The sequence below is a fragment of the Mustela erminea genome, chromosome 13, assembly GCF_009829155.1.
Source record: "Mustela erminea isolate mMusErm1 chromosome 13, mMusErm1.Pri, whole genome shotgun sequence".
Taxonomy (NCBI): Eukaryota; Metazoa; Chordata; class Mammalia; order Carnivora; family Mustelidae; genus Mustela; species Mustela erminea.
In genome coordinates this window covers 70,376,950-70,498,845 of record NC_045626.1, presented here as the reverse complement: position 1 = coordinate 70,498,845, position 121,896 = coordinate 70,376,950, and the positions used below count along the sequence as shown (strand labels likewise).

At 48.9% G+C, this 121,896-nt stretch overlaps 2 protein-coding genes, 1 long non-coding RNA gene and 1 other non-coding gene across 14 annotated transcripts; 1 reads left to right on the top strand and 3 right to left on the bottom strand.

Annotated features, from left to right (window-relative positions):
• Window positions 1–4,012: 4,012 nt before the first annotated feature.
• On the bottom strand, window positions 4,013–57,315 carry AP1B1 (adaptor related protein complex 1 subunit beta 1). Of its 7 annotated transcripts, XM_032309429.1 has the most exons (24): window positions 57,163–57,315; window positions 54,913–54,971; window positions 38,776–38,838; window positions 35,721–35,826; window positions 33,313–33,448; window positions 32,311–32,556; window positions 30,912–31,102; window positions 29,904–30,125; window positions 27,137–27,257; window positions 26,577–26,672; window positions 25,478–25,593; window positions 24,950–25,115; window positions 19,218–19,316; window positions 18,437–18,696; window positions 16,580–16,781; window positions 15,817–15,837; window positions 15,125–15,268; window positions 9,986–10,131; window positions 8,059–8,188; window positions 7,678–7,762; window positions 6,863–6,949; window positions 6,600–6,754; window positions 5,897–5,905; window positions 4,013–5,041 (listed from the first exon to the last, which is right to left on the bottom strand). In XM_032309429.1, the coding sequence occupies exons 3-24, from the start codon at window positions 38,810–38,812 to the stop codon at window positions 4,967–4,969; spliced, it is 2,850 nt and encodes a 949-aa protein (XP_032165320.1). In that variant the 5' UTR covers window positions 38,813–38,838; window positions 54,913–54,971; window positions 57,163–57,315; the 3' UTR covers window positions 4,013–4,966. The 7 variants fall into 7 exon arrangements, with proteins under 7 accessions (XP_032165320.1, XP_032165319.1, XP_032165318.1 ...); XM_032309428.1 differs by lacking the exon at window positions 54,913–54,971 and having other exon boundaries at window positions 57,100–57,315; XM_032309427.1 differs by lacking the exon at window positions 54,913–54,971.
• Window positions 9,343–9,439, bottom strand: LOC116572572. The gene has a single exon (XR_004278420.1). It is a non-coding gene; the product is annotated as a small nucleolar RNA SNORD125 (small nucleolar RNA).
• A 14,800-nt stretch (window positions 57,316–72,115) lies between the features above and the next one.
• LOC116572146 lies at window positions 72,116–91,048 on the bottom strand. The gene is made up of 3 exons (XR_004278142.1): window positions 90,330–91,048; window positions 72,305–72,594; window positions 72,116–72,146 (listed from the first exon to the last, which is right to left on the bottom strand). It is a non-coding gene; the product is annotated as an uncharacterized LOC116572146 (long non-coding RNA).
• Window positions 91,049–101,018: 9,970 nt separating this feature from the next.
• Window positions 101,019–110,180, top strand: NEFH (neurofilament heavy). 5 transcript variants are annotated; one of them, XM_032310922.1, is made up of 6 exons: window positions 101,022–102,028; window positions 103,862–104,061; window positions 105,217–105,341; window positions 106,992–107,640; window positions 107,725–107,916; window positions 108,121–110,175. In XM_032310922.1, exons 1-6 carry the CDS (start codon window positions 101,146–101,148, stop codon window positions 109,045–109,047), a joined length of 2,976 nt encoding a protein of 991 aa, XP_032166813.1. In that variant the 5' UTR covers window positions 101,022–101,145; the 3' UTR covers window positions 109,048–110,175. The 5 variants fall into 5 exon arrangements, with proteins under 5 accessions (XP_032166814.1, XP_032166813.1, XP_032166812.1 ...); XM_032310921.1 differs by having other exon boundaries at window positions 106,992–107,682; XM_032310923.1 differs by lacking the exon at window positions 107,725–107,916 and having other exon boundaries at window positions 101,019–102,028; window positions 106,992–107,664; window positions 108,121–110,180.
• Window positions 110,181–121,896: the final 11,716 nt, after the last annotated feature.

The following is a 121,896-nucleotide window of genomic DNA, read 5'->3' as shown; positions in this document are numbered from 1 at the left end:
AGAATAGGACATGCAGGAACACCTGGGTGGCTCAGTTAAGCATCTGACTCTTGGTTTCAGCTCAGTTCATGATCTTAGGGCCGTGAGATCAACCCCTGCGTCAGGCTCTGCACTCAGTGCAGCCTGCTTGAGAGTCTCTCTCCCTTTCCCTCTGCCCCTCAACATGCGCATGTGCACTCTCTCTCTCTCAAATAAATCGGTAAATAAAAAACTTTTAAATGATTTTATTTATTTACTTCAGAGAGAACACGAGAGGGGAAAGTGAAAGGGAGAAGGAACTCCCTGCTGAGCAGGGAACCTGACGCCAAAAGCAGTTGCTTAACCAACTGGGCCACCCAGGTGCCCTAAATAAAACCCTTTATTATTATTATTTTTTAATATTTTATTTATTTATTTGACACAGAGAGAGAGAGAGATATCACAAGTTGGCAGAGAGGCAGGCAGAGAGAGGGTGAAGCAGGCTCCCCACTGAGCAGAGAGCCCGATGTGGGGCTCGATCTCAAAACCCTGAGATCACGACCTGAGCTGAAGGCAGAGGCCCAAACCATCAAACCAGGCCCAAACCAGGCGCCCCTAAAATCCTTTAAAACCAGAGAATGGGACATGCAAGTGGCTTGCAAACACACGAACAAAGGCACATTGAGAACACGGTAAGGTACCATTCTTCACCTTAAGTTTGGCACACAGTGTATAGACACTAGGTTGTCTGTGACAGTATGGGGGACATAGGCATCTCATTCCTGGCTGGTGGGAATGTAAACGGGAGAATTTTTAGCAACAGCTCTCAAAATTATAAGCGCACCTACCTTTGACCCAGTAACTCGTGCCTGACGAATCTGTTCATGTATGAAAGTGAATATTCTTTGCAGTATCACTTGTACTAGCAACACCCTAGGCCAACTTAATGGGCATTGTGGGGCTTCTGGCTCGGGACAGCACCTCCATTCAATGGAAAAGCACACAGCCGTGATAAAAAGGCATTAGGACCCTCTCTGTAATGGGGTGATAATGGAAAAGTCTCCAAGATAGAACATGGCACAGATCGGGGTTATTCCATGCTACCCACTGTGTATAAAAGGGGAAAAAGCCATATTGGACTCCTTTGAGTGCCTTTGGAATAACATTGGTTTTTTTGCGGAGAGGAATGAGGAGTAGGATTTTTCACTTCTTTTTTTGCCTTTTGGATTTCAAGCCATGTGAATACATTGCCTTCTCAAAACAAGAAGTACAATTTAAAACAGAAAATGCTATACCCTCTGGCCTATCAATTCTGGAGCTAGATCCCACAGCTGCATCTGCCCACGAGCAAGGCCGTATGTGGGCTGGTATTGACTGCACTGTTGCTTGGACTCACAGAAGACGGAAACTGCCTGAGTGTCCACCCGTACGCTCCGGCTAATGGCAGCCCGTTCACCCAAGAAATTCTGGGGTGGGTCTGTTAGTACTGATAGGTCAAGAAAAGCAAAGTGCTGGTAGTATCTGGAATGTGCTGCCATTTGTTTGGCAAGTATCTCTGTGAATTTGCTTCTAATCATGTACAGAATATTCCTGGGGGGTGGGTGGGAAACAACCCAAATCTAGCAACAAAGTTTGCCTCCTGGGAGCAAAACTAAGAACCGAGGAAGGGTGGGAGGGATCTTTTGTGTGGCTTATCTTTCACCCCTGGTCCAGAATCTAGCCCTCTCCATGGATAAAATAATTAAAAAAAAGCAAATCACTAGCTGAAGATAAGGAAAATGAGGTCACCCTGCAGGCCATAGCACAGTGTCTGGCACACAGGGAACTCCTTAGGCCCTTGGCTGAGTTCCTCTACTGGCTGGGAAGGCTCAGAACCTCCAGCAGGAAGCTAAGGCTCCAGAGAGACCGGGGCAGGCCTGAGCACATCAGGATGGGGCAGTGTGATGAAGAGGAGGGTGAAGAGGCACATGATGGGTCCTTAGTAGGTGGTGGGGGACAGGGGGGAGCCAACGGGCACAGAGTTGGGACTGGCTGGCTATCCCCTAAAGCACTTCTCCTAAAGGCCTACGTCCTAGTGGTGGCCCTGGGTGCTTGTTTTTCTGAAGCAGTGATGTGGGAAGGCCCAGGCTTGGGGAACTGGGAGTGAGCATGCTCTCTGCTTCAGTTTCTCCCTGCAAATTTTTGTTTTGTTTTGTTTTAGATTTTATTTGAGGGACACCTGGGTAGCTCAGTCAGTTAAGCATCTGCTTTTGGCTCAGGTTATGATCCCAGGGTCCTGGAATGGAGCCCTGCATTGGGCTCCTTGCTTATTAGGGAGCCTGCTTCTTCCTCTGCCTGCCACTCACCCTGCTTGTGCTTTCTCTTCCTGACAAATAAAATCTAAAAAAAAAAATTATTTGAGATCAAAAGCATGAGTGGGGGGAGGGGCAGAGGGAGAGGGAGAAGCAGGCTCCCTTGTGGGGAGTAGGAAGCATTACCGGGGGCTCGATCCCAGGACCTGGAGATCATGACCTGAGCCCAAGACAAATGCTTTAACCCACTGAGCCTCTCAGGCGCCCCTCTCCCTGCAAATGTTAAGACTCTGCTGGGTCCCATCATGCCAGGTGCCATGGAGTGGGAGCAAGGCACAATCATAGTCAGGTCCTGCCCAAAATGGCTTGAGGCCCAAGCACAGCTTTATACATGGGGGCAAACCCCAAGTGTTTGATGATGGTCCCAGGTGTTCCATTCCAGCAGGCCAGGCTTTCTCCTCACCCCCGATATATGGTCCTTGGACTTGCTCACCCAACGCCATTCTCCTGTGGACAGCTACCCTGCACTTCACATCTGCCCTCTGTGGCAGAGAGGTGGGGAGCCATGACTGGCAGCACATGCACGGGATCCTGGGTGGGAGCCAGGCCCTCAAACAGCCAGGAGCAGCAGGCGACACTGCAGGCCAGGGCCAAAGTCTCCTCGAGGGCTCCCAACCTCTCTTCTAGTCCACAGCTGGGGGTACTCCAGCCGCATCCGTGTAGGGTCTTCTGAGCTCTGGACTTTCAGGTAAACTGAGAACTGGATTGTGTGATCAAAGAAATTGGTCAGCTCTAGACTCTTCAGCCTCAGGGGTCAGATGTGGGGCAGTGGAAGGCCAGGAACTCCTGCTGACGTGTTCTTCTTTCAGCCTCCCAGTGCCGGGAAGGCAGCAGTGGGTCGGAAGTGGGCAGTGCAGGGAATGGTGGGCTGAAATGGGGCGAGGGCAACAGGCTGCTCCTCCCTTAGAGGCAGACTGAAGGCCTCCAGGCCACCTGGCACTGAGAACCACAAGCAGCTTTGCCACTAGGGCCCTGCCCTTGGTCTGGCTGCCCTCCCCTGGGATCCAGGCCAATCCCAGCACTGGGGTCACATGGGATGTCCTTGGTGGCAGCCGGGTGGGCGCCCCACTCAGCCGGCCGTGGACGCAGGGTGGGGGAAGAGCCTGCCCAGACAGGCCTGGTGCCCCGCCTACCTAACCGTTCCCTCTCTCCTGCCACCACCAGAGCACTCCTCCGTGGCTCCTGGGAGCCTTCACAATGGCAGGGAGAAGAGGAAAACCAAAACAGAAGACAGCCCTCCAGCCAACATCAAAAGGCAAGACGGCTGGGTGGAGTTAGGATCAAGGGCAGGAGCGGTGCCAGGGAGATCAGCAGGCCTCAGACGTCCATTTTTAAGGACAGGGTAGAGGGAAAGGCCCTGTCCTCAGAGTGCCAGGGGAGGGGCTACGCACACAGTTCAAGTCCTTGATCCTGGACCCAGGACCCCACCCACAAGAGCCTCAGGACCTGACACACTGGCCAGGGACACACTTGATGTCATCATTTTTATTCATTTTCTCTTTTTGAAAATAAGAATAAACATACATTATATATATGTGTATGTATATTATGTATACTGCAGTATACGTATCTATGTATATGTGTGTGTATGTATATATACTACGAATATTACAGTTACTGCAGGGCTCAGAAAGCCATCCTCAACCACTGGGAGGCAATTTTCAATTCTGACAATTAGTGGAGGGGGAAAAAAGTGTCCGTGATTGCCAAAAGCAGAATCTTTCTTTATTATTAAACAGCAGTACAGGAAAACCTAATGCTCTGTCAGACACAACGGAAATATGGGAGGCCAGGGGGAGGGCAGCAGACACTAAGGAGAAACCCCAAAGAAACCCCAGATGGGAAGCACCCTGCTCGCCCATGTGCCCCATCCCTCAGTCCTGTCTCTGCTCCAGAAACACAGGGGACGCCAAGGACTATATTGAAGGCAGTCACCGTCCTCCGGGGCAAGAAAAGGAGTGGGGTGAGTCGATGTGTGCAACTGCTGGGGGGGCAGGAGCCTGGGTCGGGGCTTTGGACGTTTCTGCCCAGTCTTGCCCGTGTAGGTCAGTGCTCAGGAGGCTTGAGGCCCGATGGGCACAACCAGGGGGGGCCCCACCTGGGTGGATGCAGAGAGGGAAGGTAGGGGTGTAAGCCCCCAGGAGCCCCAGACCCCTGACAGAGGAGCTCTCTGGGCACACCAAAGGACCCTCCACACACACCAGGACAGCCTGGCCTGAGAGCGGGCAATGGGGAGGCCCTCTAACACTGACCCAAGAGAGACTGAGGGGCAGCGGCTTCCCAGGCCAGGAGCCCGAAGAGGGAGCCACACACTCGCCCTTCAAGCACTGGTCAGGAAAAGGAAGAGAAAACCCTGGGTCTGCCTGATCAGCTTCTGTGGCCTCTCTGGCTCTGTTTCCTTTGGTCCCCTCCTCACCTGACCCTAACTGTCAGCAGCAACGGAAGAGGGGAGTCCCCGAGCACAGGGGTACACTGAGATTTCACTCCAGGAGGAATGCTAACCTGCCCTGAGGACCCAGGTGGGCCTGGCAGTTAGGACCAGGGAACTCCGTGGTGTCCAAGAGCCTTGCTCAGCGTCTCCAGGAAGGAGGTGCTGCCACTCCCGGGGGCTCCTTGTTGGGGCTGGCAGAAGGCCAGGGTGGGCACTGGATGGGGCCTCAGTTCTTGAGGATGGTCTCGTAGGCCTGGTACACGTGTTGGGACACCTCTGGTGCTCGACATTTCAGGGACAGCTGCAGGGGGAGAGAGAGGTCAGAATTCCCCAGGCTCCTCTCAGGAGCTGGGAGGGAACACAGGGAGGGAGAAAAGCGGGAGAGCCAGATGGAAGAGTGTGGTGTGCACACGTGGCCTGGTGGCAGCGCGGCTGGGGCAGATGTGTAGTAAAGCGGAGGGAGCGGAGCGGGTGGCTGCGTTAGCCAGCTGGGTGCGGACCAAATATACGTGCAGCCCACACACCTGCTGTCAGCCCAGCCGCTGCGGCCCAAGCAGAGTGAATCATGAGCTGGTGGCTGGCGGGGAGGACCCGGCCCCTGCCCCACAGAGCTGCTGGGGCCCGTCACTGCCCGTGAAGGGCTGGGGTCTCTGACGAGGTGTGGGGGCTGCAAAGGAGGTCTCCATTTGGAGAGATAGCAGTGGTAGGGGGGTGTCGCTGGGGAGTCTTCTTGGGCGCCAGCACAGGCAGCTCTGCCAACTGTGGGAGCTGGAGAGTAGGCAGAAGAGAAGCAAGTGCCACCAGCACTTCTGCCAAAGTCGCTGCCACTGAAGGGTGCGACGAGAAAGGGGGGAGCACACGGAGCTCTGGAAGCCAGCAGTGGTGGCCCTGTGTGGCCCCGATCTTCTTTGCAGGGCTCTGTGCACGCTCTGCGTGCTGGGAAGTGGGGGTACCAGCTCCTCAGTCGGGTTCATCTGGTTGGGAAGCTTTGGGGTGCCCCGTGCCTGCATGCACGTCTGCCCGGCTTTGGGGAGCAGCAGGGTGAGGCGAGGCTAGGAGAGGCAGGGTGCACTGGAGCCAGGCCAGGAGACAGGCTGTGCGAGGTGTGGCTGAGGAGAATGGAGGGGAAAGAGGAAGAGAAAAGCAGTCTGCTAACCTCCAAGTCCTGCAACACGGCACCAGCAGGGAAGGTGGGCATGCAGCGACCAAACACAGGGAGATGGAAATTACCACCACCGAAGCTACTGCCGCAGCCCCCGCCCAACCATAGTGCCAGCACCGCCAGCGGGGCCCGGGGAGCCACGTCTGCAGGGCCATGCCTGCCAGAGACGGGGGCGCAGGGTGAGAAGCAAAGCCTGGTGCTCTCTGGGGCCTGGAACAGCAGCATGGCCTCCAGGGCAACCACACACTCCGTGGAAGCCATGTCCTGACTGGGGTCTGACATGAAGCCCAAGAAGGGCAAGTTGTTCACTATCAGTGCCCTCCCAGGTGGGCCCCCGGGCAGGGAAGAGTGGGAGCACGGCCAGCACCCATTTCCTAGCAGTGCCATTTCCTAGTCAGGTTGGCCTGAGGCCAACTGTGCCCCCTGAAGGGGTCCAACTGTATAGAATCTTCAAGACCAAATCACTGGTGACACAGTTTAGTGTCTTATCTAGTAATCTGATGAGACGGAGTTGGAAGCTAGGGTCAGAATTCTGAGGCTCATTCATGTCGCGTTCAGAGGGACCCCAGCCTAGCGGGGCTACAGCGCACCTGTTCAGACTGACCCCTGGTCTGGGAAGGAGTGAGAGAAGGAGAGGCTGCCTGCAACATGGAGGTAGACACCCCAGGGCTGGCAGGGCAGGAGCAGGGACCCTCACCGTGAAGCTGGGATTGCCTGGCTGGATGCGCAGCTCCGCCAGCACCCAGATGCCGTTGGTCAGCTTCAGGGACTGGTAGAGCATGTCCTGGCCCTCCACATTCCTCTTGGCGACCGTAAAGATGTTGCTGCTCTGTAGCCTGCTGCTCACAGCCTCTGAGAGTGAGAAGGGGGCCCCCAGTCAGTGGTGGGGGAGGGCTGAGGGTACAGGTAAGGGGCAGTGTGGATGGGGCTGGAAGGCGGGGGAGGGCGGAGAAGTCCTACCTGCATTTAGGGAGCAGTCTCTGATCTGGAACTGGGCTTCATTTTCATTGGGAATGTCCTTCCACGTGGCCAGGAACATCTGTCGGTCTGGGAGTGGGGGACAAGGTAGAAGATGGAACCCTGATAAACCTGGGACCCCACTCAGTAAAACCCAGCAGGGAATGGGTTTCTTGGGGGTATGAACTTGAAGCTGAAGACAGGCACGAGCTCTGCCACAGCCCCCTCCTGCTTCCCTGAAGAAACATTTAGCTCTGTGACAGTGGCCACCAGTGCCGCTCCCAAAAGACCCTGGGCTTCCCCCTCCCCGTTGAGCCTTAAATCTCTCCTTCCCAGCACCCACACATGCACTCCCCCCTGCTCTGGCCCCAAGCAGCCTGCTCGTTAATCATAGCCTGTGTCACAGGGCTTCTGTGGTGACCGAGAGATGACGTGGGCAAAGTCCTCTGCTCAGCTCTGAGCTGGCAGTGAACCCTCCTGGCATGGGGATGAGTCTTCTTAGGGGTTCCAGCCAGGGCACAGGAGGTGGATATCCAGTGTGACATGGTCTGGGCTCCCCAGCTCAGGAGGCCATGGGAGGCCTGTCTAGAGACCATGGGCAAAGCTGAGGGGCGGGCAGAGCAGAACTCAGGAGACAACTCCTGCAAAGCATGGCCCCCACTGAGGGAAAGAGCTGGCCAGACAACACTCAGTGGTCCTTGATGGAGGCATGACCCTCGCCTCAGGCTCTGCAGAGGGGCCGGCAACTCACAGACTCCATTGTGGGGCCAAGCCAATCATTATATTCCAGGGACTCTTGGGGCACCCTCAGGACTCACCCATCTTCCCATCCTCCACAAAGAGGATGTGCAGTGGGTACAAAGTGCTGAAGTAGAAGACGTCAATGTTGTTCTTCACGGCCACCTAGGAACAAGGCCACCGATTGGTCCCATGTGCTTGATACGACCTCTGAGGCCCCAGGAAGGGCCTGCTCCCTATGCCTCCACCTGACCAGGTCCCCTCACACACCTTCCCTGGTAACCATGCCCCTTCGTCCCCTCGGATCAGGTCTCCCTTGCCAGATCTTTGGCAAAGGGCACAACTCCACAGATACACCCCTTAGCCAACAAAGGCGAGGCCCCAGACCTTTCCACCAGGCTCCTCCCCTGTGGTAGGTGGGCAGGTAAGGAGTAGGGTGCTTAGCCCTGCCTGGAACACACCTGGAGGTTGTTCAGAGGCTCCATCTTCATGACCGAGCCCACCGTGTTGAGAGGCAGGGATATCTCCACAGTCTGGTTGGGGCTGAGTGGTGCGTGGACCTGGAGGGGGGCAGCAGGGGCCAGGCCGAAGCTGGGGAGAGAGAAGCCCCCGCGGGAATGGCAGGGGGAACAGGTGCTGACGTGGGATGGGTGGGCTCCTCAGGCTCCAGAGCTAGAGCAGTGGGTGGCAAGAAGCCTGTCCAGTAAGCTGGTTTCACCTCAGCTCTGGGCCCAGGAGAGTTCATGTTCATGACCCCCACTCTCAATGGCTGTGTGGACAGGAGGAATGAGCCCCAGGCCAGCTGCAGGCTTAACTCCCATCTGGGCTGCACTTTCTTTTCTGGGCTACGTGTGGAGCAGGCCCAGGTGAACATGGCCTTGCTCTGTCCTGCACCTGAGGAGTTCCACCTAACACCAGAGGCCTGAACTATAAGCTGCTTCTAACTGAAGACTCTGACTGCCCAAGTTTCTGCTACCGATCCCCACCTTCCAAGAAGGATGTGACCATCCCAAGCAAGACACCAGGTTTTACTGTCAGGGCGAGAACTAGCCAGAGAGAGATTCAGGAAAGCTCTCCTTCTCAGCGAAGCAACACATAGGTAAATGAGGCAGGGAGGATGCCCAAGAGTGTGAGACATGGGACCATGCAGTGACAGCTCACTGTGCCCAGGCTGGGCATTTGATATTATACCAACTCCTACTCTCATAAAACAGCGAGAGATACACATTCTCTCATCTTCCAAGACATGGAAACTCAGGGAGGGGCAGGCCTGTGCTCAGACACTATGGGCTAAGTAGCACTGCTGAGATCCAGAGCTTAACCTGCCTGACCTCACCTGCACTCTACCCACGTCAGCAATCAGACCTGCCTGGGATACGCTGGGAGACGATGTGGGGAACCCCAGGCCTCTGTGGTGGCCCACTCTTCAGGCTTTCCTGGAAGATCCCCCACAGCCTGCTGTGTCATCCTGGGCAAGGCACTGGTCCTTTCTGAGCCCAAGTGTCATTATTTACTGAAAAGGGGACAATGGCATTGACCTCACTGGGCTGCCAAGTAGCTCAAAGTAAGATAGTATCTCTAAAATCCTCACACAGGGCCTGCCACCCAGGGCATTGTCAGCACGCTGTTAAGTCCGTTGTAAGCGATCATTGAGACTTTCCCTTGGAATGTGGAGTGATTCTTTGAACTCTAGGGCCATCTGAGCTGAGAGAGGGTCAGGACCCACTGGCTTACGGGCTCTCCCTGAGGAAGCAGCCCCTTCAGTCAACTTCTTAGAGGCTCAGTTTGCTCATCACTAGAGCCGCTCAGGAAGAAGAATCATCAGGAGAGGCTGCTTGGGTCCCCAGGAGATCCCTGGCCTAGCTGGCCTGGTCCATGAAGACCTCGATGGTGCCAGAGAGGAAACCTTTCCCAGAAGCTCCAGTACAGGGGACCTAGTTGGGTGAGGGGCCCAGCGCAACCACCATTCCCAGAGGCCCCTTCTGATGGTTTAAACCTGTGCCACAAGGTGCTGGCTGGGAGGCAGGTCTGCTCCCCGTCAGCCTTCTTACAGCTGGGCCCTGCGGTGGCAGCGACTTAGGCCTGGAGAGGAGGCTCCATTCTGTCATGTGGAGTGTTTGTTGAAGGCGGGCTCTTGGTCTGGAGCCGGGGGTTTTCGTCAGCAAACACTCTTTGAGCAGTGGAAGGCAAAAATAAGGGGAAACGACCTACCCCTTTGCCTGGTACTTTGGAGTCCACATAAAGAGGTTGTGGAGAAGGCAAGAAAGTCATTGCTTTAGAGAGTTTTGGCCTGAGATGCACCCATGAGGCACCAGATCCCTCAGAGCTCTTGACCCCTGCCTGCAATCACCAGCAAGGGCTCTCATCACACTGGCCTTGGGAACGTACCTGTTGCGGTTAAACTGGATGGCAAAGTCGGTCATGACCTGCAAGGCCTTGTTGGTCAGCTGCAGGTCCATGGAGATGGAACCCACCTGGCGGGTGAAAGTACCTGAAATCTCCAACCCCTTGGCTTTCATGGCTGGAAGCCACACCTACAGGCAAGGGAGTAGACAGGAGGCTCATGTTTACCACTTCCCTAAAAGTTAACAGCCCACCTGAGGCTACCCGCCCTCCATCTGACTCTTCTACTTTACCGTCTCTCCCTCTCCCTTAGGGGCCTTGCAGATTGACCACACCAGCTTTTACCACCAGGCAATGGCGGTGGGGATCCTGGAATGAAAGGAACAATCCGGCAGGGATCCCAGGGCCACCACGACAGCGTGGCTGTGTATCAGAGCAGCGTGGGGTAGACTGGTGCTTGGTGTGCCCAAGGGCTGACCTGAGTCTTCAGAGGTCCAAGAAGGAACACTCAGTAAGGAGGCTGAGAGAGGTGAAGAGGAAAGTGGGCCCTGCCAGCCTCCTGAAGAGCCGAGCAGAGTCAAGAAGAGCCCAAGGGCATCCAGGGCCTCAGCCAGAGTTCGAGGCTGTCACAGGCTGTCCTTCCTCACAGGAGGCAAGGCTGGCCTTTTAATTGTAGAAACTGGGCTGACCAAGGACAGTACCTAAGAGGACCTCTCTCCTGGCAGGCCCTCTGCTGCTTGGCTGTCATAGGAGTGTCAGCTCAAGAACTGCCTCCTTTGGGAAGCCCACACCTAGGTTCCTTCCCTACATCCATGCTACCATGACATGTTAGCAGATGAATGTGACCCTGTGTGTCTGTCTCACCTGGACCCAGTCAGCTCTTTGAGGAAAGGGCTCTGCTTTTCTTTTCTACGTCCTTGGCTTAGAGCTTGCTGGGCCATTGGCATTCAGGAAGCATTTGCAGGGCGAAACAGCTTGAATTAAAGCCCCAACCAGGAAGGACATCCGCAGGCGTCATCCAGGGTGGTACAAATGCCTTTGAGGGCCCTATTCTCAGCGTCCCCCCACCCCCTGCCCAGCCCCGAGGTCGAAAGACCCAGGCCTCCTCAAGAGCTGCCCCAAGGTATGCTGTGTGAACATCTCACTGTCTCTCAAGGTGCCACCACCAGGAACCTCAATGCCATCTGGATCCCCACCCTCAGCCGACCCCAAGCCCCACACCATGGTCCCTGCAGCCCGGACGCTGTCACCACTACCTCCTCCATCTGCAGCCAGCGCCTCTGCTTCCCTCAGCGGGCAGCACGTTCATCTGAGCCACAGTCAGAGTCCACCAGGTAAGACAGCAGCCCTTGCGGTGCCTCAATCCCTCCCCGCTCTCTGTAGCACCTGAATCATCTTCTAAAGTGTGAATGTGGAGGCACCGGACTGACTCTTGAGCTTGGGGTCATAAGTTTGAGCCCCACATGGGGGCAGAGAGATTACTTAAATAAATAGAACTTTAAGAAGATGCAAATCTGATCATGCCAAAAACCCCTCCAATGCTGCGGCACTTCCACTGCCCACGGCTTCCATGTCCCAGGGACCCCTCTGCCAGGCATCCACTGAACCTGCTCCTCTGCTTCTGTCCCCCCACCCCTCCAGTCTGGAAAGTGCTTTGGCAGGCCCATCCCCACCACACTCGCTAACATAATCATCCTTTGTTTCCCCAGGACAAAGGTGTGAGGGCAGAATCACAGGGCTTCAGCCTCAGCTGAGACAGGCAAGCAGAGAGCTCTGAGCCCCGCCCAGGCCCCCAGAGCAGCTTCCCGGGGGGCCCCAACCTCTAGCAGGCCACCTTTCACAGCTCTTCCAGAACTGCCTCTGTCACCTGGGACCAGCTGCTGCCTGTGGGGACTGCATTTCTCTTGGTCACTGTGGCTTCACGGAAGCTAGCACAGGTGCTACAACAGAACTAATCTAAATTAGTCTAAATTAGTTCAGACTAATTAGTTTAGACTTAGTTTAATTTAACCTAAATTAAACTAAACTAATTCTCAATATTTGCTGAAGGACCCAAGGAAACATCACCATCCACTCGTTCAAATGCTTCAGGAACTCCCAAGTTCTTGTGCAGAGAAAGCCTCATTCCCTTGACTGGTAAGGTTACTGTAGAACATATTTGCCACCACAGGTGTGGCAGGGAGAATGCCCATAGGACAAACCATTCTAGGCAGTCACATGGCTGTTAGGAAAACACAGATGACACACCTACTGCTTCTGAAGGAAGAACACATCCAGACCCCAGAGACTCCTGTGTCTAAGATAATGGGAAAAGTCCTGTGTTGCAAGGACTCCTCTTCCAGGCAGCTTGCCCTAAATTCCTCTGACAGAGTGATGCCCTAACATCTCCTTTCCAGCACTCACTGTTGGTCCACCCATCTGGGCCTCCACTAAGAAAAAGCAGCGATACCATCCATTAAAATGAACACACACGCAGAGAGCCAGCTCCGGACTTTACATTTCTGGCAGCTCGGCAGTCCTGGCAAGGCCTGGCACCCACAGGATTGCAGGATTCTTTGCTGCTTTTCTGTCATTTGATCCTGCCTTATGCCTGTTACATTAGGCATTTTTTTTTTTTTTAAGTTTTTATTTATTTATTTGACAAAGAGAGACAACTAGAGAGGGAACACAAGCCAGGGGAGCTGAAGAGGCTTCCTGCTGAGCAGGAAGCCCGACGTAGAGCTCGATCCCAGGACACTAAGATCATGACCTGAGCCAAAGACAGAAGCTCAACGACTGAGCCACTCAGGTGCCCCTACACTGGGCTTTTAACACATATGTGCTGGCCTCACGCACTGAGGTAGCTACTCTGGACAGTAATTAGTTATTCTGACAGCCTAGGACACTAAGGCACATAGGACGTTCTCAAACACTGTGGGGCATGATCATATCAGGATCAGGAACGGGGACTTTGGTGCAAGCACCGTGCATTCAGTTTCAGACTGTGGATTAGCTGCTATGTGACCTTAGGCAAAAGCACTGAGATCTGTTGACTGTGAAACAGGAAGGACAGTGCCATAAGGCCTCTGGTGGGATTCGGCAGGGCAGGGGCTGTGCCACGGGCCTGCACTAAACCTGCTCTCTACTGGGGGCTCTGGCCACCACTTGCTGCAGGCATGGCTGCCACTCCTGGTAAGGTCAAAGCAGGCACTGGCTCACAGCTCCCCAGGCACAACCGAGAGCTCACCTCACCCCTAAAGCCCAGCTAGGTCCTGGTTTCGGGAGGGGACCTTGGAAGAGAGAAAGGGGCTCTGGCTGGAACAAAGTGGCAAACACAGGGCCTGCCCTGAGCGTTGTGAGGGGGTCAGGTCAGGTCTGAACCCCCTGGCAGCTTCCTTGATGCTGAGGGTGTGGCCCACACCTCGCTGTCCTCAGAGCCAGGCTCACATATTCCTGCCTCGAAAACCCAGCACTCCTTCCTCTCCCTCGCCCCCGGCTCTGCAAACAGCACCTCCCTCATCCCACTGCTGGAGCCAGCATCCTTCCCTCCCCGCCAGCCCCCACATCCTGCCAGTCCCACCTCCTGAGGAGCTCTCCAGGGCAGCCTTTTGCCTCTGCCTTCAAAGCTGCCCTTGTCTAGGCACCATGAGCGCACAGCAGTTCCTGCCAGTCTCCTCACTGGGCACCTTCTGTCCTAGCCCTGCCAACCTGCCTGCCACAGTGTAGCCAAAGCAATCTCCCTCCAGTGTAAATACATTTCATCTCTGCTTAAAACCTTCTAACGGCTCTACTGCACCAGGACTGAGAGAGACCCTCATGGCCTGGCAATGTGGACCTTGCCAGCTTCTTCCCTCCCTAACCGCTAGTCTAGGCAGGAGTCCTGGGGAGTACCAGGCCTTGGTAGCATGGTGGGCACCTATGGGGCATCTGCAGGTGGCACAAAGGCCGGTCAGGGATGCTGGACATACTGTTGGGAGGACAACTGTTCCCTCAAAGAGCAACTGTCCTGCATCCCTGCAGTATGTTTTGCATGGTTTCAACATATCCTGAAATTGCTGGGAACCCAATTACAGTGAAAATCAAAGAAAGCCTGTTCTTTGTTCTACGGGGACTTACGGGAGTCAGTTACCATTTCAGGAACTAAGGATACCAGTAACCACATGGTTCACAGCACCTGAGCTACAAACACTACCTGTGGCCGTCGTGGTGACTCTACACAGCCACCAACACCTGATGGTTTCATCAGATCTTCTGGAGTGGGCGTATCCAAGCCTTTACGACATGGAAATATATCATTTTATTCTCTTCCCTTTCTGTCTCCTTTAAGAGGTCCTAGCATCTTGGGGCGCCTAGGTGGCTCAGTGGGTTGAGCCTCTGCCTTCGGCTCAGATCATGATCTTGGGGTCCCGGGATCAAGTCCTGCGTCCGGCTCTCTGCTCAGCGGGGAGCCTGCTTCCCTTCCTTTTTCTCTGCCTGCCTCAGCCTACTTGTGATCTCTGTCTGTCAAATAAAAAAGACCTTTAAAAAAAAAAAAAAAGTGCTAGCGTCTTACTAATTTTTTTTTTTAAAGGTTTTATTTATTTATTTGTCAGAGAGAGTGGGCATAGGCAGACAGAGTGGCAGGAAGAGGCAGAAGGAGAAGCAGGGAGCCTGATGTGGGACTCGATCCCAGGACGCTGGGATCACGACCTGAGCTGAAGGCAGCCGCTTAACCAACTGAGCCATCCAGGCATCCCGCGTCTTACTAATTTTGAAGTGACATGTATAGGTAGGCTATAGTCCAGACACCTTTGAGCACAGGAAATAAAGGCCGCCTTAGACAACATCTGTCATCAGAAGGGGGCCCCGGTTGGGAGATAGCCCTGAGAACTGCTGCTCTAACTAGATGGGACCTTTGCCAGTTGTCTGGGAGGTGCAGGCTCTCGCTCCGCTCCAGGCTGACCACAGCTGTGACAGCCACCTGAGCCTTCTCTCCACTTTCACCTAATTCTGACTTGATTTACAGGCCTGAGCTCCAGTAGCCCTGCCCTGGGAGGTCTTCCCAGGCCCTCAGGGCCAGCCTAGCATCTCTTCCCTGTGCTCCCACAGACCCTAGCACCCATCCCTGTTGGCCTGAGCTGATTCCACAGAACAGACCATTTAAGGAACATCAGTCAGTATCTAACTTCCCTCTGCTCCTGCCATGAAAGGAGGTGCGGTACTTACTGCTTTGGGGGCCACATACGATCCCGACAGCGTGCCCACGCCACTGGTCAGGTCGAAGAGGTCACTCAGGCCACTGCCCATGGATGTTCCTAGGTTCGGTGGGACTGTTGCTGCTGGGGGTGCCACAAAATTGGGACCCCCAATCTGGAAGGGAAGGGAAAGAGGTCAGAGGCAGGCATTAGAAGCGGGGACCTCAAGGGCCCGGAATGAGTAGAATAACCTGGCACTTTAGAAAATAGGATGGGGCAGGAGGGGGGCTGCAGGGCTGTTGTCACACCAGCTCTAAGTTGCAGAGACAAGACAGGGTAAGGGGGTGGAGAAGAAACAAACACTGTGCCCTCCATGACCTGCAAGCCTCCAGCCTTAGGGGTGAGTGACCTTGGGAAAGGGCTGGGACATGTGTAAACCAACCCGCAACCCACCGATAAAAGGAGTACTCTGTGGTGAGGCTGTGCTAAGCTGACAGGACCACACCCTTTAGGCTGTCACAGAGGGCCTGTGGAAACTGAGAGAGCAGGTGATCCTCGGGATGACAAGGAAACTTTGTCTCAGGGTACTGAGATGGGGCATTCGATAAAAGGCCACAGCTCAGCAGGGAGGACTGCTTTGACATCATCCACCCTTTGGGATGCTGGGCCAGCACTCAGGAAGAGCAGATACAAAGGCTTGGTGGCGCAAGGGTTGAACCATACCCCTTCAGGCTCATCCCCCATCTCCAAGCAGAAGCAGGCAGGGTGAAGAGAACAGGCAGCCACATGCAGAGAGAAAAGCCAGAAAAGAAGACAGAGACAAGAGAGAGAGGGAAAGAGTGAATAGATTAGTCACTGCTGTACCCAAGAGGCGTCTGGGGCGAGACTGTGCCAGGCTTAAGGGGAGCCCAGACTATCTTTATGAAAGGCACTACTTTCAGGGCTTCACTCCACCACCCACATCTTGTGCCATGGCCCTTCCTACCTTTTCCTGTGTCATGCCTCTGGGACCTGAGCCAGACATGGCCAAGTGACAGGGCCTCTGCTACCCCTCCTCCTGGCTCTACCTGCTGCCTGTACAAGTCTTGGGGAGATAACCAGTCCAGTCTTACCACCCGCTTTCTACAGGGGAGGAGGGACTGACCCTGACCCCTCATGGGCCTCTCAGGCCTCCTGGGCTGTTGCACCAAGCTGGTGGAGGGTGTGGGAGTATGTGGACACTGCTCTAGCCCTACAGGCTCCAGATCTAGTGGTCCGGCAAGGGACTAAGTCCCGTGTCTGCAACATATTGTGCACTCCTAGAGGGAAGGTCACCTGAACTCTTGAACCTCAGTTTTTTCCCCTCTAAGTAGGGAGTGACGTAGTCACCTTCACAGACAGGTGTACCCTGAGGCCCTCGGTTGGTGAATGGCACAGACCGGGTGCTCACTGACTACTCCTCTGAAGGTTATTATTAATGTTATCCACAGAGGGCCCCAGGACATACCAGGCTGTCGAGGCCTCCACCAAGAAGGTCTACGGCTCCCATCTGCACTGAGGAGGTGGCCAGGGGTGGGCCACCCACTGGGGGGCCGAGGTCCAAGTTGAGGAGGTCACCCAGCAGGTCGCCCTGAGTGGGGATGACATCCGGCTGCTCACCAGAGGGTGCTCCGGCAGGGGCCGTCTCAGGGCTCTCGGTGCTCTCACTCCTGTGATGACATAGGAGGGAGAGGGTCAGTAGGGTGGGCGCTGGGCTATTTCAGGGAGGTCAGAGTCCTCAGTCTCCAGGGTCCTCCCCCAGCACAGGCACCTGGATCTCCACACTGTTCCAGAAGGGCTGTCTACATGGCCCTTCCTCTTCCCCCTTCCCAAGCCTGATCCATCTTTTTGGCTCCCCAAGAGATCCAGCATCATGGGGGTGAGTGAAGAGAGGGGCGGTCTATTTCCACCACTCAGCGCACTCTAAAGACTGGATGCCCGCCCTGGAGGACTGGGTACGCAGGCCAAACCAACCACCAGGCGGTGGCAGAGGAGGGTGAGAAGAACAGGGCTCTGGAATTAGAATCAAGTCTGAGACTAGCTGTGCTGACTGTGGGACGCCACACCAGGCCCTCAAGCTCTCTGTCCTATTGTCCTCGTCCGTTAAATGGGGATACTCTTTGAGATGTTGTAAAGATCAAATGAGGTCACCCTGTATGTAGTAAACATTTTTTCTTTCTTTATTTTTTTTAAAAGATTTTATTTATGGGGCACCTGGGTGGCTCAGTGGGTTAAGGCCTCTGCCTTCGGCCCCGGTCATGATCCCAAGGTCCTGGGATCGGGCCCCGCATCGGGCTCTCTGCTCAGCGGGGAGCCTGCTTCCCCCTCTCTCTCTGCCTGCCTCTCTGCCTACTTGTGATCTCGTCTGTCAGATAAATAAAATCTAAAAAAAAAAAAAAAAAGATTTTATTTATTTATTTGACAGAGAGCGATCACAAGTAGGCAGAGAGGCAGGCAGAGAGAGAGAGGAGGAAGCAGGCTCCCCGCTGAGCAGAGAGCCCGATGCGGGACTCGATCCCAGGACCCTGAGATCATGACCTGAGCTGAAGGCAGCGGCTTAACCCACTGAGCCACCCAGGCGCCCTCTTTCTTTTTTTTTTTTTAAGATTTTATTTCTTTATTTGACAAAGAGAGAGATAGCGAGAAAGAGGGAACACAAGCAGGGGGTGGTGGAAGAGGGAGAAGCAGGCTTCCTGCCAAGTAGACAGCCCAATGAGGGGCTGGATCCCAGAACCCTGGGATCATGACTGAGCTGAAGGCAGACACTTAATGACTGAGCCACCCAGGCGCTTCTGTGGTAAACATCCATTAAAAAGTCATTAGGATGGGGGCGTCTGGATGGCTCAGTAGGTTAAGTGTCCGACTCTTGTTTTTAGCTCAGATCATGATCTCAGGTCATGGGATCAAGCTCCACGCTCAGTGTGAAGTCTGCTTGAGATTCTCTCTCCCTCTGCCCCTCCCCCAGCTCCCACACTTTATCTCTAAAACAAGTCACTTGGGTTGCCTGTGTGGCTCAGTGTGTTAAGCCTCTGCCTTCAGCTTAGGTCATGATCTCAGGGTCCTGGCATCAAGGCCCGCATCAGGTTCTCTGCTCAGCAGGGAGCCTGTTTCTCCCCTACCCCCCCATCTGCCTCTCTGCCTACTTGTGATCTCTGTCAAATAAATAAATAAAATCTTTAAAAAATAAAAATAAAAATGTCACTAGAATGGTAATTTCCCTCCGACTCAAGCCTGGCCAGGGTTACAATAGGCCTGAATGCCTAGACTAATGAACTGGAAAACCAGGTAGGGAGGCTCAGCCTGGAGACTGGTCAACTTCACTCACGAGGCAGTGCGTGGTGGCAGGCTCTTGTGCACAACGCCCCGGCCCCCCTCCACAAAGGCGCTGGGAGGCTTATGGTAGACGGAGGCCAGGGTGCCAATGTAGCAGATGAGCTCGTCCAGCAGTGTGGGCTCAATGAGGTCTGTCTCTTCAGAGATGAGTGGCTTCTCAGCCAACACCACCTCCTTGGCAGCCACTGGGTCCGTGGAGAGCAGACGCCAATAGATGTAGCCACGGTCCCGCAGGTCTGGGTTATCAGAGTCCTTAAGCAGTGGGGAGGTGACGAGAAGCATATTAAATTCATAGCAGAGCAACCAGCTGGGAAGGAAGGAGCTCCTCCCCAAATCCCATGACCTGGGCATGGTCACAACACTGAACACTGATCCTGAGCAGACCCATTAAGCTGTCCCTAAACATGGCCTGGCCCCTTGATTTCCTCCCCTAGCTCAGTGTTAAACAGGGGATTCCCACTTCTGTCCCCAATCCTCGCTCCACTCCAAAATCTGTCTTCCCTGTCCTACAAACCCTCTGGTTCTCCTGGACCTCCCTCCCCTCTTTTGTTTGCAGTCTGTCTTGACTTCCTCACCTGACCCACCCCATCTTGATTTATCTGTGACTGAGCTCCCTGAGCAGGGGTCCTGGATTACTCTAGGGCCAACCCCTCTAGTGATGCCAGCCTCAGGGGAAGAACCTTGGCACGAAGGTCTGGCTGGCTCCTTAGACCACAGCGCCCCCTGTGGAGTGAGACCTGCACTGGGCGCAGCAGAGAGGCTGGGGCACTGACCTGAGTGGCCAAGCTGAGGACCTGCTGCACCAGCTCCTGGGTCTCTGTCGGCTTCTTCAGAAAGAGTTTCACGATGGCTGTTAGCAGCTGTAGCTGGACCTGCGGGAAGACAGAAAGGTGACAAGGAACAAGTAGGGAGGGCTTCATGTGGGGATGGAAAGAAACCAAATAAGGGCCTCAAAGACAGAGAAGGGTATTTTTCAAAGGCCCTGGAAACTGAGAGCAGCTTTCCCAGGTTTGGAGTTGGCCACAGAGCACAGACTAAGGCCAGGGGGTTGTCACAGTAGTGCAGAATAGCCTGGACCTTGGCATTACCATTCAGGAAGGAGATGGCCACTGCTATCTGGCAACCCTACCCTAGGGTCCCAGGAACCTGTCAGAGCTCCCAGACTCACAGTGCCTTAAGGAGTTCGCAGCTTAAAAAGGCAACATGTGTAGCTGGTGTGCTTCTTAGAGGGACCATCTGTCAACAAGCAGAGATGGTACCACTGACGGACTGGGTCAGGAGGGCCTACAGAGTCAGCCTGTCATTAAGGAGCAGGGCGTCTACCAGAAGGTGAGAACCAACCCGGCCCAGCCCTCTCTCAGCTCTCACCCTGCTGCTGCTGCCTTCACCTGATCATGCCCTCAGCCTGGCCAACCTCTTCTCACCCTTTGGAGCTCATGCTGCCCCAGCACCCCCATGCTTCTGCAGCTTCCTGCACTCCCTCATCAGCACTCCCCCCCACTATCAGAATGCTTTCCAGCCACCAGCCTGTCCTATGGACAGAGATCATGCCTACCACAGTTGTATCCCTGGTTATTGCTCTATCAGTGTCTAGCGCACAGCAGGCACTTAAGAAAAACTTGCTAACTCAAAATACATCTCTTGAAAGAACAATTCTTTGCACATAGTCCTTCCTTAGCCACATCTCATTTCTGTCAGTCCCAAGATAAGAGGGCAGCCTGAGGCTCCTGAGCCAGGGCTGTGCCAGGGATAGGCCTGTGGCAGGAGGGAGGGAACAGGGCTGACAGCACCTTCCGGTTGTGGTTGGCAAAATGGAGGGTACACAGAGTGGGCTAATAGCAGGTGGCAGGACGGAGGAGACGTGATCCATTTCTGGAATTAAGCAATCCAGAGTCCTTGTCATTTGGTTACACATGGGCCAACAGAAGAGGAGTGGTGGGGCTGGCAGTTGTCAAAGCAGGAGGCAGCCCAGAGATTGGCTTCTAGAACCTGGCTACAGCCCCTGGCCAGGTAGTCCAGGGGAAGCCCTTTATCTTCATTTGGTGGGGAGAAGTGTGGCCTGCTTCAGGGGGTTCTTGTGAGCTCACAAAACTACAATTTATGACCGCTTTGAAGCTAGAGTTATATCACACCTCATTTGAATGTGACTCTGGACAAGTCCTACAATTTCTCTGAGTCTGCTTCCTCTCACCTATAGTGTTAGTGTAAACTCCTGACAGTATTGATGGAAGAGCCCATGAGATAAGGAATGTAAACAATCTATCATATACTTTGCTCAATACACAACGCCTGTCACTGTGGTCATCAACATCATTGCAGCCAGCACGCAGGGATTTTTACCGAGTTCTCCTCAGCCCAGGTCAGCTGGCTGCCTGGCATCATTCGTCACTGTCAGGTCTGCTACACTGCCTAGGAACTCGGACCACTAGACTGAGGCCTCCCAGCCTCACTAACACGCTGACACCCCACATGTCAGCCTGCATGTTCAGGGCAACCATCCTGCCATCCAGACAGGGGCAAGACGCAGGCTGGACTGACATACCACCCCAGGTAAGACTTTCTGAGCTCCCTGTCCATGGCTGGAGAGGCCTAGGAGCCCAGGACAAGGGGGCTCAAAGAGATAATCTAAAATAAGCTCCCTGGGGTGCCTGTGGGGCTCAGTTGGTTGAGTGTACAACTCTTGATCTTGGCTCCGTTGGTTGAGCGTACAACTCTTGATCTTGGCTCAGGTCTTGATCTCCAGGTTGTAAATTCAAGCCCCGTGTTTGGCTCCACGCCCAATAAATGTAATAATAAGCATATACAAAAAATTAACTGAAATGGGGCACCTGGGTGGCTCAGTGGGTTAAAGCCTCTGCCCTCAGCTCAGGTCAGGATCCCAGAGTCCTGGGATCGAGCCCCGCATTGGGCTTTCTTCTCAGCAGGGAGCCTGCTTTCCCCCACCACTCTCTGCCTACCTCTCTGCCTATGTGTGATCTCTGTCTGTCAAATCAATAAAATATTTTAAAAATTTTAACTAAAATATAAATAAATATAATAAATTAAATAAGTTCCCAAACTGCAAAGCACTAAACAAGTATGCTTATAAAAACTCCGAATGGTGTTGTGAACCCAGGAAGTGAAGGCAACTGGCCACTTAATTAAAAGCGCCATCACCACCACCCAGCCGAGCTGGAGTGCCCAGTCTATACACATCATCCAATCAGCTTTGCAGCAATCCTGCACTGGAGAAGAAGAAACTGGTTTGGCAAGTTTAACTTGCTCCAGGCCACCCAAAGTGGGGTTAGGGGAGGAGCATAGATTAGATTCCTTTCCTCAACCCAGGCTCCTGCTCTAGCTTCCCTTGCTGATTCTCTAAGTCTGGGCTCTCCAGCAGACTTTGCCCAACGGGGAAGGGGCTACAAAAGATTTACTTTAGCTTTGCAGAAACACCCCCCAGAGGACGTTCTCTGCACTAATCCCAGGCAGGACTTGATGGTGGGGGGCAGAAGGGATCCCAAGTCAGGCTCTGCTTCTCTCAGAGACTAGCAAGTGAGGAGGTTAGTATGGTGAAAGTAAAAGCAGCCCAGGGCAGGCTAATAGCAGACCTGGCAGGTGGCAGTGGGAGTGAGTGATGGTAGGAGTTAAGACTATTATTGTGATGGACATCTGTTGTTTTTGCCCATCTAGCATCTAGTCTGTCTTCTGGTTAAGAGAAATACTGGCTTCCCTTCAGAGAATCATCCTCCTCTCTGCCTGATGGAGACTGGGAGAGGAGTCTGATAAACCTGGCCAATCGGAATCATGGCGACTGGCTCAGGCTGATGCAAACAGGCCTGGACCGCTGCTGGAACTACCAGGGGGAAGGGAGTTAAGGAAGGCACCATGCTGTTACAGGTCATAGCCTGGAACCACTGACCCCAAATAGGCCCTAATTCTGGGAGTCTTCCTAAAGGAGAAACCACCCCGGGGAGACACACCGTCTGGGCATCCTCATCCAAGAATGCCGGAAGTTCCACTCCTGGAACTTACCAGCTACAGGAAAGCAGTAGGTCCTCAGGGGTTTGTTGCCTGGACCAGTTTACCTTTTTCTTTTTTTTAAATTTTTTAAAACACAATTTGTTTGACAGAATAAACAGGGGGAACTACAGAGGGAGAGGAAGAAGCAGGCTCCCCATTAAGCAAGGAGCTCGATGCAGGGCTCAATCCCAGGACCCGGGGATCATGACCTGAGCTGAAGGCAGACCTTAAGGACTGAGCCACCCAGGCGCCCCATGGACCAGTTTACTTTTAAACCAATTTTGATCAACACCAATACTACCACTCAAGAGTGCTTATTACGGCCTGGGTGCCCAATAAGGACATTGCACAAAGCATTCTATATGACTTTCAGAGCAAGAGGATCAGGCACAGTCTTATGAACCTCATTTTATAAATGAGGAAACTGAGGCTCAGAGAGGCAGAGAATTAGTGTACAACCACAGAGCCAAGAAGGGACAAAAGAAGGGTTTGGAGACTGTGGTCTCCTATTCCAAGGCTCATGCTCTGACCCAACAGAACATACTCCCCCGTTGGGCAGCAAAGATTTCTGTGCTTACAGACAAATTTAAAAGCTCTCTTGTATGAGCAGACAGTGCCTGGTTCACAAAAAAGGGAATACACATGAAAAGATGCTCAACCCCACTCAACAGAAATGCAAACAGAACCAACCAAGGTACACCTTGTTGTTCATCAGATTGGCAAAAACAGTCTGTGAACATATTAGGTTGACAAGGAGGTAAGGGGAGGGCTATGCTGATTGGACTGAGATTGGACTGTAAACCACAACAGTCCCTACACCAAAGGAAATGGGGAACAGCTTCCCACGTCTCCAGTGCATAGTCCCCTTCACCAGAAAGAATTTATCTCACAATTGGTCCCCCAGCTACTCACACATGCGACCTACATACATAGATTATTCATAGCAGTATTGATTAAAAGAGCAGAAGACTAACACCTACATAACCATCAGGGGAGGCTGGTTAAATAAACATGGCACTATGCAGCCGTGAAGAGTCCCATCAGTTAGTAACAACAGCGCCTTTAGATACCTTCTTAAGGGAAAAAGGCACAGTGCTGTACAATTTGAATGTGTACAGTGCGCTACCAGTAGTGTTTATTTTTAAGTAATCTCTACACTAACGATGGGCTCAAACTCACAGCCTTGAGATCCAAAGTCACATGCTGTACCGACAGAGCCAGCCACGTGCCCCACAGTTCAAGAAGCGGGATGCCTGGGTAGCTCAGTTGGTTGAATGTCTGACTCTTGAATTCAGCTCAGGTCTCGATTTCAGGGTCACGAGTTCAAACCCCGCAATGGGTTCCCTGCCACCCGTGGAGACCACTTATAAATAAATAAATAAATAAATAAATAAATAAATGAGAGGCGACATATACACGGTGGACCCTCATTATCCGCAGAGCCTGTATTTGGAATTTACCTAGTTCCTAAAACGTACTTGTAACCCCAAAATCAATGTTTGGGGAGCTTTCGTGATCTTTCACAACAAAGTGCAGAAGAGTGAAAAGTTCAAGCTGCCTGAGGTACATATTCCCAGAGGAGGTCAAAGGAGGTGACGCTCTGCCTTGTTGCTTCTGCCCTCATACCATAAACAAGTGTCCTCTTCACAATCTATTTACCTGCCACATCTTTCACGTTCTGCTTTTTGTTGATGATTCACTGTTAATGACAACCCCGCCCCAAGGGTCAGGCTGAAGTGCTGGCTAGCGAACACTAGCGTGAGGAGGTGATGGGCCTTACGAAGAAAATAGTGTGTTAGAGAAGCTTTGTGTAGGCGTGAGTTGTAGCGCTGGTGGCCATGAGTTCAATGTGAATGAATCAATAATATGTATTAAATAAGAAACACACAAAAAACAAGATAATGTATTGATTAACAAAAATGTTGTGATCAGAGGCTTGTAGGAACAATGGTCTAATACTCACTAATTCAGCGTTTGCAGTGACTTCATAGAAAATAATTATCACAAATAACGAGAACCAACTATATGCGTGTATGTTTACTTGCATGTAGGGGGTGTGTATTCTTAGACTGTCCCTGGAAGTATCCCCAAGAAACCAATAAATGACACTGATAATCTTTGTGAGTGGAACTGGGCCACCGAGAGACTGGTAGGAAGGAGACCTTTCACCATATACTTGTTCGTATTTTTTCAATTTTGAACTAATTGAATGTCTTACTTATCCAAAGATAAATATGAAATGAAAGCTGGAAATTTCTGCCTACCTTCAGTGTCCACCATCACAGACTGTCCCCAGAAAACCCCATAGCTAATGCAGGGTGAGAGGAAAAGGGGCCACCCCTGTCAGCCCCACTATCTGTCCACACTGTCAGTGCTGTATCACGAAGGGCTGGGCCTGAGGCCTGCTGGCTGAGGGGAGGGTTTCAGGGTGGGATGGACTGCACCAGTACCAAGCTGCCAGTCATGACCCACACCCTGGCCCAAGTCGCCCCATCCAGTGGCTCACCTGGGTGCTCTCATCATGGAAGCCCTCCAGGAAGCTCTCCAGCAGCTCGTCGGCGTTGTCAATTCGCTCGGCGTACTCGCCCACAATCCAAATCATGGCGGCCCGGGCCTCAGGCTCATCCAGGGAGTCCAGGTTCTCACACAGTGTGGCGATGACACTCTCATACCTAAGAGACGAGCACACAGCCAGCAAGTGAGCAGCGAAGGAGCCCAGGCAACCCAGAAGAGGCCCAGCAGGCACGGAGAGAGACAGGAAGCTGCCCCACAAGATCCTGAGAGAGTGGTGAGTAATGGGATGGTGAGTAATGGGATTTGAGTTTATCTGTTACATTTTAGTGCTTATTTAGTTTGGGGAGTGGAGAAGGGGTGACTCAAGAGAAGTAAGAAAAAACAATAGGTTTCTTTTGAGAATGCCATTTGCGGCAGAGAAATAAGGAAAAAGGAGAGGCTCCTTGTTGCTTTTCCTCCCCCCAATGCCTGTCCCCAGCAGAGCCACACCACCCTCACGCTGGGAGGGATGGGCACATACTTGTTGGGGTACTTGCGGAAGATGTCCTTGATGACCACAATGGCTTCCTGGACCACGTAGTTGACCTTGGTCTGGATGAGATCGAGTAGCGTGCTCACACAGCGCTCTGCAGATTGCTGTGGGAAGAGGAATGTGGGCAAGGGCCTTGCAACCACTTCCAAGAGAACTTCTGATGACCATGTTTTGGCCTAGGGCTCAGTCATGTCTTGCCCCCTTCCTTGCCACAGAGGGTAAACAAGAGAACACTCTCCCCAGATAACAAGCAAGAGAATGAGTACAAAAGGACAGCCTGGGGATGGCAGAGACGCAGAGAGACAGAATTAGACCAAGAAGGCCAGTAGAGCTCCTGAGAGTGGGGAGAGGATCTGAAGTGCCTCCAGGCCAAGCCTTGAGGGCAGTGACTGTGCTTCAGCCGAGCACCACCTCACGTCTACTAGTTTCCCAAAATGGGTTCCTATGACCAAAACCAGAAAGTCTCTACTTGGACCACCACTCCCCACCCCTTATTCCAGTATGCTGCACTAAGGCCCTTGTGGGAGAGATTCTCAGGATGCCATCATAAGGGGAAAATGCCTCAAGGGGCTGGGCTGGGGTGACCAGCTGTCCGAGGATCTCCCAGTCCTCAATGGACTAACTTAAAGTCAGCTCAATGGTCAAGGAATGTCACCATAGGTAAGGAATAGGAGGGATGAAATGCCAGGACACAGGGGTCTGGACAGCCTTGGGAGCTTGGGCAAAAGGGCATATGGACAGCTAAATCATGATTACTGCTAAAATGTTCAGCAGAGAACCCTGCTCCAAAACCCCATGAAGTGAAAGCTAAGTCTACCAGGGCCACCAGCAGCTAGGGCTGTGAGAGAACCCATGGTTACAGGTGGGTTTTTTCATCTGCAACAACTTGAAGGCCTAAAGGTGATCACAGAGAGAAAAGGAACCCAATCAGATCTGCAAAATGGGTGCCTTGGAGCCTCCAGCAGTGACTCAGGCCTTCCTGAACCAGGAGTAGCTGGCATATTCTGCTAGAATCAGAATGGTTTCCTGGTTTCAGCTTCCTTTCCCTCCCTCTCCCCCTACAGAGGACAGAGTCCCAGAGCCTCACCTCCACCTTGATGGCACAGCGCCCAATGGCTCGCACAGCCTTCCGTACGAAGTCCACATCCACCTCTGTTGCATACTCTTTCAGCTCCGCCAGGACCTGTGGCCCAAACAGAGGAGATGGGGTTGGGGAGAAGTGGATCTCCCAGGGTAACCAACATGCCTGCTCAATGGGTACGCACAGACCCCTAAAAGGTGGGATTCTGCCTCCAGCTCGAGGAAGAAGGGCCAAGGGAAGGAGAGAGCTATCAGATGCCCCAAGAGGAAAGCGGGGAAGAACTAGTTGGCAGGACTGGACAACCTCTGTTTAGGCTGTGCTAGCTAGCACGGCTTCCTAACTACTACTTTTCAGTGGATGGATAATAGGATAATAAGTAATAGTTGGGAGAACAAAGGCTTTAATCATAAAAATACCAGTTAAGATTGCTGAGTGCTTGCTTACAGAGCCCTTTGCTAAGTGCTCGTCATGAGATGAACTGTCAGGCCACTCAGAGACCACAGCTTGGTGGTGGTGTTGCTGCCCAACACCAAAGCTCACGGCCCTGGCTACAGCCCTCTGCTGACCTGGGCGATGTTGGCCTGGGAGGCCAGACGGATCATGATGTCCAGCTTCTCCAACTTCACGTAGATGGGGTCATTGTATTTCACAAAGAAGACCTTCATTTCGTGCTTCAGGATCTCAGGCCTGGTGGCAAGATAGGATTGTCCAAAGAGCAAAAATCAAAGCATAAGCCCTGTGAGAAAACCCTTTCCCTGTGAGAAAACCCCAAATTACTGGGGCATTTCTGGGGTCCGAAGTAGATCCTGACACCTGTGAAGGCAATCACTACCATGGCTGCATGTTCCTGTGCAAGGGTCCACGGACTCGCCATTGCATGTCCAACCATATCCCAGGATGGGAAGAGGGAATATGAGCAAGACAGTGTTCATATTTGAGAGGGAGCAGGCAGCAGGCGACGGGCATGAGAATCAGACCTCCATAGTCCCAGCTTGTGACCTTGGGCCTCTGCTTCCTCACTCATGCAATTAGAATGACACACATAGGAAGTGTTACCACTGCAGGCCTCAGTCTCCAGTCTTAGAAAGGCCTGGCATCTGGGAACTGTTTTTGGGAGTGTTCTCACTGTTCCCTAAATGATAAAGGTGGCTAACTATGCCTAGACTGTTTGTATGATCTATGTTGAGTATCTGCTTTCCTTCTAGGAGTCTGAAATTCTGGAAGGTGACTATGTGATCAGTCCCCAGTAAAAACCCAGGGTACGGAGAGTCTCCAATAGGCATCCCCACACAGAAAAATTACACACATTTGTTGCACCTTGCTGTTCGGGGATGACTCCACTCTGTGTGACCCCCTTCATGGGGAGGACGGTCCATAAGGAAGCCTGTACATGGATTCCTCGACTCTACCTGTGTTACTACAGTCATACTAAATCTAAGCCTTGAAAACAACTATATGCTGACTCCCACGAGCCCTTCTAATGAATCTCTGAGTGTGGGGGTCATCCCAGGGATCCCAACAGATGTCTACATCACAGGGCTGTCGTGAGTTAGATGGGAAGCAGCTATCAGGATCGAGGCCTGCCTCAGGGAAGGCACCTGCTATGTGGCACTGTCACCAGTGTTGCTGCTCTTCCCTTGACTGGTACCGTCCACCGATTTTCTTAGATGAGGAAAGCTGAAGGTGGAGGGCCTTGCACCAGGTCACACATCTAGTGCTAATAAGGATGGAATCGAGAGTCACCACCCTCAACTCCTACTTCTCTGCCCTTTCTAGAACTGAAGAAAGGAAAAGAACGAGGGTAGGCGGTGAGGAGGGGAGAAGACACAGCAGAGAAAAAGGAGAGATCCTACTTAGGCAGGACTCAGTGCTGCTGTGCAAACTGCAGGGAGGTCCCGGCAAAGCAAGGAGCCTTTGCTATGCCTGGTCGGGGAGACAAGGTCCCAAGCCGGGGGGCGGAGGAGACACGGTTTCTGCAATCAGGACCTGGCAAAAGCTGCCCAACTATGTGGGGACTGGGCCAGATGGTGCCTGAGCAACACGGTCAACTTCTTAAGAGATTTGCCATGTTAAATATAGCACAGGGAGCCCTTCACACTGATCGGGATCTACAGGTCACTACACCTTATTAAATCCCACCCACAACTAGGAATGAATCCCTCGTCTCGTGGCTCTGCTTAGGCACTCAAAAAGGTTTCCCAAATTTACCTCCCAAACCTTCACAACTGCTAGGACTCCACTGAAATTTCTGGGCCCCCAGGAGTGCCCTAAGAGCTGGAATGATGCTACAAGGACGGGGAGAAGTGCCGTCTTCCAAAAAAGAATGTCTACAAGAGGCCCTGTTCTCTGCACCCAGCAAGGAGCAGTGAGCCAGCTGCTGAGTGAGCCATCTGACCAAAAAGGCTGGGAGGAAAACTCCAGAGACCAGCCCCACTGTTTGCTGGACTTCCAGAGAACCCCTCCTATCCTGGGCCCCTCAGACTGACACTGCTGTTTTTCAACTCTACCTATCCTGGGTATCAGGCACCTTCTCTTAGGAGCAGTGGCTTAGAGCTGTGGCTGTTCCCATGGGGCCAGTATAAATGGGCTTCCTCCTTTTTATTTTTTATTTTTTTAAAGTAGGGTCTATGCCCAGTGTGGAGCCCAATGCAGGGCTTGAACTCACAACCCTGAGAGTAAGACCTGAACTGAGATCAAGCATCAGACGCTTAACTGACTTATCTACCCAGGCGCCGCCAGATACGGGCATTTGACTCTCGCATACCCCTCCTCAGGCCCAAGGCCAATGAGAAGTCTGCTGCATCTCACCACTCTGGAGTCCTCTGACCTCAGAGAATTTGACTAATGCTATAGACTCTGTCCTGAGGAAAAATATACACACAGAATCTTACACCCTGCTTCAGGAGGTTCTGTGGACTGTGGAGCCATCCCTTGTTTGCGGTTAAGCAGCACCACGCTGCTCCTGACCTCATCTGCTACCTCGGCAGGCTAAGCCACGGTTTCTCACCCTCAGCACTACTGACAGTTTGGGCAGGATGGTCTCTGGGGGTGAAAGCTTTCCTGCACGCTGTAGGACGTTGGGCAGCACCCTTGGCCTCTGCCCATGAGGTGCCAATAGCACCCCCAAAGTCAGACAACCAAAAATGTCTCCAGATATTTCCAAATGTCCCCTGGGGGACAAAGCTGCCTGTGGTTAAGACTTCTGGGTTAAGTTCCTGAGACTCCCTACATAGCGACAGGTCACTTTCCCTTTAGTGTCCTGCTCCCAGGAGGAGCCATCCCTCCTCCCCGACACACCAGGGGCACTGTGCGTGCATGTGGCAGTCCGGGTACCTTTTCTGCACAATGAGGTTGATGTTGCGCAGGGCCACATACTGCAGCTCCGGCTCGGCCGACAGCAGCGTGACCAGGGGTGGGGCCAGTTTCTTGAGCAGCGTGCCATAGTAGTCCAGGTCCTTGGACAACATCTCCATGAACTTCATCAGCACCTTCACAGCAGAGAGCACCACAGCAGAGTTTGCGTGGGAGAGCCTGGGAGTGACCCGCTCGCAGATGCTGGGGTCCATTCCAAAAGGGAAAACAGGAGAGAAAGACAAGGGCAACACCCTGGTTTTAGTTACTGAGAGAGCATGTTTTCTGTAAGAGAACCTAGATTCTGATTCTGGTGCTTGCTAATTGACCCCAACAGGTTAAAACCACTCTAAGTCTTAGTTTTCTCATCTAGAACACGGAGATGATGGTGGCATCTTCCCAGGGTTACATGAGACAATGTATACAAAGCCCTAAGCACCATGTATGGTAGTTAATAAATACTGGGTCAGTGTTAAGGCCCTCCCCCTACCTCCCCCGCATTGGAAGTGCATTCAAAAGGGGCAAGGTATTATGTTGGTTATGACCAAAGGTCAGGGAGTCCCAGCCGGGTGACCTGCATGAGTTCATCCGCCTTCTAAACCAGTCTTTCCTTACCTGTAAAATGTGGGCAATGATGGGGCAGCTTTCACAGAGGTGCTTTAAGGAGCATCTAATGGATAGGAAGCACTCGGCAGAGCCCCAGCCACCCAGGAAGAATCCAACGAATGGTGACTCTGGTGCTATCCACCTCCTTTACTCAGCCCAAGATGACTGGGGTCTCTGTCAACAACCAGATCGGACTCTGGCTTCTGTTCTGTCTGTACCATGCTGAGCAGAAAGGTGACTGCCTGGCTCTGGCTTCCCTTGAGGATGGTCTGTGGGGCAAGGCCCTGGCAAAGGGCCCAGCAGAGATCTGAGGCCCAGCTCATGGCTGGAGCTCTGCAAGGACCAGGTTCCACTAGGTTGGCAAGCAAGGAGCAGCCTGCTCACCTCTGGGCCTCCCGGTCATCCTTGGGTGTATAGTTGGCTAGGCAGTCGAGGATGAAGATCTGGCCCCACTCGGTGCACTCGTTCAGGGCTGTCAGCAGCTTATTAATGGACTGTGGGTTCAGATCAAGCAGGTTGCTGCTGGGGTGAGACTCAGCGATCTCTGAGAGGGCAGCCACTGCATTTGCCACCACCTGTTTGAGAGGGTAGAAGGGATATAGGCTGGGGGTGTTGCTCGGGCCAAGGGACATTGGGACTATTCATGCTGGCAGGTCAGAGGTTGAATATCCTGAAATGACAGGACCCAACGAGTAGGTCCTGCAGCATGGAGACCCACTCTGAGCACTCACCCTACTAACTCAGCTATAAACCAGAATGAATGTTAAGGGCCCCTTCCCCAGTGGGGGAGGGGGAAAAAAGAGGGCAAACAAAAGAAACAAAAGAAAGATCCAGCTCCAAATGCCTGGCAACAGAAAATATTCCTAGCTACCCAACACATAGCCCCTGCCTACTGGCTACAAGAGCTCACTTCAGGGAGTGTCAAGTGTGCTTCTTGGAGCTAGAAGATTCTTGCAGAGCTCTGCAGGCCATGGAAACAAATGGGGGCTGGAGTCCAGAGGGGATGTCAGGTGAAGCCTTGGGCACTCCGGCCATTTCTACCAGAGCAGCTGTTTTTATGTGTGTTCTGCAGGGTTTTCAACTTTTCCCTATAACAGACAGTGCTCCAATGGCCAATCTTGTATTGGCCACTCAGGGTCCTGTGTGGTCAGTGTTTCCATAGGACAGAGTGGGATGGCTGGGCTGAGGGGTCTGTGCATTTCACTTTAAACAGAGGCTGGTGAATTGCCCTTCAAACTGCTATTACGTGAAAAAAGAGGAGCTCCCCTCCCAGCGACACATCCTGAGGCCCTGCCCTCCAGGCTATGCTACTTCAAGGGTGACCCTCTACAACCCTGCAACCCCAAAGATGTGGGGAGAGGGAAAAGTACCTCACATTCAGAGCCCGCCAATGGACAGTGACAATGACAGTGACTGAAAAGGGAAGGAGCACACTAGTCTTGGTTTATGCCCACTGTGTTACCTTCACAGCTTAAGCCTCACAGCACTCCTGCCAGCCACGGAGTTAGATCCATCTTACTAATGAAAAAAAGAGGGCTCTGGAAGGTTAGGCAGCCCACCAAAGGAAATACAGTTTGTGTTAGAGAGGGCACAAAGGGGAGAATCCAGTTCTAACTCCCTCCAAAGATGGTGCGCGAACCACCATAGGCATGAGGACAATTAGCCCACCCGGCAAGGCTCTGACTTCCAGGAACTGGGGAGTGCCTGGTGGAGGAGGAAGCCAAGGTATTCCCAAGCAACCCAGGAGGTGGTGGAAGTGGTATGGTGGGTGGCATTGGCTTACCATGGGGTTCGAGTCAGAGATGAGGTCTTTAAGGGTGTCCAGGAAGCCCTGGTCCTCTACCAGCTGGGCATTGATGTCATGCAGCTTGGCGACACACACAGCTGCTGTTTTGCGCACGTACGGGTCCTCATCCTTCAGGCACTTGCGGAGTGGCTCACACAGGTACTCTGTGATCTTGTCAACGCGGATGCAGCCCATGGTCCGCACAGCCAGGGCCCGGATCAGGGGATTGGGATCCTCACAATCCTGAGGGGAAGGAGCCATTGGCCAGGGGCAGGGGCAGGCTCAGCAATATCAGACGGCCTACCAACTGTGGCCGACAGCACCAAAAGTGCCATGTACAGGCATCTAGCATTTGCCAGATGATGTGCTGGGGCTTTGTGTATTGTTGACTCTAATTCTCACAGCAGGCATACAGTACTGTTCCTGTTTTACAGGGTGAAGCAGCCAAGGCCCTCAGGGAAACTGGGAGCTCACCCAGTCACAGAGCAGAGCCATGATTCAAACCCACATCCATCCGGCACCATAACCCACAGAACCCCTCATGTGCCTGTATCTGAGCATCGACAGGGCGAGGGGAGTTAGGAAAGTTCTAAAGGTACACAGAACTGACCATCCAAGTAGCTGTTTACACCTTAATCTGGATGGAAAACACAGAAAGGGGCAAAGTCTAGAAGGCGAACACAGAAGCTCTCAGATTCTTGCTGAATCCTGCCCTGGCAAAGGATGCAGGACAATGGTGCATCCCAGGGGGGACATGGGGATCAATACAGGCCTTAGGCTACCTCACTCAGGAATGAGTTAGCAGGGTCTGTAGCAACTGATTTTCTAAGACAGTGGGAGCCCTCTACTGGAGGACTAGGAGGCCCTCAGCCTGGGAGTCAGAGGGACTGGAAAGGAGCCTGAGTGCTTTTACTCAGGGCCATAGTCTCCCACCCTGAGACAAAGGAAAGATGGAGCAGTGAACACCCATGCCCTTCCTCCGACCAAGCTCCTACTCACCTTCACAAAGGTGTTGACAGCCATTATGGCCATGTCGGGTTGACTCTTGGCATAGTTCATCAAATACAAGTACACCAGCTTCTTCAGCTCCAGGTTGTCTGTCTGCATACAGTTCACCACGTCGGGGAAGAGGGCACTGGAAAATCAAAATGGCATGAGTGTAGGTAAGGCTGAAGAAAGGAAGATTTTTCAGAGAGCTAATGGGTGGTTTGGGGGTGGGGTGGGGAAATAGGGACAGTGGATGGGAGAGAGGGGAAAAAAAATAACAGGACTTCCTAGTAAAAGGGAAGACACCAGCTATGCTGTTACCATGAACACTTATGGGTAGCAATGGAACCCAAAAGGTGATTTGAAAAGTAAAGTCCTCCATTCTTTTTACAGAGTTCATTCATATACAACTCTACAGCCCATCAGACCCGGCTCAAACCCAGCTCTGCCGCCTGCTAACTATATGAAATTGGGGAAATTCCTTCATCCCCCACCATGTCTCAGTTTGCTCACCTGCAGGAATGGTGCAGCAAAACCCCATTACACAGGGCCCTTGTGATAATTAAAGAAGACAACATATTTCAGGTATCTGGTCCCTCAGCTGCCCACTAAAAACTAGCCCAGCATGCACAGAACATGTCCTATATAGCTGGGTTTAGCACTAAGGGTTTTATATGCATGATCTCAATTAACAGCCCCAAGAAGCCAGTGTGTTATCCTCATTTTACAGACAACAATACTGAGGCTCATAAATGTCAAATAACTTGCCTGAGGAGCCAGGTCTGACTCTAAAACCTGTGCTCATGACTGCTGTTATTCTGGGTGGAACCCTTCCCAACATGGAACTCCAGAGTCCCAATACCGTTGAGATGTGAAATATGCTTAGAGGTCAATTTTTTCTCTCTGGAATCTTCACCTCCCCTCTCAAGTCTTGTGACTTAATGGTCGAAGACATGGTAAAAGAGACTCAAGAGGTCAAAGTGAGCTCCCTGGGCTCCCTTAGGAAGGAACCCAGTTGATGCTGACATTGATGCATCACCTTGGAAGATGAAGAACTAGGAAGAAAGGGGTGGGGGGAGGAGGAACCGCTGATGGGCCTGCCACACCAGCACAACAAGTTCACTTGAGACAGAAGAATAAAGATGCTTCCTCTGTGAGGTGACAGTGGTGTTCTATTTGAAGAAGAGTGGCTTCGTCCGGGAAGGATGTGACTTGGGAGGAGGCCCAGTTCTCCAGCAGACGCCTGATCCTTTTGCCACTCTGTCTACAGCAGGTCTCTCTACAGAACTGTCTCTGCTGTGGTGCTATCAGGAGGTCCCTTGCTGAGGTGGCAATAGGACAGGGCAATCCATGGAGAAGTCTAGAGAAATACGACCCAGATGAGGAGCTGCCCTACATCAGCGCCCAGGCCTATGAGGCATGGAGTTAGGCACCATGCAGGCACAGAGGAGGGGGTATGCGTGGAAACACCTTGGAAGGGCTGGGCTTGCGTCCTAGTTCTGCTATGAACGATGTGACTGGGGGCAGTCCCTATATCCCTTCTTTATCTGGTTTCTTTGGCAGTAAACACATTCTTACATACAATGTGGGAATTGTAAGGAACTGCTGAAAAACATATCTGAAAGTTTTCTGCATACTCTCAAATACTATGCAACTGTTAGGTTGTTACAAAATCTAGTCCCTGTCACCGGGGACTTAATGACATGGTGGACAGGTGAACACAAGTACACATCAGAAAAGGACAGTCTAGAATTAGTGCCAGGTGACAGGAACACAGAACAAATGCTGCACATTCAGGGAAGTGGGCTGGAGTGACGAGGGAAGGCAACAAGGAGACCTTGAATGGGTTTTCAGAGATGGGATCAAGCTTGTAAATGGAAAAGGGAAAAGGGACAGTCTACACAGGGGAAGAGCGTGAGCAACGGAGAGGTGGCAATGCTACCCATCAGCTGCTCTGGCGGTCAGATGTAAACCAGAGGCTGTGAACTGGCGACAGATCCGATGAATCCCGTCTGCAGGTGTGTGTCAGCATCACGGCAATGTTTGTTTAATATCATCTAGCAATCTTAAAAATAAGATTCAAAATGAAAAAATCTAGATTTCTTATTCTTTTAAAAAGCCACACCTGCTCATACTGGGTTCGTTTTCCCCAGCTGGCAGCAAACCTCTGGAATTTCTGACAGGGTTCCTGCCTTTTTGACTTGGCCCACTTCACTACTCACTCCGCTGCCCTGAACCCCAGCAGCATCTGAGCACAGGACCCCTGTGTAAATGAAACCTTCTGAGTGGAAAGGCGGCTTGCGAAGGGAGCCATAGCAAGGGGAGACACGGGTGCCTAGAGATACCATCAAGGAGCGATGTAAACTAGACCCATGCTACAGAGCCCCACTCCAGCCGCCACCAGGCCTGCGCCTGCACACCTGACATCTTTGCCCACGGTCATTGATGCAATCACTTTCTTTACCGCCTCCTTCTTCTTCTCCTTTTTGTCACTGTTGAGCTCTGCCTTCAGCTCGAAGATCTCCCCTAAAAAAGGAGGCAGGCATGAGTGATCACCCCACCACCCTGCCAGAGGGCCATTCCCAGTCCCCAAATTCCAGAAGAATGGGAGGGGAGGGGCAGGTAAAGACACCCTGTGCTGCCGGGTGAGGGCCGTGTTAGGTCCTTGGCCTCAGTGACAGAGGTAGCAGAGGGGGACAGCTCTGAGGAGGGCAGTGTGGAGGCCGTGCTGGACTGAACAGAGGGAACTACAGAAGCAAAAAAGATTCTGAGGCAGACAAAAAGTGTGAGAACAGGTCCTGCTCATCAAGCAGTTAAAAACACTCAGAGGAAAGTAAAATTCTCCTCAGCAACCACCCTCACCCGAAGCCCTCAAGGAGGTATGTGATGGAATCTGGGGACTGAAGATGTGAAGGGAGAGGGTAGGATTTGCTCGATTCCCACACTTGGCTTTTCCTGTTTTCCTAGAACCCCCAGTTAAAACAGCACACTCAGGGTTTCACTTCCTGAGCCACAAGTGGTTGCTCAGCTCTGAAAATGGGAATTCAGCTACCCCACGAGGGCCTGAGCACGTAATACGCTTTTCTTAAGAACTTGATAATCTGGAAAAAACAAATGAGAAAATAGGGTTGTTCAGGGCCCAGATAACCCCAATGACAGGTTACAAGGGCAGACTTTGGAATGAGACAGGCCTCCTGCCCTCAAAACAGGAGCCACCAGGATTTCTGAGCCTTTTTCTAAGGCAGGTGCCACACCGTCCCCCATTTCTCATTTCATCCTCATGACAACTCAGCATTTCCTCCTATTTTACAGATGAACAAATGGAGGCTGTGACTTGCCCAAGAATGCACTGCTAGTAGCAGGTAGGGCCAAGACTCAAATTCACATCTGCCAGCTTCAAAGCCCATATGCTCGTGCCAATCAAGGATATCACTTTGCTTCTCTGAAGCGGTTTCATCTGTACTCTCTCTACTTTAACTGGGGCAATGAATTCTCTCATTTAACACTCAGTTGTAAAATGCTCATCTCAGTGCCTGGCACTCAGTGGCCTGCATTAAAGGTGACCGCTACTATTATTAATTTGCCATGGGACCCTTGGCTTGGATTACTCTTTTACAGAAAGGGTCCCAAACTTCCCTCTCAAGTTATTTGGGGTGGGAATAAAGCAAAGATTGTCATGTAGGGGGGAAGTGCTGAGGAAGTTCTAGGCGGATTTACAGTGAGAAAAAGAAAACTTGCAGGTTTTTATCATGACTTAACAATGTGTCGGGAAAGAACTTGAGATGACAGAGAGCAAACGAAGTTAATTAAGAACAATCACACAGTACGGCCCAGGGCAAGGCCACCATGAGGATATTGCTCAACAGAACAAAGAGGAATCTGCAGACCTTGCAGTTCAGACTCTTGACTTCTGCAGGACTAGAGGAACATATGTCCTTCCCCTCCAAAAGACTGAGGGAGCCATGTCTCCCTGCTGCAGGATCTAACAGACCATGATGACTTTGACCCTGGATCCTGTTGCAGAGCTTTGCTCAAAGTGTTTGGTCACATTCAATATAACGACCATCAATTGATGGAGTCATTTCAGTTCTAAGAAGACTGATGAGGTAAACCTGGGATCTGCCTGTTTCCAAAATGTCTCTTTCCTCTAATGGGCCCCAAATCAAATCACTCACCAAGCCTACCTCCTCAATCTCATATAAAGCATCCGATTTACTCTACCCACAATGCTACACCCCACCCCACCCCTCTCCCCAGCTCAGACACCATCATCTCTCATGGGAGCTGTGGTACTGGTCCCTTTGCCTCCCTCCAATCTTCACCCTCTTCAATTCTTTACTAGAAACTGCCTTGGATTTTCTCTTGCTTAAAACCATCACTGATGTCTGATTTGAACTCAGGCATCCCTCTATATTCTCCTCAAAAGAAAACTCACAAAAACCCCACCACTGACACCTCAACTCACTTAGCACTAGGTTCACCCTCTCCAGTCCTGTACTCTCCAACTCTCCTTCTATCACACTCTTCAGTAACTTGTGCCCAGGAGTCTTCCTTCCCTGGGCATACCCTGGGCAGAGTAAGTGCTCTGCTCCCCTTTCTACCCTTCCCTCTTAACCAGCTAGCTCCATCCAAGGTCCGCCCATGGCCCCCTGCGCTTCCCTTACCATAGCACCCACCACCTTTAGTATGATTACTATTTAACAGACTGTCTTCTCTGCTTAACTGCAAGAAAGCTGGAACAATAAAGATGTGCTCAATAAGGGGAAGAGGAGATTGCAGGTCCTGGCTCAGCTGCCTCAACAGCCTCTTTTCATCTGGTCAGCAGGCATGTGTTGATCTCGCTTGGAAGGAAGGAAGGAGGGAGGGAGGGAGGGAGGGCCCATCAGGAAGACACTTGACAGGGTTAAAGCACATTCGTCAGCCACTACAACCACCTCTACTTCTCAGAAAGCAGAAACAACCACAATGCCCTACAACAGAAGACGAGCTGAGCAAATTTCAGTGCATCAACTCAGCAGACTAACACTGAGTAGTTACAACTGTGGGGAAATGTTTAAGATAATGTCAAATGAAAAACAGGATATAAATTCTGACTCTGACCACGTAAAACATGTGCCTGTGGATAAAGACCAGACATACACACACACATCACTGTGGGGTTACTGAAAGGATTGTGTGCTTTCTTTCCTCCAGAAAAAAACATTTAAAAAGGCCATTCAGAACAAAAGGGGGCTTCCTCCCTCTCCATTTGGAGCTAATGCTCTTCCCTTCCTGAGTTCTAAAAAGTAGTAGTCAATTTCTTATACCATCAACTCTTCAATGTTCTGGATCCACAAGGTTAAAGGTGCTCTGGGTAATTCCCGTTACTTGCTCCCAGGCCGCCACCCCTGCCCCCAAAGCCCATCCTGGCAGGGAGAAGGCAGAAGGATGGAGCCAGGAAAGGGTAGGACAGGACTCACAATGAACAAAGAGTACCTTTCTTGGTCGTGGTGAAATACTTTGAGTCAGTCATTTTGGTCCCTTATCTGTGGCCGGCCTCTGCAAGACAGAAGAGAGGGGTGACTTTCTGTTGTGTCAGCTCCATTTTCAGTCACGGAGCACAGGACGAAGGCAGGATCCAACACACACGTGGTATGGGAAGATAGCTTCTTAGCTCTCTATGGGGCAAATGAGCTGTTAAATAATAGGATCAGCTTTTGGAAGGTAATTCTGAGGGATCCACCAAATTTTTTAATGTGCGTATCCTTTGTCCCAGCAGTTCTACTTGTAGGACTCTCTCCCACAGAAACACAGGCACAGATGGTAGGGTTTTCCTACAGCACTGTCCATACAATACACCATCGGTTATAACTTTAATGCCCATTAATAATGGGGCACCTGGGGGGCTCAGTCAGTTGAGTGTGTGCCTTCGGCTCAGGTCATGATCCGAGGGTCCTGGAATGCAGCCCTGCATCGGGCTCCCTGCTCCACAGGAAGTCTGCTTCTCCCCCTCCGTCTACCGCTCCCCCTGCTTGTGCTCTCTCTGTCAAATGGATAAATAAAGTCTTAAAAAATATATAAAGGAATGGCTAGATACTCTGCAAAGTCCACAGATTAAAAAGCACTTAGTTACAGCCTCTGTGTGCTTACCCCACCCAGCACTGTTCTAAGTGCTTCGTGCGAGTTACCCCATTACAGCCTCATCACAGCCTCACGGAAGTACTATCGTTACCCCCATATAGTCAAATGAGCTTGGAAAAGGCCAAATTTGGAAAGCCAGGGAGGTTTCTTCTCTCCCCAACTTTTCCAAACTTCTCTAATAGCGATATGCACTATTCCTCTCTAGAGAAGGCTAGAATCCATCTACATACTGTAGACTCTATAGCATTCCCCAAATCTAACTGGCCAGTTTCCTCAAAGCATCTCTCAGGACATCTCCCAGTGCAAAAGTCACAGTGTGAAGTGCTATTCTAAGGCAACAGAACAAAGAAAGTACCAAGGCCCCCTCATTCATTCACCGTTTACAGAGCATCCACTATGTACCTTCAGTAGTTCCTCTTGACCAACTGATGAAAGATTAAAGAAGCTCCACAGGGGCCGAGTACCCCGGATACATGGCAGAGGCTCCAGGGGTGGTTCTAACATTTAAGAAGTTATCACTTACTGGGACACCTGGGTGTCTATGTTGTTAAGCATCTGCCTTTGGCTCAGGTCATGATCCCAGGGTCCTGGGATCTGCTCCTCCCTCTCCCTCTGCCTGCCGCTCTGCCTACTTGTTCTCTCTATCACTCTATCAAATAAATAAATAAAATCTTTTTTAAAAAGTTACACTTACTGAGTCCCTATTACAGCCAAGAGGTTTATAAACGTTGTTTCATTTAATCCCACTAATCAGGTGGCTGGTTTGAAGAATATTTTACAGACGAGGAAACTGAGGCTCAGGATTAAGTAACTTGCCCATAGTCACATGACTTGTAAATGGTTAGACTGGGAGACCATCTCAGGGCTGCCTGACCTCAGCAACTGTATTCTATTAACAAAGGAATTCTGCTTCTCCCATCTGAAAGGGAGGACCGAGCCCTGATAGTGCCTAAGGACTCAATATAAAAACCCTAAGACTTTCAATGATAACTGCCCAGTCCTACTTGTAGTCTCACATGGTACAGAAAACCAAACAATCCAAAAATACAGACATTTGAATGGAAAAATTCCCTCACTTTTGTCCCTTCTGTTGCCTCTACTGAAGAGACTGAAACATAGAACCCAACAAGGGCACTTGTGATGAGCACTAGGTATTATATGTAAGCGATGAATCATTAAATTCTACTCCTGAAAACAACTGTATGCTAAACACTGTAAGTATTTTGTATGAAAACACTGTATGCTAACTAACTAGAATTTAAATAAAACCTTGGAACTAATTAATTAATTTAAACCCCCACAGAACCTGTTAACATCTTCTTTCAGTACATTACTACTAGGTGGGAGCAAGATGGAGATTACTGGTGGGATGGAGGTGAGAGGTCAAAGATCATTCAAAAAGTCTCTGGAGGGGCATTTGAGTGACTCAGTTGGTTAAGCAGCTGCCTTCGGCTCAGCTCATGATCCCAGAGTCCTGGGATGGAGTCCTACATTGGGCTCCTTACTCAGCCGGAAGCCTGCTTCTCCCTCTGCCTGCTCTGCTTAGCACTCTGCCTGTTTGTGTGTGCTCTCGCTCTTCTCTGACAAATAAATAAATAAAATCTTAAAAAAAAAAAAGTCTCTGGAAACAAAACTGACATGGCTCCTCTCTAGCCCAAGTGAATTCTCCAGACTAAGCTGGTATTCACAGCAAGATGGCAAAGAAGCTGTTCCCCAACTGGGCCACCCAATAGATTCTGTCTCAGTGATCAATGGGAAACAAGTATGTGCTGTCTTGGGGCTGCCTTAAATCCTTTGTGGATCCCACTGGACTAGAGAATAAAGGCTTCAATGACAGAACAGCACAAAGGAAAGACACAATTCTATTATCCTTTGCTTTGCAAGGTTGAAAAGGGATGATGGCACTTTTCTGTGGGAGATGCAGGAAAAAGAAGAGACTGCTGTGTCTGATGATGGGAAACCCATGGTAGGGACTCTATCTTGCAGGGCCTGACAGCAAGAGTCAGGCCTGTGGACAGATCCACAAAGGGAGAACCCACGTCAGCCTAGTCCATGGCTCTGTCCACCCTCCCCCTTCATAACTGGCCTAGGGTTCTGCACATGGCCAGTGTTGAGTTGATAGTTGTTAAAAGAAATGAAAAGGGGCCAATGACCATCCCGGGGAGTCTCAGCTTGCTGACAGCTCTGTTATGTAACTCTTCAGCATTTGTTTCCTAAAGGAATTCACTTAACAGTGAAAATCATTTTCTTTTGAGTACACATACAGCCATTTTCTCAGAGAAATCTCCCCAACCTAGAGGTTCTTTTTGGAGTGCTGTGAATGAGCAGATCAACAAGATAACAGGATGTCTGCCACACAGCAAAAGGCTGTATGACTTCAGGAGTCATAGGTGTGAGAGCACAACTGGAAGGGGTATCCAAAATAAAAGTATGCCATTTCTCAAAGATAAGTTTAGTCTAAGAGGGATCAAGAAAACAAAAGGGGCTAAAAATTTTAGACCAAAAGAATCACAGTAACATATAAACCCCTCTGTTGTTAAATCTAGAAGGAAATTGAAGTGAAAAAAAAGGTAAAAACTACTTTAGATGTCTAACTTTAATACTGCCCAGAGATTCTTCCTTCTCCAATAGTGGAGGCTCTCAGGGGCTTTCCCCTATCTGCAGGCACAATACAACATCTCGGGGTCCTAAATTCCCATAACACAATCACCTGGGGACAGATTTGAGATGTATGTACCTGCCCAGGTGGAGAAAGCATGGGAAGCTTCTTTTGGGGGGATTAAAAAAAGCAACAGAGCAGGGTCAGCTAATCAGACCACCACAGACTGGTGATACCCCTATAGCGTTAAGCTTTGATGACACTCTTCCTTTTACAGATGCTAAGCAACTACTTGCAACTTACACTGCTACCCAGCGTGAGCGCTGGCTGCTTCTTTTCTCTGCAGTATCTATCTCACATAACCCTCTGCAGAGGGCCCATGGGACTGATGATGCAGAAATCGTATCCCTCTGAAGCTGTTTCACATACAGGAAATTAAAGTGGAGGAGGAAGGGGAAGTAGGGAGAAGTGAAAATGCTTTTGCCAAGCCACCCAGAGCACAGATTTTAAAAACCTCATTACACTGTGGAAGATCACACCTGGGTGACCTGCCCTGGGTGGCTATCTCCTGTGTCCTTTCTCTGAAGTTACTCTTGGTTAGTGCAAGAGATGTTTCATCCTCTCTGCAGGAGTGAAAAAAAACCCTACAGTTCAGTCTAAAGGATCAGACTTAAAGGATGCCAGAGGAAAGACGGGTGCGTTCCCTGGCACTGCTCAGCTATCGCCATACACTGCGTGCCCACTAATGGAGGCCGAAGAGGCTAAGACCTTGTTTGGTGACTCTAATGTATACATGAGCCATGTATACATGTATACATGAGCCACACCTGGAAGCACGCAACCAGTTCAGGCAAGAAAAAGCCTAGGGTTTGGATTCCATCTTTGGAAGTGACGGGACACATTCTAAAAAGGAACAATTGGGGAATTTTTGGTTTGCAAACTGCTCTGGCCAGTGTGATAAGTCATTTTTGCTAAGGAGACAGCATTCTGGGCTGGGATACTCCTCACTTTCAGCGTTTATGGGCTAAGGATCACCTCAGGGGGAGGGAGAGTCTAAACTAAAACCCACACCTGAAAGGACTGGTTTTGTCACTAATGAGCCACTGATGCTGTCCTTCATTTAAATCTACCTTCTCACTTTGATCTTATAATCCCAGACCAGTCCCTATTAATCTTACTTTATTTTTATTTTAAAGATTTTTTTTTTAATGGTTTTATTTATTTATTTAACAGAGAGAGACACAGTGAGAGAGGGAACAGAAGCAGGGGGAGTGGGAGAGGGAGAAGCAGGCTTCTTGCCGTGCAGGGACCCTGATGCAGGGTTCAATCCCAGGCCCAACGACTGAGCCACCCAGGTACCCCCTATTAATCTTACTTAAAAAAATAAAAATAAAAATAAAAATCCTACTGATGCTCCTGTTTTCCCCTGCCACTAGGCTTAAAGTAAAGAAACTGAGTAATAAGCCTGAAATAGAGTAGTTTTATGTTTTCTAGAATTATAAAGAAGCCCCTAGTGAGAATCACTGACACACTGGCTAGGACAAAGATGTAATGTAATCTAAGAGTGGAAAAATGAGGTCCTAGGAAGATAATGGAAGGGGAAAAAAATCATAAAAATATCCCCAGCTAAAGTCTTTGAATTTTAGCTACTGGAGTTAGACGTAAGGAAATAAAGTCCTCAACACTTTTTAAATTTGTGAGGTCCTCACATATCTACATGTAGTTCTAAGAACAAGAGATAAAGAAACTCTGTGTTTTAAACAAATAAATTGAATTTAAATCTATAAAAAGTACATAAAGAAAATAAATATTGAATATATTTCAAATTTTCTCCAAGACCTCAAAATTTCTAGTGATAACAATAATTATTTTATCTTTATCATTTTTATTTTTTAGGTAGGCTTCATGCCCAATGTGGGGCTTGAACTCAAAACCCTGAGATGAATAGCTGCGTACTCTACCAACTGAGCCAGCAGGTGCCCCAACAATAATTTTAAAGCAAAGAAGACTTAACTGCTTGCTGTTGGTTTAATTCACCTCTATGATCCAATTCTTCTCTTGAAAATGGGGACAGCAGCACTTGCTCTTTACTTAGTTCACTGTTCTTCTGATAGGGGACAACGTGGGAATGAAAGCATGCTGATATTATAAATATCATGGAGTTCCAGGGCCCCTGGGTGGCTCAGTGGGTTAGGTATCTGCCTTTGGCTCAGGTAGTGGTCCCGGGGTCCTGGGATCTAGGCCAGCATCAGGCTCTCTGCTCAGTAGAGAGCCTGTTTCTCCCTCTCCCTGCTGCTCCCCCTGCTTGTGTTCTGTCTGTGAAATAAATAAATAAATCTTAAAAAAAAAAAAAATTGTGGGGTTCCATTTACATGAAATTCTAGGATAAGAAGAAGAGATAGAAGTCTGATCAGTGGATGTGTTTGAGAAGGACTGAATGGGGCACAAAAGAACTCTAGGGGTGATGGAAATGATCTGCATCTTTTTTTTTTTTTTAAGATTTTATTTATTTATTTGACAGAGAGAGAGACCACAAGTAGGCAGAGATGCAGGCAGAGGTGGGGGGAGGAAGCAGGTTCCCTGCTGAGCAGAGAGCCCAGCATGGAGCTCCATCCCAGGACCCTGAGATCATGACCTGAGCCGAAGGCAGACGCTTAACCCACTGTGCCACGCCGGTGCCCCATGATCTGCATCTTGATGCAGATTCTGGCCAGACTGGTACACTTAAGAGCTCACATATCCCTTGGTGTAAGTCATACAAATATTAAAATTTTTTTCATTTCTATCTATTTATTAAGATTTTATTTTTTTATTCGATAGAGACCATGCACTACAAGCAGTGGCAATAGCAGGCAGAGGAAGATGGAGAAGCAGGCTCCCTGCTTTGCAAGACCCTGGGATCATGACTTTGGCTGAAGGCAGATGCTTAACTGACTGAGTCACCAAAAAAGTCAATTCAAATAATTGAATTTTTTTTTTAAATAAAATAAAACTCAATGCTGAAGAAGAAAAATGGAAAACTATATAATCCAGAGGAAACAAAGCCTTTCTGAGTATGACATTAAATCCAGAAGTCTTTAAAAATCTGTGAGTCTGATTACATAAAAATTAAGTTTTCCTGTATGGCCAAATCATAATAAAAAACGAAAGACAAGGGTGCCTGAGTGGCTCAGTTGGTTGGGTGACTGCCTTTGGCTCAGGTCATGATCCTGGAGTCCTGGGATTGGGTCCTTCATGGGCTCCCTGCTCAGCGGGGAGTCTGCTTCTCCCTCTCTTCTCATGCTCTCTCTCTCAAATAAATAAAATCTTTTTAAAAAAGACATGATAGACACACACATAAATTTCCATCACATCTCACACAATAGCCTATTTTCCTTTATACATAAAAAGTACCTATGGGACTCCTGGATGGCTCAGTGGGTTATGGCTGCCTTCAGCTCAGGTCATGATCCCAGGGTCCTGGGATCGAGTCCTGCATCCAGCGAGCCTGCTTCTCCCTCTCCCTCTTCCCCTCCCCCTATTCATGCTCTCTTTCTCATAAATGGATAAATAAAAATTTTTTAAAAATACATAGAAAGTACTAAAAATAGGAGAATGGCAAAGGATGTGGTGTGTTACAGAAAATGAAGACGAATGGTTTAAGCTTTAAGAGATATAAGAGAAATAATAAGAGAAATTGTTACTACAATGAAATACCATCCATTAGCCCAAAAGTCTGATGACGTTTCATGTTGGTGCTGATGTGGGAAAAGAGATTCCCTGATGTCATGCTAACGAGAGTCTACAACTTCTACACCAATTTGGCAACAGCCACCAGAATTGCAAAGGTGCTGACCCTTTGACCCAATAACTTGGCTTGTAAGAATTTATTTATTTATTTATTTTAAAGATTTTATCTATTTATTTGAAAGAGAGAAAGCTATGAGCAGAGGGAGGGGCAGAAAGAATCTGAAGCAGATTCCATACTGACTGTGGATGAAGACTCAGGTTCCCAGAGAAGCTAAAATAACCAGGGCTTGTAACAGATCAAGATAAGAGGACTCCTTGATGAGAGCAGAGAGTGCCGATGGGGCAGAACAGGGACACAAGCCTCTGTGCATGGTTAACTTTCAACAAAATTGAAAGTAAGGCTGATCCAACTCCAAGACAGCTGCCAGGAAATCTAGCTTTGCTACCAACAGCTGTGTGATGCAGGGTAAATCCCTCTATCTCTGGGCTTTACTTTTTTCTAATTGTCAAACAAGAGAATTCAACCAGGTCAGTGGCTTTTCAACCCTCTTCTTGCTTTCAAACTGTTTAAAACAAAACCAGAATTACTTGGCTGACATAAGAGAGGAGGACTTAGGGCCTACTACGCCCAAGTCCCCCTCTTCACCAGGGGCCCTTCAGACAACCCACAGTTCCACAGGACAACAGTTCCAGTCTATTAAATGACAGATAAACTCCCTCCCACATCTCACCTTCTATGATGAGAAATCCATTTCCCCACCAATGAGTGTTCTTCCAGGGTATCAAACAAGAGGAAATGGAGCATGATCATTCTCTGAGAATGAAAAAAGACATTTCCAAGAGAAAAGACAAAACAAATTCAGAATGCAGCCTGGACTACCAAACCTTATTAGGTCTTCAGTAGGAAGGAAAACAGTAACAAGCCAAACAATTCCCCAAATGGCCTGCCAAAGACTAAAAGGAAAGAACGTTTCTAGTCTCAGGGCAGTGATTCATGCCAGAGCAACCCAGGCTCTGCACTCGGTTGAGAGGCAAGAAGTCGGTGGCGCTAGCACAATGTGCTGCATACCGCTGGCACTCAGTGAGTTTCCAAGAGAGATAATCGGTATTGTGAGATCAGCCAGAGAAGCAGTTTTAGGGAAGGAAAAGGGGAAGAAGACATTTGGCAAGGTCTGATCCAGCTGTCAATACTCATCTCTGAATTCAAGGACATCTGGGCAGGGAAAAATGAGCCCTGAAAGTCTGTTGGTGGCTTCCAACTTCAGTGCTGTTTAAAACCATCACTGCTGGGTACCTGGGTGGCTCAGTTGGTTAAGCATCTGCCTTTGGCTCAGGTCATGATCTCAGGGTCTTGGGATGGAACCCTGCATTGGGCTCTCTGCTCAGCGGGGAGTTTGCTTTTCCTTCTCTTTCTGCCCCTCCCCCTGCTGGTGCCTACATGCACACAATGCTCTCTCTCAGATAAATTAAATCTTAAAAAAAAAAAAAATTATAAAACTGTCACTGTTAAACTCTTGCCTGATGAAGAAACCTGTTCAGAAACCTGCTCCAGGCACATGTTAGCTCAAGAACAGTTAAGGGTAAGTTAGTAAGAGGGTGCTTGGGCGGCTCAGTTGGTTAAGTATCTGTCTTTGGCTCAGGTCATGATCCCAGGGTCCTGGGATACAGTCCCACACTGGGCTTGCTTCTCCCTCTGCCTCTCTGTGTCTCATGAATAAATAAATAAAATCTTAAAAAAAAAAAAAAGTGAAACTTTAGTCACCTCATGTTTGGCGGTTTCAGTTCTATTTCAAAGGCATAGGTTGATTCATTCACAAATATTCCCCTACTCTGTGCCATGCTCTGGATTGTGTCCCTACCCCATGAAGCTTAGAGTTTATAATAGAGACAATGATTCTATTCACCACCCAGTCATTGCTCACCACTGCTCACCTGTCTGACAGTCTTCTTTCAAAAAGGAAAAGGTCCTCACAGGTAAGCCCTAAAGTTCACTTTATAGACAGGGAAATAAGTGAGGCCAGCTTGAAGACAAAAAGGGGACTCAGCAGTAGAGAAACCAGACTTCAGACTTTCTCTCTGAGACAACCTGGTCACCAAACTCAAACAGGCTCTTTCAAATTGGTTTAATAACTATGAGAAAATAAGCTGTGCTCTTCTTTGGGCTTGGCATGAAATTCAGAACAAAGGCGGCAGTGGCAGCAGTAATGGCAGGCAGATATGCTCTATGAGCCAGACACTATGTAAAGAACTTCACATTTAATCCAAACAATAATCTGTGGAAAAAGTATTGATAATACCACAAGTTTACAGATGAGGAAAAGTAAAGTCCAGAGAGACCAAGGCATTTCTCTGGAGTCAAAGAGCTAGAAAATGGTAGCACTGACACTCTCTACTCTTGCCCCATACTGAGATCCCACAGGTTCCACTCAGTCCAGCAACGCAACTTCTCCTCTGACTGAAGTCCTGGCAGAATCACACACACTCCAAGCGAAAGGATAAATGAAATGTGTTGCCCCATATCCCTGCAGGGCCCCTCAAACATTGAATTACAGGTTATTTTAGGACCAGTCCATCCAGTTTGGACAAGAGGAATGTCAAGTTTGGTAACATGCATAGTGAAAGCCTGTTTGGATGAGCTTGCTGAGTTATGGGCCTCCTGGGATTTGGATGAAAAGTACTTAACCAAAATCAATCTCCTGAGACCCACTAACTGTTAAAGCCTCAAAATGAAAAAGAAGTAAAAGCAGGCACATGCCACATGCAAATGTTCTTCTATTAGCACTGAATCTTTAGAAACTAATTCTAGAATCAGTTCTCAACTATCTACAGAAAGTAATGCTTGGAAAGATCTGCTGTCAAGAGAAAGAAAAGTTCCTCTGGACTAGAAAAAGCAAAGTAATAGGGGTTTCTTCTGAATAATATTTAAATTAATCAGGAAGAGAATCAGGCCAAAGACTAGAATGAGGCCCCCTGAGATCTCAGTTTTCCCATCTATACAATGGAAACACTTTCTGAAGCTCTGTCAAGTGTTGGAGTCATCCATTCATCATGTGTAACAGTGTGAGGAACCGTCAACTCTGGGACCGGGACTGTGCCCCCCACAGCAGCATGCCTACAGGAGACAAAGGATAGTCTTCCTGCTGGGCTTGTACAGATGCAGAGACCAAGTAAAGGACTGCAGGTGAACAACAGAGCAATCATGCCTTCCACGTAAGTACCACCACTGCTCAGAAGAGGGTTCTGAGACTTGGGGGAACGTCTAGGGAAGATGAAGTGCTTTCTGGATGGGAAAAGATGGGTCACATTTGGAAAGGAAGGACTGAGGGTAACCTGGAGAAGACCCACAAGATGCCAGCATAAAAGGAGTAGATAGAGACTAAATCACCAGCAACACTGACTGGGGTGCAGGCTCTGTGCTAAATGGTTTACAGCCCCCCTCATTTAATTCTCAAGATAATCCATTTATAAATAAGAAATTAAAGATGCTGAGAGAAGGGTGAGTTACCCAAAGCCAAAACAAGCAGGCATGTTCATGAGTTTGTGAGAACCCTTACCTGGCTTAAGGCAAGGACTTGGAAGGGAAAGGAGCAGATGAAGTTAGGCAAGGAATGATGGGATTCAGCAATGGTCTTGGATGCCTGAGCATGTTAGGTCCTGCTGACAGAAGATGCAGTGATCCTCCTGTCAAATACAAATCTCACACTGACGAGCATTTGATACTGTTCATCACCCCCCCTTCCTTGAAACACTTTCTTCCCCTGGATTCCAAGATGCCACGCACTCTGCTTTCCCCTCTACTCCCCTCCTGCTCCATCTGTCTCCTTTGTTGGTTCTTCTTCCTCTCCCCTTCCTTTATATCTGGGGGGCCCCAGGGTTGGGCCTGCTACCTCCCCCTCCCCATGCTATCTCGCCTCTTTGGTGAGTTCATCCAGTGTCAAGGCTTTAAATACCATCTACATGCTGACAACTCACAAGTTTACACCCCCAAGGCCCAACCTCTCCAGTGAACGCTCAGCTCATATACCCAAACTGCCTAATCAATATCTGAACTTGAATGTCTATACACCTAACAGGCAGCTCAAACTTAACATGATAAAAACTGACCTTCTGCTTCCCCCCATCCTGCAACTGGCTCATCTGCAGTTTTCATTAGCTAGTTCATTATCAATATCTTTAACAGAGTTTCAGGCCAAAAACTCAGTTATCCTTGACAATACACACACTCATATTCCACATCTAATCTATCAGCAGATCCTATGGGATTTACCTTCCAAATGAATCCAGAATTCATTTTTTTTTAATTTATTTTTTATTTATTTTCAGCATAACAGTATTCATTATTTTTGTACCACACCCAGTGCTCCATGCAATCCGTGCCCTCTATAATACCCACCACCTGGTACCCCAACCTCCCACCCTCCGCCCCTTCAAAACCCTGAATCCAGAATTCATAAAGCGGCTATTCACCAGTGCCATCACTGCTACCAGGCCCCATGCCACCATCACTTTTTTTTTTTTTTTTTTTAATTTGACACAGAGAGAGAGAGAGAGAACACAAGCAGGGGGAGTGGGAGAGGGAGAAATCAAGCTTCCTGCTGAGCAGGGAGCCTGATGTGGGGCTCTAGCCCCAGCAGGACCTGAGCTGAAGGCAGACACTTCACGACTGAGCCACCCAGGTGCCCCCCACTATCACATCTTATTGCGATTGCTACCAAAGCTGCTTCCACACTGCTCTTGACAACCCAGTTCAGCAACAGGCAGAATGATCCCATTACAGTCTAAGTTAGACAGTGGTACTCTGGTCCAAAATCCTCCAATGGTTCCCTGTCTTACCTCAGAATAAGAGCCAAAATCTCTACCATGGCCTCATGGACTACAGGCGCATCTGAGACACATACCCCTTCTGTCTTTCACATACATACCCACCACCTATTACTTCTTCAAACTCTCCTCTCACTGTTTTCTCTATCATTCCCTCAGTTCCAGCCATATGGAGCCTCTCTGCTGATCCTTGAACACGACAGGCATGTTTCCACTTCAGGGCCTTTGCACATGCTGTTCACATGGCCAGGGAGGCTCTTCCTCCAGACAGCGCCATGGCTCAGTCCGTCACTTCTTTCAAATTTCACTAAAATGTCACCTTTTCTGACCACTTCATTTAAAATTCTACACATTTCCAACCAATCCCCCCAATTCCCTACCTTTCACTTCTCCTTTTGTATTCCTTCAAGGTACTTGTCACTGACATACTATAAAATATATTCATATTGTTTATTTTTTTCTCCCTTTGTAATGTGCTCCATGAGGACAAAGGTTTTATCCATTTTATTTAGTACTACATCCCTAGCTCCTAGACTTACCTGACAAATACTGGTGCTCAATAAATGTTTGAACGATTAGTGCTCAACTCTCTTCCTGGGGAAATTTCAAGTTTTGTAAACCAACCTCAGCTGGAGACCAGCTTCCCCATGTTCCATTCACAGGGTTTGCTAGCATCAGACACGCATCTGCTCTGGTTGTCAAGCTATTTTGATAAAACTGAAGTTGAAAATATCAGACCCACTAGCCCATTTTAGAGCCAATAAATAAATGAAAGATAAGTAAATAAAGAAAAAAGAGAACGGCAAAGGGCAGAAGGTCAGATGGTAACATCTCTGATAGGAGAAAGGTCCAGGCCACCTCTTTCAGTGAGGCCAGATCACCATCTCCTGCTCCCACAGGCATCAGCTCAGAGACTAGGGCTGCTAGAAGGTTGGGATGCAAATGCTGGGGGCAAGGGGCTCTGATACAGCTATGATGGGAACACAAGCAGGCCCTTCCCTCTGCCTATAATCCTCTAGACCTACAGGTCTTCTGTGTTCCTTTGTCAAGGCTCTTCACTGCTTTTGCACTTCACCCCAACTCATGCTTTCTTCTGCACTTTCTCTCTCAAATAAAATCTTAAAAAACAACAACCCACAATGATACCATCCCTTTACTGAGTATATATTTTCCTGTCCTCACCCACACCCCCATTCCTATTCATGTTTGCTGAGCACCTCCCATGTGCCATAAACAGGTCTACATGCTAGGGATGCAGCTGTGAACAAGCCAGGCAAAGAGCCTTCCCTTCAAGGAGCATACATCCCAATGGCAGACAGGGACCACAGGCAAGATAAGTAAGTATAATATATACTATCTGAGATGGTGATCAATGCTATGGTGAAAGAGAAAACAGGGAAGGAGGCTAGGGAATGTGGAGGAGGGGAGAAAAGGAGGTTAAAATTTAACCAGGTGGCCACCTTGAGAAGGTGACAGGAGGCACTGTCTCAATGTTCAGCCATTCAGTTTCATTCAGAAAATGAAGGCTATAGAAGCAGACTCACCACAAAATGAAATTTTGTCATTTTTTTTTTTTTTTAATTTGACACAGAGAGAGAGAGAGAGAACACAAGCAGGGGGAGTGGGAGAGGGAGAAATCAAGCTTCCTGCTGAGCAGGGAGCCTGATGTGGGGCTCTAGCCCCAGCAGGACCTGAGCTGAAGGCAGACACTTCACGACTGAGCCACCCAGGTGCCCCCCACGTGCCCCCCACTATCACATCTTATTGCGATTGCTACCAAAGCTGCTTCCACACTGCTCTTGACAACCCAGTTCAGCAACAGGCAGAATGATCCCATTACAGTCTAAGTTAGACAGTGGTTAGACACTCTCAATATGCTTAAGACCCTAAAAACAATTAGGTGTGGCAAAAACTGTATGTCACCCAAGTCTATTCCTTTACAGTGCTCTGCTTTTTTTTTTTTTTTAAAGATTTTATTTATTTATTTGACAGAGAGAGATCACAAGTAGGCAGAGAGGCAGGCAGAGAGAGAGGAAGGGAAGCAGGCTCCCCGCTGAGCAGAGAGCCTGACGCGGGACTCGATCCCAGTACCCTGAGATCATGACCTGAGCCGAAGGCAGAGGCTTAACCCACTGAGCCACCCAGGCGCCCTACAGCGCTCTGCTTTAACAAATGTTTTCAGTGCTGAAAATGAACAATGAAGGACTGGTTTTAAAGCTTTGAGACCTGACTTCCAAACCTATCATCTTCCAGCTCAAGCCCATAAAGATGGTAACCCTGGGAAAAAAGTCACTAAGGCGGGCATTCTGGCTGCTGATGGACTCTGGGCATTCTGGACTCAACCAGCTTCTTACCTTAATGAGAAAAGGTCTCCCAACTTTGGGGAGACCCTCTTATTGGAGGTTAGAGGTCGAGCCCAAGGCTAAAGACCTAAAAAACATGAGGCTTGAAAGTCTAGAACCACAGCAAAGCCACTCCTCAGCAATATTAAATAACAAGACAATCCAAGAACGAGGGGTTGGGAATGGGAAGCCCCCATGTATGACAGGGGCTCTCCAAGGGTCTACACAACTTAATAGGCACAAGCCTATAAAATGAGAATTGCAATGTCACATACCTAAGGGATTTGTGAGGCTAAATCAGGTCAATACCGGGGCACCTACGTGGCTCAGTCAGTCAAGCGTCTGCCTTTGGCTCAGGTCATGATCCTGGAATCTCGGGATCAAGCCCCAAGTCGGGTTCCCCAAGTCGAGGAGTCTGCTTCTCCCTCTGAGCCTCCCCCCTCTTGTGCTCTCTCTCTCTCAAATAAATAAAATTTAAAAATAAAAAAAAAAAACAGGTCAGTACATACAAAGCCATCAGCAGTGCCCAGCCCACCATAGGCTGGCCACTATGACTACTTAACAGGGACAGTGGTTACCACCAGCACCTCCTTGCTGTTCCCCAACCCCAAATCTCTGGAGGCCCTGAAGCATTGTGGTGGTGCCTGTTGAAATGTAAGTCAGATCTCAGAACTCCTGCTCAAAACTCTAGTAGCTCCCACCTCCCATCTCACTCAGAGTAAAAGCCAGGGTTCTCAATTTGACCTGGAAGCCCCCTCCATTCTCCTCTGACCTCATAACCCAATGCCCTGCTCATTGCTCACTCAGCTTCCCTGCTGTTTCTCAAACAAGCCAGGGACGCTCCTACTCTTCGCTGTCTTAGGCCTGGAAGGCTCTTTCCCCGGACAATGTCACTCCGGTGGCTGGCTGGGCGGTAACAATGATAACAGGAGAGTAGTTAATCCTATCACTGGTCAGACTTCTCCCTATCCTGCCAGACTGATATGAGGGATGGACAGGAGACCATTTGGAAAGTGCTTTGAATCTCCTAAGAATCAAATAATCCTAACAAGTCAATGCAATATTCATCCATTCACTGGATATTTACTGGGCACCTATGTGCCAGACATTTCACTAAGTGCTAGAGACACAGTTAAGACAAGTCCTCCCCAAGGATTAAGAGCCGTTTACTTAGAAGACAGCCAAGTGAACAATGACAAACCCTCTGAGCAGTGCTACAGGACACTGAGGAGGTTCAGGCCTACAAGGTGAGAGAGATAATCAGATGGGAAGCTCCAAACAGTGATCCAGCAAAGAAAGAGTCATGTGTGACAGGAAATAGTGTTCAGGCAGAGGACAGCACAAAGCAAAGACACAGAGGTAGAAAGAGTTGGGGACTGCAGAAGTGGCAAGCAGCTGAGTTTGACTGGAGGTTGGGAAAAAATGGAAGTGGGGAGTGGGAGAGATAAGGCAGGAGAGCCAGGCAGGAGTCACCCCAAAAGGCCTTGAAGGCCATGATAAGGAATGTCCATTTTAGCCTGAGGGCAATAAGGAGTCACGGATGGATATTCAAGCAGGATTATTTTTTTAAAGGATTCCCCAAGTGCTCACGTGATATTTTCTCTCTGGTGTTATTTGTTCCTTCTCTGTGTGAAGAGGAAAAAACAAAACACTAAAACCATTTCTGGGCTGTGATCATGTATCAGTAACCTATCTCAGACAGAAGAAACCTGTTCAGAAAAAGAAACATCTACATGTAACAGATGCCCTCTCAAGCTTTCATTATTTTTTTTTTAAAGATTTTATTTATTTATTTGACAGAGAGAGATCACAAGTAGGCAGAGAGGCAGGCAGAGAGAGAGAGAGGAGGAAGCAGACTCCCTGCCGAGCAGAGAGCCCGATGCGGGACTCGATCCCAGGACCCTGAGATCATGACCTGAACCGAAGGCAGCGGCTTAACCCACTGAGCCACCCAGGCGCCCCTCAAGCTTTCATTATTATAGCAAAATGCAGAACCCATACCTAAGCCATGTTTGCTCACTGTCAGCATGTCAGGCTCTGGTGCCAGGCGTGGAGGTTTTCTGGGAAGTGAGCAGTCAAGATGCGCAACAATTTCAGATGATGACCAAAATACATGAAAGTCCAAGCCCAAAGCCAGTAGGACCAACAGATTAAACTTGTTCTGAAACACTTTTGGGAAGTGAAACGAGAAGGGTGGGAGCAGTGCTGTGTATGTAAAGTCTCTGTTTGCAGAAGGAAGTAATGCCCCACAAACCAGGGTGGACAGCCTTCCTCAGAGGCTCCCAGAGGCATCAACTGCCTAGGGTCAAGGCACCCAACCACAGTAACAGCCTCTGCACAAATTTCTTTATCTAATCCCCACACACACCAGTGTTGGGGGGGATGGGGAGGAGGTGGGAGTCAGTATTATTTTAGAGCTGAGGTAAAGGAGACCAAGCCTAAGTAAGTTGTCCAGGTAGGTGCTGAGCTGGGGTCAGAACCCAGGGTTGACTGGTGGGGAGTCCGGCAGTGCTTTTTCCACTACACGTCTTGAGCCCTTCAGGCCACTCAGGATGGAAGCCTCTGCTCAACCTGTCCTCAACAGATAACCTCTCCACAACCTCTGAGGGATCGGATTCTTTGAGAACTACTGAGGCTACTCTTTATGACAGTTTCTAAGCGGCTGGAGGAGGCTGGTGGGCTCAACTTAGGATAGGGAGCCAGATGCTCTGAGTTTTGCTCATGTTCCCACCATCTGTCTGACAAGTCACTTCATCTCAAATCCTCCCTTGGAAGAATGGGGATAAGGTGACAGTATTAAGTTTCTGTGAATTCAATGGAACTAGGAGAACAGATCACAGACTTTAAAAAAAGGTACTATGGTAATATTTATATCACAGCTTTCTTCAGAACATGTGAAAACCTTCATGGGTTCATTAAGGCTTGTAACACCCAGGACTGGATAGGAAGGCAGCACATCTTCCCCCTGCTGCTACCAGGGAAACTGAGGAAGAATTGGAGCAAGTGAATGTCTGCAAAGGAATAAGGCTCAGACTCACAGAGTCTAATCCTCTAGCCATCAAACGACTTCACCATCTTCCAAGCGAGATGTGCACTCCCCATCCAAGAAGCCAAGGGACCTGTACTTTTCTGAGACAGACCCTTCCCTTGAGAACGTTCTTCAAGAACCTAGGGCCAAAAGATCCCCTAGGGGTCATGTGCTTCCTCTCTTTATTCCAAAAGGAATGCAGTTCAACCACTCTTAAAGAGAGGGTCTGAATATTCTTAAATTAGCTTCATGAATAGCCTGTTTTGTGTCTCACAGTTCTCAATAGTCAGGAAAAACTTCCACTTTTGCCCTGAAAGGTAATTACTTCTAACAATAGCCTGCAGGATTGTTTCACCCTCACCATGTGAATTAAATGGCCCTTATGAGGAGCAGACGCAAAGTAATAAGGCTACATCTTTATATAGCTTTGAATAAATACAACAGCAGCTAAAGAAATCTAACAGCCCCTACACCCCAACCTTGCTCCAGCCTCTTCTGTCTCTGCACTTTTCAGGCCCCTGAAAGCCTAGGTAAGAACCCTGGCTTTGCCTATTATCACAGGACTGACCTTACCTAATGCGTGATTCAACCTCTCTGTGCCTTGGTTTCCTTGTAGATAAAATAGGGTTGTTGTGAAGTTTACATATGGCACTGTACCTGCGGTGTTTGGCAGTGTCTAGCACACAGTAGGAGCTCAATAAAGAGTAGCTAGCATTTCGTCAGTATTTTTAGCATGATCACAGGTGTCCCCAGATAACCTGTCCATGAAACGCCGGACGGACAGACCAAGCCCAAGCCTACCGCGGGGCAGGCGCAAATGGCCGGTTCTTAATTTTTTTTTTTCCTTTTTGAACCTTGGCAAAGAGATAAGGCCCCGAATGACTGGGAGGCCTCAGCATGTGAAGGGGGAAACCAGGACGGGGAGAGGAGTTTCCCTCCTGGCGTGGGGCGGACTCCGCAGGGCCTAAGTCTAGGAGTCTCTTTGGAGGACGCCCCAAGAGGGACTGCGGGCTGGGGTGGCTGGGATTCAGGCCGGCGGCCAAGTGGGCACGAATGAATGAACCTGCAGTCCTTCTCTCACGTCGTGGCTTGGGAAACCACTCACGCCCCTCTAGCGCCCCGTCCTCTCTGTGACCTCTGACCCCACAAACACCCCTCACCTCAGACCACCGCCTCCCGGCCCCACTCCTTCTCCTGCCTCGCCGGACTCCCCGCTTCCTCACCCACAGGTCCGGACGGCTCCCGGCGCCACGGCGCGGCTCGACTCCTCAGCAAAATGTCCGCGGCCTCGTCCTCCCGCTCCCCCGGTGCGTCTGTGCCGCCGGCCGCTAGGAGCCCCGCGGCTGTCACCTGCCGGGCGGAAGTAAGCTGCCCGCGCCCGGGCACTTCCGGTGGACGCACGGCCTGGGGGGCGGGGTCAAGGGCGCAAGCGGGGCGGGGCCATGAAGGGGCGGAGCAAAACGGAATTAACCCCTCCCCAGCCGCGGCGTACCCCGCCGCTGCGTCTTGCCGAGCGCTAAAAAATTAGCTAAGTAATTTTAGTAACTTAAAATGATGACTTTAAAGGCCATCTCTTCCTTCTGTGTTACATACGGGAAAACTGAGACTCTGAGAAAGGCAAGGTTTTGCTCAAGATCACTTACCTTATGAATGTTAGAGTCAAAACCAGAACTGTAAATCCAGTCTAGCACTTGCTGCCCTTTGGAAATTCTGACTGGAAGGGTTAAACCCAAGTGCCTGCAAGGAACTTTGATCCAAGAGGAACTTCATAATATCCCATTTTCCTTTTGCTGGGTCTGCCAGGACGTCTTTGATTTCTATAATCCCCTCACTCCCGACTCTGGTACTATTAACTTTCTCCTTATAATTTCTGATCATTCCCCCTTAAAACAGTATTTCGTCACTGCTCTTTAAAAATGTCTTACTGGGAATGAGTTTAACTATGACAAGCTCATATTCTAACTCTTAGGGCATTTTCTTCTTGCTCTGATAGTGATTTCATTATATTTGAGCACATTTGTAATCAGGTATGAATGTCCCCTCTGTCAAAGGTGTTTCAGCAAAGATAATAATTAAAGGTTTATAAACTAAACTTCAGATTGAGAAAAGAACACCTATTTTTTTTTTTTAAAGTTGCTTATTAATAAGGGCTCCTGGCTGGTTCAGCAGTAGAGCATGCAATTCTTTGTCTTGGGGTAGTGAATTCAAGCCCCACCTTTGGGTATAGAGATTACTTACAAATAAAATCCTTAAGGGACGCCTGGTTGGCTAAGTCGGTTGAGCCGCTGCCTTTGGCTGGGGTCATAATCCCAGGGTCCTGGCATCGAGTTTTGCATCCAGCTCCTTCCTCAGTAGGGAGCCTGCTTCTCTCTCTGCTTCTGTCTGCCACTCTGCTTGTGCACTCTCTCTGACCAAAAAAAAAAAAAAAATCTTAAAAAATAAAAATCCTTTAAAAAAAAAGTTGCTTATTACAACATTATGAGGCCATTAATGTCAGGCTGAAATGCTAGTCAGTTAAAATGATTTAGAAGTCTAAACTTTTCCCCGTTTCTTCCATGTAAAAGGTGACTTTACAGCTTCCTCAATTCTTTACAGGAAAAGTAAAGAACATCTTGTTTTTGCATGTGGGGAGGAAGTATCTCAATTATGAACTATAAATATATATGAACTATAAATATATATAGCTGGAAAGTGTTATTTCTAATGTTTTTAAACCACTTGGGTTAGATAAAGACATATTTGTGTTGTTTTTGAGTACTTGTACAGGGTTTTTTTATAATTATAAATTTAGTGAGTGCTTCATTTGTGTAAGGCACTACTCTTACAAGTGACTTGGGCTTCACAATCTTTCTTACATTATTTACCTAAGTATTAGAAACCATTGTTTTTATTTTTTTATTATTATTTTTAAAAAGATTTTATTTACTTATTTGACAGACAGAGATCACAAATAGGCAGAGTCAGGCAGAGAGAGAAGGAAGCAGGCTCCCCGCTGAGCAGAGAGCCCCAGGCAGGGCTCAATCCCTGGACCCTGAGACCAGGACCGGACTGAAGGCAGAGGCTTTAACCCACTGAGCCACCCAGGTGCCCCAGAAACCACTGCTTTTAGATACGTCACTATCACCAGGTTATAAGCCAAATACAAATATGAAAAAGAATTAGTTTCATCCTCTAGATTATATAAGTAAATATGGAATTTGAAATATGTGTTAATTCAACTCCAGGGGAAGGATGAAGTTAAACATTAACCTAATGAAAATTTTTTGCTAGTGAAAATATGAAAACCTGATGATGGGGTTCCTGGGTGGCTGTCCGTTAAGCGTCTGCCTTTGGCTCAGGTAATGATCTGGGATTGAGCCCTGCATTAGGCTCTCTGCTCTGTGGGCAGTCTGCTTCTCCCTCTAGCTTTGCTCCTCCACTCCCCCAACCCCCGCTTGTGCTCTCTCAATCTCAAATAAATACATAAAATCTTTTTTTAAGAAAAGAAAATATGGGGGTGCCTGGGTGGCTCAGTGGGTTAAAGCCTCTGCCTTTGGCTCAGGTCATGATCCCAGAGTCCTGGGATCAACCCCACATTGGGCTCTCTGCTCAGCGGGGAGCCTGCCTCTCTGCCTACTTGTGATCTCTGTCTATTGAGTAAATTAAAAAAAAAAAAAGAAAATATGAAAACATGGATAACGGCAATGCTTGTTTGCTTTGCCTTTGCTTATGTTTTTCACATGGCTTAAATATTAGATATTAAAAAGCCAATCATGGGTTCCTTTATACCATGACTGACATTTCTTTTCTTTTTTTAAAAGATTTAATTATTGGGGTACCTGGGTGGCTCAGTGGGTTAAACCTCTGCCTCCAGCTCAGGTCATGATCTCAGGGTCCTGGAATCCAGCCCCGCAAGGCTCTCTGCTCAGCGGAGAGTTAGCAACCTCCTCTCTCTGCCTGCCTATTTGCCTACTTGTGATCTCACACTCTGTTTCAAATAAATAAATAAGATAGTAAAGAAATAATTTTTAAAAAAGATTTAATTATTTATTTGCCAGAGAGAGAGAGGGAGAGCCCAAGCAGAGAGAGAAGCAGGCTCCCTGTGGAGCAAGGAGCCCTATGCAGGGCTTACTCCCAGGACCTGGGATGATGACCTGAGCAGAGGGCAGACACTTAACTGGCTGAGCCATCCAGGTGTCCCTCAACTGACATGATTTCTTAAGGTATGTTTGGCCTTTGTTTTGCTTATCTTTGTGGCATGTAGCCTGATTAACAAGGTGATAGTAAAAGATACATTTTTTAAGATTTTATTTTTAAGTTTTTTTCTCCCCAAAGCTCTATTTATTTGAGAGAGAGAGAGCACAAGCAGTAGGAAGAGGTAGAGGGAGAGGGAGAAGAAGACTCCCTGCTGAGCAGGGAGCCCACTGTGGGGCTCAATCCCAGTACCCCAGGATCACAACAAGAGCCAAAGGCAGGCGCTCAACTGACTGAGCCACCCAGGCTCCCCCAAGACTTTATTTTTGAGTAATCTCTACACCCAAGGTAGGACTCAAACTTACAACCCTGAGATCAAGAGTCTCATGCTCCACCAACTGAGCCAGCCAGGTACACCAAAGATACGATTTTTTTTTTAAAGACTATTTATTTACTTGACAAACAGAGATCACAAGTAGGCAGAGAGGCAGGCAGAGAGAGAGAGGGGGAAGCAGGCTCCCCAATGAGCAGAGAGCCCAATGCAGGGCTGGATCCCAGGACCCTGAGATCATGACCTGAGCCAAAGGCAGAGGTTCAACCCACTGAGCCACCCAGGTGCCCCAGATACGATTTTTTTAATATGGTAAGATAAACGCTTTTGAGTCTCTGCTTTGCTAACCCAACCTGTTAAGTTACCTGAAGGTTTTGTCAAGACGAGAGAGAAGTATATGGCATATGTGTCTAGTTTGCTTCTGTATGGTTTGATTGGCCTGTTTGTAAATTGAGTCATTACTTAAGAATTGAGAATTATCAATTCCGGGATGGCTGGGTGGCTCAGGCTTTAAGCATCTGCCTTCTGCCCAGGTCCTGATCTCAGGTCCTGGGATCTGAGTCTCAGACTGGGCTCTAGTCCTACACTGGGCTTCCTGCTCAGCAGGAAACTTGCTTTTCCCTCTCCCACTCCCCCTGCTTGTGTTCTCCTCTCACTGTATCTCTCTCTGTCAAATAAATAAATGAAATATTTTTTAAAAAGTAAAATAATAAAAAAGAATGATCACTTCCAGTAGATAGTAAAGTACAATTGAATATGATAATTTCTAATAGTCTCTTAGATGTACCTAATTTACCAAAGGAAAAAAATATATTTACCTGATGCTCTTCTAGGGAATTATGATACTTAAAGTGTGAAGGGGCTTAGTGTCTTAGTCTGTTTCAAAACATCAGCATTTTTATTTGGAATGATTATTGCGAAGAGAAGTATGTCTTTTTTATCCAAGAACTTGAAACGTACCTGGAATTTACCAGTGCACGGGCCCATTTTAGAATGTCATTTCTTAAATAATCCACTAATGTTTTGAACATTTTCATCATTTGGTTTCTCTTTCTGCTAAAGAACAATTACATCCTAATTTGGCATAGGATCCCTCTGAGCTGAAACCTGCATGGGGCCAATAGCAATTAAACAGTTCTTTAATGCTCCTTCCCCACCCCACCCCACCCCTTGGCGGCGGGGAGAACAGCACCCAGCAAGACACCCAACTCTTATAACATATCTCATTAGAAATTCACAGTTCTGGGGTGCCTAGGTGGCTCAGTGGGTTAAAGCCTCTGCCTTCGGCTCAGGTCATGATCCCAGGGTCCTGGGATCCAGCCCCACATCGGGCTCTCTGCTCAGCAGGGAGCCTGCTTCCCTTCCTCTCTCTGCCTGCCTGTCTACTTATAATCTCTATCTGTCAAATAAATAAATAAAATCTTAAAAAAATAAGAAATTCACAGTTCTTCCCTGTGCCTAGATATCTCCTGCTGTTTAATCATTTTTTAAAAAAGAGTATTTATTTATTTATTTATTTGAGAGAAGCAGAAGGGAGAGGGAGAGGGAGAAGCAGACTCCTCGCTGAGCAGGGAGTCTGATGTGGGGTTTGATCCCAGGACCCTGAGATCATGACCTGAGCTGATGGCAGACATTTAAGTGTCTGAGTCACCCAGGCAACCCATGTTTAATCATTTTAAAAGGTGGCTGGACATGCAGGTTTTGCCATACATAACCTCTCTGGTAAGAAAGATAATCTTTGGTAGCACCTTTTGCTTATGGTAGTTCTAGATGGTTTTGTTTGTGGGGAGCCATGCACTTGTGGATGGCAGTCACGTAGGTGACTAGGCCCAGGATAATGGGACTGTGAATGTTTAACCCAAGGAAAATGGGTGCGCTCGTGGACGACGCACGTTCAATGCCTGGAGTCACAAGGAGGGTATATGATTAACCTGTAGTTTTGGGGAAGGGCACAAGATCTGTAGAACAATAGAAACCTATGGAGTCACGTAGGTGCTCACGAGCATCTCACATGCTCATGGATAAGGTGACTAGTAGTCCTTCTGATTGGTGTTTAGGTGAATCGCGTGATATGGTGATTGGGCATTTGTAACTACTGATACTATAATAAGGGGCTTAATTTGAGGAGCGGGGTTCCCGGATCAAGATATGTAGAAGACTGACAATAAAGAAGTTTGCCACTCAACCTCGTCTGCGGGTCGTTCTTGCGGGTCGAGAGCGACATCTGGTGCCGAAGCCCGGGAACCCGACTCTGGACGTGGACCGAGGATTGGGGTAAGAGCAACGAGAAAGTTCACCCTAAAGGGCCCTAGGGTGACGAGCTAAAGTGCGCGCCTATTTCCTGTCTTTAGACGGGGGTGAAGTCTCTGGGGACTATTGTTAGTGGGCAATTTTTTAAGGTTCCTCAGAGGTGTAAGGGTTTCCAAAGATGGGAAACGAACTTGCCCGCTATAAAATGGAAGGTCCATTGAGAGACCTTTTGAAAGCTCATGGCACTCCATTAAAGACTAAAACTGCTCGCGCCTTCTTAAAAGAGGCCGGTGAAATTGCCGATACAAGTGAAAGTTCCCTCGGCAGGGACGATACAAGTGAAAGTTCCCTCGGCAGGGACGATACAAGTGAAAGTTTCCTCGGGATGGGGAACGAGCTTAGTAGACGTAGAATGGAAGATCCCCTAAAAGACGTTCTCAAGATGAACGGTACCCCCTTAAAGGCAAAAACAGCCCGAGCCTTTTTAAAAGAAGTAGCAGAGATTGCCTCCTGGTTTATAGAAGAAGGGCTCCTAAATGTGCCACAATGGAAACACCTGGGCGAGGATTTAAAACTCTGCCTCTCTACATCCCCGGGGACGCTCGCCGTGTGGTCCCTGGTGAAAGTATGTTTGCATTCCCCCCGAGAGCCCCTGCAGCAAGCAGTACTACAGGGAGGGGAAGTTTTTTTGCAAGTGAAAGAAGAATCCCGTAAGGGCTCCTCCCGAGACTCTGACCCTGAAAGCGAAAGCTCAGAAGGGATGTCAGAAAGCGAGTTGCAGGAGCTAGAAAAGATAGAGGCAAACAACAAGAAGGAGGAATCTCCCGGTCTCCAGACAGACTTGGGAGCCATGAGGCAACAACTTGAGGATAAAGAGGCGGAATTGCAAAAACTATTAGGAGAGTTAAGAGTGCAGGGAGAAGTAATGGCGCAGCTGAGAGCAGGGGCGGAAGCCGCAGTTATGGCACAATCGAAATTAAAAACGAAAGTTACGCCGCTTCCGCATTCTAGCTCCACAGCGCCACCCCATGAGTGGCCCCCGCCTTATAAGCCCAGCTGCACCAAGACGTGCTATTGTTCGGGCTGCGCCGCGGAGAATTGGAGAGAGGTCCTTGGCCCGGGAAAAGGTTTTTTTCCAGTGTTAGAAGATCAGAATCATCAGAGGTACCACCAGCCACTAGATTTTAAGTTGGTGAAGCAGCTGAAGGAGGCAGTTAGCAGCTATGGGCCCCAAGCAGCCTTTACGGTCTCCCTTGTGGAGTCGCTGGGAACACTCTACCTCGCTCCCGAGGATTGGGCCAACTTGACCAGGGCGATATTAAGTGGAGGACAATATCTAGAATGGAAAATCCAAAATCAGGACAATTGTCTGGACACAGCACGAAGAAATGCAGCCGCGGGTAACCCGCAATGGAATTTGGAAATGCTGACAGGCACGGGGCCATACCTCGGGGCCCAAGTGCAGAGTACATACCCCCCTGCGATGTATCAACAAATAGCCACAGCGGCCCTCAGGGCTTGGAAGACACTGAAAGGGGCAGGAGACTTGCAAGGCCAATTATCCAAACCCGACCCGGTGCTTAGATGGCACCGAGGTTCTCTTTGTGTTTTTCCGCAGGACGCGCCTGCTCCAATCTGGGTACCGGAACGCCTCACCAGGCTGGTCGCGGTAGAACCTGTGGAAGATGCTGCTGCTGATGGTGAGAATGATGATGACTGTTCTGCTGCCTGTCCTCCGGAAGATGGAGCCAATTCCACTGAGGCCGGAACAAGAGATGAATCTTCAAGGATCAAAGAGCCGCCGCTATGGGACCTATTAATAATTCTAGAGCTATACCGGAATCGGGAAGTCTTACTTTTCGTACTTGTGTACCTAAACCATTTTTGCTTGTAATAGGGAGGGGGCAAGTGATTAAGGATAATAGTCTCTATCACATAAGTTGTATTAATTGTAAGCTTTCTAATTGTGTGCCCGTTGATACGTATAATCCCAATGTACCTATTCATGTGTTTTTAGTTATGCAACCACCTTTTTACTTGTTACCTGTTGAGGTGGAGGGACCGTGGTATGCTAATTATGGTTATCAATTTGCCTTAGAACTAGAAAATGCGCTGTCTAGAAAAAGGCGATTTATTGGAATGCTAATAACTGGAATAGAAGAGGCTGTAGAATATCTAGGCACACAACTCTCTGCTCTAAAAGCGCAAATGTCTTTCATGTGCCATGGTGCCTATCAACATATTTGTGTGACGCCCTTGTCAGCCAATAATATTTCTTGGGAAAAAGTACACAACCATTTGCGGGGAATTTGGCATGATACTAATGTTAGTCTAGATCTTTTACAGTTACAACGAGAAATCACTACCATTGGGCATGCGCGATTAGATATATCTAATCCAGCAAAAATGGCTGGTCGTATTTTGACTACTTTAAAAGATGCTTTACAGGGATTTAACCCAGGAAATATTTTACATTATACCTTCTGGATTCTAGTAGGAATTTTGGGAATCATCTTATGTCTATTGCTTATAGGAGGAGGATTTCTAAAGGTCTGGTCCAACTTCAAAAAGAAAACATGTGCTCAGTTACATATGATACAATCAAAGCATAAGAAGAAAAATAATATAAAAGGTGCAGCATGAGGTAAAAATTATAAGTATTAGAATAACCATGCTGCGATCTGTGCCTTACCTTCTTTGATCATTAGTATATTAATATTGCTCTATTGCCCTCTGACTCCTGTTCCCTCCTCAGGCTATATGTCTACCACACGCATGACAATTTTAACTCACGTATGTGTGTGGGCTCTGGAGCTGGTACCTCCCCAATATATGGCTCGAGGCTGGATCGGTAGCCAAAGACGGGTAAGACTGATCCCTCACCATAGCAACCTAAGACAGGGGCTCCTCGGCCAGGGGGAGTACCCGATGACGGGTAAGCATGTGTGTTGAGGATTGGCAACCTAAGACAGGCATGATCCCTGCCATATATAAAAGAAAAGGGGGAGATGTGGGGAGCCATGCACTTGTGGATGGCAGTCACGTAGGTGACTAGGCCCAGGATAATGGGACTGTGAATGTTTAACCCAAGGAAAATGGGTGCGCTCGTGGACGACGCACGTTCAATGCCTGGAGTCACAAGGAGGGTATATGATTAACCTGTAGTTTTGGGGAAGGGCACAAGATCTGTAGAACAATAGAAACCTATGGAGTCACGTAGGTGCTCACGAGCATCTCACATGCTCATGGATAAGGTGACTAGTAGTCCTTCTGATTGGTGTTTAGGTGAATCGCGTGATATGGTGATTGGGCATTTGTAACTACTGATACTATAATAAGGGGCTTAATTTGAGGAGCGGGGTTCCCGGATCAAGATATGTAGAAGACTGACAATAAAGAAGTTTGCCACTCAACCTCGTCTGCGGGTCGTTCTTGCGGGTCGAGAGCGACATTTGTTACTTATGGGAAACTAGTGGCAGCTCTCTTAGGCTCAGCTGAGAAACAGAATAGGAGCTATTTTCTTTTTTTTTGAAGGCCAAATAGATCACAGAAGTTTCTAGGAAATCGAGAAGGCAGTGCATATTTGCCATCGTCAAAATACTTACTTGCATTTATGGAATGTGTGTTCTGTTTTTTTTTAATGTGTATTTTCATTCTTTTTTTTTTTTTTTTCATCTTGGCAGTGGAGAGTTTCATTCTCAAAGAATAAAAAATGTTTGGGTTAAGGCCTCTGCCTTCGACTCAGGTCGTTATCCCGGTGTCCTAGGATCGAGCCCCACATCTGGCTCTCTGCTCGACAGGGAGCCTGCTTCCTCCTCTCTCTTTCTCTGCCTGCCTCTCCATCTACTTGTGATCACTGTCTGTCAAATAAAGTAAAAAACAAAAAACATTATAAAAAAAAAATGCTTGGGTTAAGGGTTCCTAGCTGGCTCAATCAGAAGAGCATGTGATTCTTAATCTCTGGGTCATGAGTTCAAGTATAGATTACTCAAATAAATAAAACAATGGGGGCACCTGGGTGGCTCAGTTGGTTAAGCAACTGCCTTCGGCTCAGGTCATGATCCTGGATTCCTGGGATCGAGTCCAACATCGGGCTCCCAGCTCCATGGGGAGTCTGCTTCTCCCTCTGACCTCCCCTCTCATGCTCTCTCACTCTGTCTCTCTCTCTCTCAAATAAATAAAATCTTTTAAAAAATTATAAAAACAACAACAACAACAACAAAAATGTTTGGGGGACACTTGGGTGGCTCAGTCAGTTAAGCATCTGTCTTCAGCTCAGGTCATGATCTCAGGTCCTGGGATTGCCTTTGTACGGCTCTCTGGTCAGCAGGGAGTCTGTTTCTCTCTCTCCCTCTGACCCTCCTCCCCCACTGTGCTCTCTCTTAAATAAATAAATAAATAAACTTAAAAAAAAAAGTTTGTGTTATATGCAGTAAATAGGCTGCTCATTCACTGATGACCTGCTTTTAACTTGTCCGTTGGCTAGAAGCAACAAAGCTATAGGTATAGATACTTGTCTGATTTTTTTGGAAACTAGTATTTTTCTTACCTTAGGAACTATTAGTAGACCTGTGGTTGTACTTAATAACCTTGTATTTACCTCATACTTCCATTGCAAATAAAGTTTGAGTTCCATGCCCCTTTCCCCTCTTATTTTGGTCAGTGACAAAATCAGTATATACGTATTTTTAATGTACTGGGAAATGCAAAGATTGGTAATGAGACCACTTACTAAATGACAGGAGTGGATAATAATTAAGAATTTGTGTTTTCTCAAATATAAACTCAAAATGGATGAAAGACCTAAATGTGAGACATGAATCCATCAAAATCCTAGAGGAGAACACAGGCAGCAACCTCTTTGACCTGGGCCATAGCAACTTCTTGGTAGACATGTCTTCAAAGGCAAGGAAAACAATAACAAAAATAAACAATTGGGACTTCATCAAGATAAAAAGCTTTTGCGGAGCAAAGGAAACAGTCGACAACACCAAGAGACAACCAACAGAATGGGAGAAGATATTTGCAAACGACATATTGGATATAGGGCTAATATCCAAGAGCGATAAAGAACTTAACAAACTCAACACCCAAAAAGCAAACAATCCAGTCAAGAAATGGGCAGAGGACATGAACAGACATTTCTGCAAACAAGACATCTGGATGGCTAAAAAACACATGAAAAAATGCTCCACATCACTCAGCATGGGAAAAATACAAATCAAAACCACAATGAGATACCACCTCACACCAGTCAGAATGGCTAAAATTAACAAGTCAGGAAACAACAAATTTTGGCGAGGATATGGAGAAAGGGGAACCCTCCTCCTACACTGTTGGTGGGAATGCAAGCTGGTGCAGCCACTCTGGAAAACCGTATGAAGTTTCCTCAAAAAGTTAAAAATAAGGGTGCCTGGGTGGCTCATTGGGTTAAAGCCTCTGCCTTTGGCTCGGGTCATGATCCCAGCATCCTGAGATCGAGCCCCAGGTCTGGCTCTCTGCTAGGCAGGGAGCCTGCTTCCCTTCTCTCTCTGTCTGCCTCTCTGCCTCTTGTGATCTCTGTCAAATAAATAAATAAAATCTTAAAAAAAATGTTAAAAATAGAGCTATCCTATGAACCAGCAATTTCACTACTAAATATTTACCAAAAGGATAAAAACAGAATAATTTTATATGTACCCACACGCTATACACAGCTGTCTGGAGAAATATCTTGCCCTAATGATAAATGTTGGCAAATGCTATCAGCCTCACTGGGGATGTAACATGGAAAGAAAAGAATATCCATGGGGCACCTGCGTGGCTCAGTGGGTTAAGCCTCTGCCTTCGACTCAGGTTGTGATCTCAGGGTCCTGGGATCGAGCCCCGAGTCAGGCTCTCTGCTCAGCAAGAAGCCTGCTTCCCTCTCTCTCTGCCTGCCTCTCTGCCTGCTTGTGATCTCTGTCAAATAAATAAATAAAATCTTTAAAAAGAAAAGAAAAGAATAGCCAACAAAACAAACCAACAAACCTTTAGGTCACCAGGGTCACCTGGGTGGCTCAGTCATTAAGTGTCTGTCCTCAGCTCAGGTCATGATCCCAGGGTTCTGGGATCAACCCCACATTGGTCTCCCCGCTCAGCGGGAAGCCTGCTTCTCCCTCTCCCACTCGCCCTCCTTGTGTTCCCTCTCTCACTGTCTGTCTGTCTCTCTCTCTGTCAAATAAATAAATAAAATTTAAAAAAAAAAAGAACTTTAAGATTTTTAAGAAGACAAGGGTGCATGGGTTGGCTCAGTCAGTTAGGCGTCTGACTCTTGATTTCAGCCCCGGTCATGATATCAGGATTGTGAGATTTGGCCCCAAGTTGGGCTCTGCCATAAGGATGGAACTTGCTTGGGATTCTCTTTCCCTCTCTCTCTGTCCGTCCCCTGCTCACTCACCCTCTCTCTCTCCATAAATAAATAAATATTAAAAAGAAAAAGATTTCGGGATGGCTGGTTGGCTCGGTTGAGCGGGTGTCTTCAGCTCAGGTCATGATCCCAGAGTCCTGGGATCGAGTCCAGCATCGGGCTCCTTGCTCAGCAGGGAACCTGCTTCTCTCCTGCCTCTGCCTGCCACTCTGTCTGCCTGTGCTCTCTCTCTCTCTGACAAATAGGTAAATAAAATCTTAAAAAAAGAGATGAAGAAAAGAAAAAGATTTCCACGAAGACAGAAGTGACAGTGTTTGTTTGTTCAGGAAGGACATCCTAGGGAAGGTGGCACTGGTGCTAGACTTTGCCCAGGGAGAACAGAGAGCCTCACAGGCTGAGATGGAAGGACAAAGCAACCCAGGGACAAGAGAGCCAAGCCAGGAAGGCAAGAGAGCCCGACATCTGGGTCCTTCAGAAAGCATTTCACGAGTCCCTCCTCCAAACCAGGCCCTGGGTTGGGTGTTGGATAGTCACATGGGAGAAGCAAAGACCCTGCCTTTGCTGAACCTACAGTCTCCCTGGGGAGGGGGACAGAACAGCAGACCTCATATGATTGGTGCTGTGCTACGGGATGCCCGAGATGCTGTGGGAGTCTAGAATAGGAGCTGAAGCTCCCTGGAGTTGGAGGGACCAGGGGAGGCCCGGACAGGTAGAGGGCATGTAATCTGGAAGTACAGAAAACAATGAATGTTTATGGAGCACTGTGGTGCGCCCAGTGGTATGTAGAGGGTCTCATTTGCCCCTTACATCAGCCCCACTTTATCTGGGGGAGGGGGCATGTAACTCCAAGAGCTTAAGTCAAATAGAGTGCGAGTGTCAGAGCTACGGGCATGGTCCTAGAGCCCCAGGATATGTGCTCTTATAAGTCCCAGTCATTCACCTACAATCTATTCATCACTCCTACCTGAGTCAGCCATAATGGAGAGACATGAAAAAGAGCTAGAAAAAGAGACACGAAAAAGAGCTGGCACAAGCTCTCCTTGGGCTACTGTTGAGTGTGGGAGACAGAGACAAACAAAGGGGCAATTATAATACATCCCAGAAGGACCACGGATGCAGGGAAGACTCAGGCAGGAAACTTGCCCTGGGAAAGTCAGGGAAGGCTTCCTGGAGGTGGTGACCTCCAGTCCAACCTACGAAGGATGATATTGCTACTGTGTATAGTTGCCATTAACAAGGCACAGCACTAGGCTCTTCCATGTATGAAGTCACTAGAACCTTCCCAACGATTTGAGGTTCCATGACCGTCCCGGGTAAAACTGAGAAAACAGGCCAGTAGGCACACTTCTTGTGGGCCCGGGCCTCCTCTCCCACAGCTCAGCCTGGCAGGAGAGCTAAAAATATAGTACTACTCTATTAAGGGCCAGCTTAATGTCAAAGTCTGGATACTTACGGCTTGCCGAGGTGGAGCCCAGCTCCACCCCCAACACCAAACCCAGCTGCCACTCTGCCTGAGTCCCACTCACCATCAAATCCTGACAGCTGTGGCTAGAACAGTCACACCGAGGTCTTGTGCACCTCACCCGGTCCTCTGAGACCCCAGGCCCAGGAGGGGACCCTTGCCTCAGGAGGGGGTCTCAGAGCCAGGCCCACCTGGATAGAAAACTGACAACTCCTAAAACATACACTATGCCAACACTAACATCACCTCCTGGTTGGAAGAGGGCGTTTTAAAACTTTTCTTCAAGTCCTATCCACTTTCCACCCTGCCCTATTGGGCTGGCTGGTGTGGAACTGCCTGTCTACCTCTTTAAGCCTCAGTTTCTCCTCCTGGAGAACCCTGCACTCAGTTATGGGCCAAGTGCCACTGCGTGCCCTTGACATCCACCTCTTCATGTAACCTTCACCGTTCCCAAGAGGTGCAGGCTACAACAACCCTCACTTTACAGGTGAGCATACTGAGGCCTGGAGAAGCTGAGAACTTTCCTCCTTTGACAAGACAACGATGGACTGAGCTGGGAGTCAAGTCTGGTGACAGCAGGGCCCATGTTTCCCCTTTCCCACCCATACCTGCCTCACGGGACTTCATCCAATCAGAGGAAGGCCAGGAGTTCTTGTAGTCTCATGAAGTGACCTGGGACCTGCTGCTGGTGCTGTGTGCCCTTCAACAAGTCCTTGCCTCCTTCTGGCGCACAGAATCTCCCAGCAGGTCCTTCCCCACCCTCCCACCACAGTGGTGCATAATCAACAGATGTTGCACAAATTAAATGTTATTTCCACCTATTACCACTAGAGGGCCCCCAAGTGACACTAACAGCCACCCTTCCCTTCCTATGTAATCGTTAACACAGAAGTGTTGTAGGATTCCAGGCGCCACCAGTGACAGTTTTCGTGCAGGAGCCACAATGCCAGATCCCCACAGCTCGTCTTTTCATCTTGGTTTTGCCACAGAAGGAGCAAGTGTACTTGGCGTGCTGGCTTATCTTCATCTTCTTCACCATTTTCCCGAAGGAGGCACCATAATGGGTCCTCTATTTGCCCATGATACCGACCTTCTTGGTGCATTCAGCCATGTCGCCGCAAACTAGGTCTGAGCCCAGTAAGCCTTCCTCCACGGAAATTTCTGTTTGCTGGCTGTTTTTATCATTTTTACCTTAGAAATTATTAAAAGTTACCTCCGATCCTTTCTGGAAGGAGGCAGGAGGTGAATTTGTCCATACTCTCATTAATAATACCAGCACTGCAAGTTGCTGATGGGCTGGCTGGCTCACTTTGCTGGGGGTGAGGGTAAGGGGCATCCCACAGGACCAGCCGAGAGGGTTCTTGGCTTCGCGAAGGATAGAAATAAAATGTGAGCCAAGAAGAAGTGAAAACAGAGTTTATTAAAGATATAGAGAGAGGCGGGGTGCCTGGGGGGCTCAGTGGGTTAAAGCCTTTGCCTTCAGCTCAGATCACGATGCCAGAGTCCTGGGATCGAGCTCTACATCAGGCTCTCTGCTCAGCGGGCAGCTTGCTTCCTCCTCTCTCTCTCTCTGCCTGTTTCTCTCCCTACTTGTGATCTTTATCTGTCAAATAAATAAATAAAATCTAAATATATATATATATATATATATAGAGAGAGAGAGAGAGAGGGAGAGAGAGAGAGAGAGAGAGAGAGAAGAGAGAAAGAGGGTAGATACAAGGTGTCCACGAGACTCGGGAGCGAAAGAAGAGTGAGTCTCACCTTTGCTGGGGGCCATGGGTTTTTATGGAGGATTGTGGTCTGGTACCTGTGTCTTCTTAGGAATTCAGGAACAAAGACAAGTGTTTAGGTGTCCTCCATCACTTCTGCCCTGGAGCCAGGGGTCTTGGGAAGTCAGGGGTCTTGGAAAATGTTCCTGACGACCCTGCCCAGTCACTCCTTAGATGTTATCTGTGGTGCGGGAAGATTCCATAGAGATCAGCTCCTTGACGTTTCCAAGAAGGACAAACATTACCTGTTCAAGAGGCATGTGTAGGGTGGGGGAGAAGGTCCTAGCCAAGAACAGAAGCAGGGAAGAGAGCAAAAGCAGTTGTTTGTGGGGTCCCCTCAGTTACTCTGTCCCAAGGCAATGGCAGGTGTGCAACTGCCCCACCTCCCCTGGGATCCTGCTAAGCCAGGTGCATGTGTTTACACATCTGAGAAGGGTCCCAGCTTCTCCAAAGCCCCCATGTACACCATCAAGGTTGGCAGCAGCAAGAACCAACCAGGGTTCTAGTCTGCCCACATGGGCTCCAGCTCGTTCCTGTGGATCCTGGAATGTTCTGGTCCTCTCCTCCATTATCCTCCCCCTGCCCTTCCCGCCAGCCTGCCCTGCATCTGTGAGCTCCAGCATCAGACTCAATGACAACATCCTTCCAGAGACCTCCTGCTTAAGCAGCTCCCATAACAGCCCAAGTTCAAATCCCTGAGACAAATCTCTTACTCTCTATGGTCCGGTGTTTCTGCTTGAACCCTGACTGAATCAGAGGAGGGATACTGGTTCAGAGCAGGCAGGTTCTTAAGGCTCAGGGCCTCCAAAGGCTGTCAGTGTGAGGTCCTCCTAATAGACCCACTCAAACAGAGTACAACTTTCCTAACTTCCCCGTAGCTATGTGTGGCAGGAGGAGGAGAGACTTTTGCCAAGCTGGCACTGACAACAGAAAGCTGAGGTCACCTGCCATCCCACGGGCCAAGCAAAACAAAAGGGAACCCAGAATCTTACATAAAAACCAGATCCCCTGCGTCACATGGGGTACCAGGGTAAGTAGGCATCTCAGAACTGGGACACCTGGGGGACAAAATGGGTGATGGGAGTCTGTGGGTGGGTATTAACAACCTCCACCAGGAAGGAGTCCTGTGCTCCCCAGGGCAGTTTGGACCTCAGGGTCCAGGTTGGGACACTGCTTTAGAATTCAGTTGGGTAAAGAGGCACATGTGAGCCGTGCTCCCAGCTGGGGCTGAGCTGGCCTTCCCATCAGGACGACTCTGCAGCTCAAGCCCTAGATGGCCACCAGGAGGGGCTCTCAAGCCATGTCCAGTGAGGCAGTGATGTCCCTAGGCTGTGAGGCAGAGGAAGAATTCAGAGTAGAGGAGTGGGTTCTCCAAGGTTACGCAGGTCATGTTCCATGCACAAGGATGCCAGCCCCATGTGTAGGAAATCTTGGTGCTGTAGCTCGTCTGATCCACCTTGGGTAGCTAGGGGTACAAAACTGAGTTAGTGCCCCTTTGGGACCCCCATTGGGGCTAAACTCGTGGAAAGGCCTGAGGCTATCATTATGCAGGGTAGGATGGCTGGAAGGTGGCAAACCTCAGACTCATGAAGATTTCTTTTCTTTTCTTTTTAAGACTTTTTTTTTTTTTTTTTTTTTAACAAAGATCACAAGTAGGCAGAGAGAGAAAAGGAAGCAGGTTCCCTGCTGAGCAGAGAGCCCGATGTGGGGCTCAATCCCAGGACCCTGGGATCATGATCTGAGCCAAAGGCAGAGGCTTTAACCCACTGAGCCACCCAGGCGCCCCTATTTTCTTTTCTTTTTTAAGATTTTATTTATTTATTGGAGAAAGAGCAGAGTGGGGCAGGGAGGGGGCAGAGAGGGAGAAGCAGACTCCTCACAGAGCAGGGAGCCCAACAAGAGGCTCGGTCCTGGATCCCAGGACCCCAGGAGCATGAACTGAACTAAAGGCAGACACTTAACTGACTGAGCCACCGAGACCTCAGTTTCCCCATCTGTACAATGAGGCTGGATCAGATGGTCATTCAACCCACCAGTAATACTGGTGATGATGGTGGCAATGATGAGAACGGTGCCATTTGCCAGGAACTCGTTACGTGCCACACTCCAAACAAAACTCATTTAATTCAACTGTCCTCTTAATATGCGTGGTGCAGGCACAACTGTCACCCTCATTTCGTAGGTGAAAACACAGAGGCTCTTATGGCTGAAAGAGTTGGGCTAGGAGAGAGATAATACAACTGGGAAGAGCCCAGCTCAGGTTCTGCTGTTTCTAGCTGTGTGACCCTGGACCAGTCACTCACCCTCTCTGTGCTTCTGTCTCCTCAGATCCATGAGGCTGCCATGAGGACCACAAGCAGCAATGCCAAATGCCTGGCATGCAGGGAGCAGAGCACATCAATTATTGTTCTGTTTTAAATGCATTATTATCCGTGGCTGGGATGTGAACCACAGTCCACTTGGTCCCTCAGCACCGGCTCTCCACCCCGAGTAAATTTCTGCTGAAGCAGGAGGTGAAATGCTGCCGGGGTTGAGGACTCGGATTTCATGACAGGCTCAGGTCACCTCAGGCACAGACCAGGCTTGCCAGGTGCCCAGAAAATTGCCCCAGCCCCACTCCCAAGCCAGATGGGGCTGCCCCATCTGTGGGGGGCTACACAAGTATTCTTGCTCACCTGGCCAGCAGCCTTCTGCCACCCCATCCTGGCAGGCCCACAGCCAGCCTCCCCCGCCCAGGAGCTTCCCATTTGCTCCCCACTAAACTCTCCAAGCCTCCTCTGCAAGGCTCACCCACTAGATAATAGAACACCTCCTAACCTCCCATGGGCTGCTCCTTGGAAGCTATCGCTTCACTATCCCCCCAACTGGGTTTCCTACCTGATCTCTTACCTAGTAAGTCCCAAGCTGGCTGATTCCCTTGCCCCCATCTAACTCACCTGCCTGGGCACCAAGCAGATGCTGTTCTCGAAGAGGACATTCTGTATCTGTGTTTGGTAGATGCCATCAAGGGATAGCGCTGGCAGTGTTCCTGGTCTCCCCGGTCCCTACCATCTGGTTTCTACTGAAGTTGCTGTTCTTTGCGTACAGGATAGTGCCCTGGGAGTGGAGGGGCTGCTGCCTCTCAGTGCCTGACAGAGCCAGGCACATAGTGAGGCCGTGAAAATGGGAATGAATGAAGAAAGAAAAAATGATGCAGGGCCAGGTTTGGTCTTTGGATGTGGGGGACTCAGGGGCTCTCAGGGGCACTGGGAGCCCTGGATCTGGATCTAGGCTCTGCTGCCACCATTCTGCAGCTCTGGGACCTTGAGCAAAGTTCTCAACCTGTCCCAACTGTTTTCTGTTCTGTAAACCAGGGAGAGTGCCGGTCCCGGGCTCCTGGAGCCAGTGTGGCAACACCACGGAGAGAAGTGAGCACAGCCTGTTAAGATCACCCACCCTATGAATGCCCACGTCCTGAGCCAACTGGGAGCTAGAGGTAGGTTTGGAGATCGAGTGATGCTCAGCTGGTTGGAGGGTGCTGGCGTGTAACCTGGGTGCTGAGCTTCTGTCGGCCCAGCTGGGGCAGGACGTGGGGCAGGAAGCCAAAGGTGTGAGCCCCCTGGCCGGCTGGAGGTCCAGCCCTGTTTACACTCCACCCAGTATGGCACGTGTTGCTGGTGGTGGCCTCCCTACCACCCTCCCATCCCCAGCTTCCCCCACTCCAGCCTCCCGTCAGAAGGAGCCTTCAAATATTGCATCTGAGACATAGTCAAGCCCCTGCCTCGTGTCATTCTGCTGGTGCTAGTCACTCTGTCCTTTGTCCCTTCTCTAGTTTTCTTGTTACTAGCACAGTCACAAGAACCTGGCCAGGCCCTGTGCTCAGTATCCTCTCTCCGGCATTGGGGGTCCAACACCAGCTGGGGAAGGGTCGCTGGGGGGGGGTGGTTCTGATCCCAACAGCGCCCTGCAACCCCACCCGATCTCCACATTCTAGGCCTGTGTCCTGGAGGGCTTTTCTGAGCCTGGCCCACTGCAGGCACCGCGGGCAGCGTCCTCCCCAAGTTCTGCACCAAGTTCTTTCTCTGTAACCTCGAGCTCCTGGTGGCTGTAAATCTGCCGGCAGGGACTGCAGAAGCCACGCCTGGTAGCTCAGGCAAGGCTGACTACCTCACCCTCCTTCTAGCTCTGCACGCAGAGTGCAGTTCCTCTCTGGGCTAGGCAGGATGCCCAGGACCAACTGCAGCGTCCTCGCTGTCCCCCTTCAAGGCCATCCTGAGGGTCTGGGCTCCCCACTCCCCTGCTCTTCCTCTCTCAGCCTCCCTTCATCCATCAGAAAAACAAGGGGCTTGCGTCTGAGTCTTTTTAAAAATTCTGATGACACGCATAGCCACTATCCCTCCACAGTGCTCACTAACCCCCCTCCCCAGCAACACACAATTTTGCACAGACCTTTACGTACCAATCGGTTCCCCCACCAGACTGGCCCCACATCTGCCTGGTTGGGAACCTCCCATTTCAAGAGCTACTGTCATTTGCAAAAAGCAACTTGCAAAACACAATGTATCATCTTCTTTAAACATAAATGTCAGGGGCAGCCAGCTGGCTCAGTCTGTGGGTGTGTGACTCTTGGTCTCGGGGTTGTGAGTTTTGAGTGCCACGCTGGTGTAGATATAACTTAAAAATAAAATCTTAAAAAAAAAACCCATAAACATTTATGGTAAAAACATAAAAGGATCTGGGAAAATATATAAAACATATATATTCTCTCTATATAGAATATATAGAGAATAAAGAATATTCTAGAGCTTATCTCTGGAGAGTATGGTTATGGGAGCTTTCACTGTCTACTTCAGACCTTTTTGTAACTGAATATTTTTTTAACAAGTGCATGCTACTTTGAGGGATTTTCCCCTCCATCTAAAATATAATCCTGGGGGGCGCCTGGGTGGCTCAGTGAGTTAAAGCCTCTGCCTTCGGCTCGGGTCATGATCCCAGGGTCCTGGGATTGAGCCCCGCATCGGGCTCTCTGCTCAGCGGGGAGCCTGCTTTCCCCCTCTCTCTCTGCCTGCCTCTCTGCCTACTTGTAATCTCTGTCAAATACATAAATAAAATCTTTTAAAAAAAAAAATATATATATATATATAATCCTGGGGCGCGTGGATGGCTCAGTCATTAAGCATCTGCCTTTGGCTCAGGTCATGATTGCAGGGTCCTGGGATCCAGCCCCTTGTTGGGCTCCCTGCTCAGTGGGGAGACTGCTTCTCCCTCCACCCCGTGATCGTAATCTCTCCCTCTCTCTCAAATGAATAAAATCTTTTCAAAAATAAAAAATAAAATAAAAAAATAAAAAGGGGGATGGGGCACCTGGGTGGCTCGGCTGGTTAAGCAGCTGACTCTTGATCTCAGCTCAGGTCTTAATCTCAGGGGTGTGAGTTCAAGTCCTACATCGGGTTCTGCGCTAGGGGTGTAGAGCCTGCTCGATTCCTTCTCCCGGGGGCAAATGGGTGGCTCAGTTGTTAAGCATCTGCCTTTGGCTCAGGTTATGATCCCAGTGTCCTGGGATCAAGCCCTGTATCAGGCTCCCTGCTCGGCAGGAAGCCTACTTCTTTCTCTCCCACTCCCCCTGCTTGTGTTCCCTCTCTCGCTGTTTCTCTCTGTCAAATAAATAAACAAAATCCTAAAAAAAAAAAAAAAAAAAACACATAATCCTATGGGGCACCTGGGTGACTCAGTTAGTTGGGTGTCTGCTTTCGGCTTGGGTGGTGGTCCCAGGGTCCTGGGATTGAGCCCCATGTCAGGCTCTCTGCTAGGCGGGGAGCCTGCTTCTCCTCCTTCCTCTGCCTGCAGCTCTGCCTACTTGTGCTCTATTTCTCTATCAAATAAATAAATAAATAACCTTAAAAAATAAAATATAATCTTGCAATGTTATTGCCAACAATCTCCAATTCTCCAGACCCTTGATCTTTTTGTTGAGCGGACTGATAATGAGGGCTCAGGGTTTTGAAGTTCTGAGTGACAAGAGAGCAACAGGATTAACACCATGACTTGACACTTAACCACTGGGTTCCTCTGCTCACGAGGTAATTAACCTATCTCAGGCTCACTTTATTCTCAAAAATGGGGTTAGTAGTAACTCTTGCACCTTGGAGGGTTTTCTTACATGGGCAAGGAGGAAAATGTAGAATGTCTTTTTCCTTCCTTCCAAAGGAAAGAATCCTGAGTGAGGGAGACTCTTAAGACCCTGCCGGGGTCCCCAGTGGAGGTGCTGTGCCTTGCAACTGCTTCCATTGGCCCTGTCAATGTCTTCCCAGATGCTGGGTCTTACCCTGGACCCCTGGAAGGTCCCCACAGGGCCAGGAGCCCATAGGACAAATGTGGCTAATGGAACCTGGCCTGGACTCTTGTGTCTGGCTCCAGTTCAGCAATGGGGATATAAAAAACCCAGACATCACCTCATCGCTGTTTCATCAAAAAGGGAGACTTTCTCCCAGCCCATCCCTGCAGAGGACAAATTCTTGCTGGCTGTGTGGCCTGGGAGGGAGCAGGAAGAGAGGAAGAGGGAAGCTGGGGAGTTCTCCCCATCTTGGGGGTCACAGGGCAGCCTGGTTTGTCATCATAGGCCTGGGGCTGGCTCCTTGGTAACCATGACCACCCCACTCCCAAGCACTCTGTGGGCCCCTGACAAGCATAAGCTCCTCCCCCTTCCCCACCCTCTGAGGGAGGTACTGGATCCCCTTCTAAAGGGGGTGAGGGGCCTTGTCTGAGGTCACTGAGCTACAGCCAGGATTTGCTCCCCAATCCAACTGACTCCAGAGCCAGTGCTCTCAGCTTCCTGGGAGCCAAGAGGCCTGTGGCAGAAGCACAGCTCTCTTAAGATGCCATGGGTGACCTTGGACAGGTCTGAGACCCTTCCTGAGTATTCCCTTAGGGATTTTCAGAGGAAAACTCCAGGTCAACCAACCACCTTCTCCAGGATAGTTCTGCCAGGAGTTTACATGTTGAGCTTTCCTGGAAGATTCGGTCTGAACACAGGGCCTGAAAGCCTCAGAAAGAAAACTAAAACAAAAAGTCGGGGAGCCTGGGTGGCTCAGTGGGTTAAAACCTCTGCCCTCGGCTCAGGTCATGATCCCAGGGTCCTGGGATCCAGCCCCACATTGGGCTCTCTGCTCAGCGGGGAGCCTGCTTCCCCTCCTCTCTGTCTGCCTCTCTGCCTACTGGTGATCTCTGTCAAATAAATAAACAAAATCTTAAAAAAAAAAAAAAAGTCAACAAACAAAACCACCACAGGACCAGAAAGTCTCCAAGAGCTAGGACAGGAAGGTTCGCATGGCCCTAAATACCCAATGTGTTCTTTCTAGAGGCAGATCTAGCCCCACCCTCTCCCTAGCCCTGCCTGCTCTGTCCCCGTGGCTCAGGGTCCTCATGGCTTTTCCTCTGTCCCTGCTTTAGGGGATCTGGGGTCCATTCATGCCACATCAAGTGCCGGTCAGAACACTGGAGACCCTCAGCAGGCTGCCCAAGGCCAGTGCCCCAGCACAACTAAGCAGAGGTGGGCCTCACTGACCCCCATGTCCTGTTTTCCTTTCCTTTCCCAGTCTTCAAGGGCCATTGCCAGAACAGAGGCCCAAAGTGTTACAGGAAAAGCTATGAATCCAGATTTTTACGTTAAATCACCCAGCTGTTAAGTGTCGACAAGTGTATTAGCCATTTGCTCTGTGATCTCAGACCCATTCCCTGCCCCCCAGGTGCTCCACCGTGTGAAATACATTTCCCAAGCTCCTCTGCCAACTGACTCTAGTTAGGTTCAGCCAATGGGAGGCACTGAAGAAAGACTGGCAGGTGGGAAGAGATCAGGCTATTCCCCATCTCTCTGTGCATGCCAGGGTCTCCTCCAAAGCTTCAGTGCCCTTCAGATAGCCCAACCTCCATGGGTCCTGGCTACAAATTTGGGTAACCACCCCTCTACTGCCTCCTGTTTGGTCTTTCAAAATTGTCCCTAATGACTCCTCTAAGGCGGGCTCTGTTTTTCTGACTGATATGACAATTAATTCAATCCTTTTTTTCTTTTTTAAATTTTATTTACTTATTTGGCGGGGGGGGGGGGCTGGGCAGAGAGAGAAAGAGCACACCTGGGGAGCTGCAGAGGGAGAGGGAGAAGGAGACTCCCCTCTGAGAAGGGAACTTGAACTCAACACCAGGATTCCCGGATCATGACCTGAGCTGAAGGCAGGTGCTTAACTGACTGAGCCTCCTAGGCAACCCCAAATCCTCTTTTTTTTGCACATTTTTTTTGTCATAGTAAAATACATATAACATAAAATTTGCCATTTTAACCATTTCTAAGTGTACAGTTCAGCAGTGTTAATTACATTCATAATGCTGTGCAATGGTGACCATTGTTTCTAAATAAGATTTTTTTTTAATACCCTTGGGTCGGGGAGGGTCCAAGCCAAGGCAGTCCATAGGCCACATCAGCTGAGGGCTGCCTGCTTGTGACCTTCACTTTGCAGGTGGCAAATATTCTCTCACGTGTTCGCCTGCCTGAGCATCCCAAATCCCACGATATTAATAGGAGAGGACAGACCACCCCATTCCCCAGAGGAGACTGGAGCTCAGGCAGGCATGGCTACTGACCAAGACACCTGATTCCCAGCTAGCTTCCTGTTAGCTGCCTTCCTCCCAGTCTTCAAACCTGCACATGTGTCCCCTGCTGCTCTGCCCACCCACCCCCAAGGTGAACTCCTGCCAGTGGCTCCCCCTCAGTGTCACCTGGGGAATGGGGAAGGGGTGGGAGGGTCCTTGGGGTTTTCATACCCAAGGACACCATAGAACTGGGCACCAAGTAAGAGTAATAATAATGCCAACAACAACAACAAGGCGAACTAATGTTTATTCACATTCAGTTCCTTCTGCACATGGGAAGGAAGGAAGAGCCAATGGTCTTGCATCCTTGCCTTCCAGGGGTCAGACAGAAGAGTGGAAAAGCTCAGAGCAGAGGCCTTCAAAATTAAAGCAAGCCAATGACCAAATGAGCAGGGGCCTACTACATTCCCCGAGCAACTTCAGGTACTTTGTCTCTTAATCCTCAAGGATCCTGAGAAAACAGAGGCTCCATAAGGAGGTCCACAGGGTTCCACAGCAGGGAGGGGCGGAGCCAGGACTCAGACCCAGGTCTCCTTGCGTACAAAGACCACAGCCCTTATGCACCCGTGTATTACGTGCTCACTCTGCCTCCCTGCTTTTGCCTGGGCTGTTCCTCCATGAAGGGCTGCCTCTGCGAGGGATCATAAAATGCATGTCAGACTGGGCTGAAGGGGTCCCCCAGGGCCTGCCGCAGTCCTTCTGCCATCGCTTGGGCAGGGCCCTGGACCGGTGCCCAGACTCTGCTGCAGCCTGAGGAGAGCCAAGCAGGCCCTCAGCCAACTGCTGAAAAGGCACAATGGCAGCGAGGAGAGGGGCCTGGGGCAGAGGACAGAGGCTTCTGGTGGCTCCAAATCTCTGCCAGGGCATGGTGAGTATTCTGTGTGAAGCCCTGGGCCTCAGTGGGTAACAGGGCATCTCACAGGCATGGGTTTAAACCTGGCTCTGATTAACACAAACCCAGGTTTGTCTGGGAACATACAAACCTGCTCTGAAGGACACTTGAGAATCATCCTAGTTGCCCCCAAGGGAGGGACTGGGTGGCTGGGGACAGAGAGGGGAAGGGAGACTTTTCATTGTCTACCCTTTATGCCTTTGGACTTTTAAACCATTAAAAAATCATTTAAAAAGTTTAAACTTGGGGCGCCTGGGTGGCACAGTGGGTTAAAGCCTCTGCCTTTGGCTCAGGTCATGATCTCAGGGTCCTGGGATGGAGCCTCGCATTGGGCTCTCTGCTCAGCAGGGAGCCTGCTTCCCCCCTCTCTCTCTGCCTGCCTCTCTGCCTACTTGTGATCTCTGTCAAATAAATAAAATCTTAAAAAAAAAAAGTTTAAACTGTGGTTTGGTAAATCATTGCTGTGTGACCTTGAGCAAGTCATGTAACCTCTTTGAGCTTCTATTTCACAGATATTAAGTAGCGCTTACTTCACAGGGAAAGAATAAGATACACATGAAAGTATTCATACAAAGTGCTTAGCATGGGGTCTGAGACACAGTAAAAGCTCTTAAAATGGGGTTACTATTATTATTATTATTATTATTAAAAGATTTTATTTATTTATTTGACAGATAGAGATTTCAAGTAAGCGGAGAGGCAGGCAGAAAGAGAGAGAGAGAGAGAGGAGGAAGCAGGCTCCCCACTGAGCAGAGAGCCCAATGCAGGGCTCGATCCCAGGACCCGGCGTCAGTGGTCCAACCAACTGAGCCACGCAGGCGCCCCACTACTATTATTATTAATACCATTATTATTATTTTTGGCCATATGTCTGTCAGACCCCAACCAATGGCTACTATCACAGTCCTCTGACACCTCCCTGGATCTCTTCCTGAAGACTGAGGCCATTCTGGCAAATTCCAGCTCTTGCTATTAGGTCTGTGACTTGGGTAGATCATGTCATCTCTCTGTGCCTCAGTTTCCTCCTTTGTGAAACAGAGATACTAGAACTTGCCCACTATTCACAAGATAAATAAAACAATCAAGACTTAGTCATTCAACATTTCCCAGTGATCTTGATCTCTGTACCACATATGATGGCAGGCATGGTGGGGTGGGGGGGATGGGGGGCGGTGCCAAGGTGAGGCCAAGGGGCTCACAGTCCGGGGGGAGGCAGCTAAGTTAACAGATGCTTGCAAAAAGGAAGAGAAGTGGTAGGTGGGAGAGAGGGAGCTAAGAGAGGCTAGCCGAGGAGCCTAACCCAGCCTGGGGTAAAAAGAGCACCAAGGAAGCCTTGCTGGAAGAGGTGTTGTCATAGCTAAGCACTGAGAGATGACTAGGGGTTGGTCAGTCAGATGAGAAAGAAGGTCAGAAAATGCCTGCAGGCAGGGGTAGCAGTAAGAACAAGAGCTGGGAAGACCCAGCAGGTTGTTCCAGAACCAGCAGGAAGTGAAGCCAGTGGGAAGGGGAGGAAAGGCTTTTGTCACTGACCTGAGAGGACTGTCTGGTTTCAGACACCAGGTTGACCACTCTTCTGCTGTGCAATTTAGGCAAGTTCCTTAACTTCTCTGTGCCAAATGAGAAGGAAAGTGTTTATCCCACTGTTGTTGTGAGGGTAAAAGGGAGTTAATTCACATAAGTTGCTTAGAAGAGGGGCTGGCACACAGCCCTGTTCTGTTCTGTCCTCCACAGGCCCAGGCGCGCTGTGGCTTTTAGGGAGATGATGCTGACATGCGCTGAGTGGATGAACAAGTGAGCAAACAGGGCGCCAAGCTCTCAGACAACCCCATGCCCCACTTCATGCCGACCCCCAGGGTTGGAGCCTGCTCTAACCTCCCCACCTGCTCACCACTGAGCTGGGATCACACACGTGGCCTGGAGGCAGCAATGCTCCCGCCCCTCTGCCCCCACTGGAACCCTCTCTGCCACAAAATGCCCATCACAAGTTCATCCCCCATCTCTGACACTGTCTGCAGGGGCCACAACTTGAGAGCCCCAGGCTTGGGGGGCTAGGCTGGACCTCGAAAGGGAAGGAGAACTCTATTGATGGTCACTAGCTAGTGCTGGGTCTGACACAGGCCAATAACTCAGGACTGACTCCCAATTTTACGGATGAAGAGATCGAGGTTCAGGGAGGTGAGGACTGGCCTGTGGGGAAAGGGGAGTCGTGACCAAGGTCCCAGCTTCCAGAGCTGGGTTTCTCCACTTCTCTATTTCCCCCATCACCCAGCCTATCTTAGCTCTCTCTTGTTTGCCTGGCCTGGTTGCTGAGGTCCCTGTTCAGACGCACAGGAGACCCGGTTCCAAGGTGAAAGATTCAAGGTCGGGGAGTGAATAAGAGAAATCAGAAGGACGGATGGCAGTGCTGACACTGTCAAGATAATTCGCACTGTACAAATGGGGAAACTGAGACCCAGAAGAGATTCTGTAAGCTTCTCTGAGCTGCCAAGCCCATTCATGGCAGGGCTATGGTGGTACCTTGTCCTTCCTCTCAATGCACAACATGCCCTAGTACCCCAGGTGCCCAGGGAAGCCCAGCAGGCTAGACACACTGTCTGCAAATGGGAACCAGGAAAAAAGGGCAAAGGGGTGGCTGGCAGGCACTTTGGGCAAAAAGCGCGCAGAAGGAGCTTCGAAGCAGGCCCAGTGGGTCTGGAGCGGGTCCGGAGCAGGACTAACACTCATTGAGGGAAAAAACACCCCTCTCTCTGTGCGCTCTGCCCACCACAGGGACAGGGATACTGCGGACGCTGCTGCGGCCCTGGCTGAGTCCCCAGGCCGGCTCACAGCTCCACAGGGGGAGAAATGGGGGAGGAGGTGCTGAGTCGGACTCAGCCTGCTCTAGCTCCAGCTCCTGCCGCAGTGAGAACAGAATGCCCAGAAAGGCCTGCTCGGGGGTGGTCCCATGACTTTACCCAGCAGCTGGGCAGAAGGAGAGGCCAAACCCGCAGGCCCAGAGAAAGGATCCTAGAGAAAGAGGGGCAAGAAGGGGGACTTGGGGCTCCCACCTTGTCTGAATTTATTCCTCACCCTATATACCTTCCTTCCAGATTCTCAGGTGGCCTCAGGAAACCATGGGCTCTTACTCTATTAATATCTAAATTATAGGCAAGTGCTTTCAAATTGAATAAATGCTATGCACAGATCATTCTAAGCTTGTGGGGGAATCTTGACAAATCAAGAAAGGCTCTCTTATGCAGTCAACAACCTGCACAATGGTGTCCAGCAATCTTGTTTTAAGTTCTGTTCAGCCTTGGAGTGAGAATGGTGTGAGCTAGTCCTCAACCCAACCATAGAATCATAGTGGGAAGGAAATGAGGTCATCTAATCTGGTGGTTTTGAAAGCCTGACTCCCTTCATCTCCCTCCAATCCCCCTTCCCCCCCAAAAAAGAAAAAAAAATTGGCAGAAGAGAAGCTTCTTCAGGCCCCAGGGCTGGGTCTGAAAAGGGCAGTGCTGGGAAGGGGCAGCCAGGCCCGGCCCTGGGGGTAGTTGATGGTCTGGGAAGGGGACAGGAAAATGGAGTCCTGACACCATTCACTGTGTGACAAGACAGCTGAGATAGGGTGACAAAAGGCACTGGATGATCCTGATACTAATGAAAGCAACAATAATACTAATGGTTCCCACGTGTTACGTGTAGATGTGGGGTCAGTCACTGTGAGCCTCAGTCCAGCCCCACCTGGGGGACACTATTTTCCCCGATTTCACAGATAACTGAGGCCCAGAATGACAACATGATGACTTGCTCCATCCCAGCCCTGGAGACCCTTAGTGTGCCCCTCCTCCCAGGCTCTGAGGTCCAGGCAGGCAGGACTCTGTCTGTGATGGGCCCTGCTCTGTCCTCTGCCCTGTGCCTTAAGTGCATTCTACACTGAGTACTTAAGATCAGTGGACGCATGAAGCCAGTCCCACCCCAGGGTAGAGAGAGGGAACATCCAAACTTCTGGCCTTTCTCCGTATAAGTGGGACACATCCAACCTCATGTCTGTATCCAGCAATATCCAGGGTCTGATCACACAGTGTCTCAAGAGGTGGCCAAGGCTTGGAAAAGCACCCCCATTTCACAGATGAGAAGAGAGTCACTGTACCTTACTTGGAGCCCCCCAGCCAGCCAGGGGTGGGCAAGCCTCCCTCCTCTCCTCCAGGAGCCTGTCAGCTCTCTCTGGGAGGGAATAAATGCTGCAAGTGAGAGCTAGGGCTGAGGCAGCACTTCCAACATGTCCCGCCTTGTAGCCGCTCAGCTGAGCCTCCCAACAACCTTTGTTTTTTTGGTGACAGTCTATTGAGATGTAATTCACAAATTGTCCGTACAATTCAACCACTTAAAGTGTATGATTCAACATTTTAAGTGTATGATTCAACATTTTTTAGTATATTCAGAGTTGTGCATCCACCAGCTCAGTCATTTTTAGGACATTTTCATCCCCACGGAAAGATGCCTTGTGCTCTTTAACCACCATCCCTCTATCTCATCCTCTCTGCTCGAAGGCAACAGCTAACCTACTTTCTTCTCCATAGATTTCCCTATTCCTGGATATTTCCTATAACTGGCATCATATAATATCCCACATCCTTTTGAATGAGTTGTTATTTTACCCCTAGTTCCCAGATGGCAGTAACTGAGGCTTAGATAGAGTAAAAACTTATGGAGGGCCTTATTTAAAAAAATTTTTTTTTTTTTTTTTACAATTTTATTTATTTGAGGTGGGGAGTGGGGAGCTCACGCAAGTGCTGAGCAAGGAGCCCTATGCGGGGCTTGATCCCAGGACCCTAAGATCATGATCTGAGTCAAAGTCGAAGGCAGACTTGGAGGGACTGAGCCTCAGGTGCCTCCGGGGGTCTTTAATGAAACAGTGGTGGGTAGCCTTGAAACCCCAGCCACCTGACGCAGAAGCCGTGCTCCACCATTAACTCCACCAGTTAGTGAGCGCTGGAGCTCGAGGACTGCCCCACTCTTCTCTTCCCTTCTACCCTCACTCAGGGCCTCACCCCCAAATTCCTCCATCACATGCAGGGGTTCTGCCAGGAACCCCTCTCAGCTCTCTCATGATCCCTGTTCTCTTTCCTTCGGGCCTCGGGTATGCCACCTCCTTTGGGAAGCTCTCCCTGATTGCTCACCTTTCTTGGAGCTCTCACTGCCTGAGTGCATTTGCCCATGGAAAACTGGGCCGCCAGGCTCCCTCTCTGTGTGAGTAGGACCCTGAGGCTCTGGGGAGGTGTCTGGGGTGACCCAGTGAGACCAGGCAGAGAGGAGACTGGGGCCAGATCTCTGACTCCCATACCAATTCTCTTCCCTCTGGCCTGTTCCCAAGGGGAATCCTTTATCTCCTCCATCCTCACCCCATCCTGAAAGTGGCACCATTGGAACTATGGGAAAGGGGGAGACTGAAGCTTAGAAAGGCTAGTGATCTGCCCAAGGCTACAGTGAACCAGCACTCCCCTCCTGTCTCCCACAGCCTCTGGACTTGCCCTTCTATCTGCCCTTCTAAAACTGGCTCCTTATTTGCTCCTGGTAAGAGGAGCTGGGATTCCCGAGTGCAGGCCTGGGCCTTGAACAGGTCTCAGGAAATGTGTGGGGGTGCCTGGGTGGCTCAGTCCTTAAGCATCTGCCTTCAGCTCAGGTCATGATCCCAGGGTCCTGGGATTGAGCCCCAACCTGCTCCTCCCTCTCCCACTCCCCCTGCTTGTGTTCCCTCTCGCTGTGTCTCTTTCTGTCAAATAAAAAAAAAAAAAAAAAAAAAAAAGAAATGTGTGGTGACTGGATGATGAAAGAAGGGAAGGAAGGGAGGGAGTTTGAGGGGCAAGGGTGGGCGGTTCGGCCACTGCCCAGTCACACAATGCCATTTACTAGCATGAGGGTGTCTTAGACCAATCCTTCTGACTTCTAAACCTAAAACTTTGGGGGGGGGGCGGGCGGGGTCTTGCAACTCTTGGAGAATCACTCACACAATCGTGCACACAGTTTTGGGGCCTCCTGACCCCTTGCAGCTCACCCACAGGCAACCAAGAGCAGCGTCTCCGTACCGCAGGTGGAAAATTCTGTCCTGTGTCACTCAGCCCTGTCCGGGGGACACAGGACAGATGTGAACGTGCTTCATTAAAGCCTGACACACAGCACACACTTCAGCCGTCTCTTCTGGAACCATGAGCCTGCACCTAGCCACAGCCCCTGGCACGCAGTGCAGCTGTCCTGACACAATTCCTCTGCCTCTTCTGTCCTCAGATGGCCTCTGCCCCACCCCGGGGGCTGCTGCCAGCCAGGGACGTGCAGGAATGCCCATTCATGCTCCTTTGGCCACCATCAGGGCTGGCAGCCTATACCAGCCACCTCAGGGGTGGGGGATGTTTCTCTTATCTGGGTACCCTGCTGACTCAGTGGGACTCTACTCCTCCTCCCTTACTCCCAACACCACCTTGGTCCCAGGGGGGCGGAGGGTGGCAGGGTCCAGACTCAGGAACTCTCCTAGTCCCTGGGATGGCGCTGTAGACACAAGCAATAACAGTTGTTTATGGAGGGGTTTCTAGGCCAGAAATGGGGTCGGATTTATCTGCATACATTTTCCACCCAATCTCCAACGAAGCTGGTATTATTAGCACCTCCATTTTAAAGATGTAGAAACTGAGGCACAAACAGAATAGGTGACTTGCTTGAAGTGCCCCGCTGGGAGGTGGGGGGGCTGGCATTCAGCCTTGGGTTGGTCTGACCTGAGCAGAGAGCTCTGAATCACTGGAGTAGTGAGCCTCCCCCAGCAGTCACTGCTGATCCACTGGAGGTCGCTGTTCCCCTTTCACCCATGTAGAGGATCTGTCCTTGGAAGCCTACCACCAGGGATGTTCTGAGTGAGGTGGCAGACTCACTTCATTATAAGTTCTCAGGGGATGCAAGGTTTGCTGAACCTCAACTTGTCTCTTCCCCCGCAGTCATAAAATATTAAAGCCAGAAGGTGCCATTGCAATTAGGACGGTCTAGTCTCTACATTTTATGAAGGGGGAAATTGAGGCTCAGAGATACATGGGACTTGGCCAAGGCATTCCCAAATCGCAGATAACTGGGAACAAACCCAAGACTCCAGACATCATGTCAATGCTACCTACAAATCCAATTATGTGAGCTCCGGAAACAATGTCCAGGGTCCTTCTACCCAAGTCTCCCATTTTACAGAAGGGGAAAACTGAGACTGAGAGAAGAGTCAGGTCTTCTTTTTATTATTATTATTATTATTATTATTTCTAAAGAGTGGGTTCTTGGGCACCTGGGTGGCTCAGTGGGTTAAAGCCTCTGCCTTCAGCTCAGGTCATGATCTCAGGGTCCTGGGATTGAGTCCCAGGTCGGGCTCTCTGCTCAGTAGGGAACCTGCTTCCCCCTCTCTCTGCCTGCCTCTCTGCCTATCTGTGATCTCTCTCTCTCTGTCAAATAAATAAATAAAATCTTAAAAAAAAAATAAAGAGTGGGATCTTCCTAAGAGCAATATACAAGTAGGCAGAATGCTCCACCGATGACCCAGCTTTTTAGTAGCAGTGAGACCTATGAGGACCTCTGAGCCTCATCGGTGAAGTAGAAAAAACAAAACCTATAGAGTAGGGTCACTGTCAGCAGTATAAAAGTTGTTGGCCCTTAGGCCAGCATCCAACACATATTTAGTGCTCCATTCATGGTAGATATTATTAATACTGGTAGGCCCTTGTCATTTTTCCCAGTCCGCCATTCTGCCTTCCAGGTCAAACATTTCTCAGAACAGTATAGGGGGTAAGGCTGTGGACTGCTGCTTTAGCCACTTTTTAGCTGGCAAACCTTGAACTGGTTACTATTCTGTGATTCTGGGCCTCAAACACCTCCTCAGTCAACTGGGGGTGGCAAGAACAGTACGTACCAGAAAGGGCTGTGGTGAGGTGGAAATAACATGTGTGTTGGGCTTCATGTAAAGCCAGCACACAGTAAGTGCTCAATAAATCTGAGCTGGCACTGATACTTGTTACTGGCATGGCCATGTTTCATGTCTGTCACATCCTAGGCTGCGGGGCGCATGTTCCACATGGAAGGGGCTAGTTCCCAACCGCTAGGACTCTCCAGTCTCAGGAGTACTAACGCAGCAAGAGAAGGCGATCCCAGAGCTCCGCACGTCCACACGGGAGAGCCTGACCCAGCTCTGATTTCTCAGTGCCTGCCTGGGGGAGGGGGATTCTGAAAAGGCTGGACGAAATCCCGGCTTTTGCAGTTATGGAAGTGTCGCGAGCCCCATTTTACAGGTGCAGAAACTGAGGTCTAAGGAGGGGGAGGCTGCTGCTCAAAGACGCACGGACACAAGCCCAGAGCTTGACGCACGGTGTCCTCGCTTGTGGCACTGTCCCCCAGGGGAGAGCCTCTGCCGTAGGAGCCCCTCCCAGAGCCCCGCCTCCTGCTCGGCAGGGTGGGCGTCGGGCCCTCCCGGAAGACCCGTGGCGTCTATATGGGCGTTACTCACGACGAAGGAAACGACGGCAGCGAAGGCCGCCTCCACCTTCCCGCGGTCCCCGGGGATGGCTCTGACCCGAAGCCGCAGCGACTAAGGCTGCCGGGAAGTCGGGTCCCGGCTCTGCGCCGGACTTCTCCGCGCCCAGACCTTCGGAGGAGCGCTCGATAATCTTCGGAAGCGGGAGGGAGAATTCGGGCGTTTCCGGCGCCGGAGGGGCGGGGCTGAAAGTGGCGCAGGCGTGGCCGTCGCCGCCAGCAGGAGGCGCTGTTCCCGGCGCGATTCGTTCAAGTCGGATTGCCGGCCCGGCATTCTGGAGGCACAGGAATCGGCTCAGTAGTCCTGGGGCCTCGGGTTCTTGATCCGGAAAATGGGTTTGATGACAAGTTTGGTGAGGCTTTAATGGAACCTGGATAAATGTATGAAAGGAACTAGAAGACACATGGATAAATATGCAGTTACTTACCTTGCCTCAGTTTGTTCATCTCTAAATGGGGATAATTGCACCTTCCTTTCCTGTGTACACTTTCCTGTGTAAACTGTGGGAAAAATGCATATAAAGGGCTCGGCACCTTGTAAGCACCTGGTAAATGGCAATGTTTGTGATAATAGGCAAAGCGCCCTGCCAAGCCAGGAAATAATGTCCCAGTCTTGGTTCCTGCCCTCAAGGAGCTCCAGCCACAGAGCCAGAAACAAGGCAGCTGGGAGCTACAGTATATCGATTGGCTGGGAGTCAGACCCGTCACCGGCCACTGAACCTCAGTTTTCTCCTTTCCCTGAGGGCTTTAGCTTGGCTTCCTTGGATTCTGGCTTGTGAAATGCAGTCCAAGATGGATTTTAAGTATTTATTTATTTATTTACTTACTTACTTATTTATTTGAGAGAGTATGTGCACATAGAAGAAGAGGGAGAAGTACGCTCCCTGCTGAGCAGGTAGCCCCACGCAGGGCTTGATCCCAGGACCCCCTGAGATCATGACCTGAGCCAAAGGCAGATGCTCAACCGACTGAGCCACCCAGGTGCCCTAAGATGGATTATAATTAGATGTGTAAGGTGGAGTAGAGATCATAGGAAGTCACCATCAATTGGCATTTATTCATACAACAAACTTCACTGAGCCAGCTTTCTGGTACCAGATCTTAGGGAAGCAACATTGAATAAGAGATGGTTCTTGCCCTTGTTGGAGCTCACAGTTCCATTAAGAGCAAATAAATAGCCCTTTTATTAGGGCTAGAATGTCAGAAAGACAGAGAGGTTGTGGGAGCCTAAAAGGAATCAGCTATCAAAACTTTGGGGGTTAGGGAACGTTCCTGAAGGAGTAGGTAATATGAAGTAGCTGAAGGATAGGAAGGAGGGGTAGAAAGTGAATACTGGAGTGAGGGAAAGGGTTTCAGACAAGAAGCTCAGGGTGAAAGAGTATATGGCAGAATCAAGACCACCATGGAGGCGACCCTGGAGGGCAGAAGAAATCTGGGCAGGGAGGAATGCGGGCAGGGGAGGGCATATGATTTCTCTCTGTCCATTCCATCCAGTCCTACCTCCACCAAAGCCACCAGCAGGGTACATTCTTGTGCACTCCTATCTGTGCCTTACGTGTTTATGTCCCTTCAGTTGATTTGCCCACATCCTGAGCCCCAGATGCAAAGACCATTACCTGCACCCACAGGTCAGAGGCATGGGCACCAGGGACCCAGGTCCATTATCTAGGACCCAGGACATACACTTAAGTAATGTGCAGGGCACAAGGCACATGGAGAAGGATGAAGGCATTCCTGGGAGAGATCCAGTCATGAGCAAAGACAGGAAGGTGGGATAGGTTGGCTTTCTAGAACCAGGTTGTGAAGTTTTGTGCTTGGTGGGCAATTTAACCTCTCCAGGCCTTAATTTTCTTACAAGAGCTTATTAGAGTGGCTGTGACACCTAAATGAGAGAATGTGTTTAAAAAGCAAGAGTGGGGGGCACCTGGGTGGCTCAGTGGGTTAAGCCTCTGCCTTCAGCTCAGGTAGTGATCCCAGGGTCTTGGGATCAAGCCCTGCATTGGGCTCTCTGCTCAGCGGGGAGCCTGCTTCCCCTCCTCTCTCTGCCTGCCTCTCTGCCTACTTGTGATCTCTCTTCCTCTGTCAAATAAATAAAATCTTAAAAAAAAAAAAAAAAAGCAAGAGCGGGAGCTCAATCAGTGAACTTGGAAGATTGGCTGAGAACAGATTTGGAAGCAGTTCTGCTCTAGCAATACTGGCTCAGAATGCATCTCTCCAAACCCCTTCACCAGAGATCCTGATTTGAGGATATGGGTGGACCTGGGAATATGCATTGGTGACCAGCACTGAGGCAGAATTATTTTTAAAATTTTAATAAAAAGCATATTATTTCCACTAACTCCCCCTAAGAAAGCAAAGACCACAAGGTCAGCTCTGTCTCTTCCTTCCTCCACCACTAACTACCCCCGAAGCCAGAAAGCAGTCAGGTACCTAGCAGAGATTTTTCTGGTATGCATGACTGGATCCCCAGTCCAGGTCCAGTTTGGGGTCCTGCAATGTTCTGTCTATTGCAGGTGCCTGGCTCAGGGTTGAGGAAGAGGTTTCAGAAACTTTCTTGGCATGTCTCCTCCCTGCTGGCATTTGCTGCTCTTGGGTGGTCCCTTGTGTCTTCACACAGCCTGACTGAAGAGCGACAGGCTGAGTAAAGCAAGCTTCATGCCCACCAAGCCCAAGGACATGCCCACTTGCAGGAGCCTCTTTTAAAGCCCAGTAGTTCCTCATTTACCTGCCAACACTGACCATCAGGAATAACTTTAAAAAAAATTTTTTTTTAATTTATTTGACAGAGAGAGAGAGAGTGCACGCAAGCAGGGGGAGGGAGAGGGAGAAGCAGACTCCCCACCAAGCAGGGAGCCTGATGTGGGGCTCAATCCCAGGACCCTGGGGTCATCAACTGAGCCAGAGGCAGACACTTAACTGACTGAGCCACCTAGCCATCCCAGGAATGACCCTTTATCCAACTGATAGTTCTTCCCTCAAGCCCCAACGCACCCAATTTAAACTCATTGACATATAACCTCCTAAAATTATCTATCTACTGCCTTCTGCTCTGGAACAAAGAGATAGAACATCACTGAAACTACCCTCCCCAAGCCATTGTGGAAACTGGGAAGTATAGGAGGCCTAGGTGTGAGTGACAGCCCCTCCCTACATTGCTCTGTGACCTTGGCAGGTCACTTTCTTTCTCTGACCTAGATGATTTACTCTTTATTAGAAGATACCCTGCAGATCTAGTGGAATTGTTGCAGATACCACATAGGTAGGTGGCCAGCATGCGGCAGGCAAGTGATCACCATGTGAAGGTTGCCAAAATTGTTTTCTGGATGATTCCAGATCAATTACGGTTCCATGACCACTTTCTACTTAGCAGTCTCTCCTCAAGTCAGGTCATCCAGAAAGCTGAATTGGCTGTCATTTTAACATCCTGACTGTATTGCCTGGAAAGCCTCCTCCCCCAGACACAATGCTGGTTCCCAACAACCCTTTCTTCCACCAAGGTGATGAAACAGTCCCCCTGAGCAAAGCGCCAAACAGCTTGAGAAATTGGGAAAGTGTTGGGTCCATTTCTATGGCAGTGATCCTATGGAAACCTAGCTGGGACTTCCCATAAATGTGAAAGGTGGTAGGACAATCCTATAGTTCAGTATACCTGCTGCAATGGAATCTATTGGAGCTGAATTCCAATCCCAGCTCCACCACTTTCTAGCTGTGCATCCTAGGGCAAGTCACTCAACCTCTCTGAGCCTCCAATTCCCAGACCACGAAGTGCAAATACATCATAGGGTTACAAGGATAAGCAAGGCCAGGGCTAAAATCAAAGATACCTCCTCCCCTCCTTAGCTGAGAGCCCTCATTCCTATTGTTGCTTAGCCCTTTGCTCTAGGTAACAAGAATATGACAGCTCTAGAGCATGTGTAACACAGCAAACCTCATCTAGTTGCTAGAACTGGTCCCTTAGGAAAGACCAATGAATCATTTCACTCCTACTCTCAGGAACCACAGCCCCAAATCATTCATTCATGATTACCCACAAAGGGAGTTGGAGTGAGGGTAATTGGGGGATCAGTAAATCCACCCACAAGCCCATGACCTTTGCTGCAGAATTCAGCTTCCCACCTGGTGCCACCCCAGGGCACAGATAAGTGGGCAGGCAGACAGGCCTGCTGTAGTCTTTCATCAGCTGTGGGCCAGTCTCCTGGGGTTAACCTGGGGGTGGATACTAGGAGGAGGAGGCTTATGCAAAACTGCACGTAGTTCAGTTTTTGCTGTTTCCTTCATTAAGGGAGCAGGAGAAGGGAGTCTGCCTCCTTTTACTATAAATCAAGCCCTGCAAAAATAGGACATCTCTAAGGAGGGAGAGGAGGAGGGGAAAGATAAAGAGGACAGAGAATTTGTGGGGAAAGGAGGAGGGATGTGATACAGGGAAAAGGAAAGGAGAGAGGATGGGGAAAGAAATGAAGAAAGGACAGGGCAAGGGAGACCAAGAATGTGGGGCACAATTTAAGGGAAGAGAGAAAAGGAGAAAGAGAAATGCTCAGTTCTTCATAGATAGATACACTTGATCTTTTTTTTTTTTAATTTATTTATTTGACAGACAGAGATCACAAGTAGGCAGAGAGGCAGGCAGAGAGAGAGAGGAGGGAGCAGGCTCCCCGCTGAGCAGAGAGCCCGATGCGGGGCTCGATCCCAGGACCCTGGGATCATGACCTGAGCCGAAGGCAGAGGCTTTAACCCACTGAGCCACCCAGGTGCCCCAGATACACTTGATCTTAGCTAAAAGGCTGAGAAGCAATCTTCATAGATATATACAAATAATTGCTGAAGTCCAAGAGGAAAAGGAATACTAGGGAAGTCTGCAGACAACAGAGTGAACAGGTATGTAGACCCAGCAAAACTGACCAGCCAGCAGGGATTGGGAGGCTCCAAGCTTAGGTGGTGGTGGGGTGGGGGCGGGTTAAGGTGGCTCACTTTCAAGCCTTTCCCAGTCGTTCTGCAGTGGCCTTCCTCCACAGGGCTGGGAGCTGTCCAGATGCCTGGTGCTGAAATGTCCAGGCGCTCACTGGCAAGACTGCTCAGCCATCGGACAACGACTTGTTAGGCACCTACCATATGCCACCTATTGTTCCAAGTGCCAAGGAAGACAGCAGTGAATAAAACAGAAAAATATCTGAGCCCTTATGAAGCTTACAACCCTTGGGAGAAGAGAACACAAGAGAGATAAGAACTATCCATGTTAGAAAAAGGTCACTTCTAAAATAAGAAAAAAAAGTCACTTCTTTTTTCTTGAAAGTTTCAATGTTATAAACTGTTATTTTCAAGCAAGTGTTGTTTAACAAAATGTATCCTTAGTTAAATAATAGCTTGTTCTGGACTTATATGTATATATATGTGTGTGTGTGTATGTATATATGTGTATAAATATATGTATATATAAATATGTATAAATATATAAAAATAACACTTATATATATAAATGTGTATATATATATGCTGAAGACACAGAATGTTCTATGTGATTTGTCATTTCACTTTTAACAAAATGCTAATCAGTCACAATTTTCGTACAATATTTAATGTGAGAAAAGGTCACATTTTATGAAGAAAAATAAAGGACGAAGAGAATGAGGAGTTCATCAAATGCACCCTGAAACCATGGTCACATGCCATTCCCCAGAGAGAAGACACAGTGGTGCAGGATACCAAGGCTGGGAGTGAGTCCTTACATAAAGAATATGCTGACATTGGGTCACAGGTCACAGGGTCTCTTAGTTGGATGACCCATCAGGGGCACCTTGGTGGCTCAGTTGGTTAGGTGCCTGCCTTCAGCCCAGGTCATGATCTCAGGGTCCTGGGACTGAGCCTGTGTTGGGCTCCATGCTCAGTGGGGAGTCTGCTTCTCCCTTCCCTCTGTCCCTCTTCCTCTCTCTCTTAAATAAATAAAATTTTTCTTTTTCTTTTCTTTTCTTTTTTTTTTTTTAAGGAGGATCCATCAGAGGCCAGACTCCAACCCTCACCTCTTCTCCCTCTGGGTGCATCTCATTCCTTCACTCTCAGGCCATCTGCGTCTACTGTGCCGGAGAAGTGGGTTCCCACTCTGGGTGTCCAATACCACTTTAGTTCTGGAAAATTTGAGAGACTGGGCTCACTTCTGTTTTATCAGAGGGTCAACTCATGCAACCCACTTCCTCACTTTATTTCCTCAGTTTACTCATCTATGAAATAGCAACTATCATCCTTATCTAGTAAACATGGTTTAAGGAGGTACCAAGGGGAAAGTGGTGGATGAGTTCTCTCTACTGTACACATGTGGCTGGGTGAGGGAAGGATTTCCCCTCATTGAGGTCGCATTCTTTAGAGTCCCCAGTGCTCAACACAGGGTCTAGTCCTATAGCATTGAGTGAATGAAGTGAGTGACAGCAACGTTTGGTTGATGTTCATGGAGAGCTGTATACTGCTTTATCTTTCACACTGCAGCCCTGTTCCCAAAGAGCACTGACACTGGGGCCCACAGGGGTTCTAGATAGTTTTGCCATAAGCTTCTTTGTTGCAAGTGTTTTTTGTTTTTTTTTTTTAACCACATTACTAATCGGCTGTGAGGTAATTTTCCCTTAAAAGATTAAAAAAAACACAACTGGTTGATAGTTTGGTTTGATAGTTTTTTGGTCTCATCAACTGTCTGACGGTTTGGCTTACTTTCTCCATTGACATAGTGCTCCCATTTATATGTAATATAAACAGTAGCCATTATGGTGGTCTATACAGTGGTACAGAATTTTGAACCCAGACCTCCCACAGAACATTGGAATCTTTATCAACAACATGTGACATTATGCCAAGAACAAGCAACTGTGTAGAGAAGGCTTTCACAATGCAATACAAAACCCAGTTATAAATATATATCCTAGTGTTTGGAAATGAATACCTGTCTTGATGAAAGAAGAATTTTTAGCATAAAAACAAGAAAGCGTGATGTTAAATGAGAGAATCAGGAAGCCAAGGAAATGTGTAACTATGAACTATTATTTTTGAGACAAGTACAAGTACAATCCACAAAATAAAGTGAGTTATTTGCACAGTACTGTCGTGAATCTACATATAGTTAAAATGTATTCAAATATTTTGTATTTTGCAACAGTCTTTAAAATTTTGTTATTCAGGGGTGCCTGGCTGGCTCAGTCAGGAGACTGTGCAACTTAGGTCTCAAGATCATGAGCTCAAGCCTCACACTGCATGTAGAATTTACTCAAGAAAATTGTTATTCATGTTTCATTATGTCCTTTTTAATGAACATCTTTCTTTCTTTTTTCATGATTTTGTCTCTTATAAGAAAAAAAGACATGATCCACAGGAGCCCAGATAGCAGCCCAGGGAGAACACAGGGAGGAGCCCAATTCTAAGAGGGTCCTTCAGTGTGGGCCACCATGGGAGACACTTGAGAGCAAGAAAGTCCTATGATCAAGTAAGTTTGGACAACACAGCACACTCCAATCACCTTTGGAGGATTTTCAATGTCCACTGCCAAGTCCAGGGTCCAAGAGCTGCTTCACAAGCCCTATTTAACTTCTTCACCCATGAAACTCCTGTCTTCCTCTCCTTTTTTGGAGAAACACTTAATATCCTCAAGCAGGTGCCTTGGGAAATACTGGACTAGGATTTGGGAAGGATTTGAGAATCCTCATCCCGGGGAGACAATTTTAGAGGTTTATGGGATTCTGTAACCTCAGTGTTTTGTATATGCCTATCATAAAGCAGGTGCTCAGTAAACAGGTAATGGATGGATGGATGGATGGATGGATGGGTGGATGGAAGAATGAATGAATATGTTATTCTATGAATGAATGAATGAATAACTTTGTTATTCTTCTCATTTACAAATGATAATAATTGAGGGGAGGAAGGTGAAAGCAACTTGAGACCCAAGGACTCAGGACAGAACAATTTTTAATTTCTTCTAGACCACAAGTTTGGCTGGAGAACTGATGTAATTTATTCACCCATTCATTCATTCAGCCAATGAGAGTGGTTAAGGGCAGTGTAGTGGATTAGCACTAGAGAACTTGGAGGAGATAATTAACGAAATGTGGAGGTAAAGGAAGCTAAAAATGGCTTCCTGGAAGTGAGTCAGAAGGGTCCTTTGGGAGAATGAACTCAGGGCTCCCACCCTCATCCTGTTTTTCCAGTCACACAAATCATCCTTGGGATTTCTTGCTTGGAATTCTCAGGGAGCTGTGATCCCATGGTTGTGGTCCCCTGACCTTGACAGAATTCACCTTGGACCCTGACCCCCAACACTTAAGGAGCTCCCCTTACCACTCGCCCTCACTGTCAGCTGCTTATCAATCCATCCCACACCCTGAGGAGGTATCTGCGTTATGCGAATGACTGAAAAGACCCAAAGGAACAAAGCTCTGCTGGCAAAATGCCAAGCAGAATGACAAGTAAATGGGGAGCCACATGAGAGCAGAGAGGCTCTGCTCAAGCCCCCCTAGAAGCCATTCTCAGAAGCGTCAGACCAGACACTCACCTCCTTCCTCCCAGCATGGACTGCAAACCAGCCCCTCTGCCCCCTGCAAACTGGCTCATGACTGGATCTTTAAATGGGGGGGGAAAATGCTTCATCATGTTCTGCTTCTCCATTCAGAACCAGAAACTCCCTTCCCCCTCCTTCCTTCTCCCAGCGCACTCTCCTTCCAGTAAAATGTGGTTAAAGGGACAGTACCATCACTTCCTCATCTCTGAGGGTCTCTTTAGGACCAGGGGCCCGGAAATGAGGCAGAGAGCAAGGAGAAACAAACTGGCAGAGGTCTTTTCTGGGGGAAATCTGTCTGTCCCCATCCTGGCAAGCCCACAGAAAGAAAACTAGTATAAACTGGAAGTGTAGTGGGGATTGAGTAACTGCCTGAGGGGAGGCTCAGATCTGGGAGGGGAGTCTCAAGGCTCCTTCCCAGAAAAAGATGGTGGGAGTCCCAAAGGAGGAGCAGGAAAGCCCAGATGTGTATGTGGGAGAACTTCATAGAAAACAGGGGAATGGACCCCCTAGCAGAAGGTCGAGGGCCTGGGTCTCCAGCTCCCAGAGTAGTCCTGCAGGATCATTCAGCACACTCCTCAGTTCCCAACTGCCTGGCACATATACATACATCCCTCCTCTCCTGCTCCTAGGTAAAGGCAGGGATTAACGGCTTTCTCACCCAAGGAGCTGGCCCTGTCCTCGGTGCTGAAGCACCAGACACAGCCCTCCCCCACTCCCAAGGCATTTCACGTGAGAATGAAAGCCCAAGGAAAAGTGGTATAACACAAGCAGTTGTTAGTGGTGTAACACCAGCATAGCACCCCAAATCCCAGGAGCCCCTTTATCTATCTGACCTCCCATTCGAGATTATGGAAGTAAGGGATTTTGGTGCCCTGGAAGCCTCCTACCACTTCACTGGGGGCTATGAGGGATGCCTATCACTGCACCCACTTCTCTGTTGTGGAGGTGCCGGGGGAGGGATGACAGATGACAAGTCAAAGTGCAGGAAATGAGGAGGAAAGAGGGAGAAAGGACTTTCTAGTTGTGGGAAAGGGGCTGCCGCGTCCACAGGCAGTATATGGGTTCCCTTTCCCTAGTTCAGCCAGAGACTCCCCCAAAGTAGATGCCGCTGGTGGGTGTCTAGTTGCAGCTTATCCCAGGGCAAGGTACAGGTGGGAAAAATGGGGTGGGGGAGGCACAACTTCTCCAAGGTCATTTAGCCAGCAAACTGTGAAGCTGACCTCAGACCATAGATCTTGACCTGAATGACTCCTAGGACACCTGTCACTTCCCCCTACCCCACACAGGCTCTAGTCCCCCCAACTTCATGCCCAGCCCCCACAGAAGCCCCACTCTGGGTTCTCTGACCCTTCCACAACCCACGTTCCTCTGGCCTATTCAGAGGACCCTCTGCCTCCTTCACTGAGAGCCCTCCTTGCTGGGGCCAGCTTCAGGGTCTCCTTCCTATACTGCAGGGACCACTGGGTCTCCCATCCTGGCTTCCCTCTCTCCATCCTCTGAGATGTCTCCCATACCCCAATTCAGAGTGCCCTTGCCGCCCTTCCCAACTCCAAGTCCCCCTCCCCTATTCCTTAGCGGGCTGCATTTCTTCCTGGCGGCTTCCTAGGTATTAGGGAAAGAGTATTTCTATTCAGGAGTCTTCTATCTCTACCTTCTGTAGCATCCACCATGAGTCCATTTAGGATTACTTTGCTCCCTCCCCTCTTCCGGACTGGCTCCAGACACGCTGCACCCCCTATCCTGAATCCTAACTTTCAGGAAAATTTTGTGCCCCCCCCCCCCAATTCAGGGGTCTCTTCATCCTACTGACTACAGAGTCATCCATCGCTCCATCCCAAAGGCACCCTGTTCCTATTCCCACCAGGACTCCTTGTCCTCTTCCTATTTTGGGTCTCTTCTCTATTTCTGAGCACAGTAGCAGGGTCTTCTGACTCGCATCCAGGGGTCCCCACCGTTCCACTCCAGGAGTCCTGTACCTCCTAATCCGACCTCGGAGTGCTCCACTGACGCTGCGTTGATTCCCCTTCACTCCTGAGTCCCCCTGCCCCGCCCCTCTCACTGCGGCGGAGCGGCCCGGGCAGCCGGGGAGGAGGCAGAGAGGGCGGGGCCCTCCTCTCCTGCCCCCTCCCCCCCACTGCCAAGGGGCTGGACCCGACCCGGCTGCTATAAAAAGGCCGGCATCCCCGTGCTGCCGCAGTGCCTCCCGCCCCGTCCTGGCCTTGGGTATCCCCCTCCGCCGGCGGCCGCACCTGCTCCCGCCATGATGAGCTTCAGCGGCGCGGACGCGCTGCTGGGCGCCCCGTTCGCGCCGCTACATGGAGGCGGCAGCCTGCACTACGCGCTGGCCCGCAAGGGCGGCGCGGGCGGAGCGCGCTCTGCTGCGGGTTCATCCAGTGGCTTCCACTCCTGGGCGCGGACATCCGTGAGCTCCGTGTCGGCCTCCCCGGGCCGCTTCCGAGGCGCAGCAGCCACCTCAAGCACCGACTCGCTAGACACGTTGAGCAACGGACCGGAGGGCTGCGTGGTGGCAGCAGCAGCGGCCCGCAGCGAGAAGGAGCAGCTGCAGGCGCTGAACGACCGCTTCGCGGGCTACATCGACAAGGTGAGGCAGCTTGAGGCTCACAATCGCAGCCTGGAAGGCGAGGCGGCGGCCCTGCGGCAGCAGCACGCTGGCCGCGCCGCCATGGGCGAGCTATACGAGCGAGAGGTGCGCGAGATGCGCGGCGCTGTGCTGCGCCTGGGCGCGGCGCGCGGCCAGCTGCGCCTGGAGCAGGAGCACCTGCTGGAAGACATCGCGCACGTGCGCCAGCGCCTAGACGACGAGGCCCGGCAGCGGGAGGAGGCCGAGGCGGCGGCGCGCGCACTTGCGCGCTTTGCGCAGGAGGCCGAGGCGGCCCGCGTCGAGCTGCAGAAGAAGGCGCAAGCGCTGCAGGAAGAGTGCGGCTACCTGCGGCGTCACCACCAGGAGGAAGTGGGCGAGCTGCTCGGCCAGATCCAGGGCTGCGGCGCCGCGCAGGCGCAGGCGCAGGCAGAGGCGCGCGACGCCCTGAAGTGCGACGTGACGTCGGCGCTGCGCGAGATACGCGCGCAACTTGAAGGCCACGCGGTGCAGAGCACCCTGCAGTCGGAGGAGTGGTTCCGAGGTTCGTGGGCGCGTGGGGGAGGGGGCGCCCCCTCCTGGCCGGAACGGGTGCAGTCGGCTGCAGGATGTGCCGTTCAGCTTCCCCCTGCAAAGTGCATTCCCCTTTGTTAAATAACAGTTTCCCCCTGGGTCTCTGGAGACACCCCTCTCCCTTCCTTGAAATTCTGGGTTGTCCTTTGGCTGCCCTCCTCCAGGGTCCTTATATCTGTCCTGAGACTCTGGGTCCCCTCTGTTGCCCCAGCCCAAGATTAGAGAGCCCCACTCTGAGGTCCCTTTCCATCAGGTTCCTTCTACAGTTCCAAAGCAGTGCCAGCTTCCAGTTACAGGTACTGGGGAGCCTTTGCCCTTCAAAGTAACTTGCCTTCCCTGCCCAGCACTGCTCATCCCTCTTGCCTGCACTCTGCTGGGGATCTCATTCTCCAGACCCCTATCAGGCTTCTCCCCAGTGGGGCATTCTCACATCCTTTCTCCCGGGAGATACCATCACCTCAGCCAATGGGTGCATGACGCTGAGGTGGTGCCTTAATGTCCTCTCTCCCCTTGAGAAGCTGGAAGCTTCTCAAGCTCCCCCCTCCTCCAACTCCATGCTGCTCTGAGTCAGCTAGATTGCAGCTGCAGCAGCTCTGAAGCTGTGCCCAGCAGCTGCAGGGTGACCTTGGGCAATGCTTGCCTTCTCTGGTTTTCATTTTCTTTGGGGGTTGAAAGGGGAGGGTGTTGACCTGCTGAGCCTCTTACTCAGGGGAAGCTACATGATCTTTCCTGAAACTGTGTAAAACTTTTGCATTTTCCTTGGGAGAGGGTGCACAGGCTCCAGCGATTTTCAAATAGGTCTGTGTCAACAGAGGTAAGAAGCCTCGCCCACCTTGATGGTTTCTAAGTCTTTGCCAATGCTAGCAGGGAAAGCCAGGAAAGCTGGGACTCGGATGCCTGGTTTTCCCCATTTTCCTCTCCTTTGCAGTGGCAGTACCTTCCCTTCCCCCATCTCTGCAGCAAGACACCTCCCAAAGCAAACCTCTCTGCTCTCTTGGGTTTTGCCCTTTACACAGACAAACCATCCTAGGACTTCTGGCCCACCCAGCTGGCTTCCTTTCTCCCCTCTTCACCTTCCCAAGACTCATGCCCTGGCTTTTATTATCTTGGGATTCATGATATTCACTTTTGGGAGATGTAGACTAGTCTTCAGACCTCCTCCGGTCCTAGAAGGTCTTCTGGGAACCAGCAGCCCATTGTTCACAGGGGCCAGGGTGTGGCTGCCATTGACACAAGGATTCCTGTACTAGAGAATGGGCAGCCAGGTGGGGGAAGGGACAGAGAAGCTGGCATGTGGGCCCCCCAGGCTCCGCAGTGACCTTGGGCTCTGCAGAACCAAAACCTGCAAGGAAGGGGCTGTGGCTTCTAGTGGCTCACAGCACCTTCACGCCTCTAGAGGTCACAGGCTCTTTACCTTGTTCCACCACAAGCTCAGAGTTAAGCCCTGTCAGCCAAGTTTCACATCTGAATTCCCAGCATTGACAGCTGGGTTCAACCCAGTTGAACCAGGTATTAGGACCAGAAATGGAGCGTCCGCTGTCCTATGGGGTTTCAGATCTTGAATTTGGGGAGACAGTCTGACTGTTGGAACCAGACAGACACTAGATTTGAATCTACTGCTTATTACTAGCTGGCTTTGAACGGTAGTAATTTGCCTATCACAAAGGAGAGGGTAGGTTAAGAATCCAAGATGGCACCGGGCGCTCAGTGGGTCTTCAAGCCATGCATGTCACCTTTGGGATCTGGGCTCTAGAATCCAAATCTGGGTGTGTTTAACTCTGTGCCCTGTCTCCTTCTCCCACAGTGAGACTGGACCGACTATCAGAGGCGGCCAAGGTCAATACAGATGCCATGCGCTCAGCACAGGAGGAGATAACAGAGTATCGCCGCCAGCTACAGGCCAGGACCACAGAGCTAGAGGCTCTCAAAGGCACTAAGGAGTCACTAGAGAGGCAGCGCTCTGAGCTGGAGGACCGTCATCAGGCTGACATCGCATCCTACCAGGTGGGCAGGGATGGGGCAGAGAGCCAGACTACCTTCCCTGCTCAGGTGATCCTGGACAAGTCACTGTCCCTCTCTCAGCAGGGTTGTAGTGGCGAAGACCGTGGGTGGGCCTTGGAGTAAGACATGCAAGGGGTACCAGTATGTCTTTCTAGCTGAGTCTGAATTCCTCCAGTCCAATGGGGGAAAAGAAAAAGCATGTCCACTTTGCAGAGCTGTGAAGGTTGAAGAGATGGATAGACTTTCCATGAGATGAGTGTGAGCCTGCTCAGCAGGGTGTGGGTCATGGTGGGCATTTGGTAAACTATAACCAGCATCTGCAAACGTGGGTAGCCTAGGGAAGGCCTTGGCAGATTTCTTCCATTAAAGATAGCTGGCAAAAGAAAATGACTCTTTTATTTTTTTTTTAAAGATTTTATTTATCCACTTGAGAGAGGGAGAGCATGAATAGGGAGAGAGGCAGAGGCAGAGGGGAAAACACACTCCCCACCAAACAGGGAGCCTGATGTGAGGCTCAATCCCAGCACCCTGGGATCATGACCCCAGCTAAAGGTAGCCACCCAGACACCCCAAAGATGACATTTCTAAAACCTCATCATGTGAGTTAATATATGGGACTGTGGATAAATTGGGAAATGGAGAAAGCAAAAAAGAGGCAATAAAAATCAGCCCTAATGGTTCACTTTCAGCAGTGGCCAAGTGAGCCTGGGGACAGGGGAGAAGTTTCCATTGCTATTTAGCGGGTTTCTGTGTATGGCTTCAGTCCTCAGCCACAGGTGTTTTCTCAGCCCTGACTGTTCAGTAGGCACTTAGGAGCACTGGGAGCCAAAGCAGACAAGGCTCTGTTCCTTCAGAGCGTTTTCTAAGTTCAGAAGATCTGTAAAACTTCACCTGTCATCCCACTGACCATTGATAACCATTATTGGTGGCTGGTGTGTTTCATTCTAAACCACTCCCCAGGCTGAGGTTGTACAGACATGCAGCAGGATTTTTGCTCCAGGTGGTTTCCACGTCCACAAATGAGGCTCCCATAGCTTTGGCAGTGTGGGTGTTGGCCCCAGTGACTGCTTTGGGTTTGCATGGTGTGCTCCAGCTTCTCCGGTGCTGAGGGCCAGGTGCTGGCTGGTGCGTGATGTGTGTGTGACCTCACCTCCCCAGGAAGCCATCCAGCAGCTGGATGCTGAGCTGAGGAACACCAAGTGGGAGATGGCAGCCCAGCTCCGAGAGTACCAGGACCTGCTCAATGTCAAGATGGCTCTGGATATTGAGATTGCCGCTTACAGGTGAGGGGGGCTGGGGGGCCTTTGGGATGGTGGGGAGCTCTTGTGTTCTTATGAGAAGCTTTGCACTGAGTTTCAGGTTCCCAGCAAGATGGCATGCCTATCTTAGAGACAAAAAAGAATTTTTTTTTTTGGTGGTAAAATATATAGGATATGGAATTTTCTATTTAACCATTTTTAAGTATACCATTCAGTGGCACTAAGTACATTTACCTTGTGCAACCGTCACCACCATCTATCTCTAGAACTTTTTCTATCTTCCCAAACTGAAATCCTGTGCTTACTAAAGAATTACTCCCCACTCCTTTTTCCTCCTTTCCTCTGGTCCTAGCAGCCATCATTCTACTTTCTGAAAGAAGTCTGGAGGATGGCTTCTTTTCATTCTGCCAGTGACTTAGAGAATTAACGTTCCTCACCCCTCACCAAATCTGGCCAGGTAGAGGCCTGCTTTGGAGGGAAAGGAGGTACCTGAGTTGTCAGAGGGACAACTCACTTAGCGCTTTTTTGGTTTTGTTTTGTTTTTAGCTCTCTGGGCTTTTGTTTCCTGGGGAAGTAAAATGGAGATGGTAATAGTACTCCTGTCACAGGGCCATGGGGAGGAGGAACTAATCCAGTTCTGAAGCAAATCCGGATACAGCTGGGTGGCCGTAGAGAAAGCCTTCAGTAAATGGTAGCCAGGAGATGGCCCTGAGACCTCCCAGCGGAGCAGTTTGTTGCTGCGGGGCAGGCTGACCCAGTGATCTCTCCCAGTTGCTGGCAGGTGACCCTTCATGTCCCACCTCTTGGGTCTAGTCTGTAATCTTGCTGCTCAGAATGCAGTGGGTGAACCAGCACAATCAGCATCTTCACAAACGTGTTGGAAAGGCAGATTCTCAGGCCCCACCCCAGACCTACTGAATCAGAATCTGCATTTTAACCAGATTCCTGGGGGATTTGTATGCTGTTAAGTTTGCAAAGCGCAGGTGTAGGGTAATCCCTACACCTATTGTGAGTCAGGCACTGCCAGGTCCTTTTTATTTCTTATCTCATCGAAACAACCCTCTGAGGGAGGGGCTCTTATGACCCTCTTTTTGTCAATGAAGAAACTGAGACTTTAAGAGTCAGAATGGCTTGGTTGAGGTCTACATACTTACTGAGTAGGAAAGAGCAGACACTGCCATCCCCACCCTATTCCTAAAACTCAAAGGATGAGAATATAAGTGACTGGGGACTCTTGAAATTCCAGTGGGAATTCTAAGACCTCTTATGTTGATGTTAAGTCCCCAGAAGTCCAAATTTATAAATGTGAAATTGTTTGCTCAGGCTCCCACCTTCCTCTTGAATATTTTAGTTGAGGGAGAGTTACTGTAATTTTTGCTAATACAGGTGTTCTCTCTCGAGGGCCATTTTGGGGTGGGGGCATTGTTTTAGAAGTTGCAGCCTTAGCCGCATAAAACAAGAGCAGTGCCATTAGGGTACAGATTCTGGGTTGTCCCTGGGATGATTTGCTAAGTGACTATTTCCAGACTCAAATTGTCCAACATTCACATTCCTTCCTCTACCAAAGTCCATTCATTGGATTCTGTGGATCTTCAGAGTAACTCAAGAAGACCCCCAACTCATCAGTCTGCTCCGAGTTAATAATAGTAATGTGTTCTATTATCCATTCTGCAGAAAACTCCTGGAGGGTGAAGAATGTCGGATTGGCTTTGGCCCCAGTCCTTTCTCCCTTCCAGAAGGACTTCCCAAAATCCCCTCTACATCCACTCACATAAAGGTCAAAAGTGAAGAGAAGATCAAGGTGGTAGAAAAATCAGAGAAGGAAACCGTGATTTTGGAGGAGCAGACAGAAGAGATCCAAGTGACTGAAGAAGTGACTGAAGAAGAAGAAAAAGAGGCCAAAGAGGAGAAAGGCGAGGAGGAGGAGGAAGCAGAAGGGGGAGAAGAAGAAGCAAAATCTCCCCCAGCAGAAGAGGCTGCATCTCCAGAAAAGGAAGAGGCCAAGTCACCAGTTGGAGCCAAGTCCCCAGAGAAGGAGGAAGCTAAGTCCCCAACTGAGGCCAAGTCCCCAGTGAAGGAAGAGGCCAAGTCCCCAGAAAAGGCTAAGTCCCCCATGAAAGAAGAAGGAAAATCACCAACTGAGGCCAAGTCCCCAGCTGAGGAAGAGGCTAAATCTCCAGCTGAGGTGAAGTCCCCTGAGAAAGCTAAATCTCCCATGAAAGAAGAAGCAAAATCTCCAACTGAGGTCAAGTCCCCAGAGAAAGCCAAGTCCCCAGCTAAGGAAGAGGCAAAGTCCCCCGTGGAGGCCAAGTCACCTGAGAAGGCCAAGTCCCCGGTGAAGGAGGAGGCCAAGTCCCCAGAGAAGGCCAAGTCCCCAGTGAAGGAGGAGGCCAAGTCCCCAAAGAAGGCCAAGTCCCCGGTGAAGGAGGAGGCCAAGTCCCCAGAGAAGGCCAAGTCCCCGGTGAAGGAGGAGGCCAAGTCACCTGAGAAGGCCAAGTCCCCAGTGAAGGAAGAGGCCAAGTCCCCAGAGAAGGCCAAGTCCCCAGTGAAGGAAGAGGCCAAGTCACCTGAGAAGGCCAAGTCCCCAGTGAAGGAGGAGGCCAAGTCACCTGAGAAGGCCAGGTCCCCAGAGAAGGCCAAGTCCCCAGTGAAGGAAGAGGCCAAGTCCCCAGAGAAGGCCAAGTCCCCGGTGAAGGAGGAGGCCAAGTCCCCAGAGAAGGCCAAGTCCCCAGTGAAGGAGGAGGCCAAGTCACCTGAGAAGGCCAAGTCCCCAGTGAAGGAAGAGGCCAAGTCGCCTGAGAAGGCCAAGTCACCTGAGAAGGCCAAGTCCCCAGTGAAGGAGGAGGCCAAATCCCCAGAGAAGGCCAAGTCCCCAGAAAAGGCCAAGTCTCCAGTGAAGGAAGAGGCTAAGTCCCCTGAGAAGGCTAAGACTCTTGATGTTAAGTCCCCAGAAGCCAAGACTCCAGCAAAGGAAGAAGTAAGGTCCCCTGCTGACATCAAATCTCCTGAAAAGGCAAAAAGCCCTGTCAAGGAGGAGGTCAAGTCCCCAGAGAAGGTCAAATCTCCTGTGAAAGAGGAGACCAAGACTCCTGAGAAAGAGGTCACAAAGAAGGAAGAGGCAAAGTCCCCCATAAAGGAGGAAGAGAAACCCCAAGAAGTGAAAGTCAAAGAGCCCCCAAAGAAGGTAGAGGAAGAGAAAGCCACACCAAAAGCTGAGGAGAAGAAAGACAGCAAAAAAGATGAGGTGCCAAAGGAGGCTCCAAAACCTGAGGTCCAGGACAAGAAGGAACCAGCTGTGGAGAAACCCAAAGAATCCAAAGGTGAAGCCAAGAAAGAGGCTGAAGATAAGAAAAAAGCAGTGACCCCAGAGAAGGAGGCTCCTGCCAAGGTAAAGGAAGAGGCCAAACCCAAAGAGAAGGCTGAGGTGGCTAAGAAGGAGCAAGATGATGCCAAGGCCAAAGAACCTAGCAAAGTGTCAGAGAAGGAGCCAGAAAAGCCAAAGAAGGAAGAGACGCTGGCAGCACCTGAGAAAAAAGATGTCAAGGAGGCCAAGAAGCCTGAGGAGAAAACCAAAGCAGAGGCCCAAGCCAAAGAAGAGCCCAGCAAAGAGGCCCCCACACCTGGCAAAGCCAAGACAGAAAAGGCTGAGAAATCCTCTAGCACAGACCAGAAAGACAGCAGGCCTGCAGAGAAGGCCACGGAAGATAAGGCTTCCAAGGCAGAGAAATAAGGCAGGGAGAAAGGACTCCAGAACAGCCAAAGAAACTCAGGAGGGCCCGGGAGCTCAAGGGTCAACATAACAAATTTTCATTTTTTTCTCCCTTTCTTTATATAAGAAGAAACTTTGCTTAGGTGATGGGGCCCTTCTTTACCAAACAGGAATTTCTATTAGCAATAGGTTAGCAAGGGAGGGTATTCCCAGTCCCCAGCCCTACACCCCAAACTCTCCGCAGGCGATGGACAGTTATGTTATGATAGCTTATGTAGCCGAATGTGATATATGCCGAATGCCATATGTAAACACTTGACTATAAAAACTGACCCCCTCCTTTCCAAATAAGTGCATTTATTACCTGTATGTGCAATTGACAGATGATCGCAATAATGAATGAGCAGTTAGAAACACATTATGCTTGAGATGTCTTAACCTATTCCTGAATGCCTTCTGTTTTCCAAAGGAGTGGCTGAGCCCTTGCCCAGAGCTCTCTATCCTGGAAGAGCTGGAGCAGGTGGGGCTGGGCACTGGCCACTGAATCATGCCAGGGCGCACTTTTCCACTGAAGTCCACTTTCAATTGCTTCTGTGCAATAAAACCAAGTGCTTATAAAATGAGTATGTTTCTGCTGTTATTTGTTCTCTGCTCCCCAGCAGGCTGGGGGACAGGCCAAAGGGAAGTCTAGATGTCCTACTCAAGGTCACAGGACTGAGTGAGCATCAGAGGCCCCGTGCAGGTATGGGACCAGTTAACGTGGCCTCTCTCGGGCTGTTTCCGGGACACAAATCATGTGCCAGGCAACGTGCTAGGTGCTTTATCTTTATGATTTTGTAGCTAGGTGGCCTGGCACATGGTTTCTCAGTGTGGTTTGTGGATCACCTATATTAGCATCGTCTGGGAGCCATAAGAAATGCAGATTCCTTGATTCCATCCTAGACAATTGAATCAAAATCTGAGGCGTAGGTCTGGGAAAGTACATGCTTTACCAACTCCCGTTTGATTCTGATGCACACTGAAGCCTGGGAATGGGTGAGTTCCTGTGGATATTAAATAGTCTATAGAGCTCTACTACGTCCTCTTTTGTAAGGAGGGTTGAGCCTTCTGAATGAGGGGCCATAGGAGGCTAATTCACCTGTTGTGAAGACTACTACAGTCATCGCCATTGGGAACAATGTCAGTAGTCCCTTAATAGGATTCTAATATACTTCAGAGATGATTTTGAAAGCTGTATTTTTGTGAATTTATGTGAATTTTTTCTAAAATTCTTGTGTGGTTTCCAACCTTGTGTTTGATTTTAGCACTTTTCCTGGGAATTGCTTCTTTCCCTGCTCCAGCCAGGTGGTTCTCAGAGTCACTATGTTTTCTAATTGCCCTGTACCACTAGTCACTGGTGATTGATCCAAGAATGGCCACTCGATTCCAGATGAGCCAATGAGAACTCTTGGGATTTCAAACTTAGACCAGATTGACTGTCCATTTTCTCCTTGTTGGGGGTAGGTGAATAAGGGAATCAGTAGCTATGGGCCACCATTTTTCCATCCTTGTGGAAAAGTTAGTCTGTGAGAAAGCGAGATGGACCGAGACAAGATACCTAGAGAATTATTGTAGATTTCAGGTCCTTGATCATGATGTTCCTTTCCATGGCTTATTGGCCATTCTTTGAGCTGATAAAGTTTTACCAAAGCTCATTTAGGATATGGCTCTGTCATATGCAACTGGAAGGGTTCTGAATAATGTAGTGACTGGGGGCATCTGGGTGGCTTAGTCGTTAAGCGTCTGCCTTTGGTTCAGGTCATGATCCTGGGCTCCTGGGATCGAACCCCCCCAGCAGGGAGCCTGCTTCTCCCTCTCCCACTCTCTTTGCTTGTGTTCCCTCTTTCACTGTGTTTTTCTCTGCCAAATAAATAAATCAAGTCTTTAAAAAAGTAATGAAGTGACTGAGGGGGGCTGGTAACTATGCTGGAAACCAAATGGTCTACTTGGGACTCTCTCTGGCCCTCTCCATCCCTCCCCCATTCTCTCTCTGTCTCAAATAAATAAATAAATCTAAAAAATAACAAAATCAATGAATATGGATTATACCAAAAAGTAAGATAAATATAAGGGGAAGATGGGGAAAGGAAAAATGGAGTGTGTAATTGAACAAAAGCACTCATCTCTCATACCAGTCTGGAGAAAATGCTTAAAATCGATAAAAGAAAGGACTGAGAAACTACCAGACTAGAGGAGACTAAGGAGACATGATGACTCAGTGCAATGTGGTATCCTGCACTGACTTCTAGAACATCAGTGGAAAAAGCAGTGAACTACAAATGCAATCTGTCATTCAGTTAAGAGCAATGTACCAGTATTAATATCTTTGTTCTGACAAATACATGATCACACAGGTGTGAATATTATAAGGAATTGGGAGAGGGTATTCAGGAACTTACTATGCTGTCTTTGCAACTTTTCAGTAAATTTAAAATTACTTCAAAATATAAAATCTTAAAAAAAAATAAGGGAGTGGGAGAACCTGACTGGCTCAGTCAATGGATCATGTGTGACTCTTGATCTTGGGGTTGTGAGTTCAAGGCTAATGTTGGGTATAGAGATTACTTAAAAATAAAATCTTAAGAAAATATAAATAAAATTACTTCAAAATAAATTCTTTTAAAAAGTGTTGTATCAATCAATGTATGCCTGGGTGGCTCAGCTGGTTTAAGTGTCTGACTCTTGGTTTTGGCTTAGGTCAGACATGGTCTCAGGGTCCTGGGATGGAGCGGGTATTGAGCTCTGCGCTCAGCATGGAATCTGCTGGAGATTATCTCCTTCTCCCTCACCCTCTGATCACACTCTCTCAAATAAATAAAATCTTTTTAAAAAATTGGTATGTCAAGAAATTGCACAGGACTAAAAACAAAGTAAATAGGATATCAGAACCTAAGACCTGGAGTTGAAGGTAAAGTAGACGAAGGTCAGGGAAAGGCAAAGGCCCCTATGTGTCATTATAAGCAGATCATAACCAGTCAAAGCCAACAGGCTCCAAACAGCTTCCAGCCCAATCTCCTTATATAGATGAGGAAACTGAGGCCAGAGGGGCAGGAGCCTGTCTAAAGCCTACTTGGTTGCAGAGTTCACTTTCCTATTGGTTCTATACAGAAAATATGAATAACCTGGATATTAATTTTTTAGAGTCTGATTTTTTAAAAATTGCTCTCAGTGACCCTTATTTAGAAATTTTATACTTTCTCAGTTTTGAAATCACAGGGAAGATATGATAGGCAGTAGAAATACAAGGGCTCTTAAATATCTCTGATTCAACCAATGTCCACAGGAGAAAAGAAGGGGCTTGTCTAGATTCTAGATTAGAACCCAAGCCATCAGCTTTGGTACCATCATATCAGCACTTTCCAAGGACTAGATGCTTGGCTGCACATTTTATATCTATAGTCTAACAACAGCCCGATGAAATGAACACTACTGAACCTGCATTTCTCCATCGAGAAAACTGAGGTTCGGAGAGTGACTTTGCCTGAAGTCCCAGAGCCAGGAAGATTTGGAGCCTGGATTTAAATTTGAATCTGTCTGAACAGGGAAGCCCGGGCTCCCTTTCTTTGTCATTCTGCATCCTGACATATTCCATGGCCACCCCAGACCAGACGCTGTAGGTATTTGGAATGTGAAAAGCCCCAGCCTTCCATAGTGGTGTCATTCTCATGGTGACCCCAAGTGGCACAGGGAGGGCAGGAGGATCTGACCCCGCCATTTCTCCTCTTAGCCCTAAGTGGGCATGCTCCCAGGGCTGTAGGCAGGATTAGCCGGCCAGATACCAACTAGGACTAACTTTAACTATCTGCCAAACAAAATAATTCTCCCTCTGGGAGGATAACAAACCTTAGGAAAAACGAATAGAGTCAATTTACTAAGAAATTGCTTGTCAGATGTCAAGGGCCTGGGGGATACAGACAATACATGGAAAGGAGCTGACTGCTTTGGGATGTGCCTTTCCTGTGAACTAGCTCTTGGCTCAGCAAACATAGTTGGGTTGATGAAAAACATCCTTCATTTTTTTTTTCCCCAGGGAAACTGTTTCAGAAAGGCTAGGTTAGGCTCTGTCTATGATAATAAACAACCATATCTCAGTGGTTTAGTCCAAAGAAAGCATCTTTCTCATGCACGCTACACACCCAGTCTGCATTGGCATGGGTCTCTGTTCATAGTGGTCACTCAAGAACCAAGTAAATAGGTGATCCATCTGGATCCAGGTTTCCAGGCTCATGGAGGCAGGGGAGAGAGAACGAGACAAACTATGCACAGGCTCTTAAAAATCCCACCTGGACGTGAGGCAGGTCTCTTCTGGCAACATGGCACCAGACAAAGTAATTCACAGTTAGATATCTAACATCAGAGGAGACAGGCAAAGCAGTGTTACTGAAGTGCTAGAGGGAGAAGAGGGGGGATCTTTTTTAGGGGGAGCACTGATAACTCTACAGCAATGTTCCAGAGAATTCTGACCAGCAGCTCCTGAGGCAAGGCCTTGGAGGTTCCCATACTCATCAGCATTACTTCTGCTACAAGTAGTCAAAACAGAATCAAACGAGTTTAAGCAAGATACTATTGCTACTGGTTATTAATAATGATAAATATATCAGCTTTACAACCAAGGAGTGTAAGAACGTTGACTAGCTTCAGATAAAGCTAGATCCAGGGGAATTCTCAAATGATGTTCCTAAAGATGCTGCCAGTCCTTTCTCCCCTCTTGGTTGTTTTCTTTTGTGTAGGCTTCATTCTCAGGCAGGACCGAGCTCTCCCTGTGGTTTATGTACCAACAGTTGAGTCAACTCGGGATGGGAGGACAGTGGGAAGAGAATCCTTGTTCATTATTTCAGGAAAAGTCCAGGGGTTGGTTCTCATTGGGCCAGTAAGGTCATGTGTTCCTCTCTGGGCATGCACAAGACATTGATGAGCTAAGCTGTGGTCACTTGCCCATGCCACGCTGGGGAAATACGTCAGGCTCCTCAAACTGAAACAGGGAGTTTGGGAGGTGTAGTTCCCAAAGGCAATTAGGGGGACTGTTATCAGAAGAAAAAGGAATTGATTCTGGGCAGTAACAATGATAAATGTCCACAGTACCTGTAGCAGAAGATCCAAACGAGCAGTAATACCCAGTGTTAGAGGGTATGCAGAGAAACCTGAATTTTCTGGAAATAAAGGTTGGAATGAAAGTGGACAAAACCTTCCTGGAAGGCAATCTAGTGAGATGCATCAGAAGCTTAAAAAGCTCAGATACTCTAACCAAAGTTTGCCACTTTGGGGAATGTATCCTAAATTAATAACCAGATCTATTATAGAAATATTTAAATACAAAATATATTCACTTCAGCTTTCTTTATATTTTGGAAAAATGGAAAGTACCCTGAATATACAATAATAGGAAAATGGCTAAATAAAATTACATTTATATTAGTAAACATTCTGCAGCAAAAAAGAAAACTAGTTTTTTTTTTTTTTTTTCCCACACTCGATCTAAGCCAAAAGGCCAAGAAGCGACTAGGGTTTTTTGTTTTTTGTTTTTTTTTTTCAATTAAAAAATTTGGGGGGCACCTGGGTGGCTCAGTGGGTTAAAGCCTCTGCCTTCCATTCAGGTCATGATCTCAGGGTCCTAAGATGGAGCCCCGCATCGGGCTCTCTGCTCAGCAGGGAGCCTGCCTCTCTGACTACTTGTCATCTCTGTCTGTCAAATAAATAAAAATCTTTTTTTTTTTTAAGATTTTATTTATTTATTTGACAGAGAGAGATGACAAGCAGGCAGAGAGGCAGGCAGAGAGAGGGGGGTAAGCAGGCTCCCCGCTGAGCAGAGAGCCCGATGCGGGGCCCGATCGCAGGACCCTGAGATCATGACCTGAGCCGAAGGCAGCGGCTTAACCCACTGAGCCACCCAGGCGCCCCTAAATAAATAAAAATCTTAAAAAAAATTTTTTTAAGGGGCGCCTGGGTGGCTCAGTGGTTTAAAGCCTCTGCCTTCGGCTCAGGTCATGGTCTTAAGTGTCCTGGGATGGAGTTCCACATCCAACTCTCTGTGCAGCAGGGAGCCTGCTTCCTCCTCTCTCTCTGCCTGACTCTCTGCCTACTTGTGATCTCTACCTGTCAAATAAATAGATAAAACCTTTAAAATAAAAAAAATAAAAAATTTTTTAAAAATGTATTTGAGAAAGAGTGAGAACGAGAGAGATCACAGTAAGAGAGGGAGAAGCAGACCCTCTGCTGAGCAGGGAGCCCAAAGCGTGGCTCAGTCCCAGGACCCCGAGACCAAGACATAAGCCGAAGGCAGATGCTCAACTGACTGAGCCACCCAAGTACCCCGAAAACTAGTGTTTTTTTCTTTTTTTTTTTTTTTAAAGATTATTTATTTATTTATTTGAGAGAAAGAGAGACAGAGTGAGAGAGTATGAGAGGGGAGGTCAGAGGGAGCAGCAGACTCCCCATGGACCTGGAAGCCTGATGTGGGACTCGATCCCAGGACTCTGGGATCATGACCTGAGCCGAAGGCAGTCACTTAACCAACTGAGCCACCCAGGTGCTCCCGAAAACTAGTTTTTTTTTTTTTTAAAAAAGATTTTATTTATTTATTTGACAGAGAGAGATCGCAAGTAGGCAGAGAGGCAGGCAGAGAGAGAGAGAGGAGGAAGCAGGCTCCCCGCTGAGCAGAGAGCCCGATGCGGGACTCGATCTCAGGACCCTGAGATCATGACCTGAGCCGAAGGCAGCGGCTTAACCCACTAAGCCACCCAGGTGCCCCCGAAAACTAGTTTTTAATGTTAAAAATAATTTGTATCAATGGGACCTGGTAGACATCTATAGAACATTCCATGCAAATGCACATGAACTGTTCTCCAGGACAGACCATATATTAGGCTAAAAACAAGCCTCGAAAATTTAAAAAAATTGAAATAGGACAAAGTCTATTCTTGACCACAATGGAATAAAATTAGAAATAACAAAAATTTATTTAAAGAAATTTAATAAAGAAATTTAGAAAATTCACAAATATATGGAAATTAAACAATATACTTCTTAATAACCAAAAGATCAAAGAAGAAACCAGGGGGGAAATTGGGAAAAAAAACTTTGAGATGAATGCATATAAAGACACAACATATGGAAATTTATGGGATGCAACTAATTCCTTAGAGGCAAATTTACAGTTTCAAATGCCTACATTTAAAAGGAAGAAAGTTTCAAAATGATAACCCAATGTTCCACTTGAAGGATGGAAACAGAAAACTAAACTCAAAGCAGGATTAGAGTGAAACTTAATAATGTAAAAATAAAAAAAACAAGAGAAAAATCAGTGAAACTAAAAGTTGGTTCTTTGAAAGATCAACCAAATTGACAAAACTTTAGTTAGACTAACGAAGGAAAAAAGAGAGCACTCAAATTGTTAAAATCAGGAATGAAAGAGAGGACATGTTACCAAACTTAGAGAAATAAGAAGGATTATAAGGAAATACTGTGAACAACTGCATGCCTAATGATTAGATAATTTGGATTAAATGGACATTCCCCAAAAGACACAAACTACTGAAATTGACTCAAGAAAAAAATAGCACATCTGAATAGATCTGCCACAAATAGAGATTAAAATAGTAATTTCAAAACTACCCACAAAGAAAAGTTCAGGCCTAGATGGCTTCCAAAGTGACTTCTACTAAACATTTTTGTTTGTTTGTTTGTTTTTATTGTTATTGTTTTTTTAATTTTTAAAAAATTTTTAAAAATTTAAATTAACAGGGGCGCCTGGGTGGCTCAGTGGGTTAAAGCCTCTGCCTTCGGCTCAGGTCATGATCCCAGAATCCTGGGATCAAGCCCCGCATCGGGCTCTCTGCTCAGCAGGGAGCCTGCTTCCTCCTCTCTCTCTGCCTCTTTCTGCCTCGCTCTGCCTGCCTCTCTGCCTACTTGTGATCGCTCTGTCAAATAAATAAATCAAATCTTTAAAAAAAAATTTAAATTAACATATAATGTATTATTAGCTCCAGGGGTACAGGTCTGTGAATTGCCAGGTTTACACTTCACAGCACTCATCTTAGCACATACCTTCCCCAATGTCCATAACCCCATCACCCTCTCCCTACCCCAACCGTCAGTTTGTTTTGTGAGATTAACAGTCTCTTATGGTTTGTCTCCCTACTGATCCCATCTTGTTTCATTTATTCTCTAACGAACATTTAAAGAATTAATGCCAATCCTTCTCAAATTAAAAAAAAAAAAAGAAGAGATAATAATTCAAAATTAATTCTCAGAGGTCTCTATTACCCTATACCAAAACCAGACAAAGAACACCAAAACCACAGAATAATATCCCTTACGAATGCAGATGCAAAAATCCTCAACAAATACTATGCAAATTCGATTGAGCAACATATTAACAAGATTATACACTATCATCAAGTAGGATTTATCCTGGAAATGATGGTAATATAAGGAAAAGTAATAAATCACTGAATGATTCACTTTAAAATGGTTAATTTTATGCCATGTGAATCACACCTCAATAGATTTAAAAAACTGTGGCAAAATACACAGAAAATTCACCACTAGTGATATTTAGTACATTGATAATGTTGTGCAACCAATTACCACTATCTAGTTCCAGAAGGATACCCCTTACCCATTAAGCAGTCTTTCCCATTCCTCCCACCCCTGCTTTCTGATAACAACTACTTTGCTTTCTGTCTCTATGGATTTCTGTATTCCAGACATTTATATAAATGGAATCATACAATACATGACCTTTTGTGCCTAGCTTCTTTCTGGGAATAGTCTATCCTGACGGTTGTAATACCAAACACAAGGAAGATAAGGGGAAAGAAGGTGTTTTTGCTCCTTGGTTTTCACTAAAGCCTGAAGATTCTTTTTTTTTTTTTTTTAAAGATTTTATTTATTTTATTTGACAGACAGAGATTACAAGTAGGCAGAGAGGCAGGCAGAGAGAGAGAAGGAAGCAGACTCCCTGCTGAGCAGAGAGCCCGATGTGGGGCTTGGGATCATGACCTGAGCCGAAGGCAGAGGCTTTAACCCACTGAGCCACCCAGGCGCCTTTAGGGAAAGCCTGAAGATTCTTTAACAATCATATATGTCAGCCTTATAAAGTACATTAATAATGATTATAAAAAAGCTTTCTGCTTTTCTTGCTGTCCCAAACCTGAGTTTACTTATGAAATTTAACTTTTCACTTTAATCTTCTCTTAACAGACTTTATGTATTGGGCACCTGGGTGGCTCATTGAGTTAGGCCTCTGCCTTTGGTTCAGGTCATGATTTCAGGGTCCTGGGATCAAGCCCCACATGGGGCTTTCTGCTCAGCAAGGAGCCTTCTTGCCCCCACCCCTACCCCGCCTGCCTCTCTGCCTACTTGTGATCTCTCTCTGTCAAATAAATAAACAAAATCTTAAAAAAAAATCATGTATTAATTCATTCAAGAAATATTTATTGATCTCCTGTTGTGTATCAACCTTGTGCAAGGCCCGAGAGATGTAGAGGTGAGCAAAATAGAAGTGTGTTTCTGCCTTTTCTGGAGCATGAGTCTAGTGAGAAAACAAGAATTGAAGAGTAAAACACGATGAAGTTGTGGTTGCATAATGAAGTATTGTTACATGTTCCATCTTAGTTGGTCTCCATTAGCTTTTACTTCTCTAGCCTCCATTCTTTTTCTGATGAAAAGAGAAACCACATCTTCCTCACTGAGGCCATGCAATAGGGTGAATAATAGTCCTCCAAAGATATCTATGTCCTAATCCCTGGAACCTGTGAATGTTACCATGTATGGCATAAAAGACTTTGTAGATGTGATTAAATAAAGGATTTTGAGATGGGAGATTATTCTGGATTATCCAGTTGGAACCACTGTCATCACAAGGCTCCTTACTAGACGGAGCAGGTGTCAGAGTTGGAGGAGGAAGTGATGTGATGACAGAAGCAGAGACTGGAGTGATGCACTTTCAAGATAGAGGAATGAACCACAAGCCAACTCTAGAAGCTGGAAAAAGCAAGGAAATATTCTGTCCTTGAGACTGCAGAAGGAACCAGCCCTATCTGTACCCAAATCTTGACTTTAGCCCAGTGAAATTGATTTCAGACTTCTGGCTTCCAGAATAGTTAAGAGAATCCATTTGTGTAAGCCATCAAACTTGCAGTAAATTGTTACAACACCCACAGAATCCCAATATAGGCCATGTGGTTTGGGTGTCCATGGACTCAGGACCCAGAGATATACATGTGTCAGACATGGCCCATTATATACTGTCCCCTGGCCTCTGTGACTAGTTCAGAGATTTACAAGTGATGCAAGTCTATCCAATGAAATTCCAATACTGTTGTAGAAGCTACTGGTGGTGAGAATCTCTGCCAAAGGCCACCCTGAGAATAAACAACAGTGAAGAAAGCACCTTGGAATTACTGCTAGTGTTTAAGTACCGATGACACCATTTAAACAGTCACATTAGGAGCGCCTGGGTGGCCCAGTTGGTTAAACGACTGCCTTCGACTCCGGTTGTGATCCCAGTGTCCTGGGACAGAGCCCTGTGTCAGGCTCCTTGCTCGGAAATCTTTAAAAAACATAAAAAATAAACAGCTGAATTCAGTTGTGCCTGAAGTCATCCAGTGAACTTCTTAGTCACTTGAATCAATAAATTCTTTTTTGTTTAAAAAATATGTATCAAGGAGAGCATGGGTGGCTCAGTCTGTTAAGCATCTGCCTTCGGCTCATGTCACGATTCCAGGGTCCTTGGATTGAGCCCTGGGTCAGGCTCCCTGCTTAGCAGGGAGTCTGCTTCTCTCTCGCCCTCTGCCCCTTCCCCTGCTTGTGCTCCCTCTGTCAAATAAACAAATACATAAAATATTTTAAAATAAACCTAGGGGCACCTGGGTGGCTCAGTCTGTTAAGTGACTGCCTTTGGCTCGGGTCGTAATCCCAGGGTCCTGGGATCGAGCCCCACATCGGACTTCCTGCTCAGCGGGGAGTCTGCTTCTCCCTCTGCCTACTGCTCTGCCTACTTGTACTCTCTCTCTGTCAAATAAACAAATAAATTTAAAAAATAAAATTAACCTAATAAATTATGGTATATCCATTGAATGGAACAGTATGCAGCTTTAAAGAATGAGGAATCTGTATCTGCACTGATACAGAAGAATGTCTAAGATATGAAAAAATTAAGGTGCAGAACAATGTATGTAGTATATTTTGCAAAAAATGGAAAAATAATTTGTGTTTGCTTACAGAACTTGAAAAGATACAAAAGAAAGTAAGCAAGTTGGTTGCTTATAGAGGGAGATAGGAGCTAGGCAGGTCAGGGATAAGATTGACAGTAAAACCTTTCACTGTACTTTCACTTTTCATGCTTTCTGGTTTTATGAATCTTGTGAATAAGTTATTATTCTAAAAATCAAATTAAGAATTTTGTACACTATGGTCTAATTTTTGTGAGATAACAAATAAATACTTATGAGATTGGAAAAATACAAAACACCCAGCCCAGGAGTGTTTATTCTGTATACAGTAGGAAATAAATACTGCACTGGTCCTGTGATTGGTTTGGGGTCCTTCATGTAGGACTTTATATCTCAACTTGTTAGATTGGGTCTAGCCTTTTTTTTTTTTAAGATTTTATTTATTTATTTGAGAGAAAGCAGGAGGGGGTAGGGTCAGAGGGAGAACCAGACTCCCTGCTGAGCAGGGAGCAGGATGCAGGACTGGATCCTGGGGCTCCAGGATCATGACCTGAGCCAATGGCAGTCGCTTAACCAGCTGAGCCACCCAGGCACCCTAGATTGGGCCCATCTTTAAAATATTTTCATTGCACAAATATACTCTGTGGGTCTTCCACCAGCCTCCAAGGCAGGTGGAACACTACCACCAGGTAATGTTGCTGTTTCCTTCCGTTTAGGTCATCCATGAAGGTAGTGAGAAAGCCAAGTTAGAAGAGGGTGTGGCAAGAGCCCAGGAAGTTGAGGTGACTGTCTGGTGGGAACCAGGACATAGGCCCATAGACAGCAGGGAACAGATGTCTGGTTAACGGGCTGTGGTTGGCCTATTAACAGGTAATGAGAGCATGGCTCCAGTTGAGGAGCAGGTCTCCATTGGCTTCTACTTCTCTAACCTCCATTCTTAGCCACAACTGATGAAAGTGCTGCCGGCAAGGAGGGACGACCAGAGAGAGTGGGCTTCCACAGTCTGGGAACCCTCTGGCCAGGGAATGGCACACCAGGTAGCAAAGGCCTTCCTCATTTAAGAGGCCTTTTCTCCAGGCTAAACTGGGAGGGCATGGATAAGAATCCCTCCCCTGGGGTGCCTGGGTGGCTCAGTGGGTTAAAGCCTCTGCCTTCAGCTCAGGTCATGATCCAGGGTCCTGGGATCGTGCCCTGCATCGAGCTCTCTGCTCAGCAGGAAGCCTGCATCCCCCTTTCTCTCTGCCTGCCTCTCTGCTGACTTGTGATCCCTGCCAAATAAATAAATAAATAATCTTTTTTTTTTTTTTTTTAAGATTTTATTTATTTATTTATTTATTTGGCAGAGAGAAATCACAAGTAGTTGGAGAGGCAGGCAGAGAGAGAGAGAGGAGGAAGCAGGCTCCCTGCCAAGCAGAGAGCCCCATGTGGGACTCGATCCCAGGACCCTGAGATCATGACCCGAGCCGAAGGCAGCGGCTTAACCCACCGAGCCACCCAGGCGCCCCAATAAATAAATAATCTTAAAAAAAAAAAAAAAAAAAAAAGACTCCCTCTCCTTTGGTGAGCAATGCTAGGTGCTGGGCATGATGCTAAATTGATGTTTAATCCCTACAACCACTCCCAGCTGCAGGCAGGGACCCCACAAAGCTTAGAGTCA

What these genes read in the sequence shown, in the direction of transcription:
- AP1B1 (XM_032309428.1), bottom strand. Translation starts at nt 38,812, where the DNA reads ATGACTGACTCAAAGTATTTCACCACGACCAAGAAAG. An exon ending in TCCTCAGCTTGGCCACTCAG is followed by an intron (nt 18,697 to 19,217) that starts GTCAGTGCCCCA and finishes CCACTGCTTAAG; the next exon opens with GACTCTGATAACCCAGACCT. An exon ending in AGACTGCTCCCTAAATGCAG is followed by an intron (nt 6,755 to 6,862) that starts GTAGGACTTCTC and finishes TCTCACTCTCAG; the next exon opens with AGGCTGTGAGCAGCAGGCTA.
- NEFH (XM_032310919.1), top strand. Translation starts at nt 101,146, where the DNA reads ATGATGAGCTTCAGCGGCGCGGACGCGCTGCTGGGCGCCCCGTTCGCG. An exon ending in CTGACATCGCATCCTACCAG is followed by an intron (nt 104,062 to 105,216) that starts GTGGGCAGGGAT and finishes TCACCTCCCCAG; the next exon opens with GAAGCCATCCAGCAGCTGGA. An exon ending in ATTGAGATTGCCGCTTACAG is followed by an intron (nt 105,342 to 106,991) that starts GTGAGGGGGGCT and finishes TCCATTCTGCAG; the next exon opens with AAAACTCCTGGAGGGTGAAG.